At 49.7% G+C, this 121,116-nt stretch overlaps 3 protein-coding genes across 3 annotated transcripts; 2 read left to right on the top strand and 1 right to left on the bottom strand.

Annotated features, from left to right (window-relative positions):
* Window positions 1-2,105: 2,105 nt before the first annotated feature.
* On the bottom strand, window positions 2,106-74,162 carry LOC134347262 (complement component C6-like). The gene is made up of 18 exons (XM_063049636.1): window positions 74,052-74,162; window positions 65,184-65,368; window positions 64,417-64,576; window positions 62,091-62,235; window positions 60,175-60,316; window positions 56,725-56,863; window positions 55,658-55,858; window positions 52,688-52,928; window positions 51,008-51,130; window positions 48,256-48,422; window positions 47,106-47,331; window positions 40,602-40,773; window positions 38,242-38,365; window positions 31,112-31,244; window positions 22,184-22,375; window positions 12,457-12,538; window positions 3,909-4,147; window positions 2,106-2,544 (listed from the first exon to the last, which is right to left on the bottom strand). The coding sequence occupies exons 2-18, from the start codon at window positions 65,327-65,329 to the stop codon at window positions 2,369-2,371; spliced, it is 2,808 nt and encodes a 935-aa protein (XP_062905706.1). The 5' UTR covers window positions 65,330-65,368; window positions 74,052-74,162; the 3' UTR covers window positions 2,106-2,368.
* On the top strand, window positions 67,980-71,402 carry LOC134347360 (cell surface glycoprotein 1-like; the record flags this gene model as incomplete). Its single annotated transcript, XM_063049752.1, has 4 exons — window positions 67,980-68,290; window positions 68,440-68,629; window positions 69,943-70,828; window positions 70,873-71,402. Coding segments are annotated over 4 exons (1,917 nt in total), but the record flags the coding sequence as incomplete, so codon positions are not given.
* An 8,061-nt stretch (window positions 74,163-82,223) lies between the features above and the next one.
* On the top strand, window positions 82,224-120,721 carry prkaa1 (protein kinase, AMP-activated, alpha 1 catalytic subunit). The gene is made up of 9 exons (XM_063049635.1): window positions 82,224-82,365; window positions 83,408-83,549; window positions 85,834-85,927; window positions 87,183-87,327; window positions 97,337-97,424; window positions 109,101-109,325; window positions 111,023-111,521; window positions 114,074-114,200; window positions 114,541-120,721. The coding sequence occupies exons 1-9, from the start codon at window positions 82,224-82,226 to the stop codon at window positions 114,795-114,797; spliced, it is 1,719 nt and encodes a 572-aa protein (XP_062905705.1). The 3' UTR covers window positions 114,798-120,721.
* Window positions 120,722-121,116: the final 395 nt, after the last annotated feature.

The raw sequence follows: 121,116 nt of genomic DNA, 5'->3' as shown, positions 1-121,116 counted from the left end.
CAAAGTTACCCCTCTTTAAGTTCAGAACCTTTGTTTCTGAATTAACTATGTCACTCTCCATCTTAATGAAGAATTCCACCATATTATGGTCACTCTTACCCAAGGGGCCTCTCACGACAAGATCGCTAATTAACCCTTCCTCATTGCTCAAAACCCAGTCCAGAAGAGCCTGCTCTCTAGTTGGTTCCTCGACATGTTGGTTCAAAAAACCATCCCGCATACATTTCAAGAAATCCTCTTCTTCAGCACCTTTACCAATTTGGTTCACCCAGTCTACATGTAGATTGAAGTCACCCATTATAACTGCTGTTCCTATTTTGGGCCCCATATCTCAGAAAGAATGTGTTGTCATTGGAGAGAGTCCAGAAGTGGTTCATGAGGATGATTCTGAGAATGAAGGGGTTAACATACGAGGAGTGTTTGGCAGCTTTGGGCCTGTATTCACTGGAATTTAGAAGAATGTGTGGGGGGGTGGATCTCATTTAAACCGACTGAGTATTGAAAGGACTAGATAGTCTGGATGTAGAGAGAATATTTCCTAGGGTGGCGGTATCCAGAACTGGAGGGCACAGCCTCAAAGTTGAAGGGTGACCTTTTGGATTAGAGGCAAGGAGGAATTTTTTAGCCGGAGAGTAGTGAATCTGTGGAATGCTCTGCTACAATTTGTGGTGGAGGCCAAGTCCGTGGGTACATTTAAAGTGGAAGTTGTTAGTTTCCTCATCAGTCAGGGCATCAAAGAATATGGCGAGAAGGCAGTGTATGGGGTTGAGTGGGATCTGGGATCAGCCATGATGGAATGGGGGAGTAGACTCGATGGGCTGAATGGCCTAATTCTGCTCCATTGTCTTATGTACTTTTACACATGCAGGTATATAAACTTTGATAGTACATTTATTCTGAACTTTGAACTGAGCTATCACCTGTGGCTCCATTAGTTGTCTGCATGTAACAGTGGCCAAACCCCAGAGCACTGCTTTAACAGGTGGGCTAAACCAGGTGAGGGCATCCAGCGGCCTCATACTCCGTTAAGATGGGGCTTGCCTGTCCTCGTCTGTGAAGTCAGCTGTGGCGGTCTGGGCAGATGAGATCTGCGGTGAGATCCAGTGGCCAGGAAGGCAGTTTCGTAGCGTTTCGTGGAGAGGAAAGGATGACGTCATGGTTATCCATTGCAACCAAGTTTGTGATGACCACTCGTACCACTGGGCCCAGACTACCGAGGTTGAGAGACTGGAACCAGCCTGGGGAAACGGGTTTCAACTGTAGAACCTCCCGCTCAGGTTTCTAACTCTCATCCTCAGGTGTGACACTATCTATCACACAGAGCAGACGTGATGGCCAAATGACCTACCTCTTATGGTACCAAGATACAGTGAAAGGTGTTGTTTGCCTGTCAGACAGACAGATCATTTCCTTCGTCAGCACACTGAGGTTGTACAAAGCAAAACAGAATATAGAATGAAGTGTTTCAGTTACAGAGAGAAGCAGTGTACGCAGACAATAAGGTGCAAACCCCATGCCAGGCAGATTGATTGACCAAGAGTCAATCTTATCACACAAGGTGCATTGAGGGGTCTGATAACACCAGGTTAAACCTGTCCTTGAACCTGGTGGTACGTGCTTCCAGGCTTTTGCATCTTCTGCCCAGAGTGGGGGAGAGAAGAAGAGAGAATGTCTGGGGTGGGTGAGGTCTTTGGTCATGTTTTATTAAGGAAGCAAGAACTTCACTCAGCCCATCACTGAACTTTCCCTCAACCTATGAACTCACTTTCAATAGACAATAGGTGCAGGAGTAGGCCATTCGGCCCTTCGAGCCAGCACCGCCATTCACTGTGATCATGGTTGAACATCAAGGGATTTCAAGGGATCTTCATCTCAAATTCATTATTTATTGTTTATTTATTTATTATTATTTCCTTTATGGATTTGTGCAGTTTGTTGTATTTTGCACTCTGTCTGTCCATCCTGTTGGGTGTGATTTTCCATTGATTCGCTGGTGTTTCTTTGTACTTACTGTGAATGCCCACAAGAAAATGAATCTCAGGGTTGTACTGGGTGACATATATGTGCTTTGCTAATAAATATACTTTGAATTTTTTGAACTTTGAGAAGTGTTCAAGGTGAAGTTTAATTGTTATTCAACCATATACATGAATACGGCCAAACAAAACAGCGTTCCACCACTGAGGGAGTCCACGGAGGGGAGGCTGGATGGATCGTGAGTTGTAGATATCTCAAGAGTGGAATAAAATAAACCTCTCAGCCCAGTGTCAACACCTCAGCTTTTCTTTATTAGTGGGCCAGTGTTACTCAGGTAAGTAGCAGCTACATAGCAAGCTTGCGGTTCCGGGAGGTTGCGGCAGGCGCATTTCTACGTCAGCTTGAGGGTGGCGGAGGGGGCACACATCTGAAACGGGATCTTCCTGCACTTCAGCGTTCCCAGAAAACACAGGCTGACCCTCTTCGGCCGCGAGCCTATCACGATGCAGTAGCTGTCGGCCCCGGCCTGCGGACACTGGTTGGGAAGAAGGCAATGACAGACGGACCCTGCAGACACAGAGCGGGGAGAGGCTGGTCAAAGGCTGCTTTCCGGAGGGGCAGGAATGTCCCCACCCCCCCACCCCCTGTGGGCAAGCAGTGTAACAACAACATATGGGGCACTGTAAGGGACTTGAGGACCCGAGTCCTGATAGTTGAAAAGGATCGGACTTCATACCCTGGGGCATGGGAGAATAGATTGATAGAGGTATACTGCATTACGAGGGGTGTAGATAGGGTAAAAGCCAACAGACTTTTTCCACTGAGGTTGCGTGAGACTAGAACCAGAGCTCGTGCATTAAGGGAGAAAGGTGAAACATTTAATGGGAACCTGAGGGGGAACTACTTTGAACTTTGTTTATAAGCTACCCCTGTTTGACTTCTCAAAATGCATCACTTTGTATTGTCACGATTAAGTTCCATCTGGCAATGTTCTGCCCAGCTTTCCGTCTGATCTGAATCGTGCAGTTGCTCACCACCTAAACCACCACCACTAACTTCAGAGACTTCTGCACATTGAATTAAGGGTTATGGGGAAAAGGCAAGTTGGTGGAGATGAGTCCATGGTCAGATCAGCCATGATCTTATTGAATGGTGGAGCGGGCTGGACAGGCCAGATGGCCGACTCCTGCTTCTATTTCTTATGTTGACTGTGACCCTGCTACTGAATTTTCATGCCTTTAGGAACATCTTTCCGGTGTCTGACAGAGTCTTAGAGCACTAAAGATCAGAAACATCCCATCCATCCTGAACTGTTACTCTGCCTCATCCCATCAACCTGTGCCTGGACCAGAGCCTTCCATACCCTCCCATCCCCGTACTGATCCCAAGTTCTCTGAAACGTTGACCTCACTCCACCATCCACCATTTCCACTGACAGCTCGTTCCGCTCTCTCACCACCCTGAGTGAGAAAGCTCCCCCTCAGATTACCCTTAAACATTTCACCTTTCACCCTTAACCCATGACCTCACCCACCTCAGTGGTGAAAGCCAGCTTGCATTTACCCTATCTATATCCTCATAACCGCGTATACATCTGACAAATCTCTCCTACACTCCAGGGAATAAACTCCTAACCTATAAACCCTTTCCCTGTAACTCAGGTCCTAAAGTCCTGGCAAAAACATTGCAAATTTTCTCTGCACTCTTATTGCTCTGCCTAGAACGTGACATCCCTATCTGGGTCCTAAACTATGGTGAATATGATATTCATCGGCTGGATTTCTCATCTGCTAATCCTGCAGTGCGAGCAATTAGCCAGGGAAAGCCCTCATCTGGGTTAGTGCCCAGCTGACTCTGGGTGGTCTCAGGTTCCGGTGGACAGGTGGGGGTCTTTCCGTGCTGCTGGACAGATCTATCCACTGGGAGCTTACCTGTGCACTGTTCCCATGGACCACAGCTGTCCAAGGACCCACAGGGCTGCCTTGTGCTCTCCGCCAGTAGCTGGGCCCGCTCCACCGCCCACGGGAAGTCAGATTCCCTGCACTGTCCCACCTTCACCAGTTCCAGGTGCCGCCCCTCACACCTGTCCGCCAGGTAGGCACACCGGGAGGTGCCCACCAGCTTCTGGGCCGCGACGTCAAATATGCATATCTCAGGGGAGTGGGCCGGTCTGCAAGTACAAAGACAGAATAAGGCCAAGTGACTACACACTCACCCTGACACCCAGCCGTCCCCACACCCTCACACCCAGCCGTCGCCACACCCTCACACCCAGCCATCCCCACACACTCACACACACATACACACACACTCTCGCACCCAGCCACGCCCCACGCGCACACGCACCCAACCGTCCCCATGCACAAACATACACACGCACACACACACACCCTCACACCCAGCCGTTTCCACACACTCACACACAGTAATGCACACTCTCACCCTCACTCACACTGTCACACACACACTCACAATCCCACATTCACGCCCCCCGTCACACTTACCCCCCCCCCCAGTCACACTCACTGTGTTGGGGGAAGGCTGGGGGCTGAGCGGAGAAGCTATTTGGCCAGGATCTCTCCCATTCAGTGCCCTATAGAATTATTCAGCACCCACCATTTGTTCATATAAATGACAGATAAATAAATAAATCTGATAGATTTAAGTCCTTGCTAGCTTTGCACAATGTGATGGAACAAGATTTGCCCATTCCACCTTGTAAGTTTGCTCAAGTGTGCCATGTCAGTTGGGAGGTGTAGGGAGACAGCAATGTTGAGGTCTTGCCGGGGTTGTTCGATTGGGTTAAGGTCAGGACTCTGACTGGGCCACTCAAGGACATCAATTTCCCGCATTTGAAGCCACTCCATGGTTCCTCTGGCACTGTGCTTTGGGCCGTTGGCCTGTTGAAAGACAGACTTCCTCCTCAGTTTAAGCTTTCTGGCAGAGGCTAGCTGGTTTTTATTCAGAATCTCTGTATTTAGCAGCATTCATCTTCCTATCAATCCTGACTAGATTTCCAGTCCCTGCTGCTTCCTTACATCAAGATGCTACCTCCACCATACTCTACAGTAGGGATGGTGTTACCTGACTGTTGCACAATATTAAATTTACACCACACAAACTGCTTAGTGTTGAGGCCAAAAAGTTCCACTTCAGTCCCATCTGACCACAAGATGTTCTTCCAGATCGTCTCAGTGACGCTTTGAAAAGTCTTTATAGACAAGGATATGTTTTTTTTTAAAGCCAGGCCTTCTTCCTTGCCACTCCTCCATAAATACCCTTTTTGTACAAGGCCTCAGAGCCTGTGGAGCAGGAACGTCATCTCCAGTTACAACCACTGACTTCAGCGGAGGGGTGGCCTGACCTAGGCAGTGTGACTGTGGTTTCATACCTTTTCCACTGTTTCACGAAGGACTGCACTGAGCTCCAAGGAACAGTATGTTCGGTGCCTTGAGATGGTCTTGTACCCTTCCCCAGATTTGTGCTTCCCTATTATCATACTGCGCAGGCACGTGACGTAGGCAGGACAGTGCGGAGAGTTTAAAAAGGAGACCACCCTATACAGTGGGCAGTGGTCGGAGTGGGCAGCGGAGTGAGTGGCAGCAGAGTGTAGGGCTTTGGCTCAATGGGCTTAGGTGGTAACAGGAAGAGGTGAGAGCGGGGCGCCAGCTCTTTTTTTTTCCCTTGGCGAATCGGCCCGGACAGACAGAGGAACAGCAGGGCTCACACAGCTAAGGGTACGAGCTAACGGTTTAAAAAGTTCATCTGTTTTTCGATGTAAGTGGGTGAATAGACTTATTTTTCCCCTGATCCATTCCTGCAGAATTAGATAGCATGTCTGCAGGGTTAGTGCTTTGTTCAGGGTGTCAGATGTGGGAATCCTGGGAGACCTCCAGCCTCCCTGATGGCCACATCTGCACCAGGTGCGCCGAGATGCAGCTCCTCAGAGACGGTGTTAGGGATCTGGAGCTGCAGCTTGATGACCTGCTGCTTACCAGGGAAAGTGAAGAGGTGATAGACAGGAGCTACAGGGAGGTAGTCATCCCTAGGCTACGGGAGTCAGAAAACTGGGTCACTGTCAGGAGAGGGAAGGGAAATGCCCGGATAGTGGAGAGCACCCCTGTGGCTGTCCCCCTCAGCAACAAATATCTCATTTTGGATGCCGTTGAGGGGGATGACCTGACAGGGGACGGCCACGGTGACCAGATCTCTGGCACTGAGCCTGGCACTGTTGTGCAGGAGAGAAGGCGGGAGAAGAGGAATGCGGTAGTCATGGGGGATTACATAGTCAGGGGAACGGACAGGAGATTCTGTGAGCCTGAAAGAGATACCCGCATGGTGTGTTGTCTCCCAGGTGCCAGGGTACAGGATGTCTCGGATCGGGTCCAGAATATTCTAAAGGGGGAGGGTGAGCAGCCAGTTGTCTTGGTACATGTTGGTACCAATGACATAGATAGGAAAAGGGAGGAGGTCCTGAAGAGAGATTTCCAGGAGTTAGGAAGGAAGCTGAGAAGCAGGACCTCCAGGGTAGTAATCTCGGGATTGCTACCTGTGCCACGTGCTAGCGAGGGCAAGAATAGTCGGATCAGGCAGATGAATGCGTGGCTGAGAGACTGGTGCAGGGGGCAGGGCTTCAGATTCTTGGATAATTGGGATCTCTTCTGGGGGAAGTATGACCTGTTCAAAAAGGACAGGTTACACCTGAACCCGAAGGGGACCAATATCCTGGTGGGAAAGTTTAATAGAGCTGCTAGGGAGGGTTTAAACTAATTTGGCAGGGTGATGGGAACCAGAATGACAGAGCGGAGGAAGGGGAAAACAGAAATAAATCTAAGATAGTGAGCAGTAAAGATGTCAGGAAAGACAGGCAGGTGATGGGGCAAATTTGCAGCCATTGGGATGAGTTGCAGTGCAATAAAGTTGCAGTGAAATCAAAGCAAAAAGTACTAAATACTGGTCTTAAGGTGTTGTACTTAAATGCACGCAGCATAAGGAATAAGGTGGATGATCTTGTTGTACAGCTACAGATTGGCAGGTATGATATTGTGGCCATCACTGAGACCTGGCTAAAGGATGCATGTCTCTGGGAGCTGAACGTCCAAGGATACACGGTGTATCGGAAGGATAGGAAGGTAGGCAGAGGGGGAGGCGTGGCTTTATTGGTAAGAAATGATACTAAATTAGAAAGAGGTGATATAGAATCGGAAGGTGCAGAATCTATATGGGTTGAGCTAAGGAATAGCAGGGGTAAAAGGACCCTGATGACAGTTATATACAGGCCTCCAAACAGCTGCAGGGATGTGGACTACAAATTACAACTGGAAATAGAAAAGGCTTGTCAGAAGGGCAATGTTATGATAATTGTGGGGGATTTTAACATGGAGTGGATTGGGAAAATCAGGTCAGCACTGGATCTCAAGAGAGAGAATTTGCAGAATGTCTGCAAGATGGCTTTTTAGAACAGCTTGTCGTTGAGCCCACTAGGGGATCGGCTGTACTGGATTGGGTATTGTGTAATGAACTGGAGGTGATTAGAGAGATTGAGGTGAAGGAACCCTTAGGAGGCAGTGATCATAACATGATTGAGTTCACTGTGAAATTTGAGAAAGAGAAGCCGAAACCCGATGTGTCGGTATTTCAGTGGAGTAAAGGAAATTACAGTGGCATGAGAGGGGAACTGGCCAAAGTTGACTGGAAAGAGACACTGGCGGGAAAGACAGCAGAGCAGCAGTGGCTGGAGTTTATGCGAGAAGTGAGGAAGGTGCAAGACAGGTATATTCCAAAAAAGAAGAAATTTTCGAATGGAAAAAGGATGCAACCGTGGCTGACAAGAGAAGTCTAAGTTAAAGCAAAGGAGAGGGCATACAAGGAAACAAAAATTAGTGGGAAGACAGAGGATTGGGAAGTTTTTAAAAGCTTACAAAAGGAAACTAAGAAGGTCATTAAGAGGGAAAAGATGAACTATGAAAGGAAGCTAGCAAATAATATCAAAGAGAATACTAAAAGCTCTTTCAAGTATATAAAGAGTAAAAGATAGGTGAGAGTAGATATAGGACCGATAGAAAATGACACTGGAGAGATTGTAATGGGAGATAAGGAGATAAGGAGGAACTGAACGAGTATTTTGCATCAGTCACTGAGGAAGACATCAGCAGTATACCGGACACTCAAGGGTGTCAGGGAAGAGAAGTGTGCATAGTCACAATTACGACAGAGAAAGTACTCAGGAAGCTGAATAGTCTAGGGGTAGATAAATCTCCTGGACCAGATGGAATGCACCCTCGTGTTCTGAAGCAAGTAACTGTGGAGATTGCGGAGGCATTAGCGATGATCTTTCAAAAGTCAATAGATTCTGGCATGGTTCCAGAGGACTGGAAGATTGCAAATGTCAATCCGCTATTTAAGAAGGGGGCAAGGAAGCAAAAAGGAACTTTGATGTGTGTTGAAGGAAATTATAGACCAGTTAGTGCGCATGCGCCGGTCATGCAAGCAGCCTGGGACAGCCGTTCCGATCCATTCTTACTTTCTTCTTCTTACTTTTTAATTTACATTATTTTTTGTTTTTTTTTTCTCACGGTAACACGTTGAAGCTGCACCCTCCCTAACATGCTGGTAGAAAGAGTTTTATTTGGGTTTTTTTTAGCGCTGGAAATGGTTACATTCCGACACGCGGGACAGAAGCAAGATCGCATTGTGTATTCCACGGACCAGCAAATGCCGGCCGGTTTAGCGAGCAGAGCGGCGGACACCCCCGCCGAAATCCGGAGGAAAACACACAGAGGATGCAGAGGGGGATCACAAAGCTGAGGAGAGAGGACCGGGTCGAGACAACGGGGACTTATGGAGAAGAGGAGTTCGGTGGGTAATACCGTTCCGCCTGACCGGAAGTGCACTGAGAGCGGTAATCGTAAAGGAGTTGGGTGCTTACTGATCTGGTTAACAACGGATGGTGCAATCTGGGGCATATTACGATCGAGGAACGCGTTTGCAGACTGGAGATTGAACTTTTTACTGTTGGACTTCGGCCACATTCCACCGTGATACAACACTGGGCGGCACGGGAGGTCGTATCTGCCTGTGGCCATCGAACGTGCAGCTCCTCCCGTGGAGGGTCAGACACCCTGAGCCAATAGACTGGTCCTGGACTTATTTCCATCTGGCATAGTTTGTATTTTGTTGTTTGATTGTTGGTGATTTTTTTGTATTGCTATATTTATGCTCTATTCTTGGTTGGTGCGGCTGTAACGAAACCAAATTTCCCTCGTGATTAATAAAGTATATCTATCTATCTAGCTTGACATCGGTGGTTGGGAAGTTGTTGGAGTCGATTGTCAAGGATGAGATTACAGAGTACCTGGAGGCATATGACAAGATAGGCAGAACTCAGCATGGATTCCTTAAAGGCAAATCCTGCCTGACAAACCTATTACAATTTTTTGAGGAAATTACCAGTAGGCTAGACAAGGGAGATGCAGTGGATGTTGTATATTTGGATTTTCAGAAGGCCTTTGACAAGGTGCCACACATGAGGCTGCTTAACAAGATAAGAGCCCATGGAATTACGGGAAAGTTACATACGTGGATAGAGCGTGGGCTGATTGGCAGGAAACAGAGAGTGGGAATAAAGGGATCCCATTCTGATTGGCTGCCAGTTACCAGTGGTGTTCCACAGGGATCAGTGTTGGGGCCGCTTCTTTTTACATTGTACATCAACGATTTGGATTATGGAATAGATGGCTTTGTGGCTAAGTTTGCTGATGATACAAAGATAGGTGGAGGGGCCGGCAGTGCTGAGGAAACAGAGTCTGCAGAGAGACTTGGATAGATTTGAAGAATGGGCAAAGAAGTGGCAAATGAAATACAATGTTGGAAAGTGTATGGTCATGTACTTTGGCAGAAGAAATAAATGGACAGACTATTATTTAAATAGGGAGAGAATTCAAAGTTCTGAGATGCAACAGGACTTGGGAGTCCTCGTACAGGATACCCTTAAGGTTAACCTCCAGGTTGAGTCGGTAGTGAAGAAGGCAAATAGAGTATAGGAGCAGGGATGTGATGTTGAGGCTCTATAAGGCGCTGGTGAGACCTCACTTGGAGTACTGTGGGCAGTTTTGGTCTCCTTATTTAAGAAAGGATGTGCTGACGTTGGAGAGGGTTCAGAGAAGATTCACTAGAATGATTCCGGGAATGAGAGGGTTAACATATGAGGAACGTTTGTCCTCTCTTGGACTGTATTCCTTGGAGTTTAGAAGAATGAGGGGAGATCTCATAGAAACATTTTGAATGTTGAAAGGCATGGACAGAGTGGATGTGGAAAAGTTGTTTCCCATGATGGGGGAGTCTAGTATGAGAGGGCATGACTTAAGGATTGAAGGGCGCCCATTCAGTACAGAAATGCGAAGAAATTTTTTTAGTCAGAGGGTGGTGAATCTATGGAATTTGTTGCCACGGGCAGCAGTGGAGGCCAAGTCATTGGGTGTATTTAAGGCAGAGATTGATCGGTATCTGAGTAGCCAGGGCATCAAAGGTTATGGTGAGAAGGCGGGAGAGTGGGACTAAATGGGAGAATGGATCAGCTCATGATAAAATGGCGGAGTAGACTCGATGGGCCGAATGGCCGACTTCTGCTCCTTTGTCTTATGGTCTTATTTCCCTGTCTTCTCTTGAATGCTCTTCTGTCTTCGTTTGGTTTGGTCTGTTGAAAGCCTACCAACCTCCCACACTGTTGGACCTTACAGAGAGTGGGGGCACTTATTCTTATAACTTCAGTGAAAACAGGTGATCCTCCAGTTTTCTACATCAGCAAATTGGGTGAGTTGGTAAGGTAACTGGGTCACCCCAGCTATGGATAAATAGCCCCACTACCTCGTGGGCAGCCTCAGGAGAGGTGAAGGCTACGGGAGTAAACCCAGAGAGCAAATCCGGAGTGGAGCCCCTAAGATGGCTGGACGTCATTGAACATCCTCCCGGCAGCTCCTGCAGCCGAGGTGAGACAAACAGATTATTTCATAAGCTTTCCTTTGGACCAGACTGGTGAGGCCGAGAGGGGGATCTTGACGACTGGGTGTCTGAGGATCTCCATACCTTCCACCCATGCTCGTGCCCTGGAGAGGTCACCCCAGTACCACTATCCATTGTCCTTCCAGACAGACGGATGGTAAGATAATATTCAGTACCGCACCCGAGCAACATTACTGTCGTAATTACTAAGGGGATGAATACCTTTTCAGCCTCACAAGTTTGGTTTTTAAATTTTTACTCAATTGTTAACAGGTTTCAGAATTTTTCCTTCGATTTGACATGATACACAGTGTTTTGTAGATAAGCTCAAAGAATCCTACCGTAATACATTTTAAATTTAGAAAATGAGACAGTGAACTGTGACAATCGTCGTGGGGGCTGAATACTTTTGCAAGGCACTGCATGAGGTGAAATTTGTCCATGCCACAGAAGTACCTACATGTAACACATGACATACATGTAACACGTGTAGAGATTTCAGAATAAAACAGATGGACACCCACCATACGCATGACAGTAGACATCCAAACATGCAGGCAGACATAGAGAGTCAGACACAGACCCAGACAGACAGGTCAGACAGACAGTGTGACACAGACCCAGACAGAGGGTGAGACACAGACTCAGATAGACTGACAGACAGACGGTCAGACAAAGACCCAGTCAGACAGACAGTGAGACAAAGACCCAGACAGACAGAGGGTCAGACAGACAGTGTGACACAGACTCAGACAGACTGATAGACAGAGGGTCAGACAAAGATCCAGTCAGACAGACAGTGAGACACAGACCCAGACAGACAGCGGGTGAGACACAGACTGAAATAGTGGGTGAGGCACAGACTTAGATAGACTGACAGACAGAGGGTCAGACAAAGACCCAGTCAGACAGACAGCGGGTGAGACACAGACTGAAATAGTGGGTGGGGCACAGACTCAGATAGACTGACAGGCAGTGAGACACAGACTCAGACAGACTGACGGACAGAGGGTCAGACAAAGACCCAGTCAGACAGACAGTGGGTGAGACACAGACTCAGACAGACTGACGGACAGAGGGTCAGACAAAGACCCCGTCAGACAGACAGTGGGTGAGACACAGACTGAAATAGTGGGTGAGGCACAGACTCAGATAGACTGACAGACAGTGAGACACAGACCCAGACAGACAGAGGGTGAGACACAGACTCGGACAGAGAGGGTCAGACAGAGACCCAGTCAGACAGACAGAGGATGAGACACAGACTGAAACAGACATGGACTCAGACTGACAGACAGTGAGACACAGACCCAGACAGACAGAGGGTGAGACACAGACTCAGACAGAGAGGGTCAGACAGAGACCCAGTCAGACAGACAGAGGATGAGACACAGACTGACACAGAGAGGGTGAGACAAAGACTCAGGTAGACTGAGAGTGAGAGCCAGACGAGGCCAGCCTGGCCTGTGTGTAACCTACCCACAGTCCTGCTCTGGAGACATGCAGACACATCCTGAGCCACTTTGCTTTTGCCCCAGGGGGCATCCACTGGTGTCGACCGCTGCACAGAGAAGTGACAGGTATTAGAGGCAAAGGACAACTGTGACAGGAGTAGTGGACAGGACAATGGGTGTCTGATCCACATGACTCAAAAGCCGTTTGTCGAGGTCTCATTTCCCGTACAGATGCTGAATTTTGTGTGTTGGTCCAGTACAGACCCTTCCCTGGTTGGACTACCCGTGTTTTGTGCCACGAAACTTTCCTGGATGCACCAAGAAAAGTTGGCCCGAACTAACCCTCCAGCACTGAGGGAGTTCTGGTAAATATTGTTCAAATTAAAGTCTCACCAGAACAACCATCTTTCTTCTGCCTGCTGCATGTAAATTCCCCAATTTCCCACTGGGTGTTGGAAGGCCTATAATATAATCAACACATACAGTAGACACACAATCTCCCTTAGAATGCACACAGATATGCATGCGCACACCCACACAAAAACTCAAATACAAACACAGAGACAATAATGAGACCATGGATCTGCGCCTGGAAAGTCTTCACTCTCCAGGGCGCAGGCCTGGGCAAGGTTGTAGGGAAGACCAGCAGTTGCCCATGCTGCAAGTCTCCCCTCTCCACGACACCGATGTTGTCCAAGGGAAGGGCATTAGGACCCATACAGCTTGGCACCAGTGTCGTCGCAGAGCAATGTGTGATTAAGTGCCTTGCTCAAGGACACACACGCTGCCTCAGCCAAGACTCGAACTAGCGACCTTCAGATCACTAGACCGATGCCTTAACTACATGGTCACGTGCCAACACCCACACAAACACTTACACAACACACATGCACACAGAGACACACACATGCAGACACAAACACCTAACACAAACACCTATACTGTCTTGCACACACACAGATGCACGGACACATATACTCATACAGTCACACACAAACACACCCACAAAACACACATATACACACACACCTACATATGCACAACACACACACACCTACAACCTCACACACACAGATGCATACACAGACACACACCCTCGTACACATACACAGTCACACACATGCACACAGACACACATACAGAGAGACAGACAGACAATACCCACAAAACACACACACATACAGGCGCACGCACACCCCTACACACGGAGTTATACACACTCATACACCTACAAAACACACACTGTCACCCCCGCACACACAGCTACACACACCTAGATATGTACAAACACGCACAATCACACACACAGAAACACACATGCAGACACAAACACAGACAAATGCACACCTGCACACACAGGCACATACACAACCACACACGCTCAAAACACACAGATACACAGGCACACACAAACGTACACCCGCACACACCTATACACACACACACATGCATAACATGTACACAGACCCCCCCCACACACAGACATACAGACACAGACAAGCACAGATACCCACAGTCTCACACTCAAATCACAGACACATACTCATACACAGTCACACACATGCACACATAGAGACACAGTCACACACACACACACACACACACGTAGCCCATTCGCATGGATACACATACACAGACATGCGCACAAACACACATACACAGTCAACCACACAGGCATGCATACATAGACACACATTCACATGCAGACAGACTCCCACACACACCTATACACACACATGCAGACAGACACACACACACCATAAGAACACAAGACATTAGACCAGAGTTAGGCCATTCAGCCCATTGAGTTCACACCATTGAGTTCACACCATCAAGGCTGATCCCGGATCCCACTCAACCACATACACCTGCCTTCTCGCCATATCCCTTGATGCACCAACCAATCAGCAATCTATCAACTTCCGCTTTGAATGTACCCACGGACTTGGCCTCCACCGCAGTCTGTGGCAGAGCATTCCACAGATTCACTACTCTCTGGCTGAAAAAACCCCCTTACTTCCATTCTAAAAGGTTGCCTCTCAAATTTAAGGCTGTGCCCTCCAGTTCTGGTTACTCCCACCATAGGAAGCATTCTCTCCACATCCACCCTATTAGTCCTTTTGGTAGGTTTTAATGAGATTCTCACACAATCTTCTAAATTCCGGCGACTACAGGCCCAAAGCTGCCAAACGCTCCTCATATGGTAACCCCATCATTCCCGGAATCATCCTCGTGTACCTCCTCTGGACTCTCTCCAATGACAACACATCCTTTTCGAGATGTGGGCCAACACTGTTGACAGTACTCCAAGTGGAGCCTGACTAATGTCTTGTATTCCATCTTTAACAGCTCTATTTTTCCCTTTCAGGGTTCTTTTGAAGACCCTGACCTGGAGTTACACGCTGACTACGGTTCTTTGCAGGAATGGGACCCGCTCTCAGGGGGTCATGACTGGCCGTTATCTGACGTGCCAAGGACATGGCCCAAGAGTTCGGCTCGCCCTTGGAGGCCTGGGTTCTCGGGGCTCTGGAGATGGGCAGGTTGAAGGTCGATGTCCCAGACCGGTGTGTCGTGGGAGTTGAAAGATCTCTGGCTGCGTGCCCAGAGGCCTGAGATCTTTGGGCACAGAGCTCAGAAAAAGCGATGCGATGGACTTTTAACATCGAGAACCTGTCGCTTTTGCTGCACGCTTGAGTGCTCGGTGGCGGGTGCTGATGCTTTCTTTTTGCTGGTGGGGGAGGGATTGTAGCTCGCTGCTGCTTACACGCAGGAGGGAGGGGAGCTGGGGGGGGAAGACTTTGGGGTTCTAACATTTAACTGTCATTCATTCTTTGGGGCACCCCTCTGTTTTCGTGGATGATTGCAAAGAAAAAGCATTTCGGGTTGTAAATTGTATACATTTCTCTGACATTAAATGTACCTTTGAAACCTTATAAAGGCTCAGCATTATCTCCTTGTTTTTATATTCTGTTCCCCTTGAAATAAATGCCATCATTGATTTGCCTTCTTTACCACAGACTCAACCTGTGAATTAACCTTCTCGGAGTCTTGCACGAAGACTCCTAAGTCCCTCCGCACCTCTGAAGTTTGAACCTTCTCCCCATTTAGATAATAGTCCACACTATTGATCATTTCACCAAGTTGCATTATTATACATTTCCCAACACTGTTTCCCGTCTGCCACTTTTTTGTCCATTCTTCCAATTTGTCTGAGTCCTGTTGCAATCACACCGCTTCCTCAGGACTACCATCTTCGTATCATCCGCAAACTTTGCCACAAAGCCATCAAGTCCGTTATCTGAATCAGACAAAAAATGTGAAAAGCAGCAGTTCCAATACTGACCCCTGAGGAACATCACTAGTCACCGGCAGCCAACCAGAAAAGGCCAATTTTATTCCCACTCGCTGCCTCCTGCCTGTCAGCCATTCCTCTATCCATTCCAGTATCTTTCCTGTAACACCACAGGATTTTATCTTGTTAAGCAGCCTCATGTGTGGCACCTTATCAAACACCTTCTGAAAATCCAAGTGACTGACATCCACTGCCTCTCCTTTGTCCACCCTGCTTGTTACTTCCTCAAAGATTTGTCAGGCAAGATTTCCCTTTACAGAAACCATGCTGACTTTGACTTATGTCAGGACGCTGGAGCAGGGATGCAATTGCAGACCCAGAACTGTGCACACAGTGATATTAACTGAGTAACAAATCCCGAGGTGCAAACAAAGTTGGTGTCAAAGTTCAGGCAGAGATCAAAACATCCAGAGAAATCCAAAAACCAGAATCAGGAAACAGGCAGAGTAGACAGACAGACATGCTGGAAAGGCTCAGGAAAATTCACTAGCACAATCTGGCAACAAATAGGTGAAAACACAGGACTGAAATCCACTGAGAATAAACAGAGAGGCAGATGATAGGTGGAGCACAATGAGACCCAGGTGGCAGCAATACAGGTAATAATGAGAAACAGGTGAGAGACGGAGTACTCAGTAATACAGGGGCCGGAGTAGAGCAGGAGCGGGGACAGGAGCACATGGCAATACAAAACCACAGACTGACAGCTAGGGGGGAAACACACAAAAAGACAGAGTTCAACTGGAGGTACTGATAACTTATTTTATCACTAGTCTCCAAGGACCTCAAAACCTCATTCTTAATAATGGACTCCAACATTTTCCCAACCACTGAGGTCAGGCTAACTGCCTATAATTTCCTTTCTTTTGCTTTCCCCCCTTCTTAAAGAGTGGAGTGACACTTGTAATCTTCCAGTCCTCTGGGACCATGCCAAAATTAAGTGATTATTGAAAGATCATGACCAATGCACCCATTATCTCTTCAGCAACCTCTCTCAGGACTCTGGGATGTAGTCCATCTGGTCCAGGTGACTTATCCACCTTCAGACCTTTGAGTTTGCCTAGCACATTTTCCTTTGTAATAGCAATGACACTCACCCCTGCTCCCTGACACTCACAGACCTCTGGCACACCGCTAGTGTCTCCCACAATGAAGACAGATGCAAAGTACTCATTAAGTTCATCTGACGTTTCTTTGCCCCCCATTACTACCTCACCAGCATCATTTTCCAGTGGTCCAATTTGAACCCCTTTTACACTTTATATTACGGAAAAAATCTTCTCGTATCCTGTTTTATATTATTGGCTGGTCTGCCCTCATATTTCATCTTTTTCCCTTCTTACAGCTTTTGTAGTTCCCTTTGGTTGGATTTTGAAAACTTCCCAATCATTCAACTTCCCACTCACTTTTACTACATTATATGCCCTTTCCTTGGCAATGAGAACTTCGTCCTCTGTGGGACATATCTATCATGCACCTTGTGAACTATTCCCAAAAACTTCAGCCATCTCTGCTCTGCTGTCATCCCCGTCAGTATGCTCCTCCAACCCACCTGGGCAAGCTCCTCTCTCATGCCTCTGTAATTCCCTTTATTCCACTGCGATACAGACACATGTGACTTGTGCTACTCCCTCTCAAATTGCAGTATCAATTCAATCATATTATGATCACTGTCTCCTAAGGGTTCCCTTACATTAAGCTCCCTAATAAGATCTGGGTTATTACACAACACCCAATCGAAGATTGCCTTTCCTCTAGTAAGCTCAAGCACAAGCCATCACATAGGTATTCAACAAACTCCCTCTCTTGCAATCCGACACCAACATGATTTTCCCAATCCCTTTGCATATTGAAGTCTCCCATTACAATTGTGACATAACCTTTATTACCTGCCTTTTCCAACTCCCTTTGCGACCACATCTTAGCTACTATTTGGAGGCCTATATATGATTCCCATAATGGTTTTTCACCCTAGCAATTCCTTAATTTCACCCACAAAGATTCAACATTCTCTGACCCTGTGTCACCTCTTTCTAAAGATGTTATTCCATCTCTTACCAACAGAGCCACACCACCGCCTATGTTTTCCTACCTGCCATTTTGATATAAAATATATCCTTTGATGTTAAGCTCCCTACTCCAGCCTTCTTTCAGCCACGACTCAGTGATGCCCACAACGTCACACCGACCAATCTCTAACTGCGCCACAAATTCATCCACCTCATTCTGAAAGCTACGTGCATTTAAATACAACACCTTCAGTCCTGCAATCTTCATCCTTTTGAATTTTGCCTCTGTGGTACAATTTAACTCTTTGCTCTGTCCGCATTTGTACCCAATCATTGGCTTGTCCTTCCTTACGTTCATTTTACACCCATCATCTCCTTGTAAACTTGCTAGCTCATCCTCAGCTCTATCATCCTGGTTCCCATCCGTCTGCCATATTAGGTTAAACCACTCCCAATAGCACTAGTAAACCTGCCTGCAAGAATATTGGCCCCCCTCGACATCAAGTACAACACATCCCTTTTGTGCAGGTCCCACCTGCCCCAGATGAGGTCCCAATGATCCAGAAATATGAATCCCTGCCCCCTGCTCCAGTTCTTCGGTCACGCATTTATCTGCCACCTCAATCTATCCCCTCTGTCACGTGGCACAGGCAGCAATCCCGAGATTACTACCCTTGAGGTCCTGCTTCTCAGCTTCCTTCCCAACTCCCTGTGTTCTTTTTATCAGGACCTCCTCTCTTTCTACCTGTGTCATTGGTACCAGTATCTACCAATACTTCTAGTTGCTTTTTTTCAGATTATGAAAACACTCAGTCCTCGTTTATTGTCATTTAGAAATGCATACATGCATTAAGAAATGATACAATGTTTCTCCAGAGTGATATCACAGAAAAACAGGACAAACCAAAGACTCACACATGACAGAACCACATAATTATACATATAGTTACAGCAGTGTGAAGCAACACCATCATTTGAAGAAGAACAGACCATGGGCACGGTAAATAAAATCTCAAAGTCCCAAGTCGAAAGACTCCTGAGTCCCCGATAGCAGGCAGCAAAAGGGAGAAACTCCCTGCCATAAACCTCCAGGCACCGTCAATTTGACGATGCCTTGGAAGCAGCCGACCACAGCCGACACTGAGTCCATCCGTCCGAAAACTTCGAGCTTCCGACCAGCCTCTCTGATACAGCCTCCCGAGAGCCATCCTCTGCTGAGCGCCTTCGACCTCGCCCCGGCCGCTGAAACACGCAAAGCCGAGGATTCCGGGCCTTCTGCTCCGGAGATTCCGGTTGCCACACAGTAGCAGCGGCAGCGAAGCGGGCATTTCAGAAGTTTTCCAGATGTTCCTCCGTGCTCTCACGTCCGTCTCCATCAAATCAGAATTGTGCATGGTCCCCTACTTGACAGATAACAGACATCATCACCGAAGTTGCCATGCGCCGCCATCTTCTTCCCCCTCCCGGGAGGATCTGCTCACCGTCCCTCTTCAGGATATTGTAGACGTGTTCAGAAACATCATAGACCCTGGCACCTGGGAGGATTTCCTTTCCACATCCGCAGAATCGCCTATCTGTCTCCTTAACTATAGAGTCCTCTATCACTACTGCCATCCTCTTCCGTCCCCTACCCTTCTGAGCAACAGGGCCAGACTCAGTGCCAGAGGCGTGACCACTGTTGCTTCCCCCAGGTAGGTTGTCCCTCCCAACAGTTTTTGGAGATCACCTGTGTGCAGTCAAGGTGTTTCAATTGATTGTAGTAAAAATACACCTGTATCTAGAAGGTCCAACTGCTGGTGAGTCAGTATCCCGGCAAAAACTACACCAGGAAGACAAAGGAACACTCCACACAGCTCCGCAAAAAGGTTATTGAAAAGCACAAGTCAGGAGATGGATACAAGAAAATTTAAGTCGAACACCCAGACATAGAAAGAATATTTCACAGCTGTAAACTGCCCAGAGCAGGCCGTCCTCAAAAACTGAGTGACCGTGCAAGAAAGGGACCAGTGAGGGGGGCCATCAAGAGACCTGTGACAACTCTGGAGGAGTTACAAGCTTCAGTGGCTGAAATGGGAGAGACTGCGCAGACAACAACTGTTGCCCAGGTGCTTCACCACTGGCAGCTTTATGGGAGGGAGAGTGGCAGAAAAACTGTTGAAAAAAACTCACATGAAATCTCGACTAAAAGGCTCAATTTTGGTTTCATCTGACTGCAGAACCTCCTTCCAACTGACTTCAAAGACTTCCACATGCCTTCTGGCAAACTCAAGGCAAGTGGGAGACTGAAGTCAGCTGGAAGAAGGCTCTACGGTCTGATGAAACCAAAATTGAGCTTTTTGGCCATCAGATTAAACGTTATGCTCGGCATAAACCAAACATTGCACATCATCAAAAACACACCATCCCAACCGTGAAGCATGGTGGTCGCTACATCGCGCTATGGTGATGCTTCTCGGCAGCAGGGCCTGGAAGGCTTGCGAAGCTAGAGGATAAAGTGAATGGAGGAAAATCTGATGCAGGCTGAAAGAGAACTGTGGCTTGGCAGAAGAGTTGTTTTCCAGCAAGAAAATGACCCCAAGCATAAAGCCAAAGCTACACAGGAATGGCTTAAAAACAACAAAGTTAATGTCTTGGAGTGGCCAAGTCAGAGTCCAGACCGCAATCCGATAAAGAATTTGTGGCTGGACTTGAAAAGGGCTGTTCACTCACGATCCCCGAGGAATCTGACAGAGCTTGAGCAGTTTTGTAAAGAAGAATGGGGAAAATTTAGACCTATCCACACAGACTCAAGGCTGTAATTGCTGCCAAAGGTGCATCTACTAAATACTGACTTGAAGGGGGTGAATACTTATACAGTCAATTATTTTGTGTTTTATATATGTAATTAATTTAGATCACTTTGTAGAGATCTGTTTTCACTTTGACACAAAAGAAAAATCATTGTCAAAAAAAAGCCAAATTAAATCCACTGTGATTCTGTGTTGTAAAACAATAAAACATGAAAACTTCCAGGGGGAAGGTGAAGGGTGAATACTTTTTATAGGCACTGTACACACAGGCACCCACAGACACACACACACACACACACACACACACACACACACAGGCACCTACAGACACACACACACACACCTACAGACAGACACACACACAGGCACCTACAGACACACACACACACACCTACAGACAGACACACACACACACACACACATTCACACATTAACACACACACACACACACACACACACCTGCATACACACACACACACACACACCTACAGACACACACACACACACACCTACAGACAGACAGACACACACACACACAGGCACCTACAGACACACACACACACACCTACAGACAGACAGACAGACACACACACACAGGCACCTACAGACACACACACACACCTACAGACAGACACACACACACACAGGCACACACACACAGGCACCTACAGACAGACAGACAGACACACACACACACACACACATTCACACATTAACACACACACACACACACACACCTGCATACACACACACACACACACACACACACACACACAGGCACCTACAGACACACACACACACACACACACACAGGCACCTACAGACACACACACACACACACACACACACACAGGCACCTACAGACACACACACGCACACACACAAACACACAGGCACCTACAGACACACACACACACCTACAGACAGACAGACACACACACAGACACACACACACAGGCACCTACAGACAGACAGACAGACACACACACACACACACACACATTCACACATTAACACACACACACACACACACCTGCATACACACACACACACACACACACACACAGGCACCTACAGACACACACACACACACACACAGGCACCTACAGACACACACACACACACACACACACACACACACACACACACACACAGGCACCTACAGACACACACACACACGCACACACACACACACAGAGGCACCTACAGACACACACACACACACACATTAACACACACACACACACACACACACCTGCATACACACACACACACACACACACACACACACACTGACCCTCACTGGGGGACGGTCCCACACATACACTGACCCTCACTGGGGTCTGTCCCACACACACACACACACACACACACGCACACATAGCTGGGAGTAAAAACGAAACAATTTCATTTCTTCAGCAAGTTAGGATCTAAAAAGAATATGAAGATTTCAACAATTCATTTCCTCCTCCCTTTCCCTCCTCCACCCATTTCCTCTCCCTACCTCTCTCTCTCTCTCTCTCTCTCTCATTCTCCCTTCACCATCCCCACTGTCAGAGTGCAGTGCCTGACCACGCTAGGGGTGTGGTGGTAGTTACTCACCGATCCGACAGCTGACCTGGGCAGGAGGCTCGGGTTCCCAGGTGAGGCTGGCCATACAGGTGTACCGGGCGTGTCCTGTGGAAACCATGCCCTGGGGGCACATCACCTTCACCCTCTCGCCCACTTTGTACTCTGCTTGGAAAGGCTGTAGCATGGCTGTGTCAGATGTCACTGGCTGGCCGCACACCATCCCTGCAACACAACACACGGGTCACCAGGTGTCTGGTGGGGGTGATGGGTCGTGGAGGTGATGGGTGGAGGAGGTGATGGGTGGAGGAGGTGATGGGTGGTGGAGGTGATGGGTGGTGGGGGTGATGGGTGGTGGGGGTGATGGGTGATGGAGGTGATGGGTGATGGGGGTGATGGGTGGAGGAGGTGATGGGTGATGGGGGTGATGGGTGGTGGAGGTGATGGGTGGTGGGGGTGATGGGTGGTGGAGGTGATGGGTGATGGGGGTGATGGGTGGTGGAGGTGATGGGTGGTGGGGGTGATGGGTGATGGAGGTGATGGGTGGAGGAGGTGATGGGTGATGGGGGTGATGGGTGGAGGAGGTGATGGGTGTTGGAGGTGATGGGTGGAGGAGGTGATGGGTGATGGGGGTGATGGGTGGTGGGGGTGATGGGTGGTGGAGGTGATGGGTGGTGGGGGTGATGGGTGGTGGGGGTGATGGGTGGTGGAGGTGATGGGTGGTGGGGGTGATGGGTGGTGGGGGTGATGGGTGGTGGAGGTGATGGGTGGTGGGGGTGATGGGTGGTGGAGGTGATGGGTGGTGGGGGTGATGGGTGGTGGGGGTGATGGGTGGTGGAGGTGATGGGTGGTGGGGGTGATGGGTGGTGGAGGTGATGGGTGGTGGAGGTGATGGGTGTGGAGGTGATGGGTGATGGGGGTGATGGGTGGTGGGGGTGATGGGTGGTGGGGGTGATGGGTGGAGGAGGTGATGGGTGGTGGGGGTGATGGGTGGTGGGGGTGATGGGTGATGGGGGTGATGGGTGGTGGGGGTGATGGGTGGTGGAGGTGATGGGTGGTGGAGGTGATGGGTGATGGGGGTGATGGGTGGTGGGGGTGATGGGTGGAGGAGGTGATGGGTGGTGGGGGTGATGGGTGGTGGGGGTGATGGGTGGTGGAGGTGATGGGTGGTGGGGGTGATGGGTGGTGGAGGTGATGGGTGATGGAGGTGATGGGTGGAGGAGGTGATGGGTGTTGGGGGTGATGGGTGATGGAGGTGATGGGTGATGGGGGTGATGGGTGGTGGGGGTGATGGGTGGAGGAGGTGATGGGTGGTGGGGGTGATGGGTGGTGGGGGTGATGGGTGGAGGAGGTGATGGGTGATGGAGGTGATGGGTGATGGAGGTGATGGGTGGAGGTGGAGGTGATGGGTGGGTGAAGGAGGTGATGGGTGTGGAGGTGATGGGTGTGGGATGGGTGGTGGAGGGTGATGGGTGATGGAGGTGATGGGTGATGGAGGTGATGGGTGGTGGGGGTGATGGGTGGTGGAGGTGATGGGTGGTGGGGGTGATGGGTGGTGGAGGTGATGGGTGGTGGGGGTGATGGGTGGAGGAGGTGATGGGTGGTGGAGGTGATGGGTGATGGAGGTGATGGGTCGTGGAGGTGATGGGTGGTGGGGGTGATGGGTGGTGAAGGTGATGGGTGGTGGGGGTGATGGGTGGTGGAGGTGATGGGTGGTGGGGGTGATGGGTGGTGGAGGTGATGGGTGGTGGAGGTGATGGGTGGTGGGGGTGATGGGTGGTGGAGGTGATGGGTGGTGGGGGTGATGGGTGGTGGGGGTGATGGGTGGTGGAGGTGATGGGTGGTGGAGGTGATGGGTGGTGGGGGTGATGGGTGGTGGAGGTGATGGGTGATGGAGGTGATGGGTGATGGAGGTGATGGGTGGTGGAGGTGATGGGTGATGGAGGTGATGGGTGATGGGGGTGATGGGTGGTGGGGGTGATGGGTGGTGGAGGTGATGGGTGGAGGAGGTGATGGGTGGTGGGGGTGATGGGTGGTGGGGGTGATGGGTGATGGAGGTGATGGGTGGTGGGGGTGATGGGTGATGGAGGTGATGGGTCGTGGAGGTGATGGGTGGTGGGGGTGATGGGTGGTGGAGGTGATGGGTGGTGGGGGTGATGGGTGGTGGGGGTGATGGGTGGTGGAGGTGATGGGTGGAGGAGGTGATGGGTGGTGGAGGTGATGGGTGGTGGGGGTGATGGGTGATGGGGGTGATGGGTGGTGGGGGTGATGGGTGGAGGAGGTGATGGGTGGTGGAGGTGATGGGTGGTGGGGGTGATGGGTGGTGGGGGTGATGGGTGGAGGAGGTGATGGGTGATGGAGGTGATGGGTGGTAGAGGTGATGGGTGGTGGAGGTGATGGGTGGTGGAGGTGATGGTTGGAGGAGGTGATGGGTGGAGGAGGTGATGGGTGGTGGGGGTGATGGGTGATGGAGGTGATGGGTGGTGGAGGTGATGGGTGATGGAGGTGATGGGTGATGGAGGTGATGGGTGGTGGGGGTGATGGGTGGAGGAGGTGATGGGTGATGGAGGTGATGGGTGATGGAGGTGATGGGTGGTGGGGGTGATGGGTGGAGGAGGTGATGGGTGATGGAGGTGATGGGTGATGGAGGTGATGGGTCGTGGATGTGATGGGTGGAGGAGGTGATGGGTGATGGAGGTGATGGGTGGTGGGGGTGACGGGTGGTGGGGGTGGGTGATGGGGGTGATGGGTGGTGGAGGTGCTGGATGATGGGGGTGATGGGTGGTGGAGGTGATGGGTGGAGGAGGTGATGGGTGGAGGAGGTGATGGGTGGTGGGGTTGATGGTTGGTGGAGGTGATGGGTGATGGAGCTGATGAGTGATGGGGTGATGGGTGGAGGAGGTGATGGGTGGTGGGGGTGATGGGTGATGGGGGTGATGGGTGGTGGAGGTGATGGTTCGAGGAGGTGATGGGTGATGGAGGTGATGGGTGATGGGGGTGATGGGATGTGGAGGTGGTGGGTGGTGGAGGTGATGGGTGGAGGAGGTGATGGGTGATGGAGCTGATGGGTGATGGGGTGATGGGTCGAGGAAGTGATGGGTGGTGAAGGTGATGGGTCGAGGAGGTGATGGGTGGAGGAGGTGATGGGTGAAGGAGGTGATGGGTGGTGGGGGTGATGGGTGGTGAAGGTGATGGGTGGTGGGGGTGATGGGTGATGGAGGTGATGGGTGATGGAGGTGATGGGTGGTGGGGGTGATGGGTGGAGGAGGTGATGGATGGTGGGGGCGATGGGTGGTGGGGGTGATGGGTGATGGAGGTGATGGGTGATGGGGGTGATGGGTGGTGGGTGTGATGGGTGGTGGAGGTGATGGGTGGAGGAGGTGATGGGTGGTGGGGGTGATGGGTGGTGGGGGTGATGGGTGGTGGAGGTGATGGGTGGTGGGGGTGATGGGTGGTGGGGGTGATGGGTGAAGGAGGTGATGGGTCGAGGAGGTGATGGGTGGAGGAGGTGATGGGTGGTGGGGGTGATGGGTGGTGGGGGTGATGGGTGGAGGAGGTGATCGGTGGTGGGGGTGATGGGTGGTGGGGGTGATGGGTGATGGAGGTGATGGGTGGAGGAGGTGATGGGTGGTGCGGGTGATGGGTGGTGGGGGTGATGGGTGATGGAGGTGATGGGTGATGGAGGTGATGGGTGGTAGAGGTGATGGGTGGTGGAGGTGATGGGTGGTGGGGGTGATGGGTGGAGGAGGTGATGGGTGGAGGAGGTGATGGGTGCTGGGGGTGATGGGTGGAGGAGGTGATGGGTGATGGAGGTGATGGGTGATGGAGGTGATGGGTGGTGGGGGTGATGGGTGGAGGAGGTGATGGGTGATGGAGGTGATGGGTGATGGAGGTGATGGGTGGTGGGGGTGATGGGTGGAGGAGGTGATGGGTGATGGAGGTGATGGGTCGTGGATGTGATGGGTGGAGGAGGTGATGGGTGATGGAGGTGATGGGTGGTGGGGGTGACGGGTGGTGGGGGTGGGTGATGGGGGTGATGGGTGGTGGAGGTGATGGGTGGAGGGGGTGATGGGTGGTGGAGGTGATGGGTGGAGGAGGTGATGGGTCGAGGAGGTGATGGGTGGAGGAGGTGATGGGTGGTGGGGTTGATGGTTGGTGGAGGTGATGGGTGATGGAGCTGATGAGTGATGGGGTGATGGGTGGAGGAGAGATGATGGGTGGTGGGGGTGATGGGTGATGGGGTGATGGGTGGTGAAGGTGATGGGTCGAGGAGGTGATGGGTGGAGGAGGTGATGGGTGGTGGGGCTGATGGGTGATGGAGGTGATGGGTGATGGAGGTGATGGGTGGTGGGGGTGATGGGTGGAGGAGGTGGAGGTGATGGGTGGTGGAGGTGATGGGTGGTGGGGGTGATGGGTGGTGGGGGTGATGGGTGATGGAGGTGATGGATGATGGGGGTGATGGGTGGTGGGAGTGATGGGTGGTGAAGGTGATGGGTGGAGGAGGTGATGGGTGGTGGAGGTGATGGGTGGTGGGGGTGATGGGTGGAGGAGGTGATGGGTGATGGAGGTGATGGGTGCTGGGGGTGATGGGTGATGGAGGTGATGGGTGGTGGGGGTGATGGGTGGTGGGGGGTGATGGGTGGTGGAGGTGATGGGTGATGGAGGTGATGGGTGCTGGGGGTGATGGGTGATGGAGGTGATGGGTGGTGGGGGTGATGGGTGGTGGAGGTGATGGGTGATGGAGGTGATGGGTGATGGAGGTGATGGGTGGTGGAGGTGATGGGTGATGGAGGTGATGGGTGTTGGAGGTGATGGGTGATGGAGGTGATGGGTGGTGGAGGTGATGGGTGGTGGAGGTGATGGGTGATGGGGGTGATGGGTGGTGGAGGTGATGGGTGGAGGAGGTGATGGGTGGTGGAGGTGATGGGTGTGGGAGGTGATGGGTGGAGGAGGTGATGGGTGGTGGAGGTGATGGGTGGTGGGGTTGATGGTTGGTGGAGGTGATGGGTGATGGAGCTGATGAGTGATGGGGTGATGGGTGGAGGAGAGATGATGGGTGGTGGGGGTGATGGGTGATGGGGTGATGGGTGGTGAAGGTGATGGGTCGAGGAGGTGATGGGTGGAGGAGGTGATGGGTCGAGGAGGTGATGGGTGGAGGAGGTGATGGGTGGTGGGGGTGATGGGTGGTGGGGGTGATGGGTGGAGGAGGTGATCGGTGGTGGGGGTGATGGGTGGTGGGGGTGATGGGTGATGGAGGTGATGGGTGGAGGAGGTGATGGGTGGTGCGGGTGATGGGTGGTGGGGGTGATGGGTGATGGAGGTGATGGGTGATGGAGGTTTTGGGTGGTGGGGGTGATGGTTGGAGGAGGTGATGGGTGGAGGAGGTGATGGGTGCTGGGGGTGATGGGTGGAGGAGGTGATGGGTGTTGGGGGTGATGGTTGGAGGAGGTGATGGGTGGAGGAGGTGATGGGTGGTGGGGGTGATGGGTGATGGAGGTGATGGATGATGGGGGTGATGGGTGAAGGAGGTGATGGGTGGTGGGGGTGATGGGTGGTGGGGGTGATGGGTGATGGAGGTGATGGGTGATGGAGGTTTTGGGTGGTAGAGGTGATGGGTGGTGGAGGTGATGGGTGGTGGGGGTGATGGTTGGAGGAGGTGATGGGTGGTGGAGGTGATGGGTGGTGGGGGTGATGGGTGGAGGAGGTGATGGGTGATGGAGGTGATGGGTGATGGAGGTGATGGGTGGTGGGGGTGATGGGTGGAGGAGGTGATGGGTGATGGAGGTGATGGGTGATGGAGGTGATGGGTCGTGGATGTGATGGGTGGAGGAGGTGATGGGTGATGGAGGTGATGGGTGGTGGGGGTGACGGGTGGTGGGGGTGGGTGATGGGGGTGATGGGTGGTGGAGGTGATGGGTGGAGGGGGTGATGGGTGGTGGAGGTGATGGGTGGAGGAGGTGATTGGTCGAGGAGGTGATGGGTGGAGGAGGTGATGGGTGGTGGGGTTGATGGTTGGTGGAGGTGATGGGTGATGGAGCTGATGAGTGATGGGGTGATGGGTGGAGGAGAGATGATGGGTGGTGGGGGTGATGGGTGATGGGGTGATGGGTGGTGAAGGTGATGGGTCGAGGAGGTGATGGGTGGAGGAGGTGATGGGTGGTGGGGCTGATGGGTGATGGAGGTGATGGGTGATGGAGGTGATGGGTGGTGGGGGTGATGGGTGGAGGAGGTGGAGGTGATGGGTGGTGGAGGTGATGGGTGGTGGGGGCGATGGGTGATGGGGGTGATGGGTGATGGAGGTGATGGGTGATGGGGGTGATGTGTGGTGGGAGTGATGGGTGTTGAAGGTGATGGGTGGAGGAGGTGATGGGTGGTGGAGGTGATGGGTGGTGGGGGTGATGGGTGGAGGAGGTGATGGGTCGTGGAGGTGATGGGTGCTGGGGGTGATGGGTGATGGAGGTGATGGGTGGTGGGGGTGATGGGTGGTGGGGGTGATGGGTGGAGGAGGTGATGGGTGATGGAGGTGATGGGTCGTGGAGGTGATGGGTGGAGGAGGTGATGGGTGATGGAGGTGATGGGTGGTGGGGGTGGTGGGTGGTGGGGGTGGGTGATGGGGGTGATGGGTGGTGAATGTGATGGGTCGAGGAGGTGATGGGTGGTGGAGGTGATGGGTGGTGGGGGTGATGGGTGGAGGAGGTGATGGGTGATGGAGGTGATGGGTGATGGAGGTGATGGGTCGTGGATGTGATGGGTGGAGGAGGTGATGGGTGATGGAGGTGATGGGTGGTGGGGGTGATGGGATGTGGAGGTGGTGGGTGGTGGAGGTGATGGGTGGAGGAGGTGATGGGTGGTGGAGGTGATGGGTCGTGGGGGTGATGGGATGTGGAGGTGGTGGGTGGTGGAGGTGATGGGTGGTGGAGGTGATGGGTGGAGGAGGTGATGGGTGGAGGAGGTGATGGGTGGTGGGGTTGATGGTTGGTGGAGGTGATGGGTGATGGAGGTGATGGGTGATGGGGGTGATGGGTGGAGGAGGTGATGGGTGGTGGGGGTGATGGGTGATGGGGGTGATGGGTGGTGAAGGTGATGGGTCGAGGAGGTGATGGGTGGAGGAGGTGATGGGTCGAGGAGGTGATGGGTGGAGGAGGTGATGGGTGGTGGGGGTGATGGGTGGTGGGGGTGATGGGTGGAGGAGGTGATGGGTGGTGGGGGTGATGGGTGGTGGGGGTGATGGGTGATGGAGGTGATGGGTGGAGGAGGTGATGGGTGGTGGAGGTGATGGGTGGTGGGGGTGATGGGTGGTGGGGGTGGGTGATGGGGGTGATGGGTGGTGAATGTGATGGGTCGAGGAGGTGATGGGTGGTGGAGGTGATGGGTGGTGGGGGTGATGGTTCGAGGAGGTGATGGGTGATGGAGGTGATGGGTGATGGGGGTGATGGGTGGTGGAGGTGATGGGTGGTGGAGGTGATGGGTGGTGGAGGTGCTGGGTGGAGGAGGTGATGGGTCGAAGAGGTGATGGGTCGTGGGGGTGATGGGATGTGGAGGTGGTGTGTGGTGGAGGTAGTGGGTGGTGGAGGTGATGGGTGATGGGGGTGATGGGTGGAGGAGGTGATGGGTGATGGGGGTGATGGGTCAAGGAGGTGATGGGTGGTGGAGGTGATGGGTCGAGGAGGTGATGGGTGGTGGAGGTGATGGGTCGAGGAGGTGATGGGTGGTGGGGGTGATGGGTGGTGGGGGTGATGGGTGGAGGAGGTGATGGGTGATGGGGGTGATGGGTGGTGGGGGTGATGGGATGTGGAGGTGGTGGGTGGTGGAGGTGATGGGATGTGGAGGTGATGGGTGGAGGAGGTGATGGGTGGTGGAGGTGATGGGTGGTGGGGGTGATGGTTCGAGGAGGTGATGGGTGATGGGGGTGATGGGTCAAGGAGGTGATGGGTGGTGGAGGTGATGGGTCGAGGAGGTGATGGGTGGTGGAAGTGATGGGTGATGGGGGTGATGGGTCAAGGAGGTGATGGGTGGTGGAGGTGATGGGTGGAGGAGGTGATGGGTGATGGAGGTGATGGGTGATGGGGGTGATGGGTAGAGGAGGTGATGGGTAGAGGAAGTGATGGGTAGAGGAAGTGATGGGTGATGGGGGTGATGGGTCGAGGAGGTGATGGGTGGAGGAGGTGATGGGTCGATGAGGTGATGGGTGATGGAGGTGATGGGTGATGGGGGTGATGGTTCGAGGAGGTGATGGGTGGAGGAGGTGATGGGTCGAGGAGGTGATGGGTCGAGGAGGTGGTGGGTCGTGGAGGTGGTGGATTGTTGGGAAGCCTACAAGGGGTCGCTATGCTTCTGGTGCCAACAGAGCATGACCACAAGTTACTAACCCAACCTATATGCCTTTGGAAACCAGTGCAGCTGGAGGAAGACTGCAGACTGACAGGGAAAATGTGCAAACTCTTAACAGGCAGCAGACTGAATTGAACCACAATTGCAGTTGCTGGTGTCTTCCATCGGACTTGCAGAATTTGGCCCTTTGGCCGGTTGCGTCTGCTCTGACAATCCATTGTGGCTGGTTTATTATCCTTCTCAGCCCCATTCCTCTGCCGTCTCCCCGTAACATATGAAGAACCTATCAACCTCCACTTCAAACATACAATGACCTGGTCTCCTGGGCCATCTATGGCAACTAATCACACAGAATCTCCACCCTCTGGTGAAAGAAATCCCTCCTCCATTGTGAAGGAGGTATGCCCTGCTGTGAGGCCATGCCCTCCGGTCCTCGATTCCCCCAACTTTGGAACGTCCTCTCCACATTCACTCTGTCGTCCCTGCACGCCAACCACAGCGCTCGGGTATGTTGTGATGATGGTGCTACCCTGTTAAAACTGCTGTAGAAAGGCAGAGCATGTTAAAGGCAGTGGAGCAGAGCATATGGATTGTGGATTCTGCCTCCGACAGAAAACACGGTTTACTTACGCTGACACTCCAGTTCCTCCGTGAGCCAGGAGCCGTTGGGCAGACAGCGGTAGAACTGGTACCCGGTCGGAGCGTATCCCGTGAAACAAATCACCTCCACCAGCTCCGCCACGTGGTAGCGAGGCTTAGATACCTGCAACAGACACGGACGGCAAAGGGTGCTGGTAGATGGAGTGCATTCTGCCTGGGGGTCAGTACTGGCAGGGATCCGTTTTTGAACCTCTGCTCTTCATGATTTTCATAAATGATTGATGAGGAAGTGGAAAGGTGGGCTGGTAAATTTGCAAATAGTTCATAGGGCACAGGATAGATACGTTCCACAGAGGAAGAAGTTCTGAAATGACAGGGCTAGGCAACCGTGGCTGACAAGGGGGAAGTTAAGGACTGCATAAAATCCAAGGAAAGGGCATATAAGGTAGCAAAAGTGAGTGGGAAGTTGGATGATTGGAAAGCTTTTAAAATCCAACAAAAGGCAACTAAAAAAGCTGTAAGGGAAAAGATTAAATATGGGGAGAAACTAGCCAATAATATAAAACAGGATACTGCAAGTCTACAACAGGAATTCTGCAGATGCTGGAAATTCAAGCAACACACATCAAAGTTGCTGGTGAACGCAGCAGGCCAGGCAGCATCTCTAGGAAGAGGTGCAGTCGACGTTTCAGGCCGAGACCCTTCGTCAGGACTAACTGAAGGAAAAGCTAGTAAGAGATTTGAAAGTGGGAGGGGGAGGGGGAGATCCAAAATGATAGGAGAAGACAGGAGGGGTAGAGATGGAGCCAAGAGCTGGACAGGTGATTTCCTTCTCCCCGGACCTCCTGTCCCATGATCCTCTCATATCCCTTTTGCCAATCACCTGTCCAGCTCTTGGCTCCATCCCTCCCCCTCCTCCTATCATTTCGGATCTCCCCCTCCCCCTCCCACTTTCAAATCTCTTACTAACTCTTCCTTCAGTTAGTCCTGATGAAGGGTCTCAGCCTGAAACGTCGACTGTACCTCTTCCTAGGGATGCTGCCTGGCCTGCTGTGTTCACCAGCAACTTTGATATGTGTTGTGAACTTTGCATCTATCTTCACTGTGGAAGACACCAGCGGTGTGCTAGAGGTCTGTGAGTGTCAGGGAGAGTGAGTGAGTGCCATTGCTATTACAAAGGAAAAAGTGCGAGGCAAACTCAAAGGATTTAAAGTGGATAAGTCACCTGGACCAGATGCGCTACATCCCAGAGTCCCAAGAGAGGTTGCTGAAGATATAATGGGTGCATTGGTCATGATCTTTCAAGAATCACTTGATTCTGGCATGATCCCAGAGGACTGGAAGATTGCCAATGTCACTCCACTCTTTAAGGGAGGAGGGCAAAAGAAAGGCAATTATAGTCCAGTTAGCCTAACCTCAGTGGTTGGAAAAGTGTTGAAGTCTATTATTCAGGATGAGGTTTCAAGGTAATTGGAGACTAGTGGTAAAACAAGTCAAAGTCAGCATGGTTTCTGTCAAGGGAAATCTTGCCTGACAAATCTGTTAAGAGCTCTTCGAGGAAGTAACAAGCAGGGTGGACAAAGGAGAGGCAGTGGATGTCATTTACTTGGATTTTCAGAAGGCGTTTGATTAGGTGCCATACATGAGGCTGCTTAACAAGATAAACTGGAGGCGAGGCAAAGTCAAGATGGCGCTAAACAGCGACTCTTTTGCTTGTATCTTCAGAAACAGCTCCATTTCTATCTTTGATATCTCTTTTTTTTTCCTTTTCAGGGTTCTTTTGAAGACCCTGACCTGGAGTTACACTCTGACTTCAGTCTGTGTGAATGGGACCTACTCTCAGGGCCTCACAACTGGCTGTATGTTGATATTCCAAGGACGTGGCCTGGAAGGTGAGTGTACCGTCAGGGTTCCGGATTTTCGTGGCCCTGGAGACGGGCTGATTCTAGGATGGTGCCCCGACTGAAGCATCGCGGGAGAAGACGGAACATTGGGAGCAGCGGGTTAGCTGCTGGGTTAGTTGTGTGTCTTGCACCTTTTTGGTGCCAAAGCTCCAGGAACAGAGCTTGGAAAAAGTGACCACACAGACTTTTAACATCGATTGTTAAGTCTCTCTTCTCGCTGTGAAATGGGGACACCCCTTTTTCCCTTTTTGGAGAGAGAGAGAGCCTGTGTTATGTCAAATTATTGGGTGAACATGTAGTCTTTGGGGTACTGCAAGTCTGTGTCTTTACTGATGCTTTGCTGCACGTTTGAGTGCTCAGTGGGAGTGCCGATGCCTTTTGCTGGTGGGGGAGGGGGGTCATCGCCTTGCTGCTGCTTACGCGTGGGAGGGGGAGCTGGAGGGAAGGGTTTGGAGTTCTATCGTTTGACTGTCATTCATTCTTCAGGGCACTCCTCTGTTTTCATAGAAGTTTGTGAAGAAAAAGAATTTCAGGATGTATATAGTATACACTTCCCTGACATTAAATGTACCTATTGAAAATCCTGTGGCATTACTGGACAGATACTGGCATGGAGAGAGGAATGGCTGACAGGTAGGAGGCAGCAAGTGGGAATAAAAGGAGCCTTTTCTGGTTGGCTGCCAGTGACTAGTGGTATTCCTCAGGGGTCAGTATTGGGACTGCTACTTTTCACATTGTTTGTCAATGATTTACATAATGGAATTGATGGCTTTGTGGCAAAGTTTGCAGATGATACAAAGATAGTTTGAGGAAGCAATGCAATTGCAGCAGGACGTAAACAAATTGGAAGAATGGGAAAAAGAGTGGCAGATGGAATATAGTGTTCGGAAATATATGCAAAATGCATTTTGATAAAAGGAACAATAGTGCAGACTATTATCTAATGGGGGGAAGGTTTAAACATCAGAGGTGCAGAGGGACTTAGGAATCCTCGTGAAAGACTCCCAAAAGGTTAATTCACAGGTTGAGTCTGTGGTAAAGAAGGCAAATGCAATGTTGGCATTTATTTCAAGGGGAATAGAATATAAAAGCAAGGAGATAATGTGGAGGCTTTGTAAGACACTAGTCAGGCTGCACTTGGACTATTGTCAACAGTTTTGGGCCTCATATCTCAGAAAGAATGTGTTGTCATTGGAAAGAGTCCAGAGGAGGTTCACGAGGATAATCAAGCAGCGCACATCGAAGTTGCTGGAGAACGCAGCAGGCCAGGCAGCATCTCGAGGAAGAGGTACAGTCGACGTTTCGGGCTGAGACCCTTCGGCCCAAAATATCGACTGTACCTCTTCCTAGAGATGCTGCCTGGCCTGCTGCGTTCACCAGCAAATTTGACGTGTGTTGCTTGAAGTTCCAGCATCTGCAAAATTCCTCGTGTTTAGGTTTTTAAATTCAGGAGGATGTTCCTGGGAATGAAGGGGTTAACATAGGAGGAATGTTTGGCAGCTTTGGGCCTGTACTCACTGGAATTTAGAAGAATGTGTGGGGATCTCATTGAAACCTACTGAATGTTGAAAGACTAGATAGGGTGGATGTGGAGAGGGTGTTTCCTATGATGGGGGTATCCAGAACTCGAGGGCACAGCCTCAAAATTGAGGAATGACCTTCAGAACAGAGGTAAGGAGGAATTTTTTTAGCTAGAGAATAGTGAATCAGTGGAATGCTCTGCCACAGACTGCGGTGGAGGCCAAGTCCGTGAGTATATTTAAAGCGGAAGCTGGTTGGTCAGGGCTTTAAAGGATATGGCAGGAAGGCTGATGTATGGGGTTGTGTGGGATCCAGGATCAGCCATGACGGAATGGGGGAGCAGACTCGATGGGCTGAATGGCCTAATTCTGCTCCTATATCTTATGATGTTATGATCTACTGGTGAAATGACATGAAGGTTGATGGAGTCATTTATTTATTTAGAGATACGGCACGGAACCGGTCCGTCCAGCCCAGCGAGCTGCTGCATCCAGCAGCCTACTGATTTAATGCCCCGACTAATCAAGAACCTATCAAACTCCACTCTCAATCCACCCAATGACTTGGCCTCCACAGCCGTTGATGGCAACGGATTCCACAGATTCATCACATTCTGGCTAAAGAAATTCCCCCTTATCTCTGTCTAAATGGACACCCCTCTCTTCTGAGACTGTGTCCTCGGGTTCTAGACTCGCCCCTCGCCACCATGGGGAACGTCCTAACCACATTCACTCTCTCTCAGCCTTTCAATATTCGATAGGTTTCAATGAGATCCCCCGCCATTCTTCTAAACTCCACCAAGTACAGACACAAAGCGATCGAATGCTCCTCATACATTAACACTTTCATTCCCAGAATCATCCTTGTCAATCTCCCCAATGCCAGCAGTTCTTTTCTTAGACAAGGGGCCCAAACCCCCCCCCCAGAGAACCAGAGGGCTACATAGGAGGGAAGAGTTATATTGATCTTATAGTGTGTATAAAGGTCAGCACAGCGCTGTGTTCTGGTGACATCTGGTCAGATACTGATCGCTCACTCCCCAGGAACTGCCGACTGCCCTGTCCACAACCCAGAGGTTTGCCGGGCCGTTTCTGGGTCAGGAGTCACAGAGTTTGCCTACCAGACTCACGCTCTCTATCTTGCTGATTATTTCCACAGTTTGCCTTCTTTTGCACATCGGTTGTGTGTGTGTGTGTGTGTGTGTGTGTGTGTGTGTATATGGCCGTTCATAGAACAGAGATCAGTACAGCTCAGGACAGGCCTTTTGCCCACAATGTCCCTGGCCATCCATTTTCCTCATGCTCATGTACCAATCTAAACATCTGTTAAAAGTCTCTAATGCATCTGCCTCTACCCCCTCCCCAGGCATCACATCCCAGGCACCCACCACCCTCTGTGTGTATTTAAAAAAACTGCCGCTCACAGCTCCTTTGAAATTAAGCCCTCTCACCTTAAATGCATGCCCTCTGCTGTTAGGGTAAAAGATACTGTTGCCTACGCCTCTCATAAACCTCTATTAGATCTCCCCTCAGCCTCCACTCCAGAAAACCACTCTGCGTCCAGCCTCCTGTTACAGCACCTGCTCTTTAATCCAGGCAGCATCCTGGTGACCCTCTCAAATTTATTTGTCCTGTAAGAAAATGAATCTCAATTTGATTATGATAACATATCCATACTTAGATAATAAGTTTACTTTGATCTTTGAGCTTATCCCAGAGAAGGTTTGGTAACCAGGCGGGACTGGGTACAATGGGTTGTTTTAGGCTTCTCCTTTACCAAGACAAGTTCGCGCTGAAATTCAAGATTCTATGTGTCCAATTCCCCTGGTGAGATTTGAACCAATGTCTCCAATGTTGGTCTATGACATCACTTGCTAATCGGGTATTTTAACCCCTGTACACAGGCTGGGTGGGAACAGCCTGTACCCACCCTCTCAGCTTCCTGCTTCATGATAGGACGGTGGGGAGGACGTTGGCCACTTGCAGAACAGAGAACAACCCGTGTGCAGCCTCTCAGCTTCCTGCTTCATGATAGGACGGTGGGGAGGACGTTGGCCACTTGTAGAACAGAGACGAGTACAGGGCAGGAAGAGGCTCTTTGGCTCATCATATCTGTGCTGAACATGATGCAGAATTAAACTAAGTCCTGCACATGGTCCCTATCCCTCTCCATTCATGTGTCTCTCTAACAGCCTCGAGAATATTGTTGTTCTATCTGCCCCCAGGCAGTGTATTCCAGGCACCCGCCACTCTGTGTACAAACCTTGGCCCACACATCTCCTTCGACATTACCTGTACTAGAGGAGGGTCAGGAACATCATGGGGGATCCCACCCACCCTGCTCATGGACTGTTTGTCCCACTCCCATCAGGAAGAAGGCGATGTAGCATCCACACCAGGACCACCAGACTCAAAAACAGTCACATTCCCCAAGCAGTAAGGCTGATCAACACCTCCACCCACTAACCCACCCCTCCACACACCCCCAACCACCACTACTTTATCAATTGCTGTCAGTCACCTTATGTACAGACACTCCTGTGTCTAGTGTCACTTAATGGACATATCATCAATCTGTGTACATAAGCTATCTGATGTATCTATATTTATGATGACCATCTACCCCTGACAATGCCTCTCATAGTTTCAGAAACTTCTATCAGCTCTGGAGCTAAGGAAATTCACCATATCCACTTTGACCCTCACCAATCTTTACAGGGAGCATCCTATCCAGACGCATCCTAGCTTGAATTGCCGAGATCATAAGAAAACCATAAGACACAGGAGAGGAATTAGGCCATTCGACCCATCAAGTCTGTTCTGCCATTCCATCATAGCTGATTTATTTTTCCTCTTGACCCCATCTTGCTGCCCTCTCTCCATAACCTTTGACATCCTGACTAATCAAGAACGCATCAATCTCCGCTTTAGATATACTCAATGACTTGGTCTGCACAGCCATCTGTGGCAATAAATTCTGCCAATTCACCACCCTCTGGCTGAATAAATTCCCCCTCATCTTTGTTCTAAATGGACGTCCCTCTATTCTGAGGCTGTGCCCTCTGGTTCTCGACTCCCCTACTATTGGAAGCACCTTTTCCACTTCCTCTCCATCTAGGCCTTTCAATATTGGATCGGCTTCAAGGAGATTACCTCCTCACTCTTCTAAACTCCAGCGAGTGCAAACCCAGAGCCATCCAATGCTTCTCATCAAATACGCTAATCCCTGTGTAGCCAGCACGCAGTGAGATTGCTGAGAGATGTGGGCAGTCTTTGGAGCGGCAGAGGGCGAGGGGAGATCTGATGGAGCTTTATAGGATTATGAGAGGCACAGAGAGAGCAGACAGACAGTATTTTCCTCCCAGGGTTGAAATGTCTAATACCAGAGGGCATGCATTGAAGGTGAGAGGGAGTAATTTCAAAGGAGATGTGAGAAGCAGGTTTTGTCTTCACTCAGAGCGGTGGGAGCCTGGAATGCGTTGCCTGGGGTGGGGGTAGTGGCAGAAACATTGGGGACTTTTAAGAGACGTTTAGACAGACACATGAATGTGAGGAAAATGGAAGGATATCGATATTGTGTAGGCAAAGGGGATTAGTTTAGTTGGCCATTTGATTACTAATTGATTTGGTCTGGCACAGTTTCTGTGCTGTACTGTTCTGTTTTTTGGTTCACCAGTTACCTACCACTGACCCATGGCTTTGACTGCTATCAGTTGAGTAAGGGGTTAGCACTTACCCTAAGGTAGCCGTTGTCTGGAGGGTCAGGTCTGGGGCAGTATACGGTGCCATCACTGGGTTCTGTTGGCACTGGGTCCACCATCTCTCTCCGTTCCTCGTCATCACCGATACATAGGGTTTTCCTAAAAACGAGCAGAGACACTCAGCCCAGGCTCTCATGTAGCAGGAACCATCCTCTCTGGTGACACGCTCCCTACAGCCCCTCTCCCTCTCCACCTGCAAGGAACCAGAGATCACTCCAGTTCCAGTCCCCTTCACTCACCGACCAGCACTTGCTCCTCCCGGGTCTCCCCCTCCCCTGGAGTCACTTTCTGTCCTCCGCCTCCCACATTCCCGATCCTTGGATCATTGCATCAGTCCAGACAGACCACAAGAGCGTGGCTGGGATAGGCCCAGCCTCCCCTGTTCAGAGGCCCACCTGGCCCAGGAGGCCTGGTCTGGCTCAGGTGTTGTTGTGCTAACTCCTGACCGACACCTGTGCAGTGTTAACACGTTAATGGTGCTACATTAGTAGAGACTGGTGTTAGCATGTTAATGGTGTTATACACTCAGTCGCCACCTCCTGTGCTAAATAACGTGGCCACTGAGCGCATGCTTGTGGTTTTCCACTACTGTAGTGCATCTGTTTCAAGGTTCGATGTGTTGTGCGTGCAGGGACGCTCTTCTGAACACCACGGTAATGTACGGTTACTTAAGCTATTGTCACCATCAGCTGAACCCCTGAAGGTTTATCCTGGGACAACACATGGATGCAGCTACAGAGAAGGCATGGTCGCAGCTACATTTCATCAGGAGTCTGAGAAGAATTAGTGTGTCACCAAAGAAATTTCTTCTGATGTACCGTGGAGAGCATTCTAACTGGTTACATCACCCCGTCTGGTATGGAGAGGTCACTGCACAGGATCGGAAAAAGCTGCAGAAAGTTGTAAACTCAGCCAGTTCCATCACGGGCACCGGCCTCCCCAGCATCGAGGGCATCGTCAAAAGGCGATGACTCAATAAGCCGGCATCCGTCATTCAGGACCGCCATCACGCAGGACCTGCTCTCTTCTCATCACTACCATCAGGGAGGAGGTACAGGAGCCTGAAGACACACACTCAATATTTCAGAAACATCTTCCCCTCCACCATCAGATTTCTGAATGGACAATGAACACATGAACACTTCTACATCAGTACTTTTCCCCTCCTTTTGCCCTACTTATTCAATTTAAGTTTTGTTTTTTCTATATGGTTCTCATTGTAATTTATAGTTTTTGTTATTAAGTTTTCCAATGTCCTGCTGCCACAAAACAACAGACTTCACGACATGTGCCAGTGATATTGAACCTGAGTCTCATTCTGATTCTGTCAGCTTGAACCAGTCCTGCCATTCTCCTCCGACCTCTCTCACTAACAAGGTGTTTCCACCCACTGAACTGCCACTAGCTGAATGTTTCTTTTTGTTGTTTTTTACATCACTCTTTGTAAACTCTAAACTGTTGTGTGAAGATCCAAGGAAATCAGGAGTTCCTGACTTACTCAAACCATCCATATGGCAGCAACAATCATTCCACAGCCAATCTGACTTAGATCACATTTCTTCCCCATACTCATGTTTGTTCTGAACAAAATCTGAACCTCTTGACCATGTCTACATGCTTTTATGCATTGAGTTGCTGCCACATGATTGGCTGATTAGATATTTGCATTAACAAGGTGTACAAGCGTACCTAATGAAGTACACATTGAGAGTATAAATAGTAGCCTCCTCCCAACGGCCAATCCAAGCCCCTCTTCCCAATGGCCAATCCAAGCCACTCCTCCCAACGGCCAATCCAAGCCCCTCCTCCCAATGGCCAATCCAAGCCCCTCCTCTCAACGGCCAATCCAAGCCCCTCTTCCCAACAGCCAATCCAAGCCCCTCCTCCCAATGGCCAATCCAAGCCCCTCTTCCCAACAGCCAAACCAAGCCCCTCCTCCCAACGGCCAATCCAAGCCCCTCCTCCCAATGGCCAATCCAAACCCCTCCTTCCAACGGCCAATCCAAAGCTCTCCTCACAGCGGCCAATCCAAATCGCCTGCCCCCACAACCAATCAGAGCCTGAGCCTGGGGGCAGGCTGAGAGTTCCTGAACCAGAGGGAGGATGAAGGGCTCTGATGGCGGGTCTGGGACACCCAGCTGTGGGAGACTGTGGCTGGGCAGATCTTCAGGAGACCCTCGGGGAGAGATAGAGTGTGAAGGGACTGAACTCGATGGCCAGTGAGCTGGCGTGGACACATTCTGATCTGAGCTGGGCTCCTCAGGGACATTCCCTCCTGATATTGCAGTCTCCCCCCCCCCACCTGGGGCCAGGGGAACTGGTGGGACAAGCCTACCCATCAACGAAGAGGGCGATGGCACATGGCTCTTCCTGGCTGGCCTGACCCGCACATGTCTTCCCACCACTTCGTGGAGCCGGGTTGTCACACCGGCGGCCCCTCCTCCTGCGGTGCGCAGCGTTGCACGAGCTCCACGACGACCAGCAGCTCCAGGAGCCGTCTTGCACCTCTGCAGGGAACACACACACACACACACACACACACACACACACACACATACAGTCAGCTACTGCACAGTGCCCAGGGAAAACACAGACACAGTGTAGTAGTCCATTACTACACTGCAAGTACAAACACTAACTGAATTTTTGAACAAAGGCTAATGAATATCCATGGTGTCTCTGGGTGAAGTTGGTCTTCTGTGGGAGTCTGTATGAGTCTATACGCAACTGCAGGTGTCTGTGGGAGTCTGGTGTTAGTCTGTAGAAGTCTGTGGGAACCTATGGGGGTCTGTGGGAATCTGTGGGGACCTGTAGGAGTTTCTAGGAGTCTGTTGGAGTGTGTGGCAATCTGGGGAAGTCGATGGGAGTCAGCTGGAGTCCGCAGGACTCTCTAGAGGGCTGTGCAAATTTATAGGAGTCTGTTGGAGTCTGCAGGAGTTTGGAAGATGGCAGTGAGACAGATTTCAGAACTGAGCATGGACGTTGACGGGGTGACAGAGTTCGGGAATGATTGTAGATATTGGCAGAGGGATGCGGCTCAGGGATGTTTGCCGACATTGGTGGGGTAACGGAGTTCAGGACTGACTGTGGATGTTGGCGGGGTGACGGACTTAAGGAATGATCATGGGAGCTGGCAGGGTGATGCAGCTCAGGAATAAGTGTGGATATTGGTAGGATGACGCAGTTCAGGAATGATTGTAGACGTTGGTGGCGTGTTGGAATTCAGGAATGATTGTGGGTGTTGGCTGTGACAACGTTCAGGAATGATTGTAGACGTTGGTGGCGTGTTGGAATTCAGGAATGATTGTGGATGTTGGCTGTGACAACGTTCAGGAATGATTGTGAACGTTTGTGTTGTGACGGAGTTCAGGAATTTAGATGTTGGGAGGACTAAGCATGTTTTGCTGAAACTGAGTTGTAAACTCTGCCAGTTCCATCGTGGGTACCAGCCTCCCCAGCATCGAGGACACTTTCAAAATGCAATGCCTTGAAAAGGTGGCATCCATCATTAAGGACCCCCACCACCCAGGACATGCCCTCTTCTCATTGCTACCATCAGGGAGGAGGCACAGGAGCCTGAAGACACCCACTCAGTGATTCAGAAACAGCTTCTTCCCCTCCACCATCAGATTTCTGAATGGACAATGAGCCCATGAACACTAACTCTCTATTTTTTCATAACATATGCCAGTGACCTTGAACCTGATTCTGATTCAGACTCGTAGCTGAGGGCCACCTCTGATAGTTAGTGATTACCAATCCACAATGCGCCGTTCATCCTCATTCGGTTTGTTAGCTGGTCACCACTGACCAAAGCTGTGAGTTCTCACACATGAACCCTTCGTCCAAGCGCTGTCACTGGCCGTTATTCCTTTATCTACACCGTGTGATATTTAGACCGTGTCATAGGAGCAAAGTAGGCCATTCGGCCCATCGAGTCCATCATGGCTGATTTATTATCCTTCTGAAACTCATTCTCCTGCCTTCTCCCTGTAACTTTTGACACCCTGACTAATCCCGACCCTCTCAAACTCCACTTTAAATATTCTCAACGACTTGTCCTCCACAGCCATCTGTGGCAATGCGTGATTGACCGCAGCATGAAAGGTTACAGGAAGAAGGTTGGGGAGTGGGGTTAAGGAGGGGGATGAAAGGGATCAGCCATGGTTGAATGGTGGAGCAGACTCAATGGGCTGAATAACCTAATTCTGCTCCTATGTCTTATGGTCAATGAATTTCACAGATGCACCACTTTCTGACTAAAGAAATTCCTCCTAACCTCTGTTCTAAAGGGATGTCCTTAAGTTCAGAGGCTGTGCCCCCTGGTCCTAGGCTCTCCCACTCTCCACATCTGCTCCATCTAGGCTTTTCAATATTCGATAGGTTTCAATGAGATCCTCCCTTCCACACACCATTCTTCCAAACGCCATTGAGTACAGACCCAGAGCCATCAAATGCACTTCACATGTTAACCCTTTCATTGCTGGGATTATTCTCGTGAACCTCCTTTGGACGCCGTCCAATGCCAATACATTCTTAGACAAGAGGCTGGTCAAGATGCTTCAAGCGTACAATGCTCCTTTCGTTAACATCTTTTGGAAAGGTCATGAAACCATTTTTTCACCACCTTTCTTTTATGTCTTACGTTTGTTTCTCATCTTGAATGTGATGCTGGAGCAATCAGAGGCTGTGTTTTGCTGTCTGGAGATTGGTTGGGGGCTTCAGCACTCTCGAGAGGTTTCGCTAGGCAGGGGCAGTATGAGCGAATTTCCTGGTGAGAAGGCTGCAGAGCGGACCTGAGCTGATGCTTGGCTCCATTTCACCGATTATGGCTTCCACTGTTCACCGTTTTAAGCAATGAGAGAGATTGAAGCATCGAAGTGAGTGCTGGCTGTTTGCCTTTTGATCAGTTGCTGTGTACTGGGGAGGAGAGAGCCTGCGGCTGCCCAGAAAGTGTTGCTCAGGGGTTTTCTGCATTTTGGATATGGACTTGGACTATAGAATCTCATTTTCAGTCCTTTCGTTTTTATATTCTGTGTTTTTTCATCCGATCTTTTTTTTTTGTGCGGGGAAGGGGGATTTAGGGAACAATGTGCCTGATCCATTTTTCTTGGATTTTGTGTGGGAGGAGGGAGTTGGTGTGCCTATTCCGTTTTTTTTAGTGGGGAGGTGGGATTTAGGGGAGAGGGTTGATGATTGTGCTGCCTTTCTTTTCTTTCTTGCTACCATGACTACCCAGAGGGTTGAAGAAGGTGACCTGATAGAGGTGTATAAGATGATGAGAGGCATTGATCGTGTGGATAGTCAGAGGCTTTTTCCCAGGCCTGAAATGGTGGCCACAAGAGGGCATAGGTTTAAGGTGCTGGGGAGTAGGTACAGAGGAGATGTCAGGGGTAAGTTTTTTACACAGAGAGTGGTGAGTGCGTGGAATGGGCTGCCGGCAACGGTGGTGGAGGCGGATACGATAGGGACTTTTAAGAGACTCCTGGACAGGTACATGGGGCTTAGAAAAATAGAGGGCTATGGGTAACCCTAGGTAATTTCTAAGGTAAGTACATGTTCAGCACAACTTTGTGGGCTGAAGGGCCTGTATTGTGCTGTAGGTTTTCTATGTTTCTAGTTTCAGAGATGTATACTTTGTTAAATGAACCTTTGAAAACTGCTGACAATAGTCCAAGTGTGATCTGACCAATGCGTTATAAAGCCTCAGCATAAAGTGTTAATAAATTTGCCAAAGAACACTTTCATTTCTCTACAACTGCACTCATTCTGCTAAATGTTATTTTAATTTTCGCAATGTTATTTCTTTTTCGGTAACCAATGCCAGCATTTCCCCGTTGATAAATGTTTTAATAGCTGGCCAATATTCCCTGTCTTTTTCCCAGTGTTGTTAAAATCCTCTGGGCCCTCTGAAGGATCCCGGGAACCTTGGCAGATTACGGACATTGCAGCCATTCCTGTCAGGGTCCGATGCACTGCTTGGAGTTCACCCAGTACTTCAAACTTGCACTTGGATTCTCTGTTCATTTTTTAACTCCTTAAGTGTCTCAGGTGTGAAAATGGAAACAAAACGTTTGTGCAAAGGCTCTGCATTTCATCAGTTCCCATTACTAATTGCTAACAAGCTGATCACCGCTTGGCAATGGAAACTGCACTGAAGCAGACAGGGAGATTCTACAACAGGTAATAAAACAGCCCAACAGCCTGTGGTCAAAGCCTCCCCCCTCCACACCCCCAACCACCACGACTCTATCATTCCCTGTCAGTCACCGTAAGTACAGACACTCCAGTGCCTGGCGTCACTTTATGGACATACAATCAATCTATCTTTTGTATTTATATTTAATATGTTTTAAAGAGATTATTGTTTTCTTTACCTTATTATGTTTTTTTTTTGTTTCTCCCTCTTTGGTTATTTTTAATTGGCTCCTAATGATTCACATAACCTCTGATCAACCATTAATGTCTGCATCATTGTGTGACTTGCCCTGTCTTTCAGTCCAGCACTGAGGATTGGGGAACCACTTTGTTGTGAACCCCCACTCTGTACGCAAAAAGCAGGATTTCCCGGTGACCACCCGTCCCCGTCCCCATTCCGACACGGTGGTCCACGGCCTCCTCTATTGCCAAGATGAGGCCACACTCGGGGCGGAGGAACAACTCCTCTTACTCTACCTCGGTAGTGTCCAACCTGATGGCATGAACATCAATCTCTCTAACTTTTTTCTCCCACCTCATTCACTCTTCAGTTCCCCACTCTGGCCTCTCACCTCTTTTCCTACCTGCCTATCACCTCCCCCTGGTGCCCCTCCTCCCACGGTCTACTCTCCTCTCCTGTCCGGTCAGATTCCTTCCTCTCCAGCCCTTTGCCTTTTCCCACCCATTCTCGCTTATTCATTTCTAGAGATGCTGCATGACCTGCTGAGTTCCTCCAGCAATTGTGTGTCTGGCTCTGGACTTCCAACGTCTGCATATTAAGCAAAAGGCTGTAAGATATAGGAGCAGAATTAGGCCATTTGGCCCATTGACTCTGCTCCACCATTTCATCAAGGCTGATCCAACTTTCCTCTTCGCTCCAATCTCCAGCCTTTTTCCAGTATCTCTTCATGCCATGACTAATCAAGAATCTATAACCTCTGCCTTAAATCTAGATAAAGACTTGCCCTCCACAGTTGCCTATGGCAAAGTGACATATTCCCTTGTGTTTACCACTTGTGACATTGAGGAGATCGTTTGGCCCACTGGGACCACGTGGCTCACAGCAGGAAAGTCCCATCAGCCCCCGTCCCACCAGCCCCAATGTCTTCGCACCATCCAGAGACCCAAACAGTTATCTGAGGTGAGGCCACTGCTACTGGGTTCAGTGTTGGGAAATGTACGGTCATGCACTTAAGTAGAAGGAATAAAGGTGTAAACTATTTTCTAAATGGGGAGAAAATTCAGAAATCAAGAGTGCAAAGGGACTTGGGAGTCCTTGTGCAGGATTTCCTAATGATTCATTTAGAGGCTGAGTCGGTGGTGAGAAGGGCAAATGCAATGTTAGCATTCATTTCAAGAGGACTAGAATATAAAAGCAAGGATGTTATGCTGAGACTGTTTGAAGCACTGGTCAGACTGCACCTGGAGTATTTTGAGCAGTTTTGAACCCCTGATCTTAGAAAAGATATGCTGGCATTGGGGAGGGTCCAGGGGGGGTCTGTGTTCACCAGAATTCCGAAGAATGAAGGGGAATCTCATTGAAACCTATCGAATATTGAAAGGCCTAGATAGAGTGGATGTTTCCTGCAGTTGGGGAGACCAGGGCACAGCTTTAGAACAGAGGGATGTCCATTTAGAACAGAGATGAGGAGGAATTTCTTTTGCCAGAAGGTGGTGAATTTGTGGAATTCGTTGACCAGATGGCTGTGGCGGCCAAGTCACTGGGTATATTTAAAGCGGAAGTTGATAGACTCTTGATCAGTCAGGGTATCAAAGGTTACGGGGAGAAGGCAGGAGATTGGAGCTGAGAGGGATAGTAAAATCAGTCATGATGGAATGGGCCAAATGGCCTAATTCAGTTCGTATGTCTGAAAGTTTTGCTGTTTATTATTAACCGTCACTGTAAATTTATGTTGTTTCTGTTCATTGCAACTGTCTCTCTAAACACACAAAGCGATAAACACACACCCACCTCTGCTTAGGGACAATACAAACCGCAAGCAGCAAAACACATTCAACATGGATGTAAGGACAATCATTTTAAGAGAAACATTTTAATGGCCAGTAGCATCATGAAGGATCTCACCCACCCTGCTCATGGACTGTTTGTCCCCCTCCCGTCAGGGAGGAGGCTACGTAGCATCCACATTGGGACCACCAGACACAAAAACAGTTCCTTTCCCCAAGCAGTAAGTCTGATCAACACCTCCACCCATTAAACCACCCCTCCACACCCCCAACCACCACAACTTTATCATTTCCTGTCAGTCACTTTGTGTACAGACACTCCTGTGCCTAGTGTTACTTTATGGACATACAATTGATCTGTGTATATAAGCTATCTGGTGTATTTATATTTATTGTGGTTTATTATTATTGCATTCTTTATCTATTTTTTTTGCTTCATTAGTTCTGGAGCAACAATTATTTCATTCTCCTTTATACCTGTGTACTGGAAATGACATTAAACAATCTGCGGATGTTAAACACGCTGCTAGATCTTAGGGCAGTTGTAAATTTGTTGGAGATTGTTGGTCAGCCATGATGGAATGGTGGACCCCACTTAATGGGCTGAATGGCCTGACCTTGCTGCTAGTGTTACGGTCTGATGCTGTGGTTCTGGGCTCCGGTGCGAGTTTACCTGAGTTGAAGTCCGGTAAGCGATATTCACAGCTGTCCCCGTATGTCCCTGCCTTACAAATGCACATACAGCTGTTGTCCACCATTACAACCTTGCCGTTGTTGGGACATGGACGGCACCGGCAGGGGTCAAAATCCTCCATATAATCCACCACGGCTCGCTCCAGATTCCGGCGTTTGGTCACCGCACAAGGAATCCCCTTCACCAGCCCCAGGATCGGCCGGAGCTGCAGATGGAAGGCATACCCCAAATGCAAGGTCAGACAAAAGAAACTACGACCAGGAGACAGAGAGAAAGAGCGGGAAAGAGAGGGTGGGACACTGAGCTCGATAGGCAGTGAGGATTAAACGAATGATCCCAAGAATGAAAAGGTTAAGGTATGAGGAATGTTTGGTGGCTCTGGGCCTGAACTCACTGGAGTTCTGAAGAATGATGGGGGGGTGGGTGGGAGGTTGGATCTCATTAAAACCTATCATATATTGAAAGAAATAGACAGAGTGGCCACTGAGATAGTGGGAAAGTCCGGGACCAGACGGCACAACTTTAGAGTTGAAGAACAGATGGAGAAAATGAGAACGAGAGCAGGTGAAAGACCCAGAGAATTGAGAGAGGAAGAGTGAGAGAAAGAGAGAATTGAGAGAGGATTAGGAAAGAGAGAGAGGCATTGGAAAAGGGAGAGAGAGATTGGAACAGAGACAAACAGACATTGGGATGGGGGGGAGAGAGAGACATTGGAACAGAAAAAGAGAGAGAGATTGGAACAGAGAGGGAGAGAGTCAGACAGACATTGGGATGGAGTGAGGGAGGGAGGGAGGGAGAGACAGACAGACAGACAGACAGACAGACAGACACACACACACACACACACACACACACACACACACACACATTGGGACAGAGAGATTAGGGAAACAGAGAGAAAGAATCTCACTGAGGTAAGGACACCAGAGAGGGAAAGGAATTGGGAGAGAGAGGAGGTGTCAGTGACACATTAGGTCAGAGACGGGGAGACAGAGACGATGAGAGAGAGGAGAGCTGTGTGAGGGCAGGAATGGTTGGCATTGAACGTTGTGGATAATATTTGGGGATGGGTTGTGGGGTGAGGGAGTCCCGGGGAAACGGGGGGCATGACAGGGAGTTATGGTCTTACCGTGAAGTCCACCACAGTGGGGTTTTCGCGGACGGATTTCTCCCAGTCATCGTATACCTTGTCTGAGGGGAATGTTTTCTTCTTCTGCCAGGCGAGAGCAGCTGCGTACTCCGCCCGGCCCCCCTGTACCATCGACACTGACTTTTCCGCAACTTCCAGGATCGAGCCTGTCGGTGACGGGGGTGGGGAACACAGCAGTGAGCATTGGGATTCGCACACCTCTACCCTCACCCACCCAGCCATTCCTGGCCCAGGAAGAACCAACGTCCCTCTCCAGCCTTTGGCCTGAATTCGTTCTCTGACTGACAGACTCACATCAGTTCAGTGAAAACTGTCATTTGCCAACACAAGCTAAGGTGTGCTGGGGCAAAGGTCACCACAGATTTTGTGCACACGTTTCTCTGACCTCTCCTTGTAGCACATGCCCTCCAGGCAACATCCTGGTAAACCTCTTCTGCACTCTCGCCAAAGCCTCCACATCCTTCCTGTAGTGGGGTGACCAGAACTGTGTGCAGTACTCCAGATGTGGCCAGACAAGAGCTCAGGTGAAAACCAGCTGCAAGGTGACAAGACAAACTGTGGAGGCAGCTCCCCACCTTCCCTCCTCACCACTGTCCCATACAGCAGCAGACAGGGTCATGAGGAGGACTTTAGGCACAATGGCTGTCAAGAACCTGAGTACTGAGTACAGGAGGTGGGACGTTATGATGAAGTTGTATAGGACATTGGTGAGACTTAATTTAGAGTACTGCGTATAGTTCTGCTCACCTACCTCCAAGAAAGATGTCAATAAGATTGAAACAGTACAGAGAAATTTTACAAGGATGTTGCCAGGACTTGAGGACCTGAGTGATAGGGAAAGGTTGAACAGGGTAGGACTTTATTTCCTGGAGTGTAGGAGAATGAGGGGAGATTTAATAGAGGTATATAAAATTATGAGGGGTGTAGATAGAGTAAATGCAAGCGGGCTTTTTCCACTGAGGGTGGGTGAGACTAGAACCAGAACTAAGGGAGAAAGGTGAAATGTTTGAGGGGAATCTGATGGGGAACTTCTTCACTTGGAGGGTGGTGAGAGTGTGGACCGAGCTACCAGCACAAGTGCTGGATGCAGGGCCAATTTCAATATTTGAAAGAAGTTTGGATAGGTACATGGAGGGAAAGGGTTTGGAGGGCTAAGGTCTAGGGGTTGTGTTGGTGGGACTAGACAGCATGGACTAGATGGGCCGAAGGGCCTGTTTCTATGCCAGTGCCTGTCTATGACTATCATTCCAGAAGATAGTAAATGCCCTGGACTTTGTGACTTGAATATGAAGATTTTGAATTTATATTCAGGTTCTCTGCCATGATACAATTTCTTCCATTTCAGTCTGCAAGGCTCACATCAGCTTGTAGGTTAAATTTTCCAATTTACATATCTGTAGAATCAGTTACTTTTCTTGCTAACATCCAATGTAGTTATGAGTTTCTCAGTGGTTCTCTGCTGAATTCTGGAACGTTCCAATCCTGAGACCAATCCAGTCTTGAAGTTCCTCCTGTGGCCTCATCCAGAACACTTCCCTAGGGGTTTCTGTGTTGTTTTGGTAAACTACAGATTAATTCTTTAAATGTAGGCCAATGTCTGTTCCATGACACACTCTATTCCAGAACTCTTGTCATACCAAGAAGCTGCCAGGAGTCAGCGGAGCAGATCCAAAGGGCGTTTTCAAAAACTCCCTGTACAATCACAACATCCCCACAGCCTCTGGGAACCCTGGGTCACAACAGCACAAAACTTGAGAGGGGGTGTTGAGGGAGTGGGGCACTGAAAGCGTCAAATGCACATGTTGGGAACAGCAAAATGATGAAAGATTAGCTTTTAGCTTTACTTGTCACACGTACCGTCGATAGACAGACTGAAATGCATCGTCAGCATCAACCAGATCAGTAAAGATTGTGGTGGGATGGGGGGGGGGCGGCCCACAAGTGTCACCACCAACACACGCCCACATCTTACTAACAGACATCCCACCTCTCCCGGAACTTCCGGGAGTCTCCCGCATATTAATAGTGGTTCCTTGATGCCCGCAAATTATATACAATATCACGGAAATCAATTTTTTGAGAGCAAGGGAGAGAAAAGCAAGAGAGAGCGCGAGAGTGACCATGAGAGAGAGCGAGAGAGAGAGAGAGAGAGGGAGCACATGAGCGAGAGCGCGCCATGGCAGAATGTTCCAAAAAAAATATAAAACGTACGTCACCCCAGACTACACTAAAGTGATCCCCTGCCTAATAGGGGTCAAAATAATGACAGTGTTGCTCGCTGCCCTGTTTGCAACAGTGACTTTTCTATTGCCCGTGGTGGGTTAAGACTGTAAAAGACATGTTGAGGTGAGTTTAACAGGTGTCATTCGTTCATTAGCATAGCTAACGTTATTTAAACTAGCTGGCCGCTGCTAAGGAGCAACTCTATTGCAGACATTCCACCTCTCCCGGAAGTCTCCCGCAAATTGATGGTGCTACCTCCCTGAAATGAGTTTTTGCAGGGTGGGATGTCTGTACTAACCCTAATCCATACGTCTTTGGAACGTGCGAGGAAATTTATGGAGCACCCGGAGGAAACCAGTGCACCCACATCCTGCCCCATGAGGTAATTCCTGAATACTGTACGGGAGGCAGAGTCTATTCCCCACAAGGCCCTCATTGGCCACCTCAGAATGTGGAAGCCTCTATCACTAGGCCTTGCCCACTGCTGGTGTGGCCCTTAACTACTCACCTTTAGTCTGTATGGTCATCCGGTTGTCAGTACACTTTCTGGACTTCTTTCTGAACTTGAAACCGAAAACACGTCTCACAGTTTCGGTGGTCAGACATTCCCGCAGCTCAGACTGCGTGAGGCCTGCGCGGAGAGAATCCACATGTAGTGGGGACACGTTGTCAGGATGCTGGGGGCGGGCAGAGAGAGAGAGGGAGAGGGAAATTCCCTACTCTTCCCTATCCTTGCCTCCCCCTCCCTCCCCCTCCCTCCCTCCTCAATCCCTTTCCCTGCACCTTCCACTGTTGGTATCACCCCTCTCCGATACCCTAGCCCCATCTCTTTTCTCCCACTCCCTTCCCCATCCCTCACTCGCTCCATTCTCTACAACCACACTACCCTCCTCTAAACCCACCCTGCTCCAGCCTCAACAAAAACCCATCTCTGACCCTGTGTCACGGCCCATTGGCACCCCTCCACTGAGGGCTGTCCGACGTGTCCCACAATGACAGGATACCTGTGTGGGTGGAAACTGGGGTATTCACAAACTGGGGTCTTCCTTGGTTGCAGTGGACGACCCTGACCTTCGCTCTCCACGGAGCGTTGCAGAACCACCTTCCTGGCCGTCGGATCTCCCTGCCCGGTCTGCCAGAGCAGACTTTGCACGGTAGGACAGGCACGTCCCCATCTCACTGGGTCTGGGGAATGTGGCTGCTGGATACCCTCAGATGGTTCAGTCCGCCTGTCGAAGCGGTGTATCGGGGTGTGGCCGCTACTGAAAGCACAAACAGCTACCTGGAGCCACAGGTGGGGGCTGAGCGTCTGGTGCGAACCAAAGGTGGGAGAGCTGCCCCAGAATGGACATGACAAGCCCCTTCACCAGAGGTGCTATCCCTCCCTGGACATCATACACACAGCCATACCCAATGACCTGATTCGAAAACTTCCCTCCCACACACCCACAAGCCTCCCTCAATCCTGTACACACTCCAATTGCCCTCTCCCCCTAAATGCCGCACCCTAACACACACATTCCCCATTTCAACATCTCATCGACAAATGTCCCAGATCTCCAATATCCCACCACATCATCTCCAAACCTCCCTGAACCCCAATTCCCCGCACTTTCCCCAACCGCTTACTTCCCAACACCCCTGAACGCTAATTCCCCACCTTCTCCTTTACGCTCTCATCTCCAAACCTCCCTGAACCCCAATTCCCCACTCTCTCCATCACCTCCTCATCTCCAAACCTAGCTGAACCCCAAATCCCCATCCTCTCCATCACCCTCTCATCCTCAAACCTCCCTGAACCCAAATCCCCATCCTCTCCATCACCCTCTCATCCTCAAACCTCCCTGAACCCCAATTCCCCACTCTCTCCCTCACCACCACATTCCCAAACCTCCCTGAATCTCAATTCCCCACCCTCCCCTTACCCTCTCATCCCTAAAACTCCCTAAACCCCAATTTCCCTACCACATTCCCACTCACTGATCTCCAAACCTCCGCAAACCCCCACTTCCCCACCCATTCTCCCTCGCCCACAACTCCAAAACTTTCTGATTTCCAGTTTCCCTCCCTCTCCCCAACCTCTTGATCTCCAAATCTCCCTGAGCCCTGGATTCCTGCACTCCTCCGCCCAACCACATTCTGACTCTCCCCAGGGCAAAAGCCTCATGAGCTCCGTTAGCCAGTGTACCTGAGGTGTTTATAGAGTTCCTGTCATACTGGTATAGGAGGTCATAGACACCGCCCGTTGTTCCAGAGTGGAAGTAGTGCGTTCCGAAGTCCTGGAAGATCCGACTGTAGAGAGCGTAGTTGTACTCCACCGGTAAGCTGCTGAGGGCTTTCAGAAAGGGTTCAGACGCATGGAGGTTTCTCTCCTTCATCGTGAACTCTGACACTCCAATTTTTTTATGAACTCGTACGAACGCAGAGTCCTGAGCAGCAACAAGACAGGCAGGAGTTACATCAGTAATTGCCTGCGACCCCACCAGACTGGTATCACACTCTCTGCAAACCTGGGGAGATGAAAACTCCCTCCACACCATCCCATCACACATTCCCTGTGATCAGAAAGAGTGAAACTTCCTCCACACCATCTCATCACACACTCCCCGAGATCAGACAGTGTGAAACTCCCTCCACACCATCCCATCACACACTCTCTGAGATCTGACAGTGTGAAACTCCCTCCACACCATCCCATCACACACTCCCCAAGATCAGACAGAGTGAAACTCCCTCCACACCATCCCATCACACACTCCCTGTGATCAGACAGAGTGAAACTCCCTCCACACCATCTCATCACAGACTCCCCGAGATCTGACAGTGTGAAACGCCCTCCACACCATCCCATCACACACTCCCCGAGATCTGACAGTGTGAAACGCCCTCCACACCATCCCATCACACACTCCCCGAGATCAGACAGAGTGAAACTCCCTCCACACCATCCCATCACACACTCTCTGAGATCTGACAGTGTGAAACTCCATCCACACCATCTCATCACACACTCCCCGAGATCAGACAGAGTGAAGCTCCCTCCACACCATCCCATCACACACTCCCTGTGATCAGACAGAGTGAAACTCCCTCCACACCATCCCATCACACACTCCCTGTGATCAGACAGAGTGAAACTCCCTCCACCCCATCTCATCACACACTCCCTGTGATCAGAGTGAAACTCCCTCCACACCATCTCATCACACACTTCCTGATATCAGACCGAGTGAAACTCCCTCCACACCATCCCATCACACACTCCCCAAGATCAGACAGAGTGAAACTCCCTCCACACCATCCCATCACACACTCTCTGAGATCTGACAGTGTGAAACTCCATCCACACCATCTCATCACACACTCCCCGAGATCAGACAGAGTGAAACACCCTCTACACCATCTCATCACACACTCCCCGAGATCAGACAGAGTGAAACTCCCTCCACACCATCCCATCACACACTCCTGTGATCAGAGTGAAACTCCCTCCAAACCATCCCATCACGCACTCCCCGAGATCAGACAGAGTGAAACTCCCTCCACCCCATCTCATCACACACTCCCTGTGATCATAGAGAGTGAAACTCCGTCCACACCATCGCATCACACACTCCCTGTGATCAGAGTGAAACTCCCTCCACACCATCTCATCACACACTTCCTGATATCAGACCGAGTGAAACTCCCTCCACACCATCTCATCACACACTTCCTGATATCAGACCGAGTGAAACTCCCTCCACACCATCCCATCACACACTCCCCAAGATCAGACAGAGTGAAACTCCCTCCACACCATCCCATCACACACTCTCTGAGATCTGATAGTGTGAAACTCCATCCACACCATCTCATCACACGCTCCCCGAGATCAGACAGAGTGAAACTCCCTCCACACCATCCCATCACACACTCCCTGTGATCAGAAAGAGTGAAACTCCTTCCACACCATCCCATCACACACTCCCCGAGATCAGACAGAGTGAAACTCCCTCTACACCATCCCATCACACACTCCCCAAGATCAGACAGAGTGAAACTCCCTCCACACCATCCCATCACACACTCTCTGAGATCTGACAGTGTGAAACTCCATCCACACCATCTCATCACACACTCCCTGTGATCAGAGTGAAACTCCCTCCACACCATCTCATCACACACTTCCTGATATCAGACCGTGAAACTCCCTCCACACCATCCCATCACACACTCCCCAAGATCAGACAGAGTGAAACTCCCTCCACACCATCCCATCACACACTCTCCGAGATCAGACAGAGTGAAACTCCCTCCACACCATCTCATCACACACTCTCCGAGATCAGACAGAGTGAAACTCCCTCCACACCATCCCATCACACACTCCCTGTGATCAGACAGAGTGAAACTCCCTCCACACCATCTCATCACACACTCTCTGAGATCAGACAGAGTGAAACTCCCTCCACACCATCTCATCACACACTCCCTGTGATCAGACAGAGTGAAACTCCCTCCACACCATCTCATCACACACTCCCCGAGATCAGACAGAGTGAAACTCCCTCCACACCATCTCATCACACACTCCCTGTGATCAGACAGAGTGAAACTCCCTCCACACCATCTCATCACAGACTCCCCGAGATCAGACAGAGTGAAACTCCCTCCACACCATCTCATCACACACTCTCCGAGATCAGACAGAGTGAAACTCCCTCCACACCATCTCATCACACACTCCCTGTGATCAGACAGAGTGAAACTCCCTCCACACCATCTCATCACACACTCCCCGAGATCAGACAGAGTGAAACTCCCTCCACACCATCTCATCACACACTCTCCGAGATCAGACAGAGTGAAACTCCCTCCACACCATCTCATCACACACTCCCCGAGATCAGACAGAGTGAAACTCCCTCTACACCATCTCATCACACACTCCCCGAGATCAGACCGAGTGAAACTCCCTCTACACTGTCCCATCACACACTCCCGAGGTCAGACACAGAGTGAAACTCCCTCTACACTGTCATATCACACACTCCCGGGGTTAAATACCAAATGTATCTTTCTCTACACTGTCCCATCCTGGGCAAAGGACATATGGGTTTGCAGACTGAATTCTTTTTGATTCTCTCCTCATGGGGTTATATTGCTGAATCTTTACCTTCGCTCTCGAAGCCTCGATCACCTCTCTGAATCTGGATGAACGTTGGTAAGATCGAGACTTGCTGCGGCCAAACAGGTTGAGGAAGTTTGTGCTGCTGCTGCTAGCTGTGGCCAAATCTCCTGAAGTGGAACGACTTGATTCATAATCCACAGCGTCAGAATAGAATTCACTGGTCACATCATCCTCCAGGTTGGTTACCTGTGTGGAGAGCAGTGTGATCGCTCAGAAGCAATCCCCGGCTTATGGAGGTTCTGTCTACACTGAGTAACTGAAATCCCGCTTCTATTCCCCAATTACACTTTCAAGATTGAAGATCGTTTCAAGTCGTTTCCAGTACACAAATATAAAGGAGAACGAAATCGTTGTGACTCCAGACGTGATGCAGCCAAAAGAAACACAATGAGATCAAGAGCACAATAGTGATTTAAAACAGCATCGAAATAACATCAGAGAGCTTCGATACATAGAGGGAGTATGTATCGATGAAGTGACGCTGGGCACAGGAGTGTCTGTACATAAGGTGACTGACAGGAAATGATAAAGTTGTGATGGTTGGGGGTGTGGAGGGGTGGGTTAGTGGGTGGAGGTGTTGATCAGTCTTACTGCTTGGGGAAACTAGCTGTTTTTGTGTCTGGTGGTCCTGGTGTGGATGCCACGTAACCTCCTCCCTGATGGCAGTGGGACAGACAGCCCGTGATCAGGGTGGGTGCCATCCCTCACCATGTTACTGGAACTTTCTGGCACCTTTCTGTATAAATGTCCTTGATGGCCAGTCGGCTGGTGGGTGGCGGGTGATGCTTTGGGCAGTTTTCACTGTCCGCTGTACAGCAGTGTCCGTATCATGTCCTGGGATTAGGCGAGATCTAAATCAGGGATCACTGGGCCACGCGGCTCCAGGGGCCAGGAGAATCTATTCCATACTGCACCTCAATCAGGACAATGAAGGCGAGCTGCTGCCAGTGCCCTCAGCCCCAGTAGGTGTGATGGGCGGAAGGAGAAAGGGGAGGGAGGGCAGACTCCTGGGCAAGGGAGAAGGTGGCGAGCCCACTGCTGGGTGACGATACCTCCAGGGAGATGTTGTAAAGATTGCTTGACACACGATACTTTTTGCCAAGAGCCCTCCTCGATATCGTCCTGCAGTCCCTTCCAAAGATGGTGTTGTTGAGGACTTCAGCTGCCAGCTCGCCAGCCAGTGCGTTGTACCTGTGGGGGACGTGGGCAGTGAGGGTGGACATATCTTCAGCCAGGAGTGCCTCACCAGCATTGCTTGGGAGAGGCAACTTTGTACACTGCAGTCAGAGTGATAACACATTAGAGTCGACAGTCACAGTCGTGTGGTGTTACATCAGACTTTACAGTCAGAATAGTGTAACATCACACATTACATTGAGAGTGTGTGACATCAGACATTACAGTCAGAGTGGTGGTACATCACAGATTACAGTCACAGTCGTGGTACATCAGACAACTCTGCACTGTATTTACAGAGGGAGTGAGAGTTGTGCCGCTGACACTGCCTTACCAGGTACAGGACATTCCTCTTTCTGACATGTTGGGGTAGCGTCAGAATGAAAACAACACCAGCCAGGGGTCAGTGTGGTGCGAGTTTGTACGTCCTCCCCTCCCTAATGCCCACCAGCCACCCAATGCATCCTGCTGATCTCTGAATGCAGGCTCACTCCTCCCCTGACCCCACCTCCCACCCTAAACCCCAACCTCGAACAACAGTCTCACTCCTCCCCTGACCCCACCTCCCACCCTAAACCCACCTCCCACCCTAAACCCCAACCTCGAACAACAGTCTCACTCCTCCCCTGACCCCACCTCCCACCCTAAACCCCAACCTCGAACAATAGTCTCACTCCTCCCCTGACCCCACCTCCCACCCTAAACCCCAACCTCGAGCAACAGTCTCACTCCTCCCATGACCCCACCTCCCACCCTAAACCCACCTCCCACCCTAAACCCCAACCTTGAACAACAGTCTCACTCCTCCCCTGACCCCACCTCCCACCCTAAACCCCACCTCGAATAGTCTCACTCCTCCCCTGACTCCACCTCCCACCCTAAACCCCAACCTCGAACAACAGTCTCACTCCTCCCCGACCCCACCTCCCACCCTAAACCCCAACCTTGAACAATAGTCTCACTCCTCCCCTGACCCCACCTCCCACCCTAAACCCACCTCCCACCCTAAACCCTAACCTCGAACAATAGTCTCACTCCTCCCCTGACCCCACCTCCCACCCTAAACCCCACCTCGAATAGTCTCACTCCTCCCCTGATCCCACCTCTCACCCTAAACCCCAACCTCGAACAACAGTTTCACTCCTCCCCTGACCCCACCTCCCACCCTAAACCCCAAACTCCGAACAATAGGTTCACTCCTCCCCTGACCCCACCTCTCACCCTAAACCCACCTCCCACCCTAAAACCCACCTCGAATAGTCTCACTCTTCCCCTGATCCCACCTCTCACCCTAAACCCACCTCCCACCCTAAACCCCAACCTCGAACAACAGTTTCACTCCTCCCCTGACTCCACCTCCCACCCTAAACCCCAAACTCCGAACAATAGGTTCACTCCTCCCCTGACCCCACCTCTCACCCTAAACCCACCTCCCACCCTAAACCCCAACCTCGAACAACAGTCTCACCTCGTCCCTGACCCCACCTCCCACCCTAAACCCCACCTCGAACAACAGTCTCACTCCTCCCCTGACCCCACCTCCCACCCTAAACCCCAACCTCGAACAATAGTCTCACCCCGTCCCTGACCCCACCTCCCACCCTAAACCCCAACCTCGAACAATAGTCTCACTCCTCCCCTGACCCCACCTCCCACCCTAAACCCACCTCCCACCCTAAACCCCACCTCAAATAGTCTCACTCCTCCCCTGATCCCACCTCTCACCCTAAACCCACCTCCCACCCTAAACCCCAACCTCGAACAACAGTTTCACTCCTCCCCTGACCCCACCTCCCACCCTAAACCCACCTCCCACCCTAAACCCCAACCTCGAACAACAGTTTCACTCCTCCCCTGACCCCACCTCCCACCCTAAACCCACCTCCCACCCTAAACCCCACCTCAAATAGTCTCACTCCTCCCCTGATCCCACCTCTCACCCTAAACCCACCTCCCACCCTAAACCCCAAACTCCGAACAATAGTCTCACTCCTACCCTGACCCCACCTCCCACCCTAAACCCCAACCTCGAACAACAGTTTCACTCCTCCCCTGACCCCACCTCCCACCCTAAACCCCAAACTCCGAACAATAGGTTCACTCCTCCCCTGACCCCACCTCTCACCCTAAACCCACCTCCCACCCTAAACCCCACCTCGAATAGTCTCACTCCTCCCCTGATCCCACCTCTCACCCTAAACCCACCTCCCACCCTAAACCCCAAACTCCGAACAATAGTCTCACTCCTACCCTGACCCCACCTCCCACCCTAAACCCCAATCTCGAACAATAGGTTCACTCCTCCCCTCTCCCCACCTCCCACCCTAAACCCCAAACTCCGAACAATAGTCTCACTCCTACCCTGACCCCACCTCCCACCCTAAACCCCAATCTCGAACAATAGGTTCACTCCTCCCCTCTCCCCACCTCCCACCCTAAACCCCAAACTCCGAACAATAGTCTCACTCCTACCCAGACCCTACCTCCCACCCTAAACCCCAACCTCGAACAATAGTCTCACTCCTACCCTGACCCCACCTCCCACCCTAAACCCACCTCCCACCCTAAACCCCAACCTCGAACAATAGTCTCACTCCTCCCCTGACCCCACCTCCCACCCTAAACCCACCTCCCACCCTAAACCCCAACCTCGAACAATAGTCTCACTCCTACCCTGACCCCACCTCCCACCCTAAACCCCAACCTCGAACAATAGTCTCACTCCTACCCTGACCCCACCTCCCACCCTAAACCCCAAACTCCGAACAATAGTCTCACTCCTCCCCTGACCCCACCTCTCACCCTAAACCCACCTCCCACCCTAAACCCCAACCTCGAACAATAGTCTCACTCCTACCCTGACCCCACCTCCCACCCTAAACCCCAACCTCGAACAATAGTCTCACTCCCCCCCTGACCCCACCTCCCACCCTAAACCCCAACCTCGAACAATAGTCTCACTCCTACCCTGACCCCACCTCCCACCCTAAACCCCAACCTCGAACAATAGTCTCACTCCTACCCTGACCCCACCTCCCACCCTAAACCCCACCTCAAATAGTCTCACTCCTCCCCTGATCCCACCTCTCACCCTAAACCCACCTCCCACCCTAAACCCCAACCTCGAACAACAGTTTCACTCCTCCCCTGACCCCACCTCCCACCCTAAACCCCACCTCAAATAGTCTCACTCCTCCCCTGATCCCACCTCTCACCCTAAACCCACCTCCCACCCTAAACCCCAACCTCGAACAATAGTCTCACTCCTACCCTGACCCCACCTCCCACCCTAAACCCCAAACTCCGAACAATAGTCTCACTCCTACCCGCTCCCAATGAGCTGGGCTCCCGGGAGCTGTTGCACATCACGCGGACATGGAGGGTCCCGTTTCGGGCATCCGTCTTCATCCGAACCGTCTCCGCAGTTATGTTCCCCGTTGCACCTCAGCGAAAGGTCAATACAGCGGCCTGGAACAGAGCGCGGTTCGGGGAGCGGAGAGGTTGTCGGTGAGAGTCAAACAGTGTGCGTAGACAGCGAGGAGAGAGTGGCAGTGATGGTGGGAGCAGGAAGAGAGAGGAAGAGTGGAGAGGAGGGGGTGGATTGGGATAGCATGGAGGAGGCAAGGGTGGGAGAAGAGGGCAAGGGAAGATGAGGGACGCAAGAAGGAGGGGAGCGGGTTGAGGGGGATGGGGAGAGGAGAGAGGAGGTAGTGGGGAAGGGGAAGAGGGAGGGGAGGACAGGGGATGGTGGAAGGGGGAAAAGGGAGGGGGTGGGGGAGGTAGTGAAGGAAGAGACGGGGAGAGGTGATGTTGGGGGCATGGGAAGGGGAAGAGAGAGGGGAGGAAGGGAAAGGGGGAAGAGAGGGGAGGGAGGAAGAGAGGGGAGAAATGGGAAAGAGAAATTGGTGTGAGGAGGGAGTATAAGAGAGCAATAAAAAGGAGGGAGGGACGGGAGGGAGGAGGGTGTGGGAGAGGGAGGAATGGAGAGACGGGAGGAGATGAGGTGTGATGAGGGAAAGGAGAGGGGAAGAGATGAGGTGTGATGAGGGAAAGGAGAGGGAAAGGAGAGGGGAGGAGATGAGGTGTGATGAGGGAAAGGAGAGGGGAAGAGATGAGGTGTGATGAGGGAAAGGAGAGGGGAAGAGATGAGGTGTGATGAGGGAAAGGAGAGGGGAAGAGATGAGGTGTGATGAGGGAAAGGAGAGGGGAGGAGATGAGGTGTGATGAGGGAAAGGGGGGAAGGGATAAAGTGGAGAACAGAAAGATATATGAGCAGGCAAGGAGGGGAGCTGGGTAAAGGGGAGAGGGGCAGAAGGGAGGTAGAGGGAGAAAAAATGAGGAGAGGGTGGAGGGAGGAAGAGGAAGAGAGGAGGAGAGGACAGAAGGGTGTGTGAAATGGTAGAGAGAGTGAGAAGGGGTGAGTATGACAGGGGACAGTTGGCGTAGAAACGAGGGCACTGAACGATTGAACTGACTCCACCAATAGCCCCTCCCACACCTTGAACCCTTCGGGGTAGGGCACCCACCTACTCCCTTTTACCGGGACACCCAGGCATGGGCACTACCCCAGAACATGGGGCAGGCAGTCGACTCAGGGTAGAACCACCGAGTGTCTGTGAATGGCCACTACGGCCAGGCCCAGGACAAGGCCGACCCAGGATGATGGATGCTCGTCCCTCATCCCATGGCAAAGGGAAGGGAGGGAGCAAGGTGGAGGGAAGGAGACAAGGGGTAGAAGAAAGGGGAGGAGGAGAGGGAGGGGAGGGAGGGGAGGAGAAAGATATTATGTTTTGTAAGTCCAAAAGCTAATGAAAAGAAAAACATGGAAGCCCTTGGATAAATATGTCTACTTCATTATTTTACCTTGGTGAGGTGCTCACGTATGACAGGGTGGCATGATGACGTATGCCATTCACTTACTTTTACATATAACCCATAATGAATTATGTAAACAACAAAGAATGCTTAATTAAACAATATATTTACAAAATCACTCAAATATTAAATGCACAAGGGGAGAATGTGGGAGAAGAGAAGGGAAGGGGGAGGGATGGGAGGTGGAGGAGAGGGAGGGGGATTGGTGTGAGGGGGAAGGAGTGGGAAGGGCAGAAAGGAAGGGAGAGACCAATGGCTTCCTGTAACAGAACTGGGATGAGTGGGATATTGTAGACAAAGCGGGTGCAGGCAACACTAAAGAGAATGGAGGGTGAGAAGAGGGGTACAAGGAAGGAGAGGGGCTCACCGTTCTGACAGCGGAACGTATTGACACATTCTGTTTGTTGAATGTCGCAGAAGGCAGTAGGCAGACAGCGTCGGTCATCGGTCATCGCCACCTGCTCACACCGACCCCCGAACTCAGCTGGTGCCACCAGCTTCCTGGAACGAAACTGTGGAGAGAGGGATCAGAGGGAATGGGGAACTGTGGGCAGTGGGCTGGAACTGGGTGGACAGTGGAGGTTCCAGGGCAGGTGGACCTCAGGATCCCATGAACTTCCCTACCATAGAGTTGGGGAGGTGAGTGATGTTGGAGACAAACAAGGGGGTCAAGTTCAAGAGATCCTGCAGATACCAGAAATCCAGAGCAACACATCTCAACCTCCTTCACTCCAAAGATAAAAGCCCTGGCTCACTCACCCTGTCCTATTCTCTGAACTGGTATCAGTAATAAACTGGAAGTGGGATAGACAGGGACAAACCCTCGAGAGCTGTGTGTCATCACTCTGGTCTTTTGACAGAGCTGCCCACAGAGATAGGGGTGCATTCCTATAGACTTCGGGGACCCTCGTTTCGTTCAGCACACATCCAGGGACTCCTGAACAAGGAGGGAGTGTTGGCAATGATGATACAGTAGGAGATAACTCAGATTGGGCAAAGTCAGCAGGGAATGAATGAAAGAGAAATCAGGTTGGTGCTGTAATGCAGGAGGTACAGGAGTCTTGGGCCTCACACCATCAGGTTCAGAAACTTCGATTACCTTCTGCCACCAAGCTCCTGAACAAGTGTGGACAACTTCTCTCCCCTCAGCACTGAACTGATTCCATAACCTATAGACCCACTTTCAAAGACTCTATAACTCTTGTTCTCAATACAGTGGATTCTGGTTAATTGAGCCACCAGCTAATCAGGACAACCACTTGATTGGAACAACTCTTCAGGAACAAAAACTAATTGAGAACAAAGCCAGGATGCCCTTTGCTCATTTGGGACACGATTTCTCTTAATTGGGGCAGGAGGCCATTGCCAAAGAGTTCCTAACCAGCGTCAGTGGTGTGAACTTGCGTGGCTGTTTGATGTTACACTGTATGTAGAACAAACGGTTTGTAAATAGTATCACTTATGTGCTTGTGTTCAAAAAGTAGCGATTTTTGTCACTCATAGTCGGAGAGAAATAAGCAATAAGACAATTCGGAACTCTTTTGCTTTGTGGGCTTGGAGATGCCAGGAAGTGAAAATGAAACAATTTCACTACTTCAACAAATTAGGGACTATGAAGAATTTGAAAGTATCGATAATCATCTTGAATTTTACAATGAAAATTAAGATTTGGAGGATACAATTGTCCATTATCTGACGAGTTGGTGCTGATTTTATTAATTTTGTTAATTGTCAATCAAAAGAACATAGCAGGATACACTGGATGATTTCCTCCGTCGATAATTATTAGCAACTAATACACAGTTTTATAGTAATGTAGTATTGGTGGTTTTCTAATTTGCTCTGTATTTCAGTTAAATACATCACTAGTTACTCAGTTATATTAGCTTATGTTTTCATACCTCTTTAACTATTTCCAGAAACTTTGCCTAATTGGCCATATCCAAAACGATGGCATACATTTTATTTATCTACATGTTTGTACGCACACATTGTCTGCTTTTTCACATTGGTTGTTTGTCTGTCTTTGTGTGCAGCTTTACACTGATTCCACTGTATTCCTTCGTTCTACTGCCAATGCCCCGCAAGAAAATGAATCGCGGGGATGTATATGCTGATTTTGACTATAAATTTACAATGAACGAGGAACTTCGAGTTTGAGATTGCAAAGGTGGTCATGGCTGGCGGTCAGGGTCCGGGATTGGGTCAGAGGTCAGGGTCTGGGATTGTATCAGAGTGTGTAGGGTTGTGTCAGAGGTCAGGGTTTGGGATTGGGAAGAGCTAGGGTCTGGGATTGTGACAGAGGTCAGTGTGTAGAGTTGTGTCAGAGGTCAGGGTTTGGGATTGGGAAGAGCTAGGGTCTGGGATTGTGACAGAGGTCAGTGTGTAGGGTTGTGTCAGAGGTCAGGGTTTGGGACTGTGTCAGAGATCAGGGTCTGGGACTGTGACAGAGGTCAGGGTTTGGGACTGTGACAGAGGTCAGTGTGTAGGGTTATGTCAGATGTCAGTGTGTAGGGTTATGTCAGAGGTCAGGGTTTGGGATTGGGTCGGATGTCAGGGTTTAGGATTGTGTCAGGGTTTGGGATTGTGTCAGCGGTCAGGGGTTGGAGACAGGAGACAGGGGCTCGGTGGAAGGTCAGGGGTAGGGTCAGTGTGAGACTGAGTTCAGGGCTGGAGTGGGTACGCACTGTTACCTGTTTCCGGGCACAGGGATCACAGGATGACCAGGATGACCAGTCTCCGATGGTACAGGAGGTGCTACAGCCGGCCAAGTTACAGGCGGTGCTCTCCTCCCCGGGGGAGCACAGTGTTTCACAGTTGAACTTGGTGAAGTACTCATCCCTGATGAACTGCCTGTGGTGGGTACAGGGCAGCTAGTGACGGCAGAAACCTCCTCATCCTTGTCCCTCTACTCCCTACCTCCCCTCCTCCCCTCCTCCTCCTCTTCCTCACCCTCTTCACCCTCCTCCTCCATCCCCTCCCACCTACTCCTCCACTCAACTTCCCTCGCTCCTCCTCCTCCCCTCCACTTCCCCTCCCCACTCCACCTCCCCTCCTCCACACCCTCACCCTCCTCGTCCACCCCATCACCCTCACCCTCAAACTCTATTTCCTCCTTCTCTTCCTCCCACCTCCTCCAACCCCTCCTGCTCCCCTTCCTCCACCACCACCACCTCACCCTCCTTATCCTCTCCTTCCCTCCTCCTCCAGCCCTCACCTTCTCCTCCTCCTCCTCTCCCTCCCTCATCTTCCCCCTTCTCTCCCTCTGCACTCTTCTCCCTTCCCTCCCTCTTCCCCCTCCTTAACTATTTCTCCCTCTTCTTCCCTCCTTGCCCCTGCTCAACTCCTGTGCTCTTCCGCACCCTCCTCACCCCTCATCCTGTCACCACTCCCCTCTCCCTCCTCTCCTCCCTACCTTCCTTTACCCCTCTGTACTTCCTTTGCTCTTGTGGACTCTGACCTGTGCCGGGTGCTCTGTCCGCCCCCACAGGTCATGGAGCAGCTCGCCCACGGGCTCCAAGGGTAGTGATCGCAGTAACAGGCCAGGGTGCCACCCACACACAGGCCCAGCAGTACCAGATGGAGGGGTGTGCACTCCGTCCCCATCTCACAAGGATAGCAGGCTACCGATGGGCTGAACTCAGTCTGAAACACACCCACAAAGGCAACACTGGGATAAGCAGGAGCTCCTCAGCCCCAAAACCTCCTGTTCAACATAAACGCCCTTCAAACTTACCACTTCAGTCACCCTCATCCCCTCCATCACCCTCAACCCATCCCTCACCCTCAACCCATCCCTCACCCTCATCCCGTCCATCACTCTCATCCCCACCATCCCCCTCAACCCATCCCTCACCCTCAACCCCTCCATCACCCTCAACCCATCCACCCTCAACCCCTCCATCACCCTCAACCCATCCCTCACCCTCAAACCCTCCATCACCCTCAACCCATCCCTCACCCTCAACCCCTCCATCACCCTCAACCCGTCCCTCACCCTGAATCCCTCCATCACCCTCAACCCGTCCCTCACCCTCAACCCATCCATCACCCTCATCCCATCCCTCACCCTCAACCCATCCATCACTCTCATCCCCTCCATCACCCTCAACCCATCCCTCACCCTCAACCCCTCCATCACCCTCAACCCATCCCTCAGCCTCAACCCCTCCATCACCCTCAACCCATCCCTCAGCCTCAACCCCTCCATCCCCCTCAACCCATCCCTCACCCTCATCCCATCAATCACTCTCATCCCCACCATCCCCCTCAACCCATCCCTCACCCTCAACCCATCCCTCACCCTCAACCCCTCCATCACCCTCAACCCATCCCTCACCCTCAACCCCTCCATCACCCTCATCCCATCCCTCACGCTCAACCCCTCCATCACCCTCAACACATCCCTCACCCTCAACACATCCCTCACCCTCATCCCATCCATCACTCTCATCCCCACCATCCCCCTTAACTCATCCATCACCCTCAACCCCTCCATCACCCTCATCCCATCCATCACTCTCATCCCCACCATCCCCCTCAACCCATCCCTCACCCTCAACCCCTCCATCCCCCTCTACGCATCCCTCACCCTCAACCCCTCCATCACCCTCACCCCATCCCTCACTCTCAACTCCTCCGTCCCCCTCTCCCATCCCTCACCCTCAACCCCTCTCTCACCCTCAAACCCTCCATCACCCTCAACCCATCCCTCACCCTCATCCCCTCCATCCCCCTCAACCCATCCCTCACCCTCAACCCCTCCATCACCCTCAACCCATCCCTCACCCTCAACCCCTCCATCACCCTCAACCCATCCCTCACCCTCAACCCCTCCATCACCCTCAACCCATCCCTCACCCTCAACCCATCCATCACCCTCAACCCATCCCTCACCCTCATCCCCTCCATCACCCTCAACCCATCCCTCACCCACAACCCATCCCTCACCCTCAACCCCTCCACCCTCAACCCATCCCTCACCCTGAATCCCTCCATCACCCTCAAACCATCCCTCACCCTCAACCCCTCCACCACCCTCAACTCATCCCTCACCCTCAACCCCTCCATCACCCTCAACCCATCCCTTGCCCTCAACCCATCCCTCACACTCATCCCATCCATCACTCTCATCCCCACCATCCCCCTCAACCCATCCCTCACCCTCAACCCCTCATCACCCTCAACCCCTCCCTCACCCTCAACCCCTCCATCACTCTCATCCCCACCATCCCCCTCAACCCATCCCTCACCCTCAACCCCTCCATCACCCTCAACCCATCCCTCACCCTCAACCCCTCCATCAACCTCAACACATCCCTCATCCTCAACACATCCCTCACCCTCATCCCATCCATCATTCTCATCCCCACCATCCCCCTCAACCCCTCCATCCCCCTCTACCCATCCCTCACTCTCATCCCCACCATCACCCTCAACCCATCCCTCACCCTCAACCCCTCCATCACCCTCAACCCATCCCTCACCCTCAACCCGTCCATCACCCTCAACCCATCCCTCACCCTCATCCCATCCATCACTCTCATCACCACCATCCCTCTCAACCCATCCCTCACCCTCAACCCCTCCATCCCCCTCTACCCATCCCTCACCCACAACCCCTCCATCACCCTCAACCCATCCCTCACCCTCAACCCATCCATCCCCCTCAACCCATCCATCCCCCTCAACCCATCCCTCACCCTCAACCCCTCCATCACCTTCAACCCATCCCTCACCCTCAACCCCTCCATCACGCTCAAGCTTTACCTCACCCTCAACCCCCCATCACCCTCAACCCATCCCTCACCTTCAACCCATCCCTCACCCTCATCACCTCCATCCCCCTCAACTCATCCCTCGCTCTCATCCCCACCATCTCCCTCTCCCCATCCCTCACCCTCAACCCATCCCTCACTCTCAACCCATCCCTCACCCTCAAACCCTCCATCACCCACAACCCATCCCTCACCCTCAACCCTCCATCACCCTCTACCCATCCCTCACCCTCAACCCATCCCTCACCCTCATCCCATCCATCACTCTCATCCCCACCATCCCCCTCAACCCATCCCTCACCCTCAACCCCTCCATCCCCCTCAACCCATCCCTCACCCTCAACTCCTCCGTCCCCCTCTCCCATCCCTCACCCTCATCCCATCCATCATTCTCATCCCCACCATCCCCCTCAACCCCTCCATCCCCCTCTACCCATCCCTCACCCTCAACCCCTCCATCACCCACAACCCATCCCTCACCCTCAACCCCTCCATCCCCCTCTACCCATCCCTCACTCTCATCCCCACCATCACCCTCAACCCATCCCTCACCCTCAACCCCTCCATCACCCTCTATCCATCCCTCACCCTCAACCCATCCCTCACCCTCATCCCATCCATCACTCTCATCCCCACCATCCCCCTCAACCCATCCCTCACCCTCAACCCCTCCATCCCCCTCTACCCATCCCTCACCCACAACCCCTCCATCACCCTCAACCCATCCCTCACCCTCAACCCCTCCCTCACCCTCAACCCCTCCATCACCCTCAACCCCTCCGTCACCCTCAACCCATCCCTCACCCTCAACCCATCCATCCCATCAACCCATCCCTCACCCTCAACCCCTCCATCACCCTCAACCCATCCCTCACCCTCAACCCCTCCATCACTCTCAAGCCTTCCCTCACCCTCAACCCCTCTATCACCCTCAACCCATCCCTCACCCTCATCCCCTCCCTCACCCTCATCCCCTCCATCCCCCTCAACCCATCCCTCACCCTCATCCCCTCCATCCCGCTCAACTCATCACTCGCTCTCATCCCCACCATCCCCCTCTCGCCATCCCTCACCCTCAACCCCTCCATCACCCTCTACCCATCCCTCACCCTCAACCCATCCCTCAACCTCATCCCATCCATCACTCTCATCCCCACCATCCCCCTCAACCCATCCCTCACCCTCAACTCCTCCGTCCCCCTCTCCCATCCCTCACCCTCAGTCCCTCCCTCACCCTCAACCCCTCCATCACCCTCAACCCCTCCGTCACCCTCAACCTATCCCTCACCCTCAACACATCCCCCCTCAACCCATCACTCACCCTCAACCCCTCCATCACCCTCAACCCCTCCATCACTCTCAAGCCTTCCCTCACCCTCAACCCATCCCTCACCCTCATCCCCTCCATCCCCCTCAACTCATCCCTCGCTTTCATCCCCACCATCCCCCTCTCCCCATCCCTCAACCTCAACCCATCCCTCACTCTCAACCCATCCCTCACCCTCAAACCCTCCATCACCCTCAACCCATCCATCACCCTCAACCCATCCCTCACCCTCAACCCATCCCTCACCCTCAAACCCTCCATCACCCTCTACCCATCCCTCACCCTCAACCCCTCCATCCCCCTCTACCCATCCCTCACCCACAACCCCTCCATCACCCTCAACCCATCCCTCACCCCCTCCTCCGTCCCCCTCTCCCATCCCTCACCCTCAACCCATCCCTCACCCTCATCCCATCCATCACTCTCATCCCCACCATCCCCCTCAACCCATCCCTCACCCTCAACCCCTCCATCCCCCTCTACCCATCCCTCACCCACAACCCCACCATCACCCTCAACCCATCCCTCACCCTCCTCCGTCCCCCTCTCCCATCCCTCACCCTCAACCCCTCCCTCACCCTCAATCCCTCCATCACCCTCAACCCCTCCGTCACCCTCAACCCATCCCTCACTCTCAACCCATCCATCCCCCTCAACCCATCCCTCACCCTCAACCCCTCCATCACCCTCAACCCATCCCTCACCCTCAACCCCTCCATCACTCAAGCCATCCCTCACCCTCAACCCCTCTATCACCCTCAACCCATCCCTCACCCTCAACCCATCCCTCACCCTCATCCCCTCCATCCCCCTCAACCCATCCCTCACCCTCATCCCCTCCATCCCCCTCAACTTATCCCTCACTCTCATCCCCACCATCCCCCTCTCGACATCCCTCACCCTCAACCCATCCCTCACTCTCAACCCATCCCTCACCCTCAACCCCTCCATCACCCTCAACCCATCCCTCACCCTCAACCCCTCCATCACCCTCTACCCATCCCTCACCCTCAACCCATCCCTCACCCTCATCCCATCCATCACTCTCATCCCCACCATCCCCCTCAACCCATCCCTCACCCTCAACCCCTCCATCCCCCTCTACCCATCCCTCACCCACAACCCCTCCATCACCCTCAACCCATCCCTCACCCTCAACCCCTCCATCACCCTCTACCCATCCCTCACCCTCAACCCCTCCATCCCCCTCTACCCATCCCTCACCCACAACCCCTCCATCACCCTCAACCCATCCCTCACCCTCAAACCCTCCATCACCCTCAACCCATCCATCACCCTCAACCCCTCCATCACCCTCTACCCATCTCTCACCCTCAACCCCTCCATCACCCTCAACCCATCCCTCACCCTCAACTCCTCCATCACCCTCTACCCATCCCTCACCCTCAACCCCTCCATCTCCCTCTGCCCATCCCTCACCCTCAACCCCTCCATCATCCTCAACCCATCCCTCACTCTCATCCCCACCATCCCCCTCAACCCATCCCCCACCCTCAACCCCTCCATCACCCTCAACCCATCCCTCACCCTCATCCCCTCCATCCCCCTCAACTCATCCCTCACTCTCATCCCCACCATCCCCCTCTCGCCATCCCTCACCCTCAACCCATCCCTCACTCTCAACCCATCCCTCACCCTCAAACCCTCCATCACCCTCAACCCATCCCTCACCCTCAACCCCTCCATCACCCTCTACCCATCTCTCACCCTCAACACCTCCATCACCCTCAACCCATCCCTCACCCTCAACCTCTCCATCACCCTCAACCCATCCCTCACCCTCAAACCCTCCATCACCCTCAACCCATCCATCACCCTCAACCTCTCCATCACCCTCTACCCATCTCTCACTCTTAACACCTCCATCACCCTCAACCCATCCCTCACCCTCAACCCCTCCATCACCCTCAACCCATCCCTCACCCTCAACCCCTCCATCACCCTCCACCCATCCCTCACCCTCAACCCCTCCATCCCCTTCTCCCATCCCTCACCCTCAACCCCTCCATCATCCTCAACCCATCCCTCACTCTCATCCCCACCATCCCCCTCAACCCATCCCTCACCCTCAACCCCTCCATCACCCTCAACCCATCCCTCACCCTCAACCCCTCCATCACCCTCAACCCATCCCTCACCCTCATCCCCTCCATCCCCCTCAACTCATCCCTCGCTCTCATCCCCACCATCCCCCTCTCGCCATCCCTCACCCTCAACCCATCCCTCACTCTCAACCCATCCCTCACCCTCAAACCCTCCATCACCCTCAACCCATCCCTCACCCTCAACCCCTCCATCACCCTCTACCCATCTCTCACCCTCAACACCTCCATCACCCTCAACCCATCCCTCACCCTCAACCTCTCCATCACCCTCAACCCATCCCTCACCCTCAAACCCTCCATCACCCTCAACCCATCCATCACCCTCAACCTCTCCATCACCCTCTACCCATCTCTCACCCTCAACACCTCCATCACCCTCAACCCATCCCTCACCCTCAACCCCTCCATCACCCTCCACCCATCCCTCACCCTCAACCCCTCCATCCCCCTCTACCCATCCCTCACCCTCAACCCCTCCATCATCCTCAACCCATCCCTCACTCTCATCCCCACCATCCCCCTCAACCCATCCCCCACCCTCAACCCCTCCATCACCCTCAACCCATCCCTCACCCTCAACCCATCCATCACCCTCAACCCATCCTCACCCTCAACCCCTCTATCACCCTCAACCAATCCCTCACCCTCAACCCATCCCTCACCCTCAACCCATTCCTCACCCTGATCCTCTCCATCCCTCTCAACCCATCCCTCACCCTCATCCCCTCCATCCCCCTCAACTCATCCCTCGCTCTCATCCCCACCATCCCCCTCTCCCCATCCCTCACCCTCAACCAATCCCTCACCCTCAAAACCGCCATCACCCTCAACCCATCCCTCACCCTCAAACCCTCCATCACCCTCAACCCATCCCTCACCCTCAACCCCTCCATCACCCACGGTTACCACCCACCCAGACACCGACCACGGTCACCACCGACACACACACCGACCACGGTCGCCACCGACCCAGACACTGACCACAGTCACCACCGACACAGACACCCACCACGGTTGGCACCGACCCAGACACCCACCACGGTCGCCACCGACCCAGAGACCGACCACGGTCGCCACCGATACAGACACTGACCACGGTCATGTCTAACTCATGCCCACATTGCACCAGAATATATGGATCACGGTTCAGCCTTTACAGCCGCCTGAGGACTGAGCAATAGATAAACCCTGAGGAGATTATCACACTCCTCTCGGGTGATTTCACAAATACTACTGCTACTATTACCACTAGACTCCATCACAGGCAACTCCTCCCCAGCACTGCCTCAAGGTGGCTCATCATTCCGGACCCCCATCGCCCAGGACATGCATCCTTCTCCTTGCTCCCATCAGCAAGGAAGTACAGGAGCCTAACGTGTGAGGGCTTACTCTGCAGTTAGGGTATATAGCAAGTATTAATTTCAGCAACGAATCTTTAGGCCTGAACGTGGATTGTATGTTAAATTTAAATGCAGCCCTGGACAATAGTTTCCTGGATCTGTGGACACCAGTTAACTGCAAACGAGACAATGCTGATTAACATTCATAGTGTGGGTGTGAAGAAGGAGGTGTGAAAATTATCTGTAATTGAAAGGAAGCATTGCAGATACATTGTCACTACAGAATTAACCTGCTGTTACCTTTGATCTCCAGCATCTAAAATGCCATGTAATATTCTGTCGAATGGGCCTCTTCCTCCAAGAGTGTCTCATTTTATTGAATAAAGCTCTGCCACTAGCTTCAGTGTCTGTCAGCGCGTTGTTCATGTTACTACAGAAGACACACACTCAACATTTCAGGAACAGCCATCACATTCATGAATACTCATAGTCATAGTCATACTTTATTGATCCCGGGGGAAATTGGTTTTCGTTACAGTTGCACCATAAAGAATAAATAGTAATAGAACCATAAATAGTTAAATAGTAATATGTAAATTATGCCAGTAAATTATGAAATAAGTCCAGGACCAGCCTATCGGCTCAGGGTGTCTGACCCTCCAAGGGAGGAGTTGTAAAGTTTGATGGCCACAGGCAGGAATGACTTCCTATGACGCTCTGCGCTGCATCTCGGTGGAATGAGTCTCTGGCTGAATGTACTCCTGTGCCCACCCAGTACATTATGTAGTGGATGGGAGACATTGTCCAAGATGGCATGCAACTTAGACAGCATCCTCTTTTCAGACACCACCGTCAGAGAGTCCAGTTCCATCCCCACAACATCACTGGCCTTACGAATGAGTTTGTTGATTCTGTTGGTGTCTGCTACCCTCAGCCTGCTGCCCCAGCACACAACAGCAAACATGATCGCACTGGCCACCACAGACTCGTAGAACATCCTCAGTATCGTCCGGCAGATGTTAAAGGACCTCAGTCTCCCCAGGAAATAGAGACGGCTCTGACCCTTCTTGTAGACAGCCTCAGTGTTCTTTGACCATGTCCACTATGTTTACTCTCTTTTTGCACTATTTGATTTAATCTTATATTTTTTAAATGGTAATTTACAGTTTTAATTATCATGTATTTCACTGTATTGCTGCTGCAAAGCCGCCAATTTCACGACAGATGCCGGTGATATTAAACAGGTGAGGTAACGGTCCAGCTCTCTAAAGCCCTGGTTGGACCACACTCATATTGTGTTGAAGAACAATCCCAGCCTGTCCAGTCCCTCTTTCTATCTCAAGGCCTCAGTCCCACCGACATCCTCGTGAATCGTTTTGCAGCACCAGAGAGGCCGTACATTCGACATTCAGGCATGGCTTCTCCTCTCCACCACCAGGTTTCTGAACGGCCCATGAACAGTACCTCACTTCATTTACTCTAATTTATAGTCATCTTTACGTTTTGCATTGTACCAGTGCCACCAAAACAAATAACTTCACCGGTCAGTGACATTAAACCTGATTCTGGTTCCAGTGATATGTACTATCGATTTGCAAGTACCTCAACCAAAATATAATGAGAAAAAGTGAGAAAAGAGATATGTGCACCTTTGTTCCAGAACTTTCTGGAAGGCATTCCGAGGTTTTGTAGATTAACGTGACAGGCGAGGTATTATCAGAGGTGAAAGGGATTTGCTTTGACAGAGATGGTACTCACCCTGGTGTCCGCACCCCGGTGTCCGCACCCTGGTGTCCGCACCCCGGTGTCTGCAGCCCAGCCTGAATCCCGTCCGGCTGGCCGCTCCCCTGTTTATCCCCATGCCTCTGTTGGTTTATCGGATCACAGATTTATTTTCCTCTAAACACGGCTGGTGATGGGGCAGAACAAAAAACAAACAGGGATAGGCAGGGACAGGAAGGTGAAGGGAGCCCATGGAGAGGTACTGCAGCAAGGGAGCTTCCCACCGTGGGAGGGGTGGCACTGAGGGAGCACACGGAGAAGTACTGTACCGAGGGAGCTTCGCACCATAAGAGGAGTGGTACCGAGGGAGCTTCCCACCATAAGAGCATACCACCATACTGCAGCAAAGGAGATTCCCACCATGGGAGGGATGGCACTGAGGGAGTGCCTCGCTGGGGGAAAGAGGGGCAGTAATATGGTAGGGGGTGGACGTGGATAAGGGATGGTGGTGTGATTTGGGGTGAAGGTGACAGGAGGAAAGTGAGGAAGATGAACAAGAGAGAGGGGAGATGGAGAGATGGAGTGAGGATGAGAAGGTGAGGGGGAGATAGGGTGAGGATGAGGGGGAAGGTGAGGAGAGATGGGGAGAGGATGAGGGGGAAGGTGAGGGAAAGATGGGGTGGGTATGAGGGAGAAGGTGAGGGGAGATGGGGTGGGGATGAGGGGGAAGGTGAGGGGAGATGGGGTGGGGATGAGGGGGAAGGTGAGGAGAGATGGGGAGAGGATGAGGGGGAAGGTGAGGGAAAGATGGGGTGGGGATGAGGGAGAAGGTGAGGGGAGATGGAGTGGGAATGAGGGGGAAGGTGAGGAGAGATGGGGAGAGGATGAGGGGGAAGGTGAGGGAAAGATGGGGTGGGGATGAAGGAGAAGGTGAGGGGAGATGGGGTGGGGATGAGGGGGAAGGTGAGGAGAGATGGGGAGAGGATCAGGGGGAAGGTGAGGGGAGATGGGATGAGGATGAGGAGGTGATGGGGTGAGGATGAGGGAGAGGTGGGGTGAGGATGAGGAGGTGATGGGGTGAGGATGAGGGAGAGATGGGGTGAGGATGAGGGAGAGGTGGGGTGAGGATGAGGGAGAGGTGGGGTGAGGATGAGGGAGAGATGGGGTGAGGATGAGGGAGAGATGGGGTGGGGATGAGGGAGAGATGGGGTGAGGATGAGGGAGAGGTGGGGTGAGGATGAGGGAGAGATGGGGTGAGGATGAGGGAGAGGTGGGGTGAGGATGAGGAGGTGATGGGGTGAGGATGAGGGAGAGATGGGGTGAGGATGAGGGAGAGATGGGGTGGGGATGAGGGAGAGATGGGGTGAGGATGAGGAGGTGATGGGGTGGGGATGAGGGAGAGATGGGGTGGGGATGAGGCGGAGGTGAGTGGAGGAGGGAGATGGCGATGGAGGGGAGGGATGATACGGCGGGGTGTTTGATGTGCCCGTTGTTTCATGGACAGACTACTGGGGAGTGAGTGGGACAGCCCAGGAGCAGAAATACTGAGGGTATAAGACTAGACGGACGTTCTTGGACCAGGGAGGTGCCGACAGACACAAGGATTGTCCCCTGGGACAGGTTGAGGGACTGAAATGGGAACAGTTTGTGTTTACGGGGAAAGAGTGTTTACAGGGATCGTGCACCAATTTTATTTGGGCTCTGACAGATATGGATGGCTCCCAGCTGTTGCTCCTCTCCCCTGAGGTCAATCTGGAGCTGGTGTTGGGAAGGGATGTATCATTTCCAGGAAAATTGGGATGGTGGGGGAGGGAGAGAGGACCTGGAATGTTGGCTGTGTTACAGCTGAAATGGACGGCAGAGACACGGTGGGGGGGGGGGGGGCGGGAACTGATGGTCCTAATAGCCTCTGTACTCAAAAACCAAATGGGAATCTTTTCCGAAACACAGCTAGGAGAGCAGCTGGGGTCAGTGAACAGACAGCCCACAGCCTGAGCAGATTAGCCAACAGCAAGGTCTTGTTTACGAACCTTAAGATTTAGGATTTAAAAGATTAGCTTTACTTGTCACAAAACATACAGAGAAATGTTTTGCTCATGTTAATGACCAACAGAGTCCAGGATGTGCTGGGGGCAGCCCACAAGGGTTACCACATATTCTGCCACCAACATATCATATCCACAATGTCCAGCAGAACAGCTCCAACAACAGGAAAACAAACCCCTGTCTCAGTCCCCCACTCACTCACACAAGCATCACCAGCAGTGGGCCTTTTATCCCTGGCCCCAGTCTCTCTGACTCACCGATATGGGAGCCCCCAACCTCCAGTCCCTGGCCTGGACTTGGAGACTCGACTTTCTGGCCTCTCCCTCCAGCCTTGTTGATTTCAGTCTTCAGCTGCAGGCTTTCTAACTCCAGACGTGCTGCCTCTGAATTTCAACCTCCGGCTTTCCCCTCCAGACTTTGTCTGCCGCTGGGTATCAACTCAGCACTCGCTGGTCATGGGTGCGACCTTTGGTCCTTGACCCCAGCACTCACTGTCACAGGACTGACCTTTGGGCCTCAACCCCAGCACTTGCTGGTCACACGTTTGACCTTTGGAGCCTCAACTTCAGGCCTCGACTCCTGGACTCACATTGACCTCTGACCCCATTAACCTAAGGGAGAGGTCATTGACCCTCATGACTGCCATCCATATGGGATTGAATCACTGGTCTCCTTAGCGCCTGACCTCCAAGGTTGCTGACCTTTGAACCTTGCTAATCAGCTGCTGCACCTGTAGGTTGTCCTTAATACCCTGGCAGTTGGTTACTTCAAACATCAACACTAGCCGATCTCGCACCATTTAATGAACAGTCTGCTATTTAACCAACCTTCTGTGTGCAACTTTATCCAGAAATCCAGATACACCACATCTACTGATCCCCCTTATCATGTCTCCTCAAAGGTCTTCGGTACATTCAGCAAGTGTGATTTTCCCTTCTTTAAGACCATAAAACCAGCTGTCTTGGTCTATTTGGACCACCGCGTCTGCTCTGCCATTCCATCATGGCTAATCCTCTCAACCCCATTCTTCTGCCTTCTCCCGTAACCTCTGACGCCTTGACTAATCACGAACACATCAACTTCCCCTTTACCTGGCCTGGCCTGGCCTCCACAGCCGTCTCTGGTAACAAATTCCACATATTCACCACCCTCTGGCTAAAGAAGTTCCTTCTCGTCTCTGTTCTAAATGGACGTCCCTCTAGTCTAAGGCTGTGCCCTCTGGTCCTAGACTCCCCCACTGTAGGAAACATCCTCTCCACATCCACTCTGTCTAGGCCTTTCAATATTTGATAGATTTCAATGAAATACCCCTTCATTTTTCTAAGTTCTAGCAAGTACAGGCCCAAAGCCATCAATCACTTCTCACATGCAAACTCTTTCCTTATGGGGATCAATGTCCTTAGTGTCCAAAAAACAGACGAGCAGATCGTGGATTACAGGAGGAACGGAGACAGGCTCGCCCCGTTTAACATCAGTGGGTCTACAGTTGAGAGGACGAGTAGTTTCAAGTTCCTCAGTATACTCATCACCGAAGATCTCATCTGGACTGTACTCAGCAGCTATGTGGCAAGAAAAGCACAACAGCATCTCTTCCACCTCAGGCGATCGAAGAAGTTCTGCATCAGCTTCTACAGGCGCACCATTGAGAGCATCCTGACTGGCTGTATCACTGCCGGGTATGAGGACTGCACCAACCTTGATCACTGGGCACTGCAGAGAGTGGTGTGGACAGCCCAGCACATCTGTGGATGTGAACTTCCCTCCAATGAGGACATTTACAGCAGGTGTGTAAAGAAGGCCTGGAAGTTCATCGGGGACACCAGTCACCCCAACCATAAACTGTTTCAGCTGCTTTCGTCTGGCAAATGGCACCACAGCATCAAAGCCAGGACCCACAGGCTACGGGGCAGCCATTAGACTTTTAAATTCACATTGCGATGGAGTCATAACGCAAAGATTTTTACTCCCTCACGTTGTGCAAAATAGATGTAAGATTTAAACAAATTCAATTCAATTTGTTCTCATGAATCTCCTCTGAACCCTCTCCAATGTCAGCACTTCTTTTCGAAGATAAGAGGCACAGAACTGCTCACAGTTCTCCACGTGAGGCCTCACCAGTGCTTTATGAAGTCTCAGCATTACATCCTTGCTTCCATATTCTGGCAATGAAATGAACGGTAACATTGTATTTGCCTTCCTCACCACCGGTTCAATGTGCAAAGTAACCTTTAGGGAATCCTGTATGAGGACTCCTAAGTCCCTCTGCACCTCTGACATTTGAATTTTCTTCCCATTTGGAAAATAATCGACACTTTTGTTCCTTCTGCCAAAGTGCAGGACCATGCACTTCCCGGTACCGTATTCCATCTGCCACGTCCTAGTCCAGTCTCCTGATCTGCCCAAGTCCTTCTGCAGACTCCCTGCTTCCTCAGCACTATCTGCCCCCCAACCTATCAGAATCAGAATCAGACAAGAGGAATTCTGCAGATGCTGGAAATTCAAGCAAAACACATCAAAGTTGCTGGTGAACGCAGCAGGCCAGGCAGCATCTCTAGGAAGAGGTGCAGGCGACGTTTCAGGCCGAGACCCTTCGTCAGGACTCTGACGTCAGGTCCTGACGAAGGGTCTCGGCCTGAAACGTCGACAGCACCTCTTCCTACAGATGCTGCCTGGCCTGCTGCGTTCAGAATCACAATCAGGTTGATTATCACAAAATTTGTTAACTTAGCAGCAGCAGTTCATATATTCATATTGAATAGATTCTTCATCTTCTTGTTCTTGCGCCCTTAACTCCTGGTGGAGTCGTCGGGGCGCTGTCGTGACGAGCTTTGCACCAGTTTGGTGGGCTCGTCATGCGGCGTGTCTTGGGCATCTGAAACCCAGTGGAGCCCATCCCTCTCCAGGTTTGACCGCAGCCGATTTCCTCCAACTAGGTGGCTCGCCGTGGTCGTGAACACGTGGCCGTTATAGTTCATCTGAGAACCTTTCCACCCTGGCCGGTGACTTCATCATGGAAGTCTTTCGCCCAGTGGTGCCGTGTTAACACCACCCCCTCACGTGGTTTAGCCCGCCAGCTGAAGCGGTTTACTGGGGTGTGGCGCTTGGAGCCAACACATGAGAGATTCAGGAGATGGATGAGGACCGGTGATGCCCGTCCACCCTGTCTAGTAGGGAACAGCATGACAGACATCAAAGGTACCACCTCTATCCAGAGCCCCCTGTACCCCTATAGCCTCAGGACCCACAGCACCAGGTTCAGGAACAGTTATTACCCCTCAACCATCAGACAGGAGGTACAGGAGTCTCAGGACCCACACTACCAGGTTCAAGAACAGTTATTACCCCTCAACCATCAGGCAGGAGGTACAGGAGCCTCAGGACCCACACCACCCGGTTCAGGAACTGTTATTACCCCTCAACCATCAGGCAGGAATTACAGGAGCCTCAGAACCCACAGCACCAGGTTCAGGAACAGTTATTACCCCATAACCATTAGGAAGGAGGTACAGGAGCCTCAGGACCCAGACCACCAGGTTCAGGAACAGTTATTACCCCATAACCATTAGGAAGGAGGTACAGGAGCCTCAGGACCCAGACCACCAGGTTCAGGAACAGTTATTACCCCATAACCATCAGGAAGGAGGTACAGGAGCCTCAGGACCCAGGCCACCAGGTTCAGGAACAGTTATTACCCCTCAACCATCAGGCAGGAGGTACAGGAGCCCCAGGACCCACACCGCCAGGTTCAGGAACAGTTATCACCCCTCAACCATCAGGCAGGAGGTACAGGAGCCTTAGAACCCACACCACCAGGTTCAGGAACAGTTATTACCCCTCAACCATCAGGCAGGAGGTACAGGAGCCTCAGGGCTGACAACACCAGGTTCAGGAACTGTTATTACCCCTCAACCATCAGGCAGGAGGTACAGGAGCCTCAGGACCCACAGCACCAGGTTCAGGAACAGTTATTACCCCTCAACCATCAGGCAGGATGTACAGGAGCCTCAGAACCCACAGCACAAGGTTCAGGAACAGTTATTACCCTCAACCATCAGGCAGGAGGTACAGGAGCCTCAGGACCCACACCACCAGGTTCAGGTATTGTTATTACCCCTCGGCCATCAGGGAGGAAGTACAGGAGCCTCAGGACCCACACCACCAGTTTCAGGAACTGTTATTACCCCTCAACCATGAGGCAGGAGGTACAGGAGCCTCAGGACCCACACCACCAGGTTCAGGAACTGTTATTACCCTCGGCCATCAGTCAGGAGGTGCAGGAGCCCCAGGTCCACACCACCAGGTTCAGGAACTGTTATTACCCCTCAACTATCAGGCAGGAGGTACAGGAGCCACAGGACCCACACCACCAGGGTCAGGAACAGTTATTACCCCTCAAACATCAGGGAGGAGGTACAGGAGCTTCAGGACCCACACTGCCAGGTTCAGGAACTGTTATTACCCCTCAACCATCTGGCAGGCGGTACAGGAGCCTCAGGACCCACACCACCAGGTTCAGGAACAGTTATTACCCTCAACCATCAGGCAAGAGGTACAGGAGCCTCAGGACCCAGACCACCAGGTTCAGGAACTGTTATTACCCCTCAACCATCAGGCAGGAGGTACAGGAGCCTTAGAACCCACACCACCAGGTTCAGGAACAGTTATTACCCCTCAACCATCAGGCAGGAGGTACAGGAGCCTCAGGACCCACACCACCAGGTTCAGGAACTGTTATTACCCTCGGCCATCAGTCAGGAGGTGCAGGAGCCCCAGGTCCACACCACCAGGTTCAGGAACTGTTATTACCCCTCAACTATCAGGCAGGAGGTACAGGAGCCACAGGACCCACACCACCAGGGTCAGGAACAGTTATTACCCCTCAAACATCAGGGAGGAGGTACAGGAGCTTCAGGACCCACACTGCCAGGTTCAGGAACTGTTATTACCCCTCAACCATCTGGCAGGCGGTACAGGAGCCTCAGGACCCACACCACCAGGTTCAGGAACAGTTATTACCCTCAACCATCAGGCAAGAGGTACAGGAGCCTCAGGACCCAGACCACCAGGTTCAGGAACTGTTATTACCCCTCAACCATCAGGCAGGATGTACAGGAGCCTCAGGACCCACTCCACCAGGTTCAGGAACAGTTATTACCCTCAACCATCAGGCAGGAGGGACAGGAGCCTCAGGACCCACATCGCCAGGTACAGGAACAGTAATTACCCCATAACCATCTCTCAGGAGGTACAGGAGTCTCAGGACCCACAGCACCAGGTTCAGGAACAGTTATTACCCCTCAACCATCAGGCAGGAGGTACAGGAGCCTCAGGACCCACACCACCAGTTTCAGGAACTGTTATTACCCCTCAACCATCAGGCAGGAGGTACAGGAGCCTCAGAACCCACACCACCAGGGTCAGGAACAGTTATTACCCCTCAACCATCAGGCAGGAGGTACAGGAGCCTCAGAACCCACACCACCAGGGTCAGGAACAGTTATTACCCCTCAACCATCAGGGTCCTGAACCAGTGTGGATAACTTCACCAACGTCATCACCATCACTGATCTGTTCCCACAACCTAAGGGTTCCCTTTCAAGGACTCTCCATCTCATGTTCTCGATATGTAGTGCTTATTTCTTAAAATTATTTCTTAAATGTTGTATTTGCACAGTTTGTCGTATTTTGCACTCTGATTAAATGCCCGAGTTGGAGCGGTCTTTTACAGATTTTGTCAGGTCTTGAACTCATTCTATGTCTGGTGTTCCCGCAACCGACGGTCTCACCTTCAGGACTCTCGTTATTTATTGCTGGTTTGTTTATATTTGCATTTACACAGTTTGTTGTATGTTTCTGCTTTCATTGATGCTGTTCACAGTGACTATTCTGGAGATTTGCTGAGTATGCCCGCAGAAGAAGAATGTCAGGGTCGTGTGCACTCTGATAATACTTTGAACTTATTACTCTAATATGTATTTATTGAGTATGCCCGCAAGAAAACGGATCTCAGGTGCACTTTGATAATAAATTTACGTCCAACTGCGAACCAGTTGTGCTGGCGAGAGGGGCGGAGCTCCCGAGTGAACCCCGCTGACTGACACATCGTCGCCCCGCCCCCCGCGCGTACGTCACTCCGATTGGTTGCCGCCCGGCCCCCGAGCGATGGAAGCGTCACTTCCGGCGCGGGCGACGGACCTGCGGAAGATGGCGACGGAGAAGCAGAAGTCGGAGGGCGGGCGGGTGAAGATCGGGCATTACCGGCTTGGCGACACACTTGGTGTCGGCACCTTCGGCAAGGTGAAGGGTGAGTGCGGCGTCAGAGCCCTTCGCGCGTTTCGGAACCCGCTGCGCCTCAACATCACAGCCCTTTCCCTCAGACACTGCCCCGCCCCCTCAGACTGTGCCCCTCCTGCCCCAGTAGGTCGAGCTCCGTCCTCTCATACCCGATCCCTCTCCCTCAGTCCAGATCCCACCGCCTCAGACCAGGCCCCGCCCCGCCAGACCAGATTCCACCCCCCTAGTCAACCACCACCCCCGCAAACTAGATCTCCCTGCGCATTCACCTCAGAAGCTGAGCCCCCTGTATATTCTTCCCCTTCAGCCCTACCTACTCCCAACACCATATCTGGGCTCATACCCTCCGTCCTCAGAGCCAAAACTTCACTCTCTTACCTCAAACCACCATCATCCCCACAACTCTCCTGTCACACTAGATCATAGTCATAGTCATACTTTATTGATCCCGGGGGAAATTGGTTTTCGTTATAGTTGCACCATAAATAATAAATAGTAATAGAACCAGAAATAGTTAAATAGTAATATGTAAATTATGCCAGTAAATTATGAAATAAGTCCAGGACCAGCCTATTGGCTCAGGGTGTCTGACCCTCCAAGGGAGGAGTTGTAAAGTTTGATGGCCACAGGCAGGAATGACTTCCTATGACGCTCTGTGCTGCATCTCGGTGGAATGAGTCTCTGGCTGAATGTACTCCTGTGCCCAACCAGTACATTATGTAGTGGATGGGAGACATTGTCCAAGATGGCATGCAACTTGGACAGCATCCTCTTTTCAGACACCACCGTGAGAGAGTCCAGTTCCATCCCCATCGACACCATCTTCCCCTATACCCTTCCCATGTCCTGTTACCCACAACCCACACCTCACCTGATTGTACCCTCACTACACCCCATCTCTCACTCCTGACCTCAGAGACAATCTTACACATGCATCCATGCTCTCACAGAATCGCACCTCTTCCTTCTTCAAGAGCCTGCCTCCTCACGCATCCTCTCCCTGTTGCACCCACCCTCCACCCGGTCTCTGAGTGTGCCTCACTCCCTTGCAGTGGGGATGCACGAGCTAACACAGCACAAGGTGGCGGTGAAGATCCTAAACCGCCAGAAGATTCGCAGCCTGGATGTCGTTGGCAAAATCCGACGGGAGATCCAGAACCTCAAACTCTTCAGACACCCGCACATCATCAAACTGTAAGTCTTGGGGGTGTATCTGGGGAGTCTGACTGTCTGGGAGGGGAGTACAGCTGTGGAGAGGGGAAGATCAAGTGAAGTGTAACTACATTTAACTACATACATGTATACCATCAAATGAGACAATGTTTCTGCGACCTATAGTACACATAACTCACATAACACAAAATAGCAGGAAAGTAAGGATAAAGTCTACAAATGAATTACGCATAAGTAAAGAAAGTAAAGTACATCAATTAAATATTGTCAGGTACGGAACAGATTAACCAGTGACACTTCAAATATGATGTGACAGGGAGTTCAGAGTCCTAATGGCCTGAGGGAAGAAAGTGTTTCCTATCTTGGCCGTTCTTGTTTTTATGCATGGGAGTCTGCTGCGCAAAGGTAGATAATCAAAGAGGATGATGGATGGATGGGTGGTTATTTGCAGTGGTAGGAGATGTGAGTGGCTATTGAGAGGCTGGGGTTCTGCACGGTCCAGGAGAGGGCACATGTGGACCTATAGTTTTATTTTGAGCTGTTTAAGGTTTATTTTTAAGCCTTTTTTTTTGATGTTTTTTGTTGTTTTTGTTTCAGCCCTTAGGATGTTGGTGTTCAAAGTAAATTTGTTATCAAAGTACATATATGTCACTCTATACAACCCTGAGATTTATTTTCTTGTGGGCATACTCAATAAACCTATAAGATAACAATTATAACAGAGTCAATATAAGACCACATTAACTTGACCATTTAACCAGTGTGCCAAAGACAACAAACTGTGCAACTACAAAAAAGCAAAAGAATAATTAAGCAATAAATGATGAGATCATGAGATGACGAGTCCTTGAAAGTGAATCCATAGGTTGTGGGAACAGTTTGGTGATGAGGCAAGTGAAGTTGAGTAAAGTTATCCCCTTCGGTTTAGGAGACTAATGGTTGAGGGTTAATAACTATTCCTGAACCTGGTGGTGTGACTACTGAGGCTCCTGTGCTCACGGACTTCTTCATCAGGTTATGGTATTGTGCACTGTTGTAACTATATGCGTAATTATGTGGTTTTGTCAGTTTTTTCAGTCTTGGTCTGCCCTGTGTTTTTGTGATATCACACCGGAGGAAATATTGTATCATTTCTTAATGCATGCATTACTAAATGACAATAAAAGAGGACTGCGTGTCTTCATAATCTAAAAATCTGTACCTCCTTCCCGACGGCAGCAGAGAAAGATCTGGATGGTGAGGGTCTCTGATGAAGGATACTGCTTTCCTGTGACAACTTACATGTAGATGTGATCAGTGGCTGGGAGAGCATTCTCGTGATGGATTTGTAGGATTTTCCTTTCAAGGACATTGGTGTTTCCATACCAGGCTGTGAAGCAACCAGTCAGGACACTCTCTGTTGTGCATGTATAGAAGCTTGTCAAAGTTTTAGGTGTCACGCTGAATCTTCGCAAACTCCTAAGGAGGTAGGGGCGCTGCTGTGCTTTCTTCATAGTTGCACTTGCTGGGCTCGGGACAGGTCCTCCAAAATAATAACACCTCGGAACTTAAGCCCTCTCCACCTCTAATCCTGTGATGAGGATTGGCTCCTCTGGTCTCCTGCCACTGAAGTCTGTAATCAGATCCTTGGACTTGCTGACAGTGAGTAAGAGCTGGTTGTTATGGCACCACTCAGCCAGATTTTCAGTCTCCCTCCTGTAGGCTGAGTCATCACCACCATTGACTGCCAGTAACAATACTGTCTATGGCATTGCTGCTATGCTTAGACACACAGTCAAAAGTGTAAAGTGAGTCACACAGAAGGCTCAGTACACAGCTTTGTGGTGTACCTGTACTGATAGAGATTGTGCAGGAGATATTGTTGCTAATTCAAGCTGACTTGTTGAGCCTGTGGGCTGTGGGTGTCCCCGGGCCTGCGGGCCATGGGTGTCTCTGAGCCCTTAGGTCATTTGTGTGACTGTGGTTGGCAACAGTGCTCGGTGGTAAGTGGTTTGGGTGAGTTGGACATAGCTGGCGATTACAAGCTCTGCTGATTCAGGTGTCTGGGAGCTCTGTGTGTGTCGAGCCTCCGTAGCTAGTGAAGTGGGTGGTTCGGGTGTGAGATGCTGCTGGCAATATGACTGAAGGTTTTGGGAGAATTGTTCCCTCGCTCCCTGGGACAGCTTGTATGTGTGACAAGGAGCTTGCTAGCACTTGGTATGTGAGGAGGTTGTCAGCTGTCTCCTCCTACCAGCCCACAGTGTGATCTCTGTCATTCTTTGGGGGTGAGACATGTTCACTCACCTGTTCACCATTCACGTTCCAGGTATCAAGTGATCAGTACTCCAACGGACATATTCATGGTGATGGAATATGTGTCAGGTGGAGAGCTCTTCGATTATATCTGTAAGAACGGCAAGGTGAGGTTAGCCTGTGAGTGGAAGGGGAGAAGGGGAGCTGGGTTTGAGGGGCAGACGCGGCCGAGCGATCTCCACTCGGGGGGGAGCGCGGATGCGGCCGAGGGGTCTCCGCTCTTGGGGGGGTGGGGGGCAGATGTGGCCGAGCGATTTCCGCTGGGGGGGGCGCGGATGTGGCCGAGGGGTCTCTGCTCGGGGGTGGGGGGGGGGAACATTTACAACTTTCCAGTCTTCCAGAACCATTCCAGAATCTAGTGATTCTTGAAAGAACATTAATAATACCTCCACAATCTTCAGTCACCTCTTTCAGAACCCTGGGGTGTACACCATCTGGTCCAGGTGACTTATCTACCTTCAGACGTTTCAGTTTCCCAAGAACCTTGTCCCTAGTAATTAATGGTAACTTAAGAGACATCATGACCCCTGACACTTGGAACTTCCACTACACTACTAGTGTCTTTCACAGTGAAGACTGATGCAAAATACTTATTCAGTTCATCTGCCTTTTCCTTGTCCCCCAATATTACCTCTTCCAGCATAGTTTTTCAGTGGTCCAATACCCACTCTGGCCTCTTGTTTTCTACCTGAAGAAACTTTGGGTATCCTCTTTAATATTATTGGCTAGCACACTTTCAAATTCCGTCTTTTCCTTCTCAATGACTTTTTTTGATACCTTCTGTTGGTCTTTAAAAGCTTCCCAATATTCTAACTTCCCACTATTTTTTGCTCTATTATATGCCCTCTCTTTGGCTTTTATGTTGGCTTTGACTTCTCTTGTTAGCCACAGTTGTGTCATCTTGCTTTTAGAATATGAAGTCCTCTTTGGGTTGTATATATCCTGTGCCTTCCGAATTGCTGCCAGAAATTGCAGCCATTGTTGTTGTGCCATCATCCGTGCTAGTCAGCTTTGGCCAGCTCCTCTCTCATGCCTCTGTAATTCCCTTTACTCCACTGTAATACTGATGCATCTGACTTCTGCTTCTCAAATTTCATGGTTAATTTAATCATGCCTCTTTTTGTAATTGTAGCCACCTTGTCCACATCCTATGGAACTCACTACCCTCTGTATAATGAAGCAACTGCTCAGGTCTCTTTCAGATCTCTCCTCTCTTATAGCCATGTCCTCTGACTGGGCATCTGTGTGACTGAGCTGAGTTGCTGGCTCTGGGTGTTGGGGGGTAGGGTGGTGGGATTAGCATGAAACGGGGGCTGAGGGTGGGGCTGCTTGCTGACACTGCCGGTGTTGTCCCACCCACAGCTGGACGAAAAGGAGAGCCGGCGCCTCTTCCAGCAGATCATTTCAGCAGTGGACTACTGCCACCGGCACATGGTGGTTCACCGGGATCTGAAGCCCGAGAACGTACTGCTGGATGCACAGATGAATGCCAAAATCGCAGACTTCGGTAAGGGCCCCTCAGTGACCTGTGCTCGTGCGCCCTCTGCACTTTGGGTGTTTACTCACTGGAATTTAGAAGAATGTTGATCATTAAAACCTAGATAGAGTGGACATAGCGTTTAGCAGAATGCTTTACAGTATGGTGGCGTAATGGTTAGCATTTGTGATCAGGGTTCAATTCCCACTGCTGTCTGTAAGGACTCTGTGTGTTCTCCTGTAATGTGTGGGTTTCCTGCCACATTCCCAACATGTGCGGGTTAGGGTTAGTAAATTGTAGTTATGCTATGTATGGGCACCTGCAGGCTGCACCCAGGACGTCCTTGGACTGTGTTGATTGTTAACGCAAACAGCGTATTTCACTATGTTTGATGTACTAATGACAAATAAAGATCATCTTTGATCTTTGCTAATGCTGGGAGAGTCTAGGACCAGAGGGCACAGCCTCTGAATACAATGACATCCCTTTAGAACAGAGATGAGCAGCAATTTCTTTGGACTGAGGGTGGTAAATCTGTGGAATACATCGCCACAGATGCCTTTTAAAGCCAAGTCATTGAGTATATTTAAAGCAGAGGTTCTTGGTTAGGGTGTCAGATGTTACAGTGAGAAGGCAGGAGAATGGGGTTGAGATGGTCTCTCTCCTCCTCACTCACACACCCACAGGGCTCCTGTGTTATGGTCTGTCTCCCCCCTCAACCCCCACCCACAGGGCTCTTGTGTTATGGTCTGTCTCTCCCTCCCTCACCCACCCACAGGGCTCCTGTGTTATGGTCTGTCTCCCCCCTCACCCACACACCCACAGGGCTCCTGTGTTATGGTCTGTCTCCCCCCTCAACCCCCACCCACAGGGCTCTTGTGTTATGGTCTGTCTCTCCCTCCCTCACCCACCCACAGGGCTCCTGTGTTATGGTCTGTCTCTCCCCTCACCCCCCACCCACAGGGCTCCTGTGTTATGGTCTGTCTCTCCCCTCACCCCCCACCCACAGGGCTCCTGTGTTATGGTCTGTCTCCCCCCTCAACCCCCACCCACAGGACTCTTGTGTTATGGTCTGTCTCCCCCCTCACCCACACACCCACAGGGCTCCTGTGTTATGGTCTGTCTCTCCCCTCAACCCCCACCCACAGGGCTCCTGTGTTATGGTCTGTCTCTCCCTCCCTCACCCACCCACAGGGCTCCTGTGTTATGGTCTGTCTCTCCCCTCACCCCCCACCCACAGGGCTCCTGTGTTATGGTCTGTCTCCCCCCTCAACCCCCACCCACAGGGCTCTTGTGTTATGGTCTGTCTCCCCCCTCACCCACACACCCACAGGGCTCCTGTGTTATGGTCTGTCTCTCCCCTCAACCCCCACCCACAGGGCTCCTGTGTTATGGTTTGTCTCCCCCCTCACCCCCCCCCACCCACAGGGCTCCTGTGTTATGGTCTGTCTCCCCCCCCCACCCCCCCCCCACCCACAGGGCTCCTGTGTTATGGTCTGTCTCCCCCCCCTCACCCCCCCCCACCCACAGGGCTTCTGTGTTATGGTCTGTCTCCCCCCTCACCCCCCCTCACCCACAGAGCTCCTGTGTTATGGTCTGTCTCACCCCCCCCCCACCCACAGGGCTCCTGTGTTATGGTCTCTCTCCCTCCTCACCCACACACCCACAGGGCTCCTGCGTTATGGTCTATCTATCTCTCCCTCCCTCACCCACAGGGCTCCTGTGTTATGGTCTATCTCCCCCCTCGCCCACACACCCACGGGGCTGCTCTGCCATCTCCCACATACTGTGGTGGTAAAGATATAGGTTAGAGACACTTAAGAAACTTTTAGATGCATGAGAGAAAAATGGAGGGATATGTAGGAGGGAAGGGTTAGATCAGGGGTTCCCAACCTTTTTTATGCCATGGACTCCTACCATTAACAGAGGGGGCCGTGGGGAACCCTGGGTTAGATTGATCTCAGGGAGTAAGTTAAAAGGTAGGAACAACATCGCGGGCCTGTACCGTATGACTGTAAATGACTCAGGAATAGCTTCTTACCATCCACCATCAGATATCTACAGTCGCAAGAAAAAGTTTGTGAACCCTTTGCAATTACCTGATTGTCTATGTTAATTACTCATAAAATGTGTGATCTTCATCTAAGATCAATAAATTTCTTGACATCAGTGGTAGTAATTCTAATTCTATTCCATTCTTTGGTCTCTTACCTCTTTTCACCTGCTTATCACCTTCCCTGTATCCTCCCCCCTTTCCTTTCTTCAGTTGTCCACTCTGCTCTCCGATCAGATTCCTTTCTCTCCAGCCCTTTACCTGTCTTAACCTATCACCTTCTAGCTATCCTCCTTCCCTCCTCCCACTACTCTCAGTGATAAAAGAAAAACTACCCCTAACGTCCCCCCTATCCTTTCCTCCAATCATTTTTAAATTATGCCTCCTCCATTTCCGCTCTGGGAAGAAGTCTTTTTATTCTGGTGTTTTCCCCCCTTCCTTTCCAGTCCTGAAGAAGAGTATAGGCCCAAAAAGTCGACATTTGGTTCATTTCCATAGATGCTGTCTGACCTGCTGAGATCCTCCAGCTTTTTGTTGCTCTGGATTTCCAGAATCTCTTGTTAATTTTTAATCAAAATCAGGGCTCATTTTATTGATCTGTGCAATATGAAATATTGCTGCAATACAGTGCAAAGACATTAAATTAGACCATAAGACCATAAAATATAGGAGCAGAGTTAGGCCATTTGGTCCATCGAGTCTGCTCCACCATTTCATCATGGCTGATCTATTTTTCCTCTCAGCCCCAATCTCCCGCTTTTTCCCTGTATCCCTTCATGCCCTGACCAATCAAGAATCTATCAACCTCTGCCTTAAATATACCCAATGACTTGGCTTCCACAGCCACCTGTGGCAATGAGTTCCACAGATTCACCACTCTCTGGTTAAAAAAATTCCTCCTCATCTCTGTTTTAAAAGGATGCCCCTCTATTCTGAGGCTGTGTCCTCTGGTCTTGGGCTCCCCATTGTAGGAACCTTCCTCACCACATCCACTCTGCTAAGTCCTTTCAACATACCGTAAGACCGGTAGACATAGGATCTTCAATGAGGTCACCCTTTATTCTTCTGAATACCAGTGAGTACAGACCCAGAGCCATCAAATGCCCTTCATCTTTCAAGCCATTCAATCCCAGAATCATTTTTGTGAACCCTCCAATGTCAACATATCCTTTCCAAGATAAGGGGCCCAAAACTGCTCACAATACTGCAAGTGAGGCATCACCCGTGCTTTATAAATCCTCAACATTATACCCTTGCTTTTATATTCTAGACCTCTTGAAATGAATGCTAACATTGCATTTGTTGTCCTTGCCACCAACTCAACCTGCAAACTAACCTTTAGGGAATCCTGCACAAGGACTACGAAGTCCCTTTGCACCTCAGAGTTTTGAATTTTCTCTCCACTTAGAAATTAGACTGCCCTTTTTTTCTATCAAAGTGCTTTGCCCATTATCCTAATCTGTCCAAAGACCTTCTGTAGCCTCTCTACTTCCTCAAGACTACCTGCCCCTCCACCTATCTTTGTATCGTCTGCAAACCTTTTCACAAAACCATCAATTCTGTAATCCAAGTCACTGGCGTACAATGTACGAGGGGTGATTGATATGTTCGTGGCCGAAGGTAGAAAGAGTCAATTTTAGAAAACCTTGCACATTTATTTTTCAACATAGCCCCCTCCTACATTTATACACTTAGTCCAGCAGTCGTAGAGCAGAAAGTTTGAAGTTAATAACTCATCTCTTTCTACCTTAGGCCACGAACTTATCAATCACCCCTGATGAGTTATTAACTTCAAACTTTCTGCATATTCACTCAAAGAGTTAAACTGCATGTGCATGTAACGAGAGCTGTCTAACTCATCTCCTTCTACCTTAGGCCACAAACTAAGGTGGACACTTTCTGGAGGTCCAAGATCTGTATGCTCCACGACCGCTGGACTAAGTGTATAAATGTAGGAGAGGACTATGTTGAAAAATAAATGTGCTAGGTTTTCTAAAATTGACTCCTTCTACCTTAGGCCACGAGCTTATCAATCACCCCTCGTAAAAAGATTCTGACCCAACACAGACACCTGTGGAACACCACTAATCACTGGCAGCCAACCAGAAAGGGCTACTCCTTGCTTCCTGCCAACCAATTTCTCGTAATACTGTGGCTCTTAACTTGTTAAGGAGCCTTGTGTTGCTGCTGAAAATCCAAGTACACAACATCCACTGATTCTCCTTTGTCTATCCTGCTTGTTATTTCTTCAAAGAATTCCAACAGATTTGTCAGGTAAGACTTTACCTTGAGGAAACCATGCTGACTACGGCCTATTTCATCCCCAAAGTCACATCCTTAACAATCGGCTCCATCATCTTCCCAACCTCTGAGGTCACACTAACTGCCCTATAATTTTCTTTCTTTTGCTTCTTTCCCATCTTGAAGAGATGAATGACATTTGCAATGATCCATTTCTTCGGAACCATGTCAGAATCAATTGATTCTTAAAAGATCATTAGTAATGCCTCCACAATCTCTTCAGCTACCTCTTTTAGAACCCTGGGGTGTAGACCATCTGGTCCAGATGTCTTATCTACCTTCAGCCTTCTCCCTAGTAATGTCAACTTTACACACTTCTGCCCCCTAACACACTGAAACTTCTGGCATAATACTACTGTCTTGAAGACTGATGCAAAATACTTATTCAGTTCATCCGCCATTTCCTTGTCCCTACTACCTCTCCAGCATCACTTTCCAGCGGTCCAATATCCACTCTTGCCTCTCTTGTACACTTTGCCTATCTGAAGAAATTTTTGGTGTCCTCTTTAATATTATTGACTAGCTTACTTTTGTATTCCATCTTCACCTTAATAACTTCTTTAGTTGCCTTCTTTTGGTTTTTAAAAGCTTTCCAATCCTCTAACTTCCCACTAATTTTTGATCTATTATATGCCCTCTCTTTGGCTTTTATGTTGGCTTTGACTTCTCTTGTTAGCCACAGTTGTGTCATCTTGCCTTTAGAATACTTGCTTTGTCTTTGGGTTGAATATATCCTATGCCTTCCAAATTGCTCCCAGAAATTCCAGCCATTGTCCCCGGGACCTGATGGTCTGCATCCCGGGGTACTTAAGGAGGTGGCTTTAGAAATCGTGGACACATTGGTAATCATTTTCCACTGTTCTACAGATTCAGGATCTGTTCCTGTGGATTGGAGGGTAGCTAATGTTGTCCCAGTTTTCAAGAAAGGAGGGAGAAAGAAAACAGGGAATTATAGACCGGTTAGCCTGACGTCAGTGGTGGGAAAGATGCTGGAGTCAATTATAAAAGATGAAATTATGACACATCTGGATAGCAGTAACAGGATTGGTCCGAGTCAGCATGGATTTACGAAGGGGAAATCGTGCTTGACTAATCTTCTGGAATTTTTTGAGGATGAAACTATGAAAATGGACAAGGGAGAGCCAGTGGATGTAGTGTACCTGGACTTTCAGAAAGCCTTTGATAAAGTCGCACATAGGAGATTAGTGGGCAAAATTAGGGCACATGGTATTGGGGGCAGAGTACTGACATGGAATGAAAATTGGCTGGCTGACAGGAAACAAAGAGTAGCGATTAACGGGTCCCTTTTGGAATGGCAGGCGGTGGCCAGTGGGGTACCGCAGGGTTCAGTGCTGGGACCGCAGCTGTTTACAATATACATTAATGATTTAGATGAAGGGATTAAAAGTAACATTAGCAAATTTGCAGATGCCGCAAAGCTGGGTGGCAGTGTGAAATGTGAGGAGGATGTTATGAGAATGCAAGGTGACTTGGACAGGCAGTCAAAGTAGACATGAGGTTGCCTTGGCAGTCAAAATGAAGGATAATCCAAAGAGCTTTTACAGGTGTATTAAGAGCAAAAGGATTGTAAGGGATAAAATTGGTTCTCTTGAAGATCAGAGTGGTCGGCTATGTGTGGAACCAAGGGAAATGGGGGAGATCTTAAATAGTTTTTTGCATCTGTATTTACTAAGGAAACTGGCATGAAGTCTATGGAATTAAGGGAGACAAGTAGTGAGATCATGGAAACTGTACAGATTGAAAAGGAGGAGGTCCTTGCTGTCTTGAGGAAAATTAAAGTGGATAAATCCCCGGGACCTGACAGGGTGTTCCCTCGGACCTTGAAGGAGACTAGTGTTGAAATTGCAAGGGCCCTGGCAGAAATATTTAAAATGTCGCTGTCTACAGGTGAGGTGCCGGAGGATTGGAGAGTGGCTCATGTTGTTCCGTTGTTTAAAAAAGGATCGAAAAGTAATCCGGGAAATTATAGGCCGGTAAATTTAACATCGGTAGTAGGTAAGTTATTGGAGGGAGTACTAAGAGACAGAATCTACAAGCATTTGGATAGACAGGGACTTATTAGGGAGAATCAACATGGCTTTGTGCGTGGTAGGTCATGTTTGACCAATCTATTGAAGTTTTTCGAGGAGGTTACCAGGAAAGTGGATGAAGGGAAGGCAGTGGATATTGTCTACATGGACTTCAGTAAGGCCTTTGACAAGGTCCCACATGGGAGGTTAATTAGGAAAATTCAGTCGCTAGGTACACATGGAGAAGTGGTAAATTGGATTAGACATTGGCTCAATGGAAGAAGCCAAAGAGTGGTAGTAGAGAATTGCTTCTCCGAGTGGAGGCCTGTGACTAATGGTGTGCCACAGGGATTAGTGCTGGGTCCATTGTTATTTGTCATCTATATCAATGATCTGGATGATAATGTAGTAAATTGGATCAGCAAATTTGCTGATGATACAAAGATTGGAGGTGTAGTAGACAGTGAGGAAGGTTTTCAGAGCCTGCAGAGGGACTTGGACCAGCTGGAAAAATGGGCTGAAAAATGGCAGATGGAGTTTAATACAGACAAGTGTGAGGTATTGCACGTTGGATGGACAAACCAAGGTAGAACATACAGGGTTAATGGTAAGGCACTGAAGAGTGCAGTGGAACAGAAGGATCTGGGAATACAGATACAAAATTCCCTAAAAGTGGCGTCACAGGTAGATAGGGTCGTAAAGAGAGCTTTTGGTACATTGGCCTTTATTAATCAAAGTATTGAGTATAAGAGCTGGAATGTTATGATGAGGTTGTATAAAGCATTGGTGAGGCCAAATCTGGAGTATTGTGTTCAGTTTTGGTCACCAAATTACAGGAAGGATATAAATAAGGTTGAAAGAGTGCAGAGAGGGTTTACAAGGATGTTGCCGGGACTTGAGAAACTCAGTTACAGAGAAAGGTTGAATAGGTTAGGACTCTATTCCTTGGAGTGTAGAAGAATGAGGGGAGATTTGATAGAGGTATATAAAATTATGATGGGTATAGATAGAGTGAATGCAAGCAGGCTTTTTCCACTGAGGCAAGGGGAGAAAAAAACCAGAGGACATGGGTTAAGGGTGAGGGGGGAAAAGTTTAAAGGGGGGGGCTTCTTCACACAGAGAGTGGTGGGAGTATGGAATGAGCTGCCAGGCGAGGTGGTAAATGCGGGTTCTTTTTTAACATTTAAGAATAAATTGGACAGATACATGGGTGGGAGGTGTATGGAGGGATATGGTCCGTGTGCAGGTCAGTGGGACTAGGCAGAAAATGGTTCGGCATAGCCAAGAAGGGCCAAAAGGCCTGTTTCTGTGCTGTAGTTTCTATGGTTCTATGGCTGGGTGAGTGGGTGGATGCATGGCAGATGCAGTTTGATGTGGATAAATGTGAGGTTATCCACTTTGGTGGTAAGAACAGGAAGGCAGATTATTATCTAAATGGAGTCAAGTTAGGAAAAGAGGAAGTACAACGAGATCTAGGTGTTCTTGTACATTAGTCACTGAAAGCAAGCATGCAGGTACAGCAGGCAGTGAAGAAAGCTAATGGCATGCTGGCCTTTATAACAAGGGGAATTGAGTATAGGAGCAAAGAGGTCCTTCTGCAGCTGTACAGTGCCCTGGTGAGACCACACCTGGAGTATTGTGTGCAGTTTTGGTCTCCAAATTTGAGGAAGGACATCCTTGCTATTGAGGGAGTGCAGCGTAGGTTCACAAGGTTAATTCCCGGGATGGCGGGACTGTCATATGTTGAAAGATCGGAGCGATTAGGCTTGTATACACTGGAACTTAGAAGGATGAGAGGGGATCTGATTGAAACATATAAGATTATTAAGGGATTGGACACACTAGAGGCAGGAAGCATGTTCCCGCTGATGGGTGAGTCCAGAACCAGAGGCCACCATTTAAGAATAAGGGGTAGGCCATTTAGAACGGAGTTAAGGAAAAACTTTTTCACCCAGATAGTGGAGGATATGTGGAATGCTCTGCCCCAGACGGCAATGCAGGCCAAGTCTCTGGATGCTTTCAAGAAAGAGATGGATAAAGCTCTTAAAGATAGCAGAATCAAAGGTTATGGGGATAAGGCAGGAACTGGATACTGATTGTGGATGATCAGCCATGATCACAGTGAATGGCGGTGCTGGCTCGAAGAATTGTCTATTGTCTATCCCTGCCAGTGTTATTTTCCAATCAGTTATGGCCAGCTCCTCTCTCATGCCTCTGTAATTCCCTTTACTCCACTGTAATACTGATACATCTGACTTTAGCTGGTTCTTCTCATAATTACAATAAATTACAAGAAATACATAAATAGTACAAAAGGGAATAACTTGGTGCTGTTCATGGTTTCATGGACCGCTCAGAAAACTGATGGTGGAGGGGAATCTAGTATTCCTAAAACTTCAAGTCTCCTGTATCTGCTCCCTGATTGTAGTATTGAGAAGAGGCATATCCCAGGTGATGGTACTCTTTAGTGATGGACGCACCTTTAGAAGGTGTCCTTGATGCCAGGGAGACTAGTGCCCATAATGGTGTTGGCTGAGTTCATAACCCTCTGCAACTTCTTGTAATCCTGCACTTTGGACCCTCCACACATTTGGGTGCAGTGATTTTCCTTGCCACAACTATCAGTGTGGCTGAGTTGGTAACTAGGTCCCGGGACTGGTCCAGTGGAAAGAGAGCCTGCAACTGGGATCTGGCATCATTGGTATGCCCAGTGTTAATGGACCATTCCTGATTTCCCATCAGAAAGTAGAGGGGCCCTTCTTTGTACCATCACAGTCCTTGCGCTACTGTTCAAAGGCAATTCCAGGATTTAGGAGTGACAATGTATTTCCAAGTCAGTACTCTGAGTGAGATACACGGAACGCAGCAAAGGAAGAGTACATGGAAGGAAGCAAGGAGGCAGGGAATGTGGTGTGGAATGGTGTGGGAATGGTGTAGGGACCAGGAACATGGTGTGAGAAGCACACACAAAATGCTGGAAGAACTCAGCAGGCCAGGCAGCATCTATGGAAAAAGGTATAGTCGACGTTTTGGGCCAAAACCCTTCGGTTTGGAAATGAAGTGTGAGAACGGTATCGGAGATGGAAATGTGTGGAACCGGTATCAGAGATGGGAATGTGATGTGGGAACAGTACAGGGACTAGTAATATAGTGTGGGAACAGTGCTGGAGATGGGATTGTGGTGTGGGAATGGTATAGGGATGAGTGTGTGAGAATGCTGCAGGGACTAGGAATATTGTGTGGGAACAGTACAGGGTCTGGGAATGTGTGCTGGGGATGGGAATGTGGTGCAGGAATAGCGCTGGGGTTATAAATGTGATGTGGGAATGATACGGGGATGGAATGTGCTGTCGGAAAGGTGTACGGGCTAGGAATATGGTGTGGGAATGGTGATGGAGTGGGACTATGGTGCTGGGGATGGGAGTGTTGTGTGGGAACAGTGCTGGGGATGGGAATGTGGTGCAGAACGATACAGGGAAGTCAGGAAAGTGGAATGGTGCAGGAACTAGGAATGTGGTGTGGGAACAGAACGGGAACTGTTAAGTGTGCTATAGGAATGGAGCGGGGAGCAGGAATGGTGCTGGGTGGGGAATATGCCCTCTCCCTCTGTCTGTGGTAATCTCCTGCATGTAACTCTGTTCCCTTCCATTACCAGGCCTCTCAAACATGATGTCTGATGGGGAATTCCTGAGAACCAGCTGTGGCTCACCCAATTATGCTGCGCCCGAGGTCATATCCGGAAGGTACGCTGCGTTGAAAGCTGTCATGGTAGCGTAAGGTGTTTCCATGCCAGCTATACGTTCTCCCCGTTACCGAGTGGGTTTCCTCCCACATTCCAAAGATGTACAGTATGGATTAGGGTTAGTAAGTTGTGGGCATGCTGTGTTAACGTTGGAAGTATGGCATCAGCACATCTGTTGGTTCTTGACACTAATGTCACGTTTCACTATGTTTTGGTGTTTCATAGAACATAGAATAGTGCAGCACAGTACAGGCCCTTCGGCCCACAATGTTTTCCGAACATGCAGAGGATGTTTCCAATAGTTGGAGAGTCTAGACTAGAAGATGCAACTCCAAAACAGAAGGACGTCCCTTTAGAATCAGAATCAGGTTTAATGTCACTGGCATATGCCGTGAAATTTGTTAACTTTGTGGCAGCAGTACAATGAAATACATAATTATAGAAAAAGATGCTGAATTTCAGTCAGTATACAGTGCTGAGAAAAAGTATTCACTCCCCTTGGAAGTTTTCATGTTTTATTGTTTTACAACATTGAATCGCAGTGGCAAATCAATTTGGCATTTTTGACACGGATAAACAGAAAAAGACCCTTTCATATCAAAGTGAAAACAGATCTCTACAAAGTGATCTAAATTAATTACAAATGTAAAACACAAAATAATTAATTGCATAAGTATTCACCTCCTTTAATATGACACACCAAATCATTGCTGATGCAACCAATTGGTTTTAAAAGTCACATAAATGGAGAGGTCACCCGTGTGCAGTCAAGGTGTTTCAATTGATTGTAGTAAAAACACACCTGTATCTGGAAAGTCCAACTGCTGGTAAGTCAGTATCTTGGCCAAAACTACACCACAAAGACAAAAGAACACTCCAAGCTACTCCGTGTAAAGTTTGTTCAAAAGCACAAGTCAGGAGATGGATACAAGAAAATTACCGTCACTAAATCTCCCTTGGAGTACAGTTAAGTCAATCATCAAGAAATGGAAAGAATATGGCACAGCTCTAAATCTGCCTAGAGCAGTCTGTTCTAAGACCATAAGATATAGGAGCAGAAGTAGGCCATTTGACCCATCGAGTCTGCTCCTCCATTCAATCACGGGCTGATCCAATTCTTCCAGTCATCCCCACTCCCCTGCCTTCTCCCCATACCGTTTGATGCCGTGGCTAATCAAGAACGTATCTATATCTGCCTTAAATACACCCAATGACTTGGCCTTCACAGCCGCTCGTGGCAACAAATTCCACAGATTTACCATCCTCTGACTAAAGTAATTTCTCCGCATCTCTGTTCTAAATGGACGTCCTTCAATCTTGAAGTCGTATCCTCTTGTCCTAGACTCCCCTATCATGGGAAATAACTTTGCCATATCTAATCTGTTCAGGCCTTTTAACATTCGGACTGTTTCTATGAGATCCCCTCTCATTCTCCTGAACTCCAGGGAACACAGCCCAAGAGCTGCCAGATGTTCCTCATACGGTAAACTTTTCATTCCTAGAATCATTCTCATGAATCTTCTCTGAACCCTCTCCAATGTCATTATATCTCTACTAAAATGAGCCCAAAACTGCACACAGCGCTCCAAATGTGGTCTCACGAGTGCCTTATGGAGCCTCAACATCACATCCCTGCTCTTATATTCTGTACCTCCAGAAATTAATACCAACGTTGCATTAGCCTTCTGCATCACCGACTCAACCTGGGGGTCCTTAAAAACAGTGATGCAAGAAGGTGACTAGTGAGGGAGGCCACCAAGAGACTTATGACAACTCTGTAAGTGTTGCAGGCTTCAGTGGCTGAGATGGGAGAGACTGTGCAGACAACAAATGTTGACCGCGTGCTTCACCAGTCACAGCTTTATGGGAGAGTGGCAAAGAGAAAGCCACTGTTGAAAAAAAACTCACATGAAATCTCAGCTGGAGTTGCCAGAAGGCATGTGGGAGACTCTGAAGTCAGCTGGAAGAGGGTTCTATAATCTGATGAAACCAAAATTGAGCTTTTTGGCTATCAGACTAAACGTTATGTTTGACATAAGCCAAATACTGTACATCATCAAAAACATACCATCCCTTCCATGAAGCATGATGGTGGTTGCATCATGCTGTGGGGATGCTTCACTGCAGCAGCCCTGGAAGGCTTATGAAGGTAGAGGGTAAAATGAATGCAGTAAAATACAGGGGAAATCCTAGAGGAAAAGCTGATGCAGTCTGAAAGAGAACTGTGACTTGGCAGAAGAGTTGTTTTCCAGTCAGACAATGACAATAAAGCAGGGAGGCTTGAATAGAACAAAGTTAATGTCTTGGAGTGGCCAAGTCAGAGTCCAGACCTCAATCCAATTGAGAATTTGTGGCTGGACTTGAAAAGGGCTGTTCACTCACGATCCCCGAGGAATCTGACAGAGCTTGAGCAGTTTTATAAAGAAGAATGGGGAAAGTGTCCAGATATGCAGAGCTCATAGAGACTGCTCCAAACAGACTTAAGGCTGTAATTGCTGCCAAAGATGCATCTACTAAATAATGACTTGAAGAGGGTGAGTAATTATGCAATTAATTATTTTGTGTTCAATTCTCTCTGATTCAATGTTGTAAAACAATAAATCATCAAAACTTCCCGGGGCGGGAGGGGGAATACTTTTTATAGGCTCTCTACGTGTATATTAAACAGATAAGAAAAGTAGTGCAGAAATAGAAATTTTAAATAAAGTAGTGAGGTAGTGTTTATGGGTTCAATATCCATTTAGAAATCAGATGGCAGAGGGGAAGAAGCTGTTCCTGAATCGTTGAGTGTGAGTCTGTACGTCCTTCCTGATGGTAGCGGTGAGAAGAGGGCATGTCTTGGGTGGAGGAGAACTTTCTTTATCCTGAGGATAGTGGGCCTGTGGAATTCATTGCTACGGACGGCTGTGGAAGCCAAATCATTGAGTACATTTGAAGTGGAAGTTGATAGGTTCTTTTTTTTTAAATTTTATTTTTATTTGGATAAGGAATTCACAATTATCATGTACTTTTTTCACACATATAACCTTTTCCATTTTTTTATATGTATAAAACTACAATTATTTATACATTCTTAAGTACACATTGAGATGATATAAAAGGAAAATAAACATTTAAATAGATAATTATGTACTGTGGTAAATCTAACCTATTTAGGCTAAGTAATGAAATTAGTTGTTAAGAAAAATGGTAATAATAGTTTCCATACAACCCTTCCGGACCATTTCCACTGGTCCAAAATGTTGCATACAAGCATATATACCAACCATTGTAGGTGTTTATATCCCAATTTGTTCGTGCTTGTTCCTGCCCGCAGACATAATTATCCAATCCCTATGTACTTATTTACTTAATTTTTTCATTTTTTTTATCCCTTTCCCAAATCTTTCCCTTTACTTGTGTTAATTCTCTATTTTCCAAAAAAAAAACAAACATTTAGACTAGGGGTGCTTACGTTAGCAATATTACTGTGTTGATGAGAAGAGCAATATAAATCATTAGGAGAGTCATCTAAAGTCTGCTCGCATTGGGGTTATATATTCAATCCATTTATTCCAGATTTGATAAAATATTTCTTTTTGAGTTCTCAGGGAGTAAGTCAACTTTTCCATTTTAAATATTTCCAAGATAATTTCGTACCAATCTTCTAATGTAGGTGGTATTGGATTTAGCCATTTTCTAGTGATTGATTTCTTACTTGCCGCTAAGAGGGCCTGCAGCAACTTTATATCTTCCTTCTGTTCAAGGAACAATACATGCCCCCTCAGTACAGCTTTCAATGTATCCCATAAAATCACTGGTGATGTTTCTCCCGTGTCATTAAGGTCTAGATATTCTTTGATTTCTCCCCTTAATCTCTCCATTACTTTCGGGTTATTGAGTATATGTGAGTTTAGCCTCCATAGTGTTTTCCTCATTTTCCTTTCCAGGATTAGAGACATAGAGACTGGGCTATGATCTGACAGATCAATTGTTGCAATATTACAGTTTTTTATCCTGAGTCTATCTGTATTAAAGATAAAGAAATAGTCTATCCTTGAATAGGCTGAATGAGGGAAAGAGTAATATGTATAATCTTTACTAGTAGGGTGTAATTCCCTCCAGACATCTATAATTCCCAACTCCTCCATCAATGAATTCACTTTCCGAGTCAGAGGTTTATTCTGAGTAACTATTCTTGAAGAATCTAATATAGGATTTAATCTAATATTAAAATCCTCTCCACAAATTACTACCCCTTGAGAACTGACCATTAGGTCAAAAACGTGTCTATAAAATGACCATTCACTACCTGGAGGAGCATAAACATTCAGCAATGTTATTTCTGTACCTTCTATTCTTCCTGTGATTTTTACAAACCGTCCTTCTTTGTCTCTAGTCTCTGAAATATGTTCATAATTAAGAGTACTTGATATTAAAGTAGCTACCCCTCTTTTGTGACTCTTTTTATATGATGAATAAAATACATGCTTAAAGCCCATTCTTTTTAATTTTCCATGTTCAGATTGGCTCATATGTGTTTCCTGGAGGAAAGCTATTTGTGCCCTCTCTTTTTTCAATTTAGACATAATCTTATTTCTTTTAATTGGATTCAAAACCCCATTAACATTATAGGAAATTATTTTTACCAATTCAGTTTGTATTTTTCTCTAGTAGAAAAAAAGCACTCTCCTTTTCTAACCAAACAGTAAGCAATCCCTTCTCAACAGTAAACCAAGACATATAACCACACCCTAGACATTTCTGAACGTATAACATTTGAAAATTTTTCCCGACTTCCCACAGTGAGGCCTGAGCACCGACCCGCCTCAGTTCAGAGGGATAACCTCTATCTTCACCCTGTGTTAGAGGGCCCTCAGCAGTTTGAATAATCATAGAGAATTTTCTCCTATTTATGTCTGGACCATATTGCTATCATTCAAGTTATTCCGCCTAGTTTATTTTCAGTTTTAATTTTACTTTTAAGTCCGATTTACTCTTTTCAGTCATTTCTCTTAATTAATCTGTATTCTCTGTACATTCGCGTCTGAATATTTGCAGCTTTTCCTTGTAGTTTGACACTCTGGTTCGAGTGGAGCGTCCTCGCCCCACTAACTGCCACGACTTCTGCCGAATCCTCTCCAGTAGCGACTCCGGTTGGGTGATAACTTTAATAGGTAGTCCCCGGTCCGCCAGGTCCAATGTTGCCTCCTCCACCGTAGCGTAAGTTTTTGTCCCTTCGTCGTAAAAGAGTCTCAGCCGAGCTGGATACAGGGTCTGGAATCTGATGTTGTTTTCCTTCAGGACTCTCCGTGTTTCCGTATATTCCTTCCGTCTGGCAAGAATCCCCGGTGCGTAGTCGTGGTCTAAACTGATTTTGCAGTTGTTTCACATGAAACCTTTCTTTTGCCATGCTCTTTTAAGCACCTCTTCCTTCGTTCTGTAACTGAGAAATCTGATCAGAATCGATCTGGGCTGGGCGCCTGCCGGAGACTGTGGTGCCAACGCGCAGTGAGCCCTTTCTATCTGTAGGTCTTTTGCGGCCGGTATATCAAGGTTCTCTCTAAGCAGCTTCTCCACGAAGGGAATCATCAATCCGGGTTTACCTTCGATTCCTTCGGGAACTCCGTAGATCCTTACATTTTCCCTTCTCGAGCGGCCTTCTTGATCTATTAGTTTCCACTGGAGCTGGTCTTGTAGCTTCAGCATTTCTGCTATCACTTCCTCGGCGTTTTGTAGCTTCAATTCCAACAATCCTCGCTTCGGCTTCATCTATCCGCGAGTTAGTTTTTTCTATTTCTCCTTTAATATCTTCCAGCTGTTTGCTGTTATCTTGTCGGAACTCGCGAATCTCTCCGAGAATCAAAGACAGAATCACCGATTCCCCCTCATTATCTCCATCCTGGCTTGCCGTGGGGGAGCTAGGCCCTTCGCCTTGCTGCATCTCTTTATGTTTATCAGCCTTCGAAGCGGACTTTTTATTCTTGTTCTTAGACATCATCCTTGCCCCTTTTATTAATATATTTATGCAATATTAAGTATTTGTCTGAATTCGATTTTGGGGCAGTTTACCTTCTTTTTTGTCGAGAGACCTTTTCCTTACATAGAAACATAGAAAATAGGTGCAGGAGTAGGCCATTCGGCCCTTCGAGCCTGCACCGCCATTTATTATGATCATGGCTGATCATCCAACTCAGAACCCTGCCCCAGCCTTCCCTCCATACCCCCTGACCCCTGTAGCCACAAGGGCCATATCCAATTCCCTCTTAAACATAGCCAATGAACTGGCCTCAACAGTTTCCTGTGGCAGAGAATTCCACAGATTCACCACTCTCTGTGTGAAGAAGTTTTTCCTAATCTCGGTCCTAAAAGGCTTCCCCTCTATCCTCAAACTGTGACCCCTCGTTCTGGACTTCCCCAACATCGGGAACAATCTTCCTGCATCTAGCCTGTCCAATCCCTTCAGGATCTTATACGTTTCAATCAGATCCCCCCTCAATCTTCTAAATTCCAACGAGTACAAGCCCAGTTCATCCAGTCTTTCTTCATATGAAAGTCCTGCCATCCCAGGAATCAATCTGGTGAACCTTCTTTGTACTCCCTCTATGGCAAAGATGTCTTTTCTCAGATTAGGTGACCAAAACTGCACACAATACTCCAGGTGTGATCTCACCAAGGCCTTGTACAACTGCAGTAGTACCTCCCTGCTCCTGTACTCGAATCCTCTCGCTATGAATGCCAGCATACCATTCGCCTTTTCACCGCCTGCTGTACCTGCATGCCCACTTTCAATGACTGGTGTATAATGACACCCAGGTCTCGTTGCACCTCCCCTTTTCCTAATCGGCCACCATTCAGATAATAATCTGTTTTCCTATTTTTGCCACCAAAGTGGATAATTTCACATTTATCCACATTAAATTGCATCTGCCATGAGTTTGCCCACTCACCCAACCTATCCAAGTCACCCTGCATCCTCTTAGCATCCTCCTCACTGCTAACACTGCCACCCAGCTTCGTGTCATCCGCAAACTTGGAGATGCTGCATTTAATTCCCTCATCCAAGTCATTAATATAAATTGTAAACAACTGGGGTCCCAGCACTGAGCCTTGCGGTACCCCACTAGTCACCGCCTGCCATTCTGAAAAGGTCCCGTTTATTCCCACTCTTTGCTTCCTGTCTGCTAACCAATTCTCCACCCACACCAATACCTTACCCCCAATACCGTGTGCTTTAAGTTTGCACACTAATCTCCTGTGTGGGACCTTGTCAAAAGCCTTTTGAAAATCCAAATATACCACATCCACTGGTTCTCCCCTATCCACTCTACTAGTTACATCCTCAAAAAATTCTATGAGATTCGTCAGACATGATTTTCCTTTCACAAATCCATGCTGACTTTGTCCGATCATTTCACCGCTTTCCAAATGTTCTGTTATCATATCCTTGATAACTGACTCCAGCAGTTTCCCCACCACCGACGTTAGGCTAACCGGTCTATAATTCCCCGGTTTCTCTCTCCCTCCTTTTTTAAAAAGTGGGGTTACATTAGCCACCCTCCAATCCTCAGGAACTAGTCCAGAATCTAACGAGTTTTGAAAAATTAACACTAATGCATCCACTATTTCTTGGGCTACTTCCTTAAGCACTCTAGGATGCAGACCATCTGGCCCTGGGGATTTATCTGCCTTCAATCCCTTCAATTTACCTAACACCACTTCCCTACTAACATGTATTTCACTCAGTTCCTCCATCTCACTGGACCCTCTGTCCCTTACTATTTCTGGAAGATTATTTATGTCCTCATTAGTGAAGACAGAACCAAAGTAATTATTCAATTGGTCTGCCATGTCCTTGCTCCCCATAATCAATTCACCTGTTTCTGTCTGCAGGGGACCTACATTTGTCTTTACCAGTCTTTTCCTTTTTACATATCTATAAAAGCTTTTACAGTCTGTTTTTATGTTCCCCGCCAGTTTTCTCTCATAATCTTTTTTCCCCTTCCTAATTAAGCCCTTTGCCCTCCTCTGCTGAACTCTGAATTTCTCCCAGTCCTCAGGTGAGCCACTTTCTCTGGCTAATTTGTATGCTTCTTCTTTGGAATTGATACTATCCCTAATTTCTCTTGTCAGCCACGGGTGCACTACCTTCCTTGATTTATTCTTTTGCCAAACTGGGATGAACAATTGTTGTGGTTCATCCGTGCAACCTTTAAATGCTTGCCATTGCATATCCACCGTCAATCCTTTAAGTGTCATTTGCCAGTCTATCTTAGCTAATTCACATCTCATACCTTCAAAGTTACCCCTCTTTAAGTCCAGAACCTTTGTTTCTGAATTAACTATGTCACTCTCCATATTAATGAAGAATTCCACCATATTATGGTCACTCTTACCCAAGGGGCCTCTCACGACAAGATCGCTAATTAACCCTTCCTCATTGCTCAAAACCCAATCCAGAATAGCCTGCTCTCTAGTTGGTTCCTCGACATGTTGGTTCAAAAAACCATCCCGCATACATTCCAAGAAATCCTCTTCCTCAGCACCTTTACCAATTTGGTTCACCCAGTCTACATGTAGATTGAAGTCACCCATTATAACTGCTGTTCCTTTATTGCACACATTTCTAATTTCCTGTTTAATACCATCTCCGACCTCACTACTACTGTTAGGTGGCCTGTACACAACTCCCACCAGCGTCTTCTGCCCCTTAGTGTTACGCAGCTCTACCCATATCGATTCCACATCTTCCCGGCTTATGTCCTTCCTTTCTATTGCGTTAATCTCTTCTTTAACCAGCAACGCCACCCCACCTCCTTTTCCTTCATGTCTATCCCTCCTGAATATTGAATATCCCTGAACGTTGAGCTCCCATCCCTAGTCACCCTGGAGCCATGTCTCTGTGATCCCAACTATATCATAATCATTAATAACAATCTGCACTTTCAATTCATCCACCTTATTACGAATGCTCCTTGCATTGACACATAAAGCCTTCAGGCGCTCTTTTACAACTCTCTTAGCCCTTGTACAATTATGTTGAAAAGTGGCCCTTTTTAATGCTTGCCCTGGATTTGTCGGCCTGCCACTTTTACTTTTCTCCTTTGTAATTTTTGCTTCTACGCTCACTTTACACCCCTCTGTCTCTCTGCACTGGTTCCCATCCCTCTGTTGTGAACTAACCTCCTCACGCCTAGCCTCTTTAATTTGATTCCCACCCCCCAACCATTCTAGTTTAAAGTCACCTCAGTAGCCCCCGCTAATCTCCCTGCCAGGATATTGGTCCCCCTAGGATTCAAGTGTAACCCGTCCTTTTTGTACAGGTCACGCCTGCGCCAAAAGAGGTCGCAATGATCCAAAAACTTGAATCCCTGCCCCCTGCTCCAATCCCTCAGCCACGCATTTATCCTCCACCTCATCGCATTCCTACTCTCACTGTCGCGTGGCACAGGCAGTAATCCCGAGATTACTACCTTTGCGGTCCTTTTTCTCAACTCCCTTCCTAGCTCCCTATATTCTCCTTTCAGGACCTCATCCCTTTTCCTACCTATGTCATTGGTACCTATATGTACCACGACCTCTGGCTCCTCACCCTCCCACTTCAGGGTATCTTGGACACGATCAGAAATATCCTGGACCCTGGCACCAGGGAGGCAAACTACCATCCGGGTCTCTGGACTGCGTCCACAGAATCGCCTATCTGACCCCCTTACTATCGAGTCCCCTATCACAACTGCCCTCCTCCTCCTTGCCCTACCCTTCTGAGCTACAGGGCCAGACTCTGTGCCGGAGGCACGGCCACTGTCGCTTCCCCCGGGTAAGCTGTCCCCCCCAACAGTACTCAAACAGGAGTACCTGTTGTTAAGGGGCACAGCCACCGGGGTACTCCCCATCACCTGACTTTTCCCCTTCCCCCTCCTAACCGTGACCCACTTGTCTGCCTCCCGTGGCCCCAGCGTGACCACCTGCCTTCCACTCCTCTCTATCACCTCTTCGCTCTCCCTGACCAGACGAAGGTCATCGAGCTGCAGCTCCAGTTCCGTAACGCGGTCCCTTAGGAGCTGCATCTCGATGCACTTGGCGCAGATGTAGACGTCCGGGAGGCTTGGAGACTCCAGGGCCTCCCACATCCGACACCGAGAACAGCAAACTGCCCTCACAGTCATAATGCCCCTCTCCTCAAATAGCAACGGCAAATGAATGTCAGACCTTCCTCGCCTCGCCCGCTTCCGCCTAAGCCCGGTGAGCCGAAGCCCTTAAGTCCTCACTCTGCTCCCGGCTCACTCCGCCGCCCGCAAGCTACGCTGCCCGCTCTATGAGGCTTTGTTCCTTTTAAATCTGCCGCGCTGCACTGCCCGACGTCACACGCCTGTGCTGTCCCGCCTCTCAGAAAGCTGTTGGAGAAAAAAAAATAACGAAAATTTCAAAAATCTCTTTCTCGGCACTCCCACTCAGACTCTCAGACTCCTTCTTCGAATCAAACCCGAAGCAGGATGTCTGCCCTTTTAAATCTGCCGCGCTGCACTGCCCGACGTCACACGCCTGCGCAGTCCCGCCTCTCAGAAAGCCGTTGGAAAAAGAAATAACGAAAATTTCAAAAATCTCTTTCTTGGCACTCCCACTCAGACTCTCAGACTCCTTCTTTGAATCAAACCCGAAGCAGGATGTCTGCCCTTTTAAATCGCCGCCATTCCCTTGATCGCAGACTATTTTCTCTGTCGGAAGTTGATAGGTTCTTGATTAGTCAGTTTAAGGAGAGAGGGTAGGAGAATGGGTTAAGAAAGATAATAAATCAGCCGTGATGGAATGGCAGAACAGACACGATGGGCCGAATGGACTAATTCCTCTCCAGTGTCTTATGGTTTTCTTATGATCTCGGCAATTCAAACTAGGATGCGTCTGGATAGGATGCTCCCTGTAAAGATTGGTGAGGGTCAAAGTGGATATGGTGAATTTCCTTAGCTCCAGAGCTGATAGAAGTTTCTGAAACTATGAGAGGCATTGTCAGGGGTAGATGGTCAGAATGTTTTTCTCAGAGTAGAAATGTCTAATACATGAGGAGGGGGCGGTAACTTTAAAGGAGATGTGGGCTACTTGATTCTCCTCCCGTCTTCTGGTTCCTGCATTTGTGGATTGGCTGGGATTGTGCCTGGTGGGTGGGTTAGTGGGTCTTGGCGCCGGCTCCCCAGTGTGGTGTGTTGCCTCCTGTCAGTGGTGCAGTGCTAGCCAGAGCACGTCCGGCACATCTTTAAGAAAAAAGCTGAAATTAACAAGCTAATTAATTAGGTGCCGCCCAGGGTGATTTGAGTATCTCAGAAACTGCTGACCTCCTGGGATTTTTATGCACAACAGACTCTGGAGTTTACAAAGAATTGTGCCAAAAACAAAAAAAAACATTCAGTGAGTGGATTTAACAAGATGTTTTTGCTCACAGAACAGCCACTCGCTGGATGTTTTTTTTTTGGCACCATTCTTTGTAAACTCCAGAGTCTGTTGTGCGTAAAAATCCCAGGAGATCAGCAATGTCTTAAAGATGTGCTGGACGAGCTCTGGTGTGCTCCGGCTAGCCCTGCACCACTGCCTCCTGTCAGACTGTACGCTGGCAGAGGTGGCCATGTGGATGTGAGGGGTGTGTGGTTTGCTGGGTCTCGGTGCCAGCTCCCCAGTGATTTGAGTATGGTGTGTTGCTTCCTGTCAGGCTGTATGCCGGTCCGGAGGTGGATATATGGAGTTGCGGGGTAATACTCTACGCCCTGCTGTGCGGCACCCTCCCATTTGATGATGACCACGTTCCCATGCTCTTCAAGAAGATCTGTGACGGCATCTTCTACACACCGCAGTACCTGAACCCTTCTGTCATCAGCCTCCTCAAGCACATGCTACAGGTCGACCCCATGAAGAGGACCACCATCAAGGACATCCGGTGAGTAGAAGTGGCCAGGAGGATTGCAGCAACATCTGTCCCTGGCATTCTTCTGGCACAGCTGACTTAGAGCACCTGCTTTCCTTCTCCCTGATTGTTCAGTTAAAGAGTCACAGAAATGCAGAACAGAATCGGGTATATCATCACAGACAAATGTGGTGAAATTTGTTGTTTTACAGCAAACAGTTAAGGGCAATACATAAAAATTACTATAGGCTCCAAGTTGCATCACTGTCTGGTTCGGAGGCGCAGATGTACAGGATCACAAGAGGCTGCAGACAGTTGTAGTCCCAGCCAGCTCCATCATGGACACATCCCTCCCCACCATTGGCATCTCCAAGAGCCAGTGCCTCAGGAAGGTGGCATCTATCATGAAGGGCCCTCACAACGCAGGATATGCCCGCTTCCCATTACTGCCATCAGGGTGGGGCCTGAAGACACACCCTCCATGTTTTAGCAGCTTCTCCCCCCGCTGTCAGGTTTCTGATTGCTCCGTGAATCAAATTTGTTACTCCTTTTTTTTTATTGCACTGTGTATTTGTTTTGTTCTTTAGGATCAAAATCAAGTTTAATATCACTAACATTCAGTATGTTGTGAAGTGTGTTGTTTTGCAGCAGCAGTACACTGCAATACATAATGATAAAAGCTATAAATTACAATTAGTGTATGTATATATGTGGACCCCAGGTTGGGAATCCTTGTTGTAATTTATAGTTACTTATGTATTTACTTTTATATAAATATGTAGATAACGTGTATTTATTAAAATTAAATAAGTAGTGCAAAAGGAGAGCAAAAAATATATTAAGCACGTGACAATAGACAATAGGAGCAGGAGTCGGCCATTCGGCCCTTCGAGCCAGCACCGCCATTCACTGTGATCATGGCTGTTCATCCACAATCAGTATCCAGTTCCTGCCTTATCCCCATAACCTTTGATTCCACTATCTTTAAGAGCTCTATCCATCTCTTTCTTGAAAGCATCCAGAGACTTGGTCTCCACAGCCTTCTGGGGCAGAGCATTCCATATATCCATCACTCTCTGGGTGAAAAAGTTTTTCCTCAACTCCATTCTAAATGGCCTACCCCTTATTCTTAAACTGTGGCCTCTGGTTCTGTTCTCACCCATCAGCAGGAACATGCTTCCTGCCTGCAGCGTGTCCAATCCCTTAATAATCTTATATGTTTCAATAAGATCCCCTCTCAGCCTTCTAAATTCCAGAGTATACAAGCCCAGTCACTCCAATGAGATTCTGCAGATGCTGAAAATCCAAAGCTACACACACACAAAAAGTAATAGTGAGGTAGGTTCATGGGTTCATTGTCCATTCAGAAATCTGATGGCAGAAGAGAATCACTGAGTGTGAATCTTCTGGTTCCTATACCTCCTCCCTGATGGTAGTAATGAGAAGAGGGTATATTCTAGGTGGTGAGGGTCCTTAATAATGGATGCTGCCTTTTTGAGGCCCCGCCTTCTGAAGGTGTCCTCAAAGGGGGCACTAGTGACCATAAGACACGCAAGCTTGTACTCCCTCCCCTGTCCGCACTTTCTTATTCTGGCTTTGCCATCTTCCTTTCCAGTCCTGATGAAGGGCTTCAGCCCGAATTGTTGACTGTTGTTCCCCTCCATAGATGCTGCCTGACCTGAGTTCCTCCATCATTTTGTGTGCGTAAAGCGAATCTGTATCCCTTCCAGGGAACACGAGTGGTTTAAGGTGGACCTTCCCAAGTACCTGTTCCCGGAGGACCCAGCATATAGCAGCAGTATGATCGATGATGAGGCGCTGCGTGAGGTGTGCGAGAAGTTTGAGTGTGCAGAGGAGGAGGTGCTGAACTGTCTGTACAACCGGAACCATCAGGATCCCCTGGCTGTCGCCTACCACCTCATTATTGACAACCGCCGCATCATGAGCGAGGCCCGCGACTTCTACCTGGCCTCCAGCCCACCCGACGGTGCCTCCTTTCTGGACGAGCAGCAGTGCCCAACTAGGGTCCACCCTGAACGCATGCCCTTTCTGGTATCGGAGGCCGGACCCAGGCCCCGGCATACCCTGGACGAGCTGAACCCCCAGAGGGCCAAGCACCCTGGGGTTCGCCGTGCCAAATGGCATCTGGGCATCCGCAGCCAGAGCCGGCCCAGTGACATCATGGCCGAGGTGTGCCGTGCCATGAAGCAGCTTGGGTACCAGTGGAAGGTGAGGGGGGGGGAGTGGAGAGGCGAGGGGTTGTGGCGAGGGGATGGAGCTGCAGTGGGAGAAAGGAAGGAGGGGTTGGGGTGTGCCATGCTGTGATGCCACCAATGGGAAGGTAAGATGAGGAGGTCCTGAAGAGAGATTTTAGGGAGCTAGGCAGAAAGCTGAGAAACAGGACCTCCAGGGTAGTGATCTCTGGATTGCTGCCTGTGCCAGGCACCAGTGGGGGTAAAAATAGGGTGATTTGGCAGGTGAATGCATGGCTGAGGAATTGGTGCAGCGTGCATGGGTTTAGACTTACGGACCATTGTGATCTCTTCTGGGGAAGGTATGACCTGTACAAAGGGAACGGGTTACACCTGAACCCAAAGGGATCCAATATCTTTATGGTCAGGTTGGCTACAGTTGTTTGGGTGGGCTTAAACTAATTTGACAGGGGGATGGGAACCAGAGTGATCGTCACGAAGTTGGTTTACAGACAGAGACAATGTGTATTGAAATTCCTAACGAGGCTGATGAGAAGGCAACATTGCAGTCAACAGGACGAGTTGCAATGTAAAAGACGGACAAAATCAAAAAAGGTGAATACAGGACTAATGGTATTATATTTGAATGCATGTAGAATATGGAATAAGGTCGATGAACTTGTAGCACACAGTTACAGATTATCATGTACGATGTTGTAGGCATCACTGAATCATGGCTGAAAGAAGATTATAGCAGGGAACTAAATGTACAAGGATGCACATGGTGTCAAAAGGACAGGCAGGAAGGTAAAGAGAGGGCATGGCTCTGTTGGCTAAAAAAGATTAAATTATCAGAAAGAGGTGACATAGGGTCAGAAGATGTTGAATCATTATGGATAGAGCTAAGGGTAAAAAGACCCTGTTGGGAGTTATCTACAGACCCCCAAACAGTAGTAAGGATGTTACAGTAGTCATGGAGAATTTCAGTATGCAGGTGGATTGGGAAAATCAGATTGGTGCTGGTTTGCAAGAGGGGGAATTTCTAGACTGTCCATGAGAAGGCTTTTTAAATCAGCTCATGGTTAAGCCCACTAGAGGATCAGCTATACTGGATTGGGTGTCGTGCAATGAACTGGAATTGATTAGAGAGCTTAAGGTAGGAGAACACTTGGGGGAAAGTGATCATGTTATGGTCAAATTCACCCTAAAATCTGAGCAAGAGGAGCTAAGGTCAGATGTTTCAATATTACAGTGGAGTAAAGGGAATTACAGAGGCATGAGGAGGAATTGGCCACAATTGATTGGAAAAGAACACTGGCGGGGTTGATGACCGAGCAGCAATGGTTGGAATTTCTGGAAGCAATTCAGAAGGTGCACGGTATGTGTGTGTGTATATGCATATATGTATATATATATTTATTCTGCGCCTTCTGAATTGCTTCCAGAAATTCCAACCATTGCTGCAGTGTCGTCAACTCTGTCAGTGTTCTTTTCCAATCAATTGATACTTCTTAGAATATATATATATACCGAAGAGGAAGAAGTATTCTATAGGTAGATGACACAAAAGTGTCGAACAAGGGAAGTCAAAGCCAACATAAAAGCCAAAGAGAGGGCAAATAATAGAGCAAAAATTAGTGGGAAGTTAGAGGATTGAGAAGCTTTTAAAAGCCAACAGAAGGCAACAACAAAAGTCATTGAGAAGGAAAAGACGGAATTTGAAAGTGTGCTAGCCAAAAATATTAAAGAGGATACCCAAAGTTTCTTCAGGTAGAAAGCAAGAGGCCAGAGTGGGTATTGGACCACTGGAAAACTATGCTGGAAGAGGTAATATTGGGGGACAAGGAAATGGCAGATGAACTGAATAAGTAGTTTGCACTGTGGAAGACACTAGCAATATATGGTGAAAGTTCTGGGTGTCAGGGGCCATAAAGTGTGTTAAGCTACCATAACTAGACAAAAGGTTCTTTAGAAGCTCAAAAGGTCTGAAAAGACAGCAATTAGAAAGTACTCGATACGGAACAAAGTAGCTTCCAGAGCTTTCCAGAATTATATTTTGTATCATCATTATAGGCATATTAGATATGTGTAATATGCATGCAGATAATTAATTGTTAAACTGTAGAGAAAGTAACAATCAAACAGCCTAATCTAAGGATTAAACAGTTGGATCCAACAGCTTTCCCTTACTTCTCTTTCCCTTCCTGTCCCTCTTCCTACTTCCTGCACCACTCCACACTCTCCTGCCTCTATCTGCGTTATTATTCCCATGTTATTTCACATCCTCTCTGCTGTCAACTTTCATGCCCCCTCCCACTACCCCCCTGTCCCCTGTCCCTTCCCTTCCCCTCCTCTCTTCCCCCTCCTCCCTGCCCCCATCTATCCCTGCCCCCTCCTCTTCCTGCTACACTCTGTCATCCTCTTCTTCCTACCTCCCCACCCCTTCCTCACTTCCATCTCCCCCACCCCTTCTACCCCTCCACTTGGCTGTTTCCCCATTCCCCCTCCCCTCCCCACTGTACCCTGTACCCCCCTCCCCCTCACTCCCTCTCCCTCCTCTCCCTCCCACCCCTCTCTCCCCAACCCCAGGTAGTGAACCCTTATCACTTGCGAGTTCGTAGGGAGAACTCCATGACGGGAACCTACTCCAAGATGAGTCTGCAACTGTACCAGGTGGACAATCGGACGTACTTGGTAGATTTCCGCAGTATTGATGGTGAGTTCACCCCTCGTTGCTCCCTTTCCCTCTGTCCCAGCCCCCAAGATGCTGATCGAGTAAGACCCACCCCTTGGTAACGGCCCACAATGTTATAACGTACTCCACCATCAATCTAACCCTTCCATCCCATATTTTAGAGGTTCTTAAATATCCTTCATGTACCTGCCTCTACCGTCACCCCGGCTGCACGTTCCACACACCCACCACTCTTGATTATGCACCAGGATTCAATGATGCAGCAAGGGTAAGGGATCAGGAGTGGAGCAATGTGATGAGAGTGGAGGGGTGCAGCCTGGTGCCCCATCTTTACCATAATGATGTTTACTCTCACTCGCAGAGGACGAGGCGATCGAGCCGCGGTCTGGCCAATCGACCCCCCACCGCTCGGAATCCATCGGCAGCCAGCAACACTCCAGCTTGAGAAGCGACTCGGACACGGAGTCGACAGACAGATGCGCGGACCCAGCCGCGTCCTGGTCCGCCCCCTCACTGGGGGAACTCGGTGCCTCCACTGAGCTCAACCACAGGGCTGGCAGCCATATCATCGAGTTCTTCGAGATGTGCGCCAACCTGATCAAACTACTGGCCCGATAATGGATGCTCACCTCCTCTTTCACGTGCACGGCGCCACGGAAAATCAGATAAATACCGCAAAACATCATGCTCAGAACCTTTAGCTCCCCTTGTGCCAGGCGCTCAAGGGTGGTGTGAACCAGGAGAGAGTCCCTGTAACTAGTACTCTTTCCTTCCCTCTGTGTGCCGTGCGCTAGCCCTCTCTGCCGCCTGCCCGTGCGTCTGTAGTAGTGGCTGTTGTGAAATTAATTGCTTCGCTGTTAAGTCTCTCATTACAGCCAAGGCAGTGTACGTGTTGGGTTGCACTCCAGTCAGTGTTTATACCCCCTCCTTCTTGACTGTGGTGACCAGCATCAAGACATTGATGTGAACCCATTGTCATATCTACTTGCGTTGGCAACTGGACGGGCAGCTCTTGGTGTAAGGGCCAGTGCTGGGTGAGGAGGGGCGTATAATAGAGTCTTAGAGAATGACAGCACAGAACAGGCCCTTTGGCCCATCTAGTCTGTGTGGTTCTGCCTACTCCCTTGATTTGTACCTGGACCATAACCCTCCATAGCCCTCCCATTCATGTATTAATCCAAACTTCTCTTCAATGCTGCCCTCGAACCTGCATCCATTACAATACTCCAAGTGTGGCCTGACTAGTGTCTTATTAAGCTTCAGTATATCTCCTTGTAGCCACTGTGGGTCTAGGAAGAGTAAATTCCAGTCTGGGAACACTGACAAACTGATGGTTGTTACAAAACCATCAACATGCTAATCTTGTCTAACCCTGGGAGTGTCTGATGGGACAGTGTAGAGGGAATTTCACTCTGTGCCTGACCCTGAGAGTGTCTGATGGGACAGTGTAGAGGGAACTTCACTCTGTGCCTGACCCTGAGAGTGTCTGATGGGACAGTGTAGAGGGAGCTTCACTCTGTGTCTGACCTTGCGTGTGTGTGATGGGACGGTGTAGAGGGAGTTTCACTCAGTGCCTGACCCTGGGAGTGTCTGATGGGACAGTGTAGAGGGAATTTCACTCTGTGCCTGACCCTGGGAGTGTCTGATGGGACAGTGTAGAGGGAATTTCACTCTGTGCCTGACCCTGAGAGTGTCTGATGGGACAGTGTAGAGGGAACTTCACTCTGTGTCTGACCTTGCGTGTGTGTGATGGGACGGTGTAGGAGCTTCACTCTGTGTCTTGTCTGTCTGACACTGGGAGTATGTGATGGGACAGTGTAGAGGGACCTTTCTTATGCCATGGAGCCTGATCATTAACTGAGAGTTCCCTGGACACAGGTTGGCAACCCTTCCTCTGAACAATCCCTGTCCAAATGTCTTTTAAATATTGTGCATGTACTGTACATGTATTGAGCACTTCCTCTGGCAGCTCATTCCATATACCCACTGTAGAGAACATTTGTCCTCAAGGCGCCCTTTAAATCTTTTCTCTCTCACCTTAAACCTGTGCACCGTCCCCACAAAAATATGCCCCCTCTTCCCACCAAAGAAAGCAAATGCAAAGCTGTGGCTCTCCTGCACCTCTTCTCGGCTCCACACTGGAAAATCAGGAACGGCTGACTCCGGCCAATCTTCCAGTCAACCTCTGTGCTGCCTCTGTCTGGGCAGTGTGTGGTGGGACAGTGTAGATGAAGCTTTATGTGAATCAAAATCAGGTTTAATATCACTGGCGTATGTCTGAGATTTGTTGACTTGTGACAGCAGTACAGTGCAATACACAATATTTAAAAAACTATAAATAACAATAAATATATATAAATATTTAAATTAATGTAGTGCATAAAGAGAAGAAAAAATGTGAGGTAGTCTTCATGGGCCATTCAGAAATCTGATGGTGGAGGGGAAGAAGCTGTTCCTCAGACATTGAGTGTGTGTCTTCAGGCTGCTGTTCCTTCTCCCTGATGAGAATAGGGCATGTCTTGGGTGATGGGAGTCCTTAATGATGGATGCCATCTTTCTGAGATACCAACAGAACATACCCACAACTCACTAATCCTAATCTGTAGGTGTTTGGACCGTGGGAGGCAACCAGAGAACAGCCATGCATACTGGAAGAATGTACAAACTCCTAACAGACAGCAGGGGGAATTGAAACCCGATTTTAAATTGTTATGCTACTCTGCCGTTAAATATCTATCATGTTAATGAGGGTACAGTGAGCACAGGAAATGGCCATGGTGAAGAGACTGAGGGAAGTTTGTCCCTGTGCTGCTAACTCAGGAGAGAAGCAGGAACGCATTGAGGAAGGCGATCAATCTCCCATGTTTGGAGGTTGCTGATCACTGATGATGGGGAGAACATACCCTTTCTGCTGGAATTGTGAGTGGGAAAATCATGACCAGAAATCTCTGAGACTTGGATGCGATCCAGGGTATTTTTGGATCTCTAGCTGTTTTGTTTTTGGAAGTATTAGGAATTTGTCCCAGTGTGAGCCAGCCCTGCCAGAGGGATGGGAACATTGACACTGAGTGCACTGAATCAGCAAACCCTTTTTGTATTCTGCGTACATCTAATTTTGTAGTTTTTACTTTATAGGCATTGTCTACACTGGTCTGTAATTCAGTACTGAATATAGTAATGCCTCTTGCCACATCACGGCTTTCATAAAGGATTAAATCAATAAATGCAAATAATTTTGTAAGAAATAAATGGTGATTTTACAATCAATCCAACTGACAGTGCAATGTCTTCCTCATTTCCAGTGTCTTGCAATTGATCTGGTGAGATCACTGCTCAGAGACAAACACACAGACAGACAGACACGTACACCAACACACAGAGATAGACAGACACACAATTTAGCACAGATTAGATTTTGAATGAAGCACAGCACCCTCCCATCACACACACCCAGGTCGAACACAGAGTGCAGCTCCATTTATAACATCCCATCAGACATCCTGGGGTTGGACAGAGTTTAACTCCCTCTACGCTGTCCGATCACACACTCCCAGGGTCGGACACAGAGTTTAACTCCCTCTACACTGTCCCATCATACAATCCTGGGGTAGGACAGAATGAACATCTTGTCATGTTCTCACAGGACAGGGATAACATAAATTAGGAATGATGCAAAATCCTTCAGGTCATGTCAAACACACCTGGAGCAGGGACAATGTGGATTAGATACAGAGTAAAGTTCACTGCGTCACTAATGTTAGACTGTTTCCTACCTCAGTAGCTGTTTTGCCACCTGGCCAGTGCCATTGGGTTGTAGGGATTTGTCAGGGTTAGAATACAGGAAGGAGAGCCAGTGAATGTTGTGTAGTTGGATTTTCAGAAGACCTTTGACAAGGTGCCACAAATGCAGCTGCTTAACAAGCTACGAGCCCATGGTATTACAGGAAAGATTCTAACACGGATGGAAGATTGGCTGACTGGCAGGAGGCAAAGAGCCAGGGTAAAGGGGGACTTTTCTGGTTGGCTGCCAGTGACTAGTATTCAACAGGGGTTGGTGTTGGGACTGCTTTTTATGTCGTATGTCAATGATTTCGATGATGGAATTGATGGCTTTGAGGCCAAGTTTGCTGATGATTCAAAGATAGGTGGAGACGCAGGGAGTGTTGAGGAAACAGGAAGTCTGCAGAAGACTTGGATGGGAGAATGGGCAAAGAAATGGCAGATGGAATACAGTGTAAGCATGTGTACGGTCATGCTCTTGTTCGAAGGAATAAAAACGTATATTTTCTAAATAGGAAGAAACTTCATAAATCAGAGTTTTTAAGTTAAAGTAAATTTATTATGAAAGTACATATATGTCACCATATACAACATTGAGATTCATTTCCTTGTGAGCAATTCACAGTAAATCCAAGAAACACAATAGAATCAATGAAGGACCACACCCAACCTAACAGGATTGACATACAACCACCACAACAAAAAAAACAACGAACTGTGCAAATAAAGGAAGAAAAAAAGAAACTAATAAATTGAATTGACTTTATTTCTTACATCCTTCACAGACATGAGGAATAAAAGTCTTTACGTTACATCTCCATCTAAATATGCAAGTGCTTCAACTACTGCACAGAGTCTTGTCATCTTCAGAAGTTTGCTGATGACTCTGCCATAGTTGGATGCATCAGCAAGGGAAATGAGGCTGAGTACAGGGCTACGGTAGGAAACTTTGTTACATGGTGTGAGCAGAATTATCTGCAGCTTAATGTGAAAAAGACTAAGGAGCTGGTGGTAGACCTGAGGAGAGCTAAAGTACCGGTGACCCCTGTTTCCATCCAGGGGGTCAATGTGGACATGGTGGAGGATTACAAATACCTGGGGATACGAATTAACAATAAACTGGACTGCTCAAAGAATACTGAGGCTGTCTACAAGAAGGGTCAGACCTGTCTCTATTTTCAGAGGAGACTGAGGTCCTTTAACATCTGCCGGATAATGCTGAGGATGTTCTATGAGTCTGTGGTGGCCAGTGCGATCATGTTTGCTGTTGTGTGCTGGGGCAGCAGGCTGAGGGTAGCAGACACCAACAGAATCAACAAACTCATTCGTAAGGCCAGTGATGTTGTGAGGATGGAACTGGACTCTCTTGACAGTGGTGTCCGAAAAGAGGATGCTGTCCAAGTTGCATGCCATCTTGGACAATGTCTCCCATCCACTACATAATGTACTGGGTGGGCACAGGAGTACGTTCAGCCAGAGACTCATTCCACTGAGATGCAACACAGAGCGTCATAGGAAGTCATTCCTGCCTGTGGCCATCAAACTTTACAACTTTTCCCTTGGAGGGTCAGACACCCTGAGCCAATAGGCTGATCCTGGACTTATTTCATAATTTACTGGCATAATTTACATATTACTATTTAACTATTTATGGTTTTATTACTATTTAATTATTTATGGTGCAACTGTAACGAAAACCAATTTCCCCCGGGATCAATAAATTATGACTAAGTGCAATCATAGTCATTTATAATAAATAGAACATTCAATGTAACATAGAAGTACACTCAAATCAGCGTGAGTTCATCAGTCTGATGGCCTGCTGGAAGAAGCTGTCCCAGAGCCTGTTGGTCCTGGCTTTTATGCTGCGGTACCGTTTCCCAGACGGTAGCAGCTGAAATAGATTGTGATTGGGGTGACTTGGGTCCCCAATGATCCTTCTGGCCCCTTTTATAAACTGTAAGTATTGAGATGATCAAAATGAGTCCATAGGTTGTGGGAACGGTGCAGTGATGGGGTGAGTGAAATTATCCCATCCGGTTCAAGAGCCTGATGGTTGAGGGGTAATAACTATTCCTGAAGCTGATGGTACAGGTATTGAGGCTCCTGTATCTTCTTCCTGATGGTAGCAGTGAGAAGAGAGCGTGACCTGGATGGTGGGGGTCCTTGTTGATGGAAGGGAATCATGATTGATGGTGCAAGGGGAGTTGGGAGTTCCCGTGCAGGATTTCCTAAAGGTGAATTTACAGGTTGAGTCAGTGGTAAGGAAGGCAAATGCAATGTTAGCATTCATTTTGAGAGGACTGGAATACAAAAGCAAGGATGTAATGTTGAGGCTTTATGAGACATTCGTCATCAATTTGCTCGATCTATTTTGAGGCCCTCTGTTGGTCAGGGTTGACCATGGGTGTAACTTCCCAGCTGTCTAACAGTAAAACAGTACGCAAGCCAGGGCAGTACGATATGGAGACAAGCTTTTGCCTCGCAGCAGCCTCCTCCTCTCCAGGCAGCTGACGATTCCAAAGGAACAACAGAGACCAATACAGTTTGGCACCAGCGGTGTCGCAGGAGTTGCTAGTCAGTGCTGAACTCAACATAGGATTGCCTTAGGGACTCCAGCTCTGTGTTTAGGTGCCACCACAAGGCAGTGGCGGTTTGCAATCAGAGTTTCCCTTCTTCATGTGCAGCCAACCATGGATGATGAGCCCCTTCTGCCGAAAGTTATCTGTATTGTAACAGTGATTTTTATTAATGCTGTTGCAAAACAAGTTTCATGCATACGTCAGTGATAATAAACGCTGGAGGAATCAGAGGGTCAGGCAGCGCCTATGAGGGAAGTGCCTCCATCGATGCTGAGTCCCTCCAGCTTTTTGCGTGTGCTGTCTCACGTACACTCAGTTGTACCAGTGTAAAGGAGTCACATTGCAGGAGCCTCGTGCAGCAGCTGAATCTGGTGAAGCTCTGCCTCACCTCCAAGGGCTGGTTGAGACCCTGAGATTTGGCACACAGCTCCCAGCACGGTCAAGCTTGTATAATCCTCGTAGCTGCCTGGGATCTGCTGAGCCCCATACCAGTCCATCCACAGACTGCCGAGATAACGCTCCCAAAACCGTGTCCTACAGATCACGTGTCGGTCCCTACCACCATCACTGGGGTG

Source organism: Mobula hypostoma, chromosome 5, assembly GCF_963921235.1.
Source record: "Mobula hypostoma chromosome 5, sMobHyp1.1, whole genome shotgun sequence".
In the NCBI taxonomy this organism is placed as follows: Eukaryota; Metazoa; Chordata; class Chondrichthyes; order Myliobatiformes; family Myliobatidae; genus Mobula; species Mobula hypostoma.
This window is presented reverse-complemented; position numbering and strand designations above follow the sequence as displayed.

Excerpts from the sequence above, each read along its gene's own strand:
- LOC134347262 (XM_063049636.1), bottom strand. The coding sequence starts at position 65,329 with ATGGGGACGGAGTGCACACCCCTCCATCTGGTACTGCTGGGCCTGTGT. Across the intron at positions 64,577-65,183 it reads GGACAGAGCACCCGGCACAG|GCAGTTCATCAGGGATGAGT; the intron begins GTCAGAGTCCAC and ends TACCCACCACAG. Across the intron at positions 62,236-64,416 it reads ATCCCTGTGCCCGGAAACAG|TTTCGTTCCAGGAAGCTGGT; the intron begins GTAACAGTGCGT and ends CTCTCTCCACAG.
- prkaa1 (XM_063049635.1), top strand. The coding sequence starts at position 82,224 with ATGGAAGCGTCACTTCCGGCGCGGGCGACGGACCTGCGGAAGATGGCG. Across the intron at positions 82,366-83,407 it reads CACCTTCGGCAAGGTGAAGG|TGGGGATGCACGAGCTAACA; the intron begins GTGAGTGCGGCG and ends ACTCCCTTGCAG. Across the intron at positions 85,928-87,182 it reads ATATCTGTAAGAACGGCAAG|CTGGACGAAAAGGAGAGCCG; the intron begins GTGAGGTTAGCC and ends TCCCACCCACAG.